Consider the following 117,420-nt stretch of genomic DNA (forward strand, 5'->3'; position numbering starts at 1 on the left):
CTGTACCACCTTTCTCACCCCTAGGGGGACTCAAGGCGGTTTACAACATATTAATGGCAAGAATTCAATGCCAGCATACATATAATAAAAATAATAACTAGACACAGACATATAACTACAAATTAAAATAATTAAAACCATTAGAACATAGTCATATATAACATTTAACACTAAGACAAAGCATTATAAACATCCTAATATAAATATGCTGCTAGGGAGAGCCAGGAAAGGTTTTTAGTTTATGGTTTCTATACGGCTCAGGCCCTGCCTATATTTGTGATCATATCTCCCCCCCCCCCCCCCAAATGAACCAGTGTGGGCTTTAAGATCTGTCAGGGAGGCCCTCCTCTCGCTCCCAGCGCCGTTGCAAGTGTAGCTGGTGAGGATGAGGGAGAGGGCCTTCTCGGTGTTGGCCCCCCAACTCGAACACCCTCCCCAGAGAGATCAGGCAAGCCCCTACATTGTCCTCTTTCCACAAGGAACTGAAAACCTGGTGGTTCCTGCAGGGTTTTGAGCAAGATTAGCCTCTAGACCTCCCCCTCCCCCCGGTTGTTCAACTAAGACCCTGCACTGCACTTTATCCACTCCCTGTCCCTACGATACTTTGATGCACAAGTTTTTACCTACCTCTTACAATTGACCATGTCTACCGAAGTCCTGTTTACTGGTACTTGATGGAGTATATTTATTTGGTTTTGTAATTTTGTGTCTATTTTTAATATAATTGTTTTGGTTCTGTCTTATGATGTTGCTTATTATGTTTACTATGTTTTTAAACTTTGTTGTATGGTTTCTTTGACAATTGAATGTATTTTATATTCATGTTGGAGACTGCCCTAAGTCCTCTCAAGGAGATGAAGTGATATATAAATAAAGTTTTTATTATTATTATTATTATTATTATTATTATTATTATTATTATTACTAGTGGGGGTGTAATTAAGAATTCATCATTACCATCTATAACAATGCTGGTTTATGATAACGGGAAATATTTTATCAGCTAACATACTTAATTCATAACGGCCAACCTTCTGTTAGATAATTTAGTGCCCCTGGGGAGGGGGGTTTATGAAGTCAGGGGTGCCCCAATAGAAGTCCTTCTGGAAAGGGAGAGATGCAGCCATAGATACCCACATAGGAGGAGGCGTAATAGAGTCCTTGTGCCTCTGGAATGCCTTTCTCCTATAATGAATAGGCCAGATAGCCAAAATGACAGGCCCCCTGGGCTAAAGGTTCTGCTGTTTAATACCAGGTCCATAAATGGCAAGACAATGGCCATTCAGGACTTGATCCTGATTGAGCATGCAGACCTGGCTTTCATTACCAAGACCTGGTTGGACGAACTGGAGGAGAAGGGTAATCTCCCCGAGCTTTGTCCACCAGGTTTTGGGGTGCACCAACAGGCTAGGCCTGGGGGGAGGGAAGGTGGGGTCACAGTGGTCTATCAGAGTTCGATCTCCCTGATCAGGTGCCCCATCCCGCAGTCATCCACATTTGAATGTGTCTACCTCAGAGTGGGCAACCGGAACAGACTAGGGATTCTGCTTGTGTACCGCCCACCCTACTGCACAACAGTCTCTACCTGAACTAGCAAGAGTGGTCTCTGGCCTGGCGTTGGAGTCTCAGCGGCTCATAGTGCTGGGGGACTTTAATGTCCATGCTGAGACCACCTTATCAGCGGCGACTCAGGACTTCATGGCTGCCATGACAACCACGGAGCTGTCCCAAATTATATCTGGGCCCACTCATGTAGCTGGACACACTTTGGACCTGGTTTTCAAAATGGGAGAGAATGATTAGATCAGTGTGGAGGAACCGTTAACTGTTCCTTTGTCATGGACCAATCACTACCTGATCAGGTTTAGATTAATTGTGGCTCCCTACCTGGATTATATGGCAGTATGGACTCGAATAATCCAATTCAAAGCAGATATTGTGGATTATCTGCCTTGATATTCTGAGTTATATGGCTCTGTGGAAGGGCTCTAAGACATTATCTTTATATGTTGTAAATTAACGTCTAATGTAATTTCTGGCAGAAAGGAGTAGTGGTGTTAATCTGATGCAGCAAGATCAACAGAGAACTAACAGAGAACTATGGCATTGGATTACATGATCGACCACAATCCTGAAAAAGAAAAATTACTAGGATGTAGAATTCTCCTTTCTTTTTGTAGTTTGCAGGTTTAAGAGACTACTCTGCTACAGAAAAAGAAAGGACGCATTAAAAGGAAACACAATTGCTCACAAGTAAAAAATAGCACACAAAACTGTAACACTTTATCTGATAAACAAGACTGTAAAATCGAAAATGCAGATGTGTAACTTTTTGTCCACTTTCATATTATTGGTTATATTACTTCTGTTATGATACAGTATGAGTGTATAATATTTGCATTCCAATTAAAGTTAATACAGTATTTAATACAGTAAGCCCTCCATTTTCATGAGAGCTGGGGCCACAAGGCCACTGCAGACATGCGAAAACCGCAAATTAAAGAAATGCTACTTTTTTGCCAGAGAAAACACCTCTCTAGGAATCTCTTGGTCCTCCAGTGTGACACTATGGTGAATTTCTAAAGGAATAACATTGGAGGCCCTAGAGTCCCTCATTGCACAAGATCATGGATCTACTTTAAATCTGATTTCTGCCTCCTGCAGAATTTTGGAGTTTGTAGTTCAGCGAGACCCAGGACCTATTTGGCTGAGCAGTTTAACGGCCCCTCCCAAAACTAGAAGCCCCAGAATTCTGCAGGAGGCAGAAACCAGATTTAAAGTGGATCCATGCTCTAGTGTGATGAGGTCCCTGGTTCCCAATGTGAGGCACATTTTGATTTTTAAAGGGGGGGTGTATTTGAGAATGAGTTATTCACAAATAGTTTTTTGCATTTCTAATGGTTCTAAGGGCCTCATATACAGTATATAAATATATATTGTGACATATGCACTTTTACAATTAAAATGAGAACGTACACAGTAGTCAGCTGGTGACAATGGAGAGGGGGAAAGCTCGCTAATAGAGGAGTATGGAGAGCATACACTGAACTAGAGAGGTCATAAGCACAGAAAAAGGGGACAACTTTCATTCCAAACACCCCACTCCTGTTCTTTCAACGTTATAAGCTATACAAGATGTCTTCTTGTATAGTAAAGTGATCAAAGTATTATAGAAAAGGTTTCAATTAAAATTATTTTATATTTATGCATTTTAGTTCTCTATTATTTGTTTTGAAGCTTTATTTGCTTTTTTCATATTATTATTATTTAAATGATTTCTTAATGATTTCTTCCTCAATACTTCAACTGTCCTTTTGTTCTTTTCTTTCTTTCTTTCTTGGATGTCATGTTCTTTGGAAGTTTGTTTAGACCAAGTTCATGGTCTTTTAAACTTCATCCACATAAATACTTCACCTTTTTAATAATAAGAATTATATGTCAGTGGAGGGGGGGGGGGGGAGGAACCAGGATTTTAGAGATGCTTACGTACGGCATGGCCAAAAAAAGGTTGGGAACCACTAACCTAGAGATTCTTGGAGACTATATTAACCCATAAATGAATCCACAAAAGTTAAACCTGCAAATGCAGAGAGCTGAATATAAATAGTGTTAAATTATTTGGTTGATCATCCCATTTGTGCTCTTCAGTTTATTTCTGAAGAGAGGGTGGAGAGAAAGAAAGTGGGAAAGAAACCAGCTGTTGTTCTTTCTGCATGGCTCTGTTCAATGTCTGCTAGAAAATGACCACAGACTACAGTAGAATATCTAGAGGTTTCTAGAGAGAACATTTTAAGAAAATTCATGAAGAATCCAACCTGCAAAAGTCAAAACCACAAATTGGCGGGGGGGGGGGGGGATGATACTCCTACTGAAAAAGACAAAACAAATTCAACATAGTCAGACTTAGACCCCTCTCTGGATCTCTGGGCCTGTTTTCTTCCTCACTAACAACTTCTGTCATCTTGACCCCACTCTCATATGGCTTCACCACAAATGCCCCATCATTCATCTGTTAAATGTTGGGTGTAAGTTATATCTCTATTAATCACCCTATGCAAGTTGAGTATGTGAAATGCTTGGCACCAGAAATGGCTTGGATTTCAGGGCTTTAAAAATATTTTTGTATTGTCGAAGGTTTTTATGGCTGGAATCATTAGGTTTCTGTGAGTTTTCTGGGCTCTATGGCCATGTGTTCCATAAGAATTCTTTCCTGACATTTCACCTGCATCTATGGCAGGCATCCTCAGAGGTTGTGAGGTCTTTTGTTATATCAGAATTTAAATATACCGTACATGCATATGAGATATCTCGGGGATAGGACCCAAGTCTAAACATGACATTTATATATGCTTCATATATACCTCATAGCTCAAAGCTACTTTTATACAATGTTTTTAATAATTCTGTACATGGAACAAAATTTATGTAAGTCGAACCATCAGAAAGTAAAGATGTCACTATCTCAGGTACAGCCACACTTTAGAATTAATGCAGTTTGAAAGCACTTTAATTACTGTGACTTAGGTCTCTTCTACACTGCCATACAATGCAGATTATCAAAGCAGATTATCTGGATTTTATATGGCAGCGTAGAAGGGACCTAAGTGCTATGGAATCAAGGTCTTCAGCCTTCTCTGCCAAAGAGTGCTGGTGCCTTACCAAACTACAACTCCCAGGATTTCATAGCATTAAACCCATGGTGGCTAAAGTAGGATCAAACTGCATCAATTCTAGAGTGTAGATAAATCTGCAGCCATCTATGTGGACCATTTTGGAACTCCAGGTAAGGGATGCTCAACATTTACTGATCTTTAGTGTAAAGTAGCGTTTCTCAACCTGGGGGTAGGGACACCTGGGGGGTCATGAGGGGGTGTCAGAGAAGTTGCCAAAGACCATCAGAAAATACATATTAATTCACAGTGCCCTCCAGAGATAGGTGAACTACATCTCCCCTAAATCACACTAAATTCTTCCCAAATCCCTCCAGTATTTTCTGTTGGTCATGGGGGTTCTGTATGGGAAGTTTGGCACAATTCTATGTTGGTGGGGTTAAAGGGGCTCTTTGATTGTAGGTGAACTATAAATCCTAGCAACTACAACTCCCAAATGTCAAGGTCCATTTTCCCCATATCCCACCAGTGTTCACATTTGGGCATATTGAGTATTGGTGCCAAGTTTGGTTCAGATTGATAATTGTTTGTCTCACTTATCCAACATAAATGGGCCGGCAGAACGTTGGACAAGCGAATATGTTGGATAATAAGGAGAGATTAAGGAGAAGCCTATTAAACATCAAAATGGGTTATAATTTTACAAATCAAGCACCAAAACATCATGTTATACAACAAATTTGGCAGAAAAAGTAGTTCAATATGCAGTAATGCTACATAGTAATTACTGTATTTATGAATTTAGCACCAAAATATCACGATGTATTGAAAACATTGACTACAAAAATGCATTGGATAATCCAGAACGTTGGATAAGCGAGTGTTGGATAAGTGAGACTCTACTATATCATGATATTTTGGTGCTAAATTTGTAAATACAGTAATTACAACATAACATTACTGCGTATTGAACTACTTTTTCTGTCAAATTTGTTGTATAACATGATGTTTTGGTGCTTAATTTGTAAAATCATAACCTAATTTGATGTTTAAGAAGTTTTTCCTTAATCCCTCCTTATTATCCAAGATATTCGCTTATCCAAGCTTCTGCCGGCCCGTTTAGCTTGGATAAGTGAGACTCTACTGTATGTTGTATGTGCATATAATTTGTAAGCCACTCTGAGTCCCCTTCGGGGTGAGAAGGGCAGGATATAAATGTAAATAAATCAGTCAATAATAAGGTTGAGAACCACTGGTGTAGAGGGTTTTATTTATTCAGGAACCACCCAGATGGCAGAGAAGTCTGCAAATGGGGATAGAAAGTGAAGGGTGACCAAACGCAGCGCCCAAACAAGAGTCAAAGAACATGAAAGGCACTGCAGACTAATTCAACCAGAGAAATCAGCCATAGCAGAGCAGTTGATAAACCAGCCTGGACACAGTATATTATTTGAGAACACAGAAATGCTGGACCATTCCAACAACTATCATGTCAGACTACACAGAGAAGCCATTGAAATCCACAAGCATGTGGACAACTTCAACAGAAAGGGAGAAACCATGAAAATGAACAAAATCTGGCTATCAGTATTAAAAAAATTCTAAAATCAAAACAGTAGATGGAAACCAACACTCTGAGGGCAGAGGGCAGCTAATGACTGAACAATGGATGCCCCCAGGCAAGAGACAAAACCTTTCCAATGCTAATTAGGGTGAATAACTGAAACATTAATGCTGGCTTCCCAATGACAAAGAACTCTTGCCACACCCTGGACTCTACACAGATATATATTCTTTCCTTTCCTTACTTAGTTTATCCATACCTCACAACCGGTGAGGATGCCTGCCATAAATGTGGGCGAAACGTCAGGAGAGAATACTTCTGGAACATGGCCACACAGCCCGAAAGACATACAACAACCCTATGATCCCGGCCATGAAAGCCTTCGACAACACAGTGCAGGGTGAGTTTGTTGCTTTCTGTACTGGCAAGCCTCATCACCATCCATCCCACTGGGCTGCGGGGCGCTCTCAAGCCCTGCCTCCTCCTGCCCTCCGGCCCATGGCCCTTTCTTCGCCGGCGAGGGCAAGAGCCGGGCTGGAAGGAGGGCAGATGCTGAGCCCCGAAAAGGAAGGAGAGCCAGAAAGTTACATGGGGTGTGAAAAGGCCAGGAATGCCGGGGGAGGAAATGCTGCCTAGCAGAAACGGTTTCGAACTGGCGGCCGACTTTTCCCTGCGAGGCGAAGGAGTGGAAGGAGAGAGAGGATCCCGCCAAGTGAAGTGAGGGAAGAGCCTCGCAAGGTACGTAAGGAGGAGAGGCACGGGTCCGCCGAAGAGGCCCAAAGTTTTGGAGAAGGGGGAGGGAGGGAGGGAGGGGGGGAGAGGAGAACAAAGGAGCGGAGGAAGCGGAGGGAAGGGAGCGGGGAAGGGGCGGCGCTGGGGGAGCTCCGTGGGCGGCGGCGGCGGCGCTGCTGGGGGGTCCGCAGCCGAGGAGCCCCGCGGAAGGCGGTGAGTGGCCTCGCTCGGCGCCGGGGGGAGGAGATGGACCTGAGCAAGGGCTTCATCCGGACTGGAGCGCCATTCCGGAGGGGAAGCCTCCCTCCCTCCCCTTAGAGCGGCTGAGACTCGCGGGAAGCGAGGGCCTCCCTTTTCGGGGTGGAAGGAGAAGAGGAGAGAAAGAGAGAGATTGAGAGAGACAAAAAGGAAGGGAGAGAAAGAATGAAAGAGAGAAGGGAGAAAGGAAGGAAGGAAAAAAAGAAAGAGGGAGGGAGGGAAGGAAGGAAGGAAGGAAAAAAGAAAGAGAAAGAAAGAGGGAGGGAGGGAGGGAGGGAGGGAGGGGATGATAAAAGATCTCAGCCGGCATTTGGAAACAATAGACATTGACAAAATTACGATCTGCCAACTGCAAAAGGCCACCCTACTGGGACCTGCGCGCATCATCCGAAAATACATCACACAGTCCTAGACACTTGGGAAGTGTTCGACTTGTGATTTTGTGATACGAAATCCAGCATGTCTATCTTGTTTGCTGTGTCATACAACAAAATAATAACAATAATAATAATAATAATAATAATGATGTTATTTTTATACCCCTCCCCATCTCCCTAAAGGGCCAAGCCCAGGTCACAAACAGTATAAAAACATTACAATGAAACAATCAATCAACAATAAAACAAGTCATGGGTCAACATACAATAAATATACTATGATAAAATCCTGGGTCGGCTCCAAAAAAGAAATGGGGCAAAAAAGTGCGAATAGTGTCAGATTCAATCAGGGTGAGGTAGATCACAGAAGGCTTCCATGGCCGGAACCACTAGGTTGCTGTGAGTTTTCCAGGCTATGTGTTACCTCGCAACCTCTGAGGATGCCTGCCATAGATGTGGGTGAAACATCAGGAGATAATGTTTCTGAAACATACAGTTCGGAAAATGCACAGCAACCCAGTTTTCCAGGCTGTTTGGCCAAGTTCCAAAAGTATTCTCTCATGATGTTTCAGCCACATCTATGGCAGGCATCCTCAGAGGTTTGTGAGGTCTGTTGGAAACTAGGCAAATGGGGTTTATATATCTGTGGAATAATGTCCAGGGTGGGAGAAAGAACTCTTGTCTGCTGGAGGCAACTGTGAATGATGCAGTTAATCACCTTGATTAGCATTGAAAGGCCTTGCAGCGTCAAAGCCTGGCTGATTCCAGCCTGGGGGAATCATAGAATCATAGAATTGGAAGAGACCTCATGAGCCATCCAGTCTAATCCCCCTGCCAAGAAGCAGGAAAATCACATTAAAAGCACCCCCGATAGATGGCCATCCAGCCTCTGTTTAAAAGCCTCCAAAGAAGAAACCTCCACCTCATTGCTCATATCAGGTACCAAAGAAGCATTGATCCAGAACACACCAAAGAGCCCATCCCTAGTGGTTGCACTTGATGATGTATAATGATAGTGCAAGATAGAATGTAAAACTGTGTCATTTAGAAAAGTACAGCATTCAAATGAGACCTGTGTTTTTCTTCTTTTTACAGGTGCCCAGCATGTCCTGGCTGTCCATCTTCAGTACGCTCTGATGATGAGCATCAACTCCTCTCTTAGCTACAAGAACGCCTCAGGGAACCTTACACTTCTGGAGAATGGAGTAGACAGAATTACAGAGTCAATTGCAATCATTGTCATTGCCATTTTCATCTGTTTAGGAAATCTGGTCATTGTCCTAACTCTCTACAAAAGGTCGTACCTCCTCACACTCAGCAACAAGTTTGTGTTCAGCCTGACCCTATCCAACTTCCTCCTTTCGGTACTTGTGCTCCCTTTTGTTGTGACCAGCTCCATCAAGCGAGAATGGATCTTTGGTGTTGTTTGGTGCAATTTTTCAGCCCTGCTGTATATGCTGATCAGCTCTGCCAGTATGCTCACACTCGGACTTATTGCTATCGATCGGTATGCAATTTTTTCACTATAAACCATATGTGGGTGAGCAACAATGAAGTCCCTATCAGTCTTATCCACCCATTCTGAGAGATAATGTGATTCAAATTACCTAGTACAACCATGTTCTTAAATTACATATTATGAGGATCTGTTTCCTTTTCCATGCCTATATGTAGGTAGCAAAGCATGATTCAATTGACATGTCTTTATACATATTTTTAATAATTTTGTACATGAAACAAAGTTTGTGTACATTGAATCATCAGACAGCAAAGGGTTCACTACTTCAATACCCATACGGACAATTTTGGAGTATTATGGATTTTGAAACAAAGGGATGCTCATCCTGTACTAACTTTAACACATGTAATTCAAAGAAATCAGTTTCTCTTGCTCTGTAGTATGGAACTGCATCACAATAAAATATCCATTAGTTTAAACACCTCTGTAGTCTCACCAACCATTGGCCTTTGTGTGCTACATTGTACAATGCTTAAAATACTTTATAGGATTTATCTGTAGAAGCCCATCCGTTCCCCCTCCAATTTCAAAGTAAGCAGTGATTTCAAACAAAGCATGAGCTAGGTTGCAATTGATCAAGTCAATTCTCTTATCTTACTACATTTGTTATTATTTGTTTCTTTTCTTGCATATTTCTTGATTTGACTGCAGTCCTTCTTTTTTATTTTCCAGGTACTATGCTGTCCTATACCCAATGGTTTACCCAAGGAAGATCACGGGTAATAGAGCAGTGGTGGCTATTGTGTACGTGTGGCTCCATTCTCTCATTGGATGCCTTCCTCCCCTCTTTGGTTGGTCTTCCCTAGAGTTTGACCAGTTCAAATGGATGTGTGTGGCTGCATGGCATAAACAGGCAGGTTACACTGCTTTTTGGCAGATCTGGTGTGCATTGCTGCCCTTCATGATCATGATGATATGCTATGGATTTATCTTCCGCGTGGCTCGGATTAAAGCCCGGAAGATTCATTGTGGGAGTGTGGTCATTGCAGAGGAAGATACTCAAAGGAATGGGAGAAAGAACTCCAGTACTTCAACGTCCTCCTCAGGAAGCCGGAGGAATGCTTTCCAAGGAGTGGTTTATTCTGCCAATCAGTGCAAAGCTCTGATAACTATTTTGGTTGTGATTGGTGCCTTTGTCATCACATGGGGGCCTTACATGGTGGTAATTACCTCTGAGGCACTTTGGGGGAAAAACAGCATTTCCCCAACTTTGGAGACATTAGCAACATGGTTATCTTTCACAAGTGCCATTTGCCACCCTTTGATTTATGGACTATGGAATAAAACGGTACGCAAGGAGTTGCTAGGAATGTGTTTCGGAGACCGATACTACAGAGAATCATTTGTGCAGCGACAAAGGACATCCAGATTATTTAGTATTTCTAATAGGATTACAGGTAATAAAATGTGCCCTTTTTATTCTTTCTTTTTTTGAATTTTTATTTATAGCTTTATCAATCAAAATGTATAAGTATACATTCTTTCCTCTTTTTACAATATCTTAGACAAGGGAGGATGTCGTATTGTACACAATACAACAGTAAAAGGGAAAAAAATCAACACATCTTTAAGGATATTTTTAATCAGTTTTTAACTTTCTATTACAACTTGTACTACATATACCTCTACTACACACCTTATATATACTTATACATTTTTGTTGTTATTATACCTTTTCCTCCTCTTCCCCTTCCCCTTATTTTGTGTCCCCTTCACCAGGACCAATCAACTCATATTGTTTCACAAGTCCAAAATTTAATTGCTTCTGTTGCCAGCTTGTACCCTTTTCCCTCATTAAAGATATACTGTACTCAACAAATTTTTCCGATATTTTCTAAAAATCTGTTTGTTTCCATATTCCCCCTTTAATTTTAATATTGCAAGTCAACTTGTCATTAATAGCTACATTCCAAATTTCCCTGTACCATTTTTGTAATTGAATTTCATTTTTTCTTTTGAGTTTTTTGCTATTAGCAATTTTGTTGCTGTTATCAAATTAGAAACCAATTCTTTTTCCTCATGTGAGGGAATTGTATTGTCATGCATAAGTAACAATGCTGATTTTGGTGTATTCTCTATCTCTATTTTTACTATTGCTCTTATTTCTTTAAATATCCTTTCCCATTTTTTTGTATAATTTTACATGACCACCACACATGAAGATAGGACCCTATTGCATGAAGCCTCTCCAACACTGATTTGAATATTTTTTTTATCAATCCGCTTCAATCTATTTATTCTTTCAGTGCTGTGATGAGGGTAAATAAGTACAGTAGAGTCTCACTTATCCAACATTCGCTTATCCAACGTTCTGGATTATCCAACACATTTTTTGTAGTCAATGTTTTCAATATATCATGATATTTTGGTGCTAAATTCGTAAATACAGTAATTACTACATAGCATTAATATGTAATGAACTACTTTTTCTGTCAAATTTGTTGTATAACATGATGTTTTGGTGCTTAATTTGTAAAATCATAACTTATTTTGATATTTAATAGGCTTTTTCTTAATCTCTCCTTATTATCCAACATATTCACTTATCCAACATTCTGCCGGCCCATTTATGTTGGATAAGTGAGACTCTACTGTATATCCAAATATTGGTTGCTCATGTTTAATGGGAAACCTTCAAATTCCATTATGCAGCTCGAAGAGAAAGTGTGGTTTAAGAGCATAAAAAGAGCAATGTGGATCAAACCAAAGGTTATTGTGTCCAGCATTTTATTACCACAATAACCAACAGTATTTTAATTCATTCCCAATGCAGGTATAACAAGCTAAGTTATTGACTGGATCAAATGATGGGCTGCCTTTGAAGAGGGTTCAGAAACTTTAACTGGCTCAAAGTGCTGTGGTGAAATTATTAACAGGGCTGGCTACAGGGAGTGCACAACCTTTCTGTTGCAACAGTTCCATTGGCTGCCAATTTGTTTCCGGGCACAATTCAAAGTGCTGGATTGTAACCTCTAGAGCCCTATATGACCCAGGTCCAGGTTTTTTTGGCAGAACACATCTTCCAGTATGAACCTGCCCAGCCCCAGAGATCCTCAGGAGAGGCCCTTCTCTCAGTCTCACCACCATTGCAAGCTCGGTCAGGGATCGAGAGAGAGGGCCTTCTCTGTGGCTGTCCATCATCTCTGGAACTCCCTGAATGGCCCCCTCCCTGCTATCCGTCCAGTGGCAGGCTAAAGCCTTTTTATTCAGGCAGGCTTTGAATCATGAAGGTTTTTAAGGAACAAGCTGGTAGTGGAAAATGCTTTGACATATTAGATTATTTTAACATTTTTTTTAGTGTTTGAAGTTACTTTAATTGACTTACATAAATCTATTTTAATATTTGCATATTGTGGATTTTTAACTGCATTGCTTTTTAATGCTGTGAGCTACTTTGCATTTTACTCAAGTGATAAAAATGGGATATAAATGATGATGATGACAATGTCACATATCCAGTCACTTCTTTAGTGTTTATTCATTGTGAAATTCTTTTGCAGATTTAGGTCTGTCTCCACACCTCACAGCTCTTATGGCAGGTGAAAGGACGCTAGGACATAGCAGTAGCACAGGAGATACAGGATTCAGCTACTCTCAGGATTCAGGTAACCCTTATGTACTAGCAAAGGGGTGGACAATTTGCATGGGGGCTGTGGACTGTTTTCTTCACCAGATCTCTCATAGGCTACAGTAATTTTAAAACCCAAATACCTCAATTTTCCTCTGTAATTCATCTTGAAATGGCAACTATTGAAGTAATGGTTGTTTGGAGTATTTATGAAGGCATTGCCATGTGTTTTCATATTTTAGGGTAGGTTCTGTGTACCTAATTTTTTTTTTTTTTTTTGCATGAGGTTGAAGTGACGTAGTAGGCTTTAGGGGGTCACAAAACGGCCTAACAGCTGCATGAAGCCCACAGGCCACATTTTGACTATCCCATATTAGAGCATTCACATTGAACATTAGCCAAAATGTGATGTGCCTCTTAAAATATCTAATACAGCCTTAGGCCATTTTAAAATCAGTATAGAATCAATCAAGATTCTGTTAGCTTCTTCCAGTCTGTGATGAGTCATGGGCCATGTAGTCCCGCTCCTGGCACTGTTGTGCTAGATGAAGAGGAAAACTGGGGTTTCTCACCGTTTCAGTCAGAATTGGAACTTTCCCAGCCAGATTTGGAAACTTTGCACCTGCAAGAGATTTGTCTTCCAGAAGTCTGTCAAACAAGCCCTGAGCCTAAATCTCCTACGTTTTCTCGCCATGAGTTTTGTAAACAACAGAGGGGAGTTCAAGCGGCCTCTCGCAGGAGTGCTAGGATAGCTGCTAAGCATTCAGCTGATTAAGTCTGCTTTCCATGAGAAACTTTAAGGAGTCACACATCTGGACTCAGAGAATAGCTTTCGTTTCTGGTTCTCCAGAGAACTGCTCTTTGGCGGGAAAACGAGACCCTATTTAGGTGTTTTACCCACAAAGGGATCTTGCGGAGTCAATTCGTCAGCTACCGGAGTAGTGTGTGTGGACAGCTACTCCGTTTCCAAGCCTCGTTCCTGTTTCAAGCCTTGTTCCCTATTCCAAGCCTTCGCTCCTGTTTCCAAGCCTTCGTTCCGTTTCCAGCCTTGTTTACCTCCACGGATCTAGCCTTGTTTTCCAGGACTCAGTCTTGCCTTGTTTTCCGGATTTTGCCAAGTAATTCCACGGATCTTGTCCTTGCGCCTCGTTCCTTGTTGCCTTATACCAAGCCTTGTTTCAAGTTACTCCTTAGCCTCGCTCAAGTTTCATGGACTAAAAGACCTTGTCATCTCCCCTCACTTTGCCTGGCAAAGTGAGTGTTTCGGTTATTGGATTACAACTTTGGACCTTAATATTTCATATTGGACATTGTTTCTTTGGACTAACTTTGACCTTTCCTGAAAGGTCTATTTCTGGACTATTTCATACACTTGCTTTTATTAACTTTATATATTCCTTCAATAAAGATATTAGATAGATTCTGGCCTCTGTGTATGGTTATTGGTGCTCTGCAGCCTGGGTCGTGACAGTTTGACTCCGCCACCCTAAGCACCAATTAACCTAGGCCAGAATGTCTACCGGAGCCGGGCCGGGTGGCCAGCCGATCAGCTACACCATCGACAAGGATGAGGTGGACCGGATCCGTGATAAGCTCAATGCGCAGGATGGGGAGATAAAGGGTTTGAAGGAACGCGGAATCCGTCTCCCGGCCATGGCGTTGCCAACCAAGTTTTCTGGAGATGCTTCTAAGGTTCATGTTTTCCGTCGCCAGTGCCAGGCTTATCTAGAGGCCCGTGCTGCCGAGTTTCCCCAAGAAGACATCAAAGTGGCGTGGGTTTACAGTCTCCTAGACGGGCCAGCGGCCAACTGGGCGACGGCACTGTTCGACCAAGCCTCCCCACATCTAAGGTCAGCGCAACACTTCTTGGACCACCTTAAGGAGACCTGGGGAATCGAGGACAATTTGGAGGCAGCTGGCCACAAACTCCGGCGCCTCTCCCAAGGGGACAGACCCTTGTCCCAGTACATAGCCGAGTTCCGAGTGCTGGCCCACAACACCGGCTGGAACGATGTAGCCCTTAGAGGACAATTTCGGGAGGGTCTCAACATTGAGATGCTGGAAGAAATCTCCAAGGTGGAGCCTCCCCACTCTCTTGAAGCACTCATTGATCAATGTTTACGAGCTGAAGTCATGCTTGCCAACAGGAAACAATGGGTCCGAGGCCAGAGTGGTAGAGCTGGGGTGAAACCTCCCGCTCCCACCGGCGTCCAGCCGCGTCCAGTATGGAGACCCCCGCCACCAGCCCCATACCCCAGGGGGAGCGAGGAGGTGCCGATGCAGTTGGGCAATGTGCGTCCCAGATTAGATGCCGCCGAGAAGGCCCGCCGCCAACGCCTAAATCTCTGTTGGTACTGCGGAAACGGGGGCCACTTCGCCAGAGAGTGCCCAGCCAAAGGGAAGCCCGCCGCCCGTCTGGCGGCGGCGTCCTCCACGGAGACGAAGACGTCTGAGGCGGCTGGCGCACAGCCGGCGGGGGAAGCCAGCGACCGGGTGTAGAGAGGCTCGCCAACCCGGTCAAAAAACCCACTCAAGAGCCGCCAACCGGGGTCCTGTTTCTTCTAGTGGTCACCTTGTGGTCAGCAAAAAAAGGACCCGTCATGGTCCATGCCATGATAGATTCAGGAGCCACCAACAATTTCATTGATAGAGAGTATGCCGACTCTCTGGGATTACAATATCATGACTTCAAGAATGCCCGTGTGGTGCAAGCCATCGATGGCCGCCCCCTCAAGACGGGTCCCGTAAGCCAGTGGTCGGAACCCACCAGAATGTGGATAAGGGAACATATGGAAGAGATTTCCTTCTTTGTTACCGAGGTTCCCCATTTCCCTGTGATTTTGGGAATTCCATGGCTGACACTTCACGACCCAAGCATCTCCTGGTCCAACAGAGAACTGCAGTTTGCTTCAAAATATTGCCAAAACCATTGCCTTGTAGCCAAGGTCTGCCATGCCACAGACACTGAACCCATTATCACCTTGCCCAAGAAGTACTCAGAGTATTGGGATGTATTCAATGAAAAAGAAGCCGAGAGATTACCCCCACATAGACCTTATGATTGTGCCATTGACTTGGTGGAGGGGGCCCCGATCCCGCGAGGACATCTCTACTCCCTGACTGAACCGGAGCAAGAAGCTCTCAGGGAGTTCATAGAGACAAACCTTCGCAAGGGATTCATCAGACCCTCTCAATCCCCAGCCGCCTCCCCAGTGATGTTTGTGAAAAAGAAGTCAGGGGACTTACGCTTGGTGGTGGACTATAGAGCATTGAACAATATCACTAAGAAGAACAGCTATCCCCTGCCCTTAATCTCGGACCTACTAGACCGGCTTCGAGGAGCCAAGGTCTACACCAAGCTGGATCTTCGGGGGGCTTATAATCTAGTTCGCATCAGAGAAGGGGACGAGTGGAAGACCGCCTTCCAGACTAAATTCGGATTATTCGAGTCCCGAGTTATGAATTATGGTTTATGTGGAGCTCCCGCAACGTTCCAGCATTTTGTCAATGACATCTTTCAGGATTATCTAGATCGGTTCTTGATCATCTACCTGGACGATTTTTTGGTGTTTTCTAGATCACAATCAGAACATGAGAACCACGTCAGAATGGTGTTACAACGATTGCGGGATCATGGACTTTATGCCAAGCTGGAAAAATGCGCTTTTGATCTACAAGAGGTAGATTTCCTGGGGTACCGCGTCTCACCACTAGGGCTCTCCATGGACCCGGCAAAGGTTTCAGCAGTATTGGAATGGCGGGCGCCAACCAACAAAAAAGAGGTGCAACGATTCTTGGGGTTCGCGAACTATTACCGCAAGTTCATTCCAGATTTTGCCCGCTGGTCTGACCCAATCACCAGCTGCATCCGTGGGAAACAGCCCTTCCGCTGGACAGATCAAGCAGAGAAAGGGTTCCAGCAACTAAAGAAATTATTCACGTCTCAGCCAATCCTTCAGCATGCAGATCCTGAAACCCCATTTGTCGTGCAGGCGGACGCCTCCGATGTGGCAATTGGGGCTGTACTCCTACAACCAGTGGGAGATCATCTTCATCCTTGTGCCTTTTATTCCCGTCAATTGACCGCACCAGAGAGAAATTACACCATTTGGGAAAAGGAACTATTGGCCATAAAGGCAGCCTTTGAAACTTGGAGGCATTGGTTAGAAGGGGCCAAATTTCCCATTGAAGTCCATACTGATCATCGGAATCTAGAGCATCTAAGAACTGCCCGCAAGCTTAATCAGAGGCAACAACGCTGGGCTTTATTCTTTGAACGTTTTAACTTCCAAATTCATTATGTAACCCCAGCCCAGACCAAGCAAGCAGATGCTCTGTCACGGAAACCGGAATACGCTGCAGGGCGCAAGGAGACCTTTGAGTCCCAGCTGCTACAACCCGAGAACTTTGCCACGCTCACAGTGGGAAACACCAAATCCACTCCCATGGAATCAACTCCCTATACCCCAGGGCCCCTTTGTGCTCAGGAAATCAGGGCTAGTCAGCAAGCAGATGCCTGGGCACAGGACCAACTTCGCCAAGGACTACATTTTCCCTTTTCGCTTAAGGATGGGCTACTTTGCTATAGAAATCATGTTTACATCCCCCCAGGGCCGGGCAGGGAAAAAGCACTTCGTCTGTGTCATGACTGCAAGCCAGCAGGGCATTTCGGACTATTCAAAACCATGCATTTGATCCTAAGAGATTTCTGGTGGCCCAAGATCCGCAAGGATGTGGAAAAATATGTCAACACCTGCCCAGTATGCCAGCGCTCCAAGACAAGAAGGGAAAAGCCCTCAGGGCTTTTGCATCCCCTCCCTACCCCATCTCGCCCATGGGAAATAATTTCTGCGGATTTTATCACTGATCTACCACCTTCCTGTGGATTCACCACGATCCTAGTGGTGGTGGACCTTTTTACCAAGTTAGCCCATTTCATTCCCTGTGATGGCCTTCCCACGGCCAAAGAGACTGCAGATCTATTCCTCCAACATGTTTTCAGATTGCATGGATTGCCCAAGAGTTTGGTCACAGACCGTGGATCCCAATTCACCTCTCGTTTCTGGAAAGCATTACAAAAACTATTGGGCATAGACTCTCGTTTATCTTCGGCTCACCATCCCCAAACGGATGGGCAAACTGAGTGCACCAATGCCACTTTGGAACAATACCTTCGCTGTTATGTGAACTACCAACAGGACAATTGGGCTTCCCTGTTACCGCTGTCAGAGTTTGCCTACAACAATGGGGTCCAGGCTTCAACTAAAGAAACCCCGTTGTTTGCAAACTACGGCTTCCATCCACGTTTCTTCCCTCCTGTCATTGAAACCTCAGAAGTTCCCGCAGCAGAGGACTGGCTGCAGGAACTCACAGCGGTACAACAACTTTTGCTCCAGCAACTGGACCAAGCCAAGGAGAACTATAAACGCCACGCTGACAAACATCGCCAGCCGGGCCCCGAAATCAAGGTAGGAGACCGGGTTCTTCTGTCCACTCGTTTTTTGCCCTCCCATCGCCCTTGCCGGAAGTTAGATGCCCGTTTCATTGGCCCCTATCCAGTGGTGGCGCAACTTAACCCCGTGACTGGGTGGGTTTTGGCCCCGAGGAACGCTCTTGGGAAGACGCTTCCACAGTTCACGCTCCCGATTTAACCCGCCGCTTCCATCAGACCTATCCCGCCAAGCCGCGGCCTCGCGCCTCGGGGAGAGAGTCCCAGGTTGAGAGGGGGCTTGAGGAGGGGGATAGTGTGATGAGTCATGGGCCATGTAGTCCCGCTCCTGGCACTGTTGTGCTAGATGAAGAGGAAAACTGGGGTTTCTCACCGTTTCAGTCAGAATTGGAACTTTCCCAGCCAGATTTGGAAACTTTGCACCTGCAAGAGATTTGTCTTCCAGAAGTCTGTCAAACAAGCCCTGAGCCTAAATCTCCTACGTTTTCTCGCCATGAGTTTTGTAAACAACAGAGGGGAGTTCAAGCGGCCTCTCGCAGGAGTGCTAGGATAGCTGCTAAGCATTCAGCTGATTAAGTCTGCTTTCCATGAGAAACTTTAAGGAGTCACACATCTGGACTCAGAGAATAGCTTTCGTTTCTGGTTCTCCAGAGAACTGCTCTTTGGCGGGAAAACGAGACCCTATTTAGGTGTTTTACCCACAAAGGGATCTTGCGGAGTCAATTCGTCAGCTACCGGAGTAGTGTGTGTGGACAGCTACTCCGTTTCCAAGCCTCGTTCCTGTTTCAAGCCTTGTTCCCTATTCCAAGCCTTCGCTCCTGTTTCCAAGCCTTCGTTCCATTTCCAGCCTTGTTTACCTCCACGGATCTAGCCTTGTTTTCCAGGACTCAGTCTTGCCTTGTTTTCCGGATTTTGCCAAGTAATTCCACGGATCTTGTCCTTGCTCCTCGTTCCTTGTTGCCTTATACCAAGCCTTGTTTCAAGTTACTCCTTAGCCTCGCTCAAGTTTCATGGACTAAAAGACCTTGTCATCTCCCCTCACTTTGCCTGGCAAAGTGAGTGTTTCGGTTATTGGATTACAACTTTGGACCTTAATATTTCATATTGGACATTGTTTCTTTGGACTAACTTTGACCTTTCCTGAAAGGTCTATTTCTGGACTATTTCATACACTTGCTTTTATTAACTTTATATATTCCTTCAATAAAGATATTAGATAGATTCTGGCCTCTGTGTATGGTTATTGGTGCTCTGCAGCCTGGGTCGTGACACAGTCTCAGTACTCAGTTTTGGGGGGGGGGGGGATTGAAAGGCCAAGTTGGGATAGTTGTGAAGAGAAACAAATAGGAGAAGAGTAAAGCATGCCTCTCAATACTTCATTCTCTGTAGCAGGTTCTTCTTGCCCATGTATTAGCATTACAAGGAAAATACAAAATTTATTTATTTACTTCATTTTTACCCCACTTTTCTCAATCCCGGAGGGGACTCAAGACAATTTACAGATTCGGCAAAAATTCAATGCTGCACAGGTAAACAATAAAACACATCCCATCAAAATATAAACAATCTAAATATATAAGCAATTAAAACACATATAAATCATTTAACAGATTAAAACCATATAAAATGCCGAGTCATGATCTCATGTTCAAAGTTGAGAATTTCAGGGTGGTGATAGTGTATTTCTCACTATTAGAATACAGTCAGTTCCTTTAAAAGTCTTAAACCAACCTAACCAAACCTGTAACTTCAGGCCTCAATTTCCTTCATCCCCAACAAGGACAGCAATGCCTACCTAGGGACTTATGGTGTTGAACATCTGGGGAACAGTATGTTAAGAAGGCTGTCTTAAACTGAGATATTATGGCATGCAACCAATCCATGATGCTCTTATTTTCAGGAACAGATGTCATGCTACTTGAAGACTATAGTTCTGATGGAGTGCACCCACATTGTGTGTATCCTCATCGACGGAGGAGTTCAGTGACATTTGAAGATGAAGTGGAACATATTAAAGGTATACTGAGGTTGGATGTTTTAACTTGGAGCCACATTGATAGGGAAGGGGAAAACTTGCAAAAAGAATTCCTCCATAATAATAATCTCCATTTTTCTGCTTTTAAAATATGTAATGTATATTAAAATGTAATACATAATATATAATACTCCCGTATTATGCATTTTGTAGCATTGTAACATTTTTGAGACTATAGCCCCTTCTACACTGCCATATAAAATCTAGATTATCTGCTTTGAACTGGATTATATGGCAGTGTAGACTCATATAATCCACTTCAAATCAGATTTATTTATTTATAATGTCAGAAGCGAACCCAGGATACAAGTTTTAATGTATTTGAAAACACAAAGTTAAAAAAACACAATGACAACTTGGCATTATACTAAATGTCCTTTGACCAGTATCTGGCCACTTGGTGTGCCTCTGGTGCTGCTGTAAGAAGGTCCTTCATTGTGCATGTGGCAGGGCTCAGACTGCATTGTTAATAGGTAGTCTGTGGTTTACTCTTCCCCACATTCACATGTCGGGGACTCCACTTCATAGCCCCATTTCTTAAGGTTAGCTCTGCATCTCATGGTGCCAGAGCGCAGCCTGTTCAACGCCTTCCAAGTCACCCAGTCTTCTGTGTGCCCAGGAGGGAGTCTCTCATCCAGTATCAGCCACTGATTGAGGTTCCGGGTTTTAGCCTGCCACTTTTGGACTCTTGCTAGAGAGTAGATAATGTGGATCATCTACTTTGATTATATGGCAGTGTAGAAGGGGCCTGATTGAAAAAGGAGTTTCTCTCAATTCGTCTCAAAGATGCTACGAGGTCCCCTTTGCACACTGATCCAGACTAACATGGCTATGTTTTTGAATTCTTCGAAAATATTAGACAATACGCAAAGGTAAAAAAAACTCTCTCTCTTTTCTTTTGTTTTAGACAAAACAAAGAATTCTATCCTTCATGTAAAAGCAGAAGTTCATAAATCCCTGGACAGTTATGCATCCAGCTTGGCCAAAGCTATTGAAACTGACGTGAGGATCACTTTGTTTGGTGGAGATGCTTTAGCTGGTTCTTTGTTCCCAGTACGAACAGTGGGAAACAGCAGCACTTGTGCACGGCGCGGTGGCCGGACCCATGCTGGCCAAAGACTACAGTTACAGAGCATTGAGGAAGGAAACGCTTAAAATGGCCTCAGTGGGGACCAGACAAAACCACTAAGGACAGTACAGGGCTGTTTCTCTTGGGAAAGAAAACAACCCAAGGAGTTTTAGTCAAGGACATGGAAAGATACCCGAAGACTTGGCTTAACAGTATTAGAATGTGTGTGTGTTTATATAAATATATCCAGTGAGCTACCCCACCCTCCAGGATAATCACAATGTGCCTGAATGACTGCTTAGCAAAGGAACACGTTCATAATAAAAGGGGAATGGGGAGCAAAAAAGGAGTCTGCTCACAACTTGAACAATAAACTGCTATTTGCTTTCCTCTTGTGGCATATAGTTCTTTGCAGGACCCTTTTCTTGGCTTTTCTCCTCTGAACTCTACCCATTTTTAAGACAGCTCTTCCTCCTGTTTCTATCTGTTCTGATAAACAGTCCATTTTTTTCAGCACATGTCTGGAGAACAGTACAATGAAACACAACCTAATACATCAAATGAGGCCTACCAGATCAAATGTTCAGCAGGGGCTAAGGGCCTTTCCATTCAGCCATATAATCCAGAATATCAAGCCAGAAAATCCCTTGATATCTGCTTTAAACTGGGTTAACTGAGTCCATGCTTCCATGTATTCTAGTTCAAAGGAGAAAATGTGGGATTTTATTCAGCAGTGTGAAAGGGGCCTAAGATGTACAAACTGTCACTCTGGGTTTTAGTATGATATTGCCATGCTTGCAAAATGAAAGTATACGGTGTTTTTCTTGTGACTCTTCACAAAAAAAGACTTGTGTGGATAATAACATGCTGAGCACATTCTCATTTTTGGGTCCTTCTACACTGCATTATAATCAAGAATATCATGTCAGATAATCCACATTATCTGCTTTGAACTGGATTACCTGAGTCTACACTGCCAGATAATCCACTACAAAGTAGATAATCTGGATTTTATACAGCTGTGTAAAAGGGGCCTATGATGATGGTGCTGCCTCTAATTGGAATTGCCATTTCTCCAAACCCTGCTTTTTCAGCAGGCAGTAACTTGACCAAAGGGTTTCCAAGGTGTTGTAAATTGGGGTGATGAGAAATGTTTGTAACTCTGTTGCAGATCTCATTGAGATCAGGCAGATAGAGATTTCTCCTTATGGTCCTCCTGCAACTGCTTGTGCCAATGAGTCCCTAGAAATTCCTTTGGCTGGAGTGCTGACAGTTTTGGGAAGCACATTTAGTCTTTTGTGAGTACCGTAATACATGTGCCAGTCTTTATTAAATCAGAGCCCTAAAAACAATTTTTGGTGAAAGGGGAGGGCTGTATGTCAGCAGCAAGTGTGCAGGGCAGAGCAGAAGTGGGCAGGTCACCTCTTGTTCCTTTTCTTTCACTCCCTCTTCTTTTTCAGCCATTAAGGGTCAGGGAAGGGTCAGATTTCTCTTGCAAGAAGTCTGAACAAGAACTCGGAAAAGTTATCTTTTAAGAATACAACTCCAAATCTCCCATCAGCATGTTTGCTACTGTCTAGGTAGCGTTCACTGAAAAAGCGTTGGCCTTGATTTATCAGTTGCTTTTTAAAAAAAAAAAATAGGTTGAATACTTTATGAAATTAGGCTAAAGATTGAATTTGGTTTCCTACTGAGCCGAATAAATGTGAGTCTGGCATACTTCACTAGCGCTATACTATTAGAAATTTTGTGCTAGGTTTACCTAGCCTTTTATCCAAATTATGTTTACAATACTGCCTTAAAAATTTAATGTTTCACATATAATGTTTTCTGAAATACAGAGGCTCTCTCAGTAATGTTGATAAAAATGTTTAGAAACATATGGCAATTTTCTTTCTTTAGCATTTGTATTTCTTTTCACTTCACTAGACTCAAGTGAGCTATACCTTCAAAATATTGCAAATTAGGGTCCAGAGCACTGAGGTGGAACATCTGATAATTGACAATGAATAACATGAATATGCAAAATAACTTTGAGAAATATCCTAATTTTGCCTGTCAATCAAATGTGTCAATCAAATCTTCATGTCACAATACCTGTGATGATCTTTAAGATGTTGTTTCAAGTCTGGAAGGCCTTGGTGGCAGTCAGGCCCCATCTACGGCCTTCTACACTGCCACATAAAATCCTGATTATCTGCTTTGAACTGGATTATGTGGCAGTGTAAACTCACATAATCCAGTTCAAAGCAGATAATGTGGATTTTCTGCTTTGATAATCTGGATTATCTGGCAGTGTAGAAGGTGCTTTACGCTTCTTCTATACAGCTGTATAAAATCCAGGTTATCTGCTTTGAACTGGATTATCTGGCAGTTTAGACTCATAATCCAGTTCAAAGCAGGTAATGTAGATTATCTGCCTTGATATTCTGAATTATATGGCAGTGTAGAAGGGCCCTTACATTGAGGTCTGCCCCACGTCAAGAAAGCTAAAGTGTTTTCAAGTGGTTTATATGGTCTGCGCTTCCTATATTTAACTGAAAGGAAAGTTTGAATAAAAAACAAGTTGTTGATACAAGATATACGTTTGTAGTGGGAGGAAGAGACAAAATAGCCAGCAATTGCCATAATGCTGCATTATTATATTAGATGGCATTCTGTTTTGTACTGTACCCAAAATTAAGCTAATGAAAGATCGTTTTCATGAAGCATCTGTTGCCTATCTGTCTTCCCACCCGAAGTGTAAGAAAGAAGTAATGTTTTTCTATAATAATACTGTACTGTTGGAGTAGAGGACTCTAATGGAAGTGGGAACACCGGCAATATCTCAAGGTCCCCCAAATCTTAAGTCTTAATATTATAAGCCATATTCAATACAAAAAGTACAATATTATACATATATTTTGTTGGGTTGCTGTGAGTTTTCTGGGCTGTATGGCCATGTTCCAGAAGAAGTCTCTCCTGACATTCCGTCCACATCTATGGCAGGAATCCTCAGAGGTGAGGTCTGTTGGAAAGTAGGCAAGTGAGGTTTATATATCTGTAGAATGTCCAGGATGGGAGAAAGAACTCTTGTCTGTTGGAGGCAAGTGTGAATGTTGCAATTGGTCACCTGGATTAGCATTGAATAGCCTTGCAGCTTCAAAGCCTGGCTGCTTCCCGTCTGGGGGAATCCTTTGTTGGGAGGGACATGAAAGGCACTGCAGACTAACTCAACCAGAGAAGTCAGCCATAGCAGAGCACTTGATGAACCAGCCTGGACACAGCATATTATTTGAGAACACAGAACTGCTGGACCACTCTCACAACCATCATGTCAGACTACACAGAGAAGTCACTGACAAGCACAAGCATGTGGACAATTTTAACAGAAAGGAAGAAACCATGAAAATGAATAAACTCTGGCCACCAGTATTTTAAAAAACTCTAAAATCAGAACAGAACAACACTCAGAAGACTGGGAAATTCCAGATAAGAAACAATCAGGGACAGCTAACAAAGAATTTCCCCAGGCAGGAAGCAGCCAAACCTTGAAGCTGCAAGGCTATTCAATACTAATCAAGGTGGCCAATTGAATCATCCACACTGGTCTCCAACAGACAAGAGTTTTTTCTCCCACCCTGGACATTCCACAGATATATAAACCCCACTTGACTAGTTTCCAACAGACCTCACAACTTCTGAGGATGTCTACCATATATGTGAGCGAAATGTCAAGAGAGAATGCTTCTGGAACATGATCATCCAGCCCGGAAAACTTACAGCAACCCAGTGATTCCGGCCATGAAAGCCTCCAACAATATGTCTTCTTTTCTGAGAAGTGTGTGACTTAATGGAAGTCCTGAAAAGGAACTTTTCCCGTCTCTGAAATAGATATTTTCTCGTTATTATTGGATGGATAAAAGGTTCCACCATGTGTTTGGCTTTGCTTGGCCAGAAGTGCCAACCCATCATCACTAGAACGCGACTTCCGCGCCAACAAGTTTCCTCAACTTGTCCAAACGTACCCTGCGCGCGAAGGCAGAGCCTACTGCAATATGAATGTATTGGCCGCCCTTCCGACCAATAGCGTTTCCTTTCTCCGCTTCCGAATCCTTTCACGCTTTTTGATTGGTCAAAAGTACGCTCGGAGACCCGCCCCACCCTCCTCCGCTCTGAGCAAGATGCTATGGGTCGCTTTGTCTCTTCTCTGTACCGTCTTTGTGATTGGCTCCGCGGACTGGGAAAGCGTTGCGATTGGTAGATCAGGAAAATGGGAGGGAGGAGGTGTTACTCAGAGCACTTTGTTCCCTCGGAATTGAACCGGGTTGAGGAGAAGCGAGAGCAGAGAGCAGTTTAGCTGCTCCCCCATTTATGGAAAAAGTGGTGTGCTCCGCGCATGGTGAGGAGTGGGATGGCCGCGAGCTGGGAAGATCCCACATCGAGGCGCGGGGGTTGAGGGTTAAATGACTGGTCTTGTATTGCTGCTTATTTTAGATATCTTTCGCACACTTTTACGGAAGCTACTGTAACTGCTGTGCTTGCATCCTGTGGAGCCTTGGAATGTGTAGCTTAGTGCGATATTAGAACTCTAGCAGAGAATTCTAAAATGAAATTACAAGCTCCAGCATCCGATAGTAGTGAGCCATGACAATTATAGTAGTGTAGAGCATCCCTTATCCCAAGAGCACCCACACTGACCATATGGGTGCCAGAGGATTTATTTACACTGTGGAATTTATGTGGTTTGGAATCATGAGGATTCTAATTTTGCAGTGTTTCTCAACCTGGGGTTCCCACATGTTTTTGGCCTGCAACTTCCAGAAATCCTAACAGCTGGAAAACTGACTGGGATTTCTGGGAGTTGTCAGCCAAAAACACCTGGGGACTCCAGGTTGAGAACCACTGCCTTAAGTTTTCTCTGCCAAAGAATGCTGGTGCCTCACCAAACTATAACACCCTGGATTCCATAGCACTGAGCCATGGCAGTCAAAGTGGAGTCAAGCTGCATTAATTCTACTGGCTTATGATAGTTTTGATTTCTGATGATTCAGTGTACACAAGCTTTGTTTCATGAATTAAATTATTAAAAAACATAGTGCATAAAATTACTTTCATGCTATGTGCATATGGTGCATATGAAACATCAAGGAATTACGAGTTTAGACTTGACTTCGAAGAGAACTCATTAGGTATGTGGAAATACTCCAAAATCCGAAATACTTTTGGTCCTGAGCATTTCAGATAAGGGTTTCTCAACCAGTATCGGACTACTATAATTGTGTAACTTTGAAACACAAGTACCATATTTCTTCCGTTATAAGACCCCTTCTACACTGCCATATAAAATCCAGATTATCTGCTTTGAACCAGATTATATGGCAGTGTAGACTCATATAACCCAGTTCAAAGGAAATAATGTGGATTATCTGTTTGGCAGTGTAGAAGGAACCTAAAATACCATTGATTGTAAGACACTTATTTCAGTAGTAACAACTATGCAAAAATATTAAATTATATATAGGAAAGACCTGTGATTCTAAGAGCATCCAATTTTTAGAGATGCTTATATGGGGTGGGGATGTATCTAAGGCCCCTTCCACACAGCTGAATAAAACCCCACATTATCTGCTTTGAACTGGAATAAATGGCAGTGTGGACTCAGATAACCCAGTTCAAAGCAGATATGAGATTTTCTGCCTTGATATTCTGGGTTATATGGCTATGTGGAAGGTCCCTTAGAATCAAAGACACAGGGTGGTTAGCTACCTAGCAGGGTTTGTGCCCAAATCATTATTCTGTCTGGGACAGATTAGCAAATAATGCTCCCATTTAAATTGAAGATATGTGGGACACATAGAAGAGCCAGTCTTGCAAGATTTTCTCCTCATCTATGGCAATAGAAAAGGTGATTACAACATATTGAAACAAAATGGTCATTTTCAGTGCATCTACACTGTAGAACAGGCATAAGCAAACTTCGGCCCTCCATGTGTTTTGGATATCAACTCCCACAAATCTGGCTGTTATGAATTGTGGTGCTGAAGTTCAAAACACCTGGAGGGTCGAAGATTGCCCATGCTTGCTGTAGACCAGGCTACCTGTGTGCTTACATATCTGCTGTCCAAGTGCTGATGGCTCCTTTCAAACATTGCACGCCAAAAGAAAGGAATGATGGTGGCTGCCTTAGGAAAGAATTGCATGGTATTCTGCTTTTTGCTATGTTAATAATATTCTGTTCCAGATTTAGTTATCTGGTTGCAAACCACATTGAACAAAGATATTTTACTGCCTGAGGTAAACTAAAAAATCCTCCAGTCCATCAAGGTGGTGAGTAATAGTGAGCAGTGGCAGTTGTAGTCCGAAAGGCAATTTTTTGAAACTTTGGTCACCTTGAATTTGGTGAGACTTACATTTGTGCATACACCCAGTCGATTGCAGCGACAGTGGTGTAGTCTTTTACATTCCTCACAGAAAGACAGTCCTTTTCTTAGGTCCCAGAGGCCAGCTATTTAGGACCTAAACTCATTTTGAAGAAGTACTGTGATCAATATTATTTGCTCATATAAAGAGTATTGAGGAAGCAGACCCGATATGTACCATATATACCATTGTATGATATATAGATGTCTTTCTGGCAACTGACTCCTGTCCAGTCACTGTCCCTTAGCCCAATGGTTCTCAACCTATGGGTCCCCAGATGTTTTGGCCTTCAACTCCCAGAAATCCTAACAGCTGGTAAACTGGCTGGGATTTCTGGGAGTTGTAGGCCAAAACACCTGGGGATCCATAGGTTAAGAAACACCGTCTTATCCCAATCTACTTTACAGGGTTGTTGGAGTAGTAAATGGAGGTAGAAATCCACTTTTGAGTTCCTTGGAGGAAGATTGAAATTAAAGTATCCTATATAATACTCATGTATAAGTCTAGAAATTTTAGTAAAAAAAATCAACCCCCCATAAACTGGATTGATTTATCCATGGGTCAGCATATGTACTGTATCTTAACTCTTATCACAAAGGAAGTATACCCTTTGTGAAAGGTGAAAGCTTAGTCCATCCAGGGAAAAGCTAAAAATATATCAACTCTTTAGGTCCTCTTTATCCTGGGCAGACTTGCAAGTATACCAACAAAAAAGTAATGATAGGATAGAAAAATGGCAGAGGCAGCCAGGATACCTGGCTCAATCTGGCACTTCCTCTTTCTAATAACCCTCAACTTAGACATGGATCATATCAAAGTCCATGAATTTGGCCTTAACATCTGCCCTCAACATATACATGGGTATTTACTGTAGTAAACATGAGCTGTGAGGAACTTTGAAATGAGATAAGGCTCAAAGTCAACTGAGGCAAAGCTGCGTTTCCCATCCATTGATCTTTTCTTCATCAGTCTCTTCCTCTTTCTTCCTGCTCAGGGCATCCCTGTGTTTTGAAGACGGGCATCCGGGATGGCCCAAACAAAAACAAAAGCTTTTACATGTGTGGTGTCCAAAACCAGCAATCGTGTGGATTTGTGCTCACTACAGAGTAAGTTAAATACTTTCCGTAAAGCCCAAGGCCTGGGAATTGTGGGGTGTGCTTCTGGTCCATCTGTTTTAAAATAAAAACTCTATTAGGAATTATGTGAAAAACTCTTTTTTAATGTAAAATTCTATATTTTATATTCAGAATTGAAACATCGATGCTTTTAAACATTGCTTCTTTAATTGTAAATCCTCTCTTGAGAGCTTGCCCTAAAGTCCAAGGCAAGCAAGTAATTGAGGTAAGTTAAGAAATACATAAAATGCCTGAGAGGAAGAAGGTGCTAAGGGGAGAAAATGCTGTGTATTTATGCTTGTTATTGAGAGAAATATAAAATGTTTGTGCAGGTTGGCTTCCATTCTGCAATATGCAGCTAGTAACTAGAGCTAAATGTTTTGCATCAAGTTTCCAAACATGGACATCTAGGTTTGGCAGAGCACTTTTTAGTGACCCTTAGATTTTTGGTCATAAATTTATGTTTGTTAATAACAATTTCTTACCATAGGCTTAGCCCTTCTCATTGCCTGGTACATGAAGAATATATAGTGGACCTACAAGTTTTGATGAAGGAACAGGAGAAAGAAACATACAGGTATATTTCCATTAAAATGCTTGATGTTAGATATTCATATGATTGGGATGTCTGCTGCATCAAGAGTACTAACGGTATTTTAAAAGAAAATGTGTATAAGATTATATTTAGAGGGTATCTAAGCCCAGATCAGTTGTCAAAAATGTCAAAGAATAATTCAAAATCTAGATAAGGAGGGCTCCTTTTTCATATGGGGTGGACTTATAAGAAAGTGAAACTTTATTGGTCTAAGATTTATATATTAATTCAAATGTTTTTAAAGGTAGATCTTGCAGAGTCTTCCAGAAATGTTTTTATTCACTATTATGGGCAAAGGATTGTAAATATGCACAACTTCTTTGATATATTGTAACAGCAGAACGAAGAATATTGTTTGTATAGACCTGGAAACAGTTTGAGGTGGAACATGAAGAATGGGTTGTTATGGATGCTGGGTTAGCCTAAATTGTCAAAATAACATGGGTTGTAAGGGAAAAAGTAAATGAAATCTTTTTGAAAGATTTTGAGCAATAAGAAGTCTAACAATGTAATATTTGTAGCTAGGGTTAATAATAATTTAATTAAGCTGTTTGGTTTGATCTGTATTCGTAAAATATATTTTCTCTTCCAATTTGTGTTGTATTTATTACAGTTTAGATTGGAGGGTCAGTTCATTAGTCCTAGGCCCCTTTCACACAGCTGAATAAAATCCCACATTATCTGCTTTGAACTGGAATATATGGCAGTGTGGACTCAGGTAACACAGTTCAAAGCAGATATTATGGGATTTTCTGCCTTGATATTCTGGAATATAGGGCTGTGTGGAAGGGCCCTTAGGCCTCTTCTACAATACCTTCTACACTGCCATATACAATCCAGATAATCTGCTTTGAACTGGATTATATGGCATAATCCAGTTCAAAGCAGATAGTGTGGATTATCTGCTTTGATAATCTGGATTATAGGGCAGTGTAGAAGAAGTCTTAGGGCCCTTCCACACAACCCTATATCCCAGAATATCAAGGCAGAAAATCCCATAATATCTGTTTTGAATCAGGTTATCTGAGTCCACATTTAGATAATGTGGGTTTTTCTGCCTTGATATTCTGGGATATAGGGTTGTGTGGCAGGGCCCTTAGTGTTTTAGTGAATTAGTGTTTTAGTTTTTATTGTTTTAAGTTAGGGATTTGATACTGTGTTTTAACATTAGTTTAAGTTTAGTTTTAGTTACATAAAATTTAAAGATACCTGTATCTTTATATGTTTATATTTTTCCCTTCTCATTCTTGTTTTTGTCTTTGTTATTAATAGCAATTTGATAGACCATATTTTGTTTGATTACAGGCTGTTCTATCGATGCAGTAAAGCTAAAGCAGAAGGGAAACAATGGTGTGGAAGTGTCCCATGGCAGGTAAAAATACTTCACTGCCAATTAAACTGTATATTTATCAACCACTTTGGGGACATTACACTAATGAAATATTTAAAATATATATATTTAAGAATTATAGAAGTAGACACAAAAAGTTCACAGTTACACACTATGATATTCTATTATAACAAAATCAGGAAAAATAGGAACACAACAAGAGCAAAGGCAGCCCTGTAGTGTTTGTTTTGCGGTCTGAGCCCCTTTTTAGAAGATTTCACCTCACTTTCTGTTATGGTGATAGTTAGATTTTTGAAAAATTTGGCTTGTTGTGGAAGCAAGGATTGGTGATAAAGCTTCAGTCGAGACACCATTTCCCTATGATAACTCTTTCAGAAGTGAATTTCCCTTCAGGGATGTATATTTCTCTCCTTCCTGATGTCTCACCCCATTCTTAACTTATGAATTGTTTGTAAGTCAGATGTTTGTGACTTGGGGACTGCCTGTATTCTGCTTTGCAAGGAGGAACAATAGCACATTCTGAAACATTTTAAAAATGTATTGGGCAGTGCATTGAATTTCTAGGGCATATTTGAGATCATTCAGGAGGTACTTAGGAGGCTCCACAACATTTTGAAACCTCAGATTTGTTGGTCTGGACACAGTTTTAAATGTTCTTTTAATCTTAATCACATACAGTCATTAAGTCTGACTAAGTTTTTAGGTTAAGTTTCTTTGGAAGCATATTTTAAAATAAAAAAATTGTTTCTGCATTAAGAAAATCAGATGGAATTGCAAATTAATTCACTGGTGTCCAATGCTCATTGAGATAGGTATGACTGTATGTCCAGCCACTGAAGTCAAAAAGCCTTTCAACACAGCCATATAATCCAGAATATCAAGGCAGATAATACAAAACATCTGTTTTGAACAGGATTATCTGAGTCCACACTGCCATATAATCTTGTTAAATGTGGATTTTATACAGCTGTGTGGAAGGGGCCTAAGTCAGCCATAGGTGGGGCCAACTAGTTTTGGCCTTTCTTCACTTTCTCCTCCCTTGTAGTAACACATCCTTCTGGTTTAATGTTTTAACTGCACTGAAGAATAGTCTCTTCGAGTGATTCAGTAGGTTTTCACTGCATTGAACCCCATGGGCTGGTTGGTTATATGTTTTATTAATCTTTTATTGTGATTTATTTTTTATGATTGAATGTTTTATACTATTTATCTGTATTGTTTGATTTATTGTTTATTTTTCTGCCATTGAATGTTTGCCTTTTATGTTGCAAGCCGCCCTGGGTCCCCATGGGCAGATGGAGCAGGATATAAATAAAGTTTGACTGAGTTTGATTTATTATAAATAAGAAGGTGGGCAGGAGTTGGGTGGCAGGGAGTTGATTGAGTTTAAGTAGGGCCCTGTTTATTCTAATGGACAAACCTCTACTAGATCAAAGACAATCAGTATAATTAAATGTATTTATATGTCAGTTTTATAATTCTGGATCTTTGAATTTTTTTGCAAAGGAATTGAAGTATAACAGGGAAAAAACAAATGGAATGAAGGAAAGTTATTTGGCTGGGCTGCTATAGCTACAGTAGTACTGGTAATATTATCTGATATAATGAATGGCAATGGCAAGTTCTTCGGGGATTACAGAAAAATATTTTAGAACTTGTCAATGGTTATAGCAGTTAGAACTTTTGCAAATCTTGGAAGTATAGTCCTAGAGATATCAACTTTTCATGTAGAACTGTTCTCCAAGAGTGCAAGGAACACACAGCTGTAGTATTCATGCTCTCTCATTATATTGTAAATAGATTAAGATTTCAACTATTTGTTTGTTTTTACAGGAATCAAAAGCCAAGACAATCCCAACCAAACCACATCCTCAGCAAATGCTGGGGTTGATCGATGATCACAAAAATCAAAGAAATCCATTCAAAGTACCAAACAAGAACCAAGAATTGTCATTTGTTAAGGAACTGAATGGCAGAGAGGACAAAAATCAAAATAGAAAAGGACATGAGAAAAAAGAAACTGTAGAGTTTGGCAAGGAGAGCAAGGAAGCCTTTCAGAAATTATCATCTGAATCCAAAAGAAAAGAGCTTCTAACAACACTAAAGATCAAGAACACACACTTTGAAGGAAAATGTGAGAATTCATATGCAGGAGGAATAGAAAACCAAGCAAAATCAAGTGAGGCCATGTCTGTAAGGGAGAAAGTGACATCTCTGAATGAATACAAACATCTGGGTAAAAAGGCCGAGATGCCCCCTGGTCACACTGGACATGGTTCAACTGTGAGAACTTCTGGAGTTGATGTGCGGAAAGAAAAAAGATCAGAACAGCCATTGCTAAATTTCAAGATCCAGAAATCTAGTGGCAGGCCCATTGATGAGATACAGACTGGCAAAGGGGTTCCAGAAACCTGCAAGGACAAAAGTATAACAATGAAAACAAATGGCCATTGGGGCGCTAAAAAAGAGACAGGAGTGCCTAGGGATCATGTAGCTGTTCAGGAATTGACAGGCTCAATTCCTGGCGCACCCCACAAAGCAAATCCAGAGAAATCATCAGAGCTGTTACAGATGGGAGTCACTCCGGGGGAGAAAGACTGTAAAAATGTTAGAGGTGGTGAATGTGATAAATCTGTGCCTTTTGAATTACCTGTTGTGCAAGGATTTGATTCCCAACAAAGAAAAGACAGCAGTCAAAAGAAATTATCTCCCATATTGCCAGAACTTTCCTCTTTTCAGATCACAGAAAATGTGGATTCCAAAGTATTTTACCACCAACTTTCAGTTCAGCTGGAAAAGAAAAAGGTCTCTCCTGCCATGTGATTAGGTTTTCTGTATCTGTTCATACATTTTCAGTGGGACTGAAAAATGTCCTGTGTTGAAATAGCAAACATTTTAATTCCTTGTAGGTATAGTGGGTTCTTGGAATCCACTGGGATTTGGTTCCAAGACCCCCCTATCGATACCCAAATCCATGAATGTTCAACTTTCCTTATTTTACAATATTGTCTCTTATATAATATTGCAAAATCAAGAGTTGCTTTTTGGATTTTTTCAATATTTTCAAGCCAAGGGTGGTTAAATCAGTGTATACAAAATCTATGGATATGGAGGTCCCACTGTAATTCACTCTGTTACTGTACTAGTTCCATCTTTTCCAACCCTATCCCCTCTAGATTGCTGTGTTCCAGCTCATCTTGAGGACACCAGCTTAGAGAAGGCTGTATAAGAATAGTCTCAGGTTTTTCTCATGTCTGGGTCATGCAAAGGGCATCACATATTTTGACACAGTGGAATTCAGGTGGAGCCCTTAAGCTTGTTTTAAACATGCATTTCAATCTGTAGATAATTCTCTTTTTGACTTTTTTAGTAAATGAAAAGAACAGTTAAAGTGTTTGGCTTCGTGTATTCTTATATGGAAATGTTTCTGTGAGGAAATTTTCTATTTTGACACCAAGTGAAATCTTCTGAAAACTTAGTTGAACTCTTCTTTCTTGAAAAACAATTCCCTAATCTGTAGATAGAGGGAGGATAAGAGAGGACAAGTGAAACTGTGTTTGAGAATGATGCATCATTCTAACTTCCTATAGTTATTGTAGCCCACTGATCAGCACTACATCACTCTTTTATTTTTCTGCTATTTAGATAATCTGTTACATATCTTTCCCTCCCTTCTTGTCTCTAGAAAACTTTGAAATTGGTGAATGTGCAGGCCCTGCCAGATAAAGGTGAACGATTATTAAAGCAAGTGGAGGAGCTGGAATCTGCACTTAGCAATCTGAATTTGGAGACAGAAGAAAGTGCAAAGGGTGGTAAGCATTTTAATCCATCATTTGGAGCCAGTGTTCCAAATATACAGTCTAAGGTAGGGCTGGACAATTAAAATTCATATTGGTCCACCAAGAGCTCCTCCTCCTCCTGCTACAATGTTTTGAAGGAAAAAGGGGAAAAGTACAGTTTGCTTTTAGCCACATATTTCAAGAATATGTGGGAAAAACTGATTAGTGGGAAAATACTGAGAAGCCTAATGAATTTGTGAAGGAAGTGCACTTGATGGTCTTTGACACTTCCTTTGCAAATAGGTCCTAAAAATTATCCTTAAAATAGACCCTTTCTTTATAGCAGGGGTTGGAATTAGGTGGTCCTTTAGATGTTGAAGCACTGCAATTTCCACCATTCCTCACCATTGCTATGCTGTCTATGGCCGCAATCAAGTCACATCTGAAAGTCTGAAAAAAATTTCCTTCCTGTACTTTAAAGCTTGAAGTAGATTACTGTTTCTGGATCTAATGATTTCTGGGATGCTTTCTGAACTCTGGTGCTTCTTTTCCTATCAAATTTTGGAACGGTTGTTAAACAGTTCTGAAGGAATTGAAGACTTGTAAAAAATGAAAATATTTCGGTGCCCAGTAGAGGCATTATCCAACTTTGCTCTTTGGTGAAACTGGATAACCTAATTTGCATCATATTGGGTTTTGTACCTGTTGAAACTATAATATGGTCTTTAGCAAAGAAAAACTCAGTTAATATTTCATAGACACAGACATGCTTGACTACATTGCTTTAGTTTGCCATCTAGGAAATTCCATCTGTAAATGCATCCAAATGTAAGAAAAGAGGCCACCAGAAAGTGCCTGCTCAAGAAAAAAAAATGTTTTCTTTAAACTGAAACTTTTCATCTCAAAGGTTTTAAAAAAATAAATCACAACACGAACATGCATTTGCCCCCACATGCAGACTAAAATTATATTGTTTAGGAAGGGCTGCATCATGGACTGTTTTCTGCATATTTTAACTGTATTTGCCCTCCAGGAGAAGTGAACATTATCCATCAGGAAAAGACTGAGCAAAACCCCATGAAGCAGCCAACTACTGAGTTGAAAGGAGAGTCACAGCCATTCCAAAAACACCATGCAGCCAGTTCCTTGGAGCTCTGTCTTCCTTTGGGATCTAGTCAACACTTCAGTAACACTACAGGTAAAAGTGGGAGGTGGTACCCTCTAATACAGTGATTCCCAACCTAAGGTCTGCAAGACATGTGGGGAAAATTAGCTCTAGATTATTAAATATGGTTTTCTGTAGGCAAGCAGATGGCAACTACTAGATGGCATATGTTCTGTATCAGAAACTAGAGCTGATGTGGTCTACTCAATGCAACTTTCTGAATCAGCACCCCAAATAACCAAACCGAATCTAAAGTTGACCAAAAACTGATTTGTAACCCTTTTGGTATTAATGTTGGAGAGTTGTCCCTGGTCAAAAAAAGGTTGAGAACCACTGCTCTAATATGACTAGAAATTAATTAAGTTTATGAAGTTACTGATAAAATGACTAAAAAGACCACAGATTTATTACATTCCAACGGGCAACATGTGGTCCTCCCAATTCTTTTGGACTGTGTTACCCATAATTTCTCATCATTGGCTGTTCTGATGGAAGCTGCAATGTAACAGTTTCTGGAGGGCCAGTTTTGCCTATCTCTGTCTTACGCAATCTTCGCAATATTATGTGATACACATATTTGGTTGGCTGTTCTCTTGTCTTTTGGAAAGAGATGACAATAGCATTCAATAAACATTTGTTTAGCTGTACTCTTGCGATTTAGATAAAAGATTTCACATTTAAACACTTAGCTTGACTTATTTATCAGCTGTTTTGCTCTAATATTATTACTTATTGTTTGGTTTTCCTAATACGTTCTTCCAGAGGATTCCCATATTCAGGCCCTTTATGGAGGACGAATGACTGAAGACCGTCTCCAAGCTGTCTACAATGCCACGAGTGACGCAATTAGTCAGCTCCACAAATCTCTTGAGTCCTGCCCTACAGAGGAGACAGTGGTTGAAGATCCACCTGGGCTGAAGGTGAGCGAAGTCCAAAAAGCATCAACAAAAGCTTTGTTCGCTATATCATCTTTGTTTCTCCCATTGTTCTGCCAACCTTACTAAAGCTAAAAGGTGTTTTAGCAGAGTGTTTTCAAATGTTAGATTCTTTTATACAGACAGGTAAATCTCTTTCCTGCAGGGGGTTGGATTGGATGGCCTGTGAGGTGTCTTCCAACTCTCTGATTCTAACCATCCAATCCTGTGTGTATTGAAAATAAAATGTAAAAATATATTATTCTATCATTGGAGATCCAACTAAATACTCCTACTAAAATTGCTCATACCTATAGCTACAGATTTCTATATTATTGTTCTCTCAGTCCCTAAGGTGAAATATTATGTGTTACTGAAACCAATCTAAGGGTGAAGTCTGTTACAGATAAAACAGAGACATGTATGTTCTGGTTATCTTGCATACTTGGTCAGCAGACTGATCATACTTAATGAAATGTGACTTTGAAATACCTCTTAATTGTATACCTTATAACTGACTTTCTCAGGTCTCCCTGCTGTTACATCAAAAGCAGGCACTTGCTTGGCTCCTGTGGCGGGAAAATCAGAAACCTTGTGGAGGAATTTTGGGTAAGAAACTTTGAGGCAATTCATGATTCTGTAGTATGTGTTCTTAAAGAGACCTTATATTGAAAGTAGCTTTGTGTATAGGATTTGTGTTGGATTGAGAAGGGATAGTCTATACTATTGTCCCTTATTCCTGCCATAGACATAGCTTGGCCAAATGGAGTAGTCTCGGTTGGCAGGTTCACAATTTTCTAGTAACTGGTGAGACGGAAAGCCCTTTCTCACTATTTAGTTCAAGAATTGGGTTGCTGTGAGTTTTCTGGGTTGTATGGTCATGTTCCAGAAGCATTCTCTTCTGACGTTTCATCCACATCTATGACAGGCATACTCAGAGTTTGTGAGGTCTGTTGGAAACCGGATAAGTGGGTTCTATTTATCTGTGGAATGTCCAGGGAAGGAGAAAGAACTCTTGTCTGTCTGAAGCAAGTGTGAATGTTGAAATTGGTCAGCTTGATTAGCATTAAATAGTTTTGCAGTTTCAAAGCCTGGCTGCTTCCTGCCTGGGGGAATCCTTTGTTGGGAGGTGTTAACTGGCCCTGATTGTTTCTTATCTGGAATTCCCCTGTCTTCTGAGTGTTGTTCTTTATTTACTGTCCTGATTTTAGAGTTTTTTTTAATACTGGTAGCCAGATCTTGTTCATTATCATGGTTTCCTCCTTTCTGTTGAAATTGTCCACAGGCTTGTGGATTTCAATGGCTTCTCTGTGTAGTCTGATGTGGTGGTTCTTAAAGTGGTCCAGCATTTCTGTGTTCTCAAATAATATGCTGTGCCCAGGTTGGCTGATCAAATGCTCTGCTATGGGTGACTTCTCTGGTTGGATTAGTCTGCAGTGCCTTTCAAGTTCCTTGATTCGTGTTTGGGCATTGCTGCGTTTGGTGGTCCCTATGTAGACTTGTCCACAGCTGCATGGTATACAGTAGACTCCTGCAGAGGTGAGAGGATCCCTCTTGTCCTTTGCTGAACTTATCATTTGTTGGATTTTCTTAGTGGGTCTGTAGATAGTTTGTAGGTTGTGTTTCTTCATCATCTTCCTTATGCGGTCAGTGGTTCCCTTGATGAATGGTAAGAACACGCTTCCTCTGGGTGGATCTTTGTCTTTGTTTTCATGACTTGTTCTTGGTCTTGCAGCTCTTCTGCTGTCTGAGGTAGAGTATTCATTAGCTTGTAGAGCCCAGTTTAGGTGATTCAGTTCACCTTGGAGGAGTTCAAGTTTTTCTTCACCTGCCATGTCTACATCCTGTGGAATCCTGGATTTGTAAAACAGGGAGGGGTATTAAACTTCTTAGCCAGAGCCTTCTAGTTACCCCCCCCCCCCCCGACTACAGATCCCAGGGCCCAGAGGATGCAGCCATGACGGTTAAAGTGGAATCATATAATGTTAGAGCTGTGAAAGGACCCACAGTTAAGTCAGAGAGTTAAAGTCTTCAGCACTCATCATGCCAACAGTCCTAATGTATGTTTTGTTTATTTTCTTCTTCCCAGCGGATGATATGGGCTTAGGGAAGACTTTAACAATGATTGCTCTTATCTTGGCCCAGAAACTTAAACAGAGAGAAAAAGGAAAAACGAAAGAGAAAAAACTAGAAATGTGGATGTCAAGAAAAGGTACCGAGATAACACATAACTAATAATTCTAGTTCCTTTTTGTGTGTTTGTGTGTGCATGCGCATATGCCCTCAAATTGTCTTATGGTGAGCTCATTAATTTCACAGGATTTTTGAGGTAAGAACGACCCAGAGCTTCCTCTGATTTCTAGCCTACAGCTCCTGATTTTCCATCTAACCACTTCTCACCAGCTTCCAAGATCAGACAGAAATTTACTATAATAAAAACAGACTCTTTTATACCTAGTTGTTTAAAGTAGAAATGTGGTATCTGTAGGGCTGATTTTTAATGAGGTGTTATGTCAAACTGCTATATCAGGTCCCATCTATACTGCCATATAAAATCCAGATTATCTGTTTTGAACTGAATTGTATGGCAGTGTAGACTCATATAATCCAGTTCAAATCAAATAATGTGGATTATCTGCTTTGATAATTTGTATTATATGGCAGTGTAGAAGGGGCCTCAGTTCTCTAAGTGCATTTTGATACTTTTTGATATCAATATTTAAGTATCCATCATAAGAGAGTAGGTATCAGTTTGAAAAACCCCAAGATTTGAAGTAATTCAAAAATTCTTTAGGAAAGTGCCCTAGCAAAACAAAACAAAAAACCCACTGCTTCCCATGAATACTGGAAATGTTTATAGGGCAGTTGGAGGAGAATGTGATGGTAAGTGACTGGAACACTGAACTCTCTACGCTTCAAACGGATTTCTTTCAGAATCCTGGTTGCACTCACCTCTTAATGTTTTGTTTCAAGATTCCACTGTTGTCAATTCCTGTTCCACTCTGATTGTGTGCCCTGCATCCCTAATTCATCACTGGAAAAATGAGATTGAAAGACACGTAAGAAGTGGCAATCTGAAAGTCTGTTTGTACCATGGACCCAACCGAATTAAGAATACTACTGTGTAAGTTCAACGTTAAAAAGTAGTTCTAATATATGCACTGCATTGCTGGATATTAAGGAAACCTGGCGCTTAAACACTACTTTGCTCTTATTTGAGTTCAGTGTTTTGAAAGCTGTGTCTTTGATTTTGCATCAGATTTTTTAAAACAGTTTAAAAAATGGATCTGAGATATATTATTTACCAGTTCTCTGCTCTTCTTTACAGCCTTTCTGAATATGACGTTGTTGTGACTACTTACAGTATTCTGGCTAAAGAAATTCCTACACAGAAAGAAGAAGTAGAGGCTGCTGCTGAAGACTTTGTAGTGCAGGTGATTGAAATACATATACTTGCTGTGTTTGTGTGATATGAATAGCTGAACCCCTCATATATTAATGTGATGGATTTTAATACTAAATGAGAAAAGCATTTCCATGTCTTACATGGGGATGCTCAAGGAATACATTTTTTAGATAAACTGATTCGCATCTTCTGAATTAGTCTGGGAGTTGGATTGCAGCTATATGTTCATTTGATTTTGTAGATTTCCAAACGTTGTGTGGCAGTTGTCAGCTTGAAAAAATACCAAAAAAGGGTTAATTTAAGTGCAAAATTGTTCTGTTGATTTTTGAAGGAAGGTATTGCAAAATTAGTGCAGAATTTGTTTATGAATAAAATAAGACATGAACCAGAAGCAGACTAACATTTTGATTCCTAGCTCATTGACTTCCCATTTGGAGCAGAAAGAAGTGCTTGTGCCTGCCAAAGCATAGAAAATAAGTATTACATGAGAGAATTTGAGATGTCAAAATAGATCATTCTTCACTTAAATATATCACCACTTGGTATCTCTTCTTTTCCTTTTGTTGAATTCTCAGAAGCTAAATTTGCATTTTTACCAACCAAAAGGAACAGTAAAACTCTGAATTTTGCTATGTTCATTGAATATAAGTTCATTTGATAAGTTTCCATATTCAGTTACAGTCATAATATCTGGACTCTGTAATTGTAGAACTGGAGAAGTCCTGACACATAGTCTGTTTAAAGCTGTAAGATGAATAATGTTTTGCTTATTAGAAACGTAAACCCTTAATATGTAAAACAATGTAGGTTCATAGTATGTTACCTTCTGCCTTAATAACTGTACTTCAGTTTCCTTTTCCTTAAGACTATAAAAGCCAGGTTTGCTCCCTTTCATAGGATAAATCGCTTCCTTTTTCTCCCCTGCCTTGGATACACTGGGCTCGAATTATACTGGATGAGGCTCACAACATCAAAAACCCCAAAGTGCAGGCCTCAATGGCGGCCTGTAAACTGAGAGCTACTGCCAGATGGGCTGTTACTGGGACACCCATTCAGAACAATCTCTTGGATATGTACTCTCTGCTCAGGTAAGCTGATCTCACTAGCAAACATTCAAAGGCATAGACAGTTCTAACTAATTTTGCAATTTTCTTTTTTAAAAGACCTTAAACCAAGGAGTGTGTTTCACATACACTCATCCACTTTATATCAACTCACTTCAAAGCAACAATTCTTTGGTTCTCCAGATTGTTTGGACTTCAACTCCCAGAAGCCCCAGTAGCATAGCGAGTTACAAAGGTTCTTGGGATCTTGAGAAGTCCATAATATCTGAAGGGCTTGTTGGAAATAGCAACCTCCCAAGCCTTTGACTGTTCATTTGTTAATGTATATATTCGTTAACTTGTATTTATGTGTATGTTGATTTGCCAGTTTGACTGTACCTCTTTGGTGTGGGAAGGTGATAGACATGTGATTGTACTGAGCATGTTCACTCAGGACTCGATTTTGCATTCGGTGTCTGTTTTACGCCTCAGTGGAGGTGGATGCATGTTGCTGTTTAGACTTTTAATAGAGAAGTATGACTAGTGGACTTCAGTGAGTACAATTATACCTAAACACAATGGAGTATTAAGAATAATATCATGTGTACTCAACACACAGAGAACTACATCCTATCTATAATTGAACTTTAATAAGAAATGTGTCTGTATGGTGAATTAATACAAGATGTGTGTTAGTAAACAAGATGTCTTTTGAGCAACTGCAATTACAACTTCAAAGAAACAACCATCCTCTGCTAACCAAATATATTTTTGTAGTGGCATGTCTTTGTCCTTGGCAGTTCAAAGACATGGTTTTTCAGTTTAACAGGTGAGTTACCTGTATGCCATTACATGAATACTTATGAATATCACTTGTTCAAAGGGTTGACTTCTAACAAGGTCATGCTTTTCTTGACTAGTGGTTTTCAAATGGTGATCTCCACATATTCATGGAGATTCACATTTGCCAAATGGATATGACATCACTTTTCCTTTTCAATAAGGTTATGATTGCCATTTATTTCCAAAGGGATATGTGCCCAGAGACTTGGTGCAGTTATTTCCAACAGGGCCAGTAGTTGAGAAACAGTTTACTCAACAAAGGCATATTTCTATAGGCCAATGTTTATGGAAGAAAGATACACTCTGTGTATTTTATCTACAATAAATTTTAGGGGCATAGAAAATAACTTGTTTTCCTGCCTTGCAACGTTACTAGTACTGCTCCCTTCCACTTACTACTTTTTGTCCCTCTAGATTCCTTCGCTGCTCTCCTTTTGATGAATTCAAGGTGTGGAGAAATCAAGTGGATAACAATACAAGGAAAGGAGGAGAGAGATTGGCTATTTTAACCAGGAGTCTCTTATTGCGAAGAACTAAGGATCAGTTGGACTTATCTGGCAAGCCCTTGGTATTGTCTGGCCTTTTCCCTTCCCACGCTTCCTTCTTTTAATTCCTTCATGGCAGGACTCTCATTAATAATTCTTTGTTCCCTTCACTAATGACCAGTTTTGTCTATCCATGCTTCTGAATGAAGTCAGAGAATCCTACAATGGTATAATGAGTTATGTCATTTCAAACTGCAGGAGAGAAATAATATTGTCTTGCATGTGAACAATAATAATTTTAAAAAATCAGATGTGGCTAGTGACGAAGCTTGTAGAACAGGAAGTACAGTGAAAGAGAAGCTTTCTTTCTGGATTTTTAAAATATCTAATCACTTGGGGATGGTGGTTGTGGGTGGTGGAAAAGGATGGTGAGAGTAGACTGTGCCACTTCTGTCTGCCAATGTAATCCCTTATTTGCAGCCTGAAGTGACACAGGCTGCTCTCAGCACCTCTTTCCACCACGCACAACCACCATCTCCTAAGTGATTAGATATTTTTAAAAGCCAGAATAGGTGACCCAGGTACGTTGGCATTAGAAATGAACTAATACTGCAATATAACTGAAAACACATTGGTCTACAGGCATTTTCTACTAGCCAGTATCATTATTTTAGAGCCTTGGAAAGTTATTTTTTTAGACTATCGCTTCCAGAATCTCCCGGCCAACATAGGCATTGTGGGGACTGATTGAGACTTGGATATTATTTTCCGTACAAAGTTTTTTTTACTTATTAATCTACTAAACAAGATACTTTGGATCTTCTGTGCACAAGAGTGGTTTGTTTTCTTGTTTAGACATCTCTAGCCAGAGGATTTTAAGTATTGAGGATTTATGTATGAGGAAGGATTTTCCTCTTTTGGACATACTAACGCTAATGGTTAGCTGTGGGGAAAGTCTAACTAATGTTAAGCTTTAGGGCCTGGATTCTTCAGAAGAATTAAAGGAACAAGTGTTCCATCTATATTACATCCCCAGAGCCATGTGGAACATAAAACAGTATGTGCCACCTGAACATTTTATAGGAAAAACAACTTTTCTATTGATGTTGAACTGTGTAATATGGATTCTTTCTAGGTCTTGCTTCCTCAGCGTCATACTCGCCTACACAGATTAAAACTCTCAGAGGAGGAACAGTCAGTGTATGATGTTCTGTTTGCAAGATCAAGGTGTGGTAGATTTCTGTGAAAACATTAAGAATGAATTAATTTTTGTGCCCTGCTTGGACTTACTTTGGTGTAACATTTTCTTTTGGATAGCATGGAAATGACAGCATGTGCAAAATCCCTTTTTCCATATCCTTTTGGATGTTAGCAAGTTTCCCCATTATTGATTAATTCAGGTCTCTGTGGTAAAAGTTGCCATCTTGTCAATGTGTCCCATGTAGTACTTCAGATTATATTTATTCAGACTTTACAGATAATAGTGAATGAATTTCCTCTCCCTGAATTGTGTCCGCATGCTTTCTTCTCTTTTTAATTTTTACTTTATCAATGAATTTCTAACCCCAATAGTTTTAAGCAAAGATGGTTGTTGGGGTTTTATTTTTGTTTTGTTTTGTTTTTGCTTTACTTTCATTTAACATTCCAATAATCCTTGGAGCTCAGTATGCATTGTGTCAACAGAAAGTCAGGTGTTTTCAATTTGTTGCATGAATAAAACATCTACCTGTGAATCTGTTTAATCGATCCATGTATCTGATTCTTGTGCAAAAGTGTAGAGGTGAGCCTGCCTGTTTAAATGTTCTTTCATAGTGCTTTCTTTATCTTCAACCAGATCAACACTGCAGTCCTACCTCAGACGACAGGAGGCTCAGTCGGGGACAGGATCAACTGGGGGCAATCCATTTGATAAAGGTTAGAATTCAAACTGGCTTCTTCTGGTTGTTACAGAAAGGTGTGGAGAGGATATGGATGTTCTCACCTACATAGCTAATTCCTCTCTCATTCTGATCTGTTGTTGAAGTCATTTTTCTATAGCCTGTTAATATAGGATAATAATGGTCTCTAAAATAATGTCTTGCTGCCCCTGCATCATCATCATCATCATCATTATAACATTGTATGACACGGCAAACAAAATAGATTTGCTGGATTTTGTATCACAAAATCACAAGTCGAACACTTCCCAAGTGTCTAGGACTGTGTGATGTATTTTCGGATGATGCACGCAGATCCCAGTAGGGTGGCCTTTTTGCAGTTGGCAGATCGTAATTTTGTCAATGTCTATTGTTTCCAAATGCCGGCTGAGATCTTTTGGCATGGCACCCAATTATTATTATTATTATTATTATTATTATTATTATTATTATTATTATTTACTGTATTTATGTACTGCTTTTCTCACCCTAGGGGGGGACTCAAAGCAGTTTACAACATAAGAATGGCAAAATTTCATGCCCGACATACATATAAAATCAAATCAAAAATCTAAACAAAAACATATAACTATGTTTTAAAATCAATAAAACAATTAAACATAAGATTAAACAACATTAGACATGAGGACATAGAATTAAAGCCACCTTTTATAAACATTAAAATCACATGATCCAAATTCGTAGGCCGGGAACATTCCAGTTATCAATTGCACATATTCCATATTTATTGCATTGTGGGTCTATGTGCATTCCCTTTGATTTTTTAATTCTTCTTAAGCTCTGAAGAATAATCCTGCTGGTGTTGCTTCTGAAATTTATGTGGATTTGTCTTTTAATAGGATCACAGCAGTTTAGGCCGAATCAACAGGACCCTATGGGCAAGATCAGCCAAGATAATCCCCCCATCTCCACTACCATTCACATCTTGTCCCTGTTGCTCAGACTCCGTCAGTGCTGCTGTCATCTTTCTTTGCTGAAAGTGGTAAATACACATCTATTATTGTTGACCACATCTAAGCTGCCCTGACAAAATTACATTTTGGGACTATATAAACGAAGAATCTGCCAGCCAGGGGCCATGCTGACTAGAGTTTCAAAGAGTTGTGATCGAAAGAAGTATCCTTATTACATTCTGGGTTGTTCTTGGCTCTGTTCTTTTCATTGCAGGCTCTTGACCAGGCAAACCTGGCCAGTGAAGGCATCTCTCTTACTCTAGAGGAGCAGCTCAATGCTTTGACCTTGTCTGAACCAGACAGCAGCGACCCTCAGTCTGTGGTCTACCTCTTTGGTGCAGCTTTCAGCGTGGAACTCTTTGAAGCCACCAGGCAGAGCACTAAAGTATGATGATTCAAGCAGAACATGGAAAAGTTTTTGTTTGTTTTGTTGAGATAAAATTTCCAGAAATTATAACTGAGGGATATTACTCCAAGAAAGTAAGCTTTTCATGTCCTCAAAGACTGCGGCAATGAGTGACAACAATCCCATTGCTCTAAGAAAGAAGAATTGGGTTGTCCCTTTCATCCACTCCATTAGGTAGAAATATGCAGAAATACAAGTTCAGTTCTTCAGAGATAGCCATTTAAGTATGTAATTTGTTGTTGTTTATTCGTTCAGTCATTTCTGATGCTTTGTGACCTCATGGACCTGTCCATTTAGTATGGAATATCAGTATGCAAAAGGATTTTCTAGCACCTTAGAGATTAACTCAGACCCCATCTACACTGCCATATACAATCCAGATTATCTGGATTGTATGGCAGTGTAGACTCATAGAATTGAGCTCAAAGCAGATAATGTGGATTCAGAAACTGAATGATATGGCAGTGTAGATGGGGCCTCAGAACAAAGCTGGTAGCATCATTTTTCATAGACTGAATCTATATCCTCAGATGCATCTTATGCTTCCAGCTTCATTCTCTCGGTCTCTAGGCAAGGTAAAAGTTTCCCCTGACATTAAGTCCAGTTGTGTCCAACTCTGGGGGTTGGTGCTCAACTCCATTTCTAAGCCGAAGAGCTGGCGTTGTCTGTAGACACCTCCAAAGTCATGTGGCTGGCATGACTGCATGGAACACCGTTACCTTCCTGCCTGAGTGGTACCTATTGATCTACTCACATTTGCATGTTTTCGAACTGCTAGGTTGGCAGAAGCTGGAGCTAACAGTGGGTACTCACTCCACTCCCCAGATTTGAACCTGGGACTTTTCGGTCTGCAAGTTCAGCAGCTCAGCGCTTTAACACACTGAGCCACCGGAGGCTCCAAGGTCTCTAAGGTGCTACAATATTCCTTGGGATTTCTTTAGCTGATTTGAGTTACAGTTTTAACAGATCAACAAAACTCTATAGCTCATTTATACAAAACTTTTCTTTCCATTTTACCAATGTACAATCAGACATCAACTGTCTGGCATTTGTTAGTCAGATCCAATTAGAGTGAACCCAATCAATCAGTCGTTTAATGGTGTGGCAATGCATAGTTAGATCTAATGGAGTCAATGTGTCTGCTCTAGTCAGGGCTAAAACATTCAGAGCAGTGAAGAACTGATTTTTTTTGTTAAGACATAGAAAGTTTTTGCTATAACAGTAACTTTGGAATTCAAGGCTATGTTCCTATACATTCTTCCTTGGGAAAATTCTAATTGAGTTTATTAGGGCTTGATTCTTGAGTAGACAAGCCTACATTTGCACTGCACAATAACCATAGATAAGTGTTGTGCAGCAAAACAGTGGCTTATCTAGACATGTGAGTTGTGCTGCACAACCCCACCATACTCTCTGCCAAGAGATCCAAAGCTACTGCTCTGGAGGAGTAACAAACAAGCCTTGCAAAGCAGAAGAAAGTAACCTTAATTTGATGTCGCACATAGGCTGACAACTATTTGGCCAACAGTATAAAGCTGTTTCTCCCTTCTAAAACCTAATTTATTAGTGCCATCAGAATTAGAGATATATTGATAACCATCCAGCTTTCTGTTTATTGTGTGGAGGACAAATGAACATGCTTGTGCATGTTTTTCTGATCTGGCTTGCTAAGCAACAGTGCTTTAGCCTATGTTATAAGCAGGTCAGCTGTGAGTAGATTGCTGTTCAGGCTTTTAGAACTGAGAATGGGCGATGATAGTTCATTATGTCCTGAACTGAACTGAAACGAAACACTAAGACAGATTACTTACTGGAACATGATCCAAAAAGGTCACAATCCAGCAAGTTACCTCACTCCTAATTCATGTACCATTTTGTAGTATAGTGTTTGTTTTCCCAACAGAGTATGCACTTCATGCATTATATGGCTTCAACATGATCATTAAATTTATTTATTTAGGTAGGAGAACTCAAATATGTTTTAAAACTGTACAACTTCATATAGCACACACACCCCAATTCTGCAACCCTCTTCCATTTTGTGGGTCAGTGTGAAAAGGTGCCAAAATGTTAAAAGTCTTTAGAAGTAGTGAATTTGTTTTCAATGTTTACAATAATATATTGTATGCACATATAACTTGTAAGCTGCTCTGAGTCCCCTTCGGGATGAGAAGGGCGTGATATAAATGTCATAAATAAATAAAATATATAAGCATTAATGTAATGGCACACAGGTAACTCAGCTGTTAAACATAAGAATCATGTCCTTGAACTGCCAAGAACAAAGACATGTCACTACAAAAATATGTTTGGTTAGCAGAGGATGATTGTTACTTTGAAGTTGAAATTGCAGTTTAGTTGCAGTTGTAATTGCCCAAAAGATATACACTCCCTTGAAACCCCTTAGTTTAAAATATGCACTCGGAGATAAACAAACAAAAACAAAGTCTTTGAAAAACAACCTATCTTGTTTACTCACAGACATCTTCTATTTATTCACCATACAGGTACATTTCTTATTAAAGTTTAGTTATAGATAGGATGTAGTTTTCTCTGTGTTGAGTACACAGGGTATCATTCTTTATCAGTAGTCCATAGTTTTTAGGTATAGTTGTACTCACTGAAGTCCATAAGTCATACTTCTGTACTGAAGTCCTAATAGCAATATGCATCCACCTCCCCTGAGATCTGATGCAAACATGCATCTACCTCCACTGAGGGGATTTCAGATACACATCCACCTCCACTGAGGTGGAAAACAGACACACATCCACCTTCACTGAAGTGGATAATAGATACTGAATACAAAATGGAGTCTGAACATGCTCAGTACAATCACATGTCTATAACCCCTCCCACACCAAAGAGGTACAGTCAAACTGGCAAATCAACATACACATATATAGCAAATATGTACATTAACAAATAGTGAAAGGCTTGGGAGGTTGCTATTTCCAACATTAGTTGTGTATTTCTATATGGCAGGGAGTTGTGCTAGATAGCCACCACGATTGCTTCCAATTCTATGATTCTCTGTTAAGAATCGGTGCCTTATTTTCCTCTTCCCACTCAGTCACACATTTCTTTTTTGTCTCTTGTCTTTGAAATTACAAGCCCGCAGGCAGGAACTATCTTGTTTCTTACTGAATTTATGTATACCACTTGAACTTTTCAGCTGAAGATCAGAGAACAATTTTTCTACATAAACCTTGCAATCTTAAGTAGAAGTATTTGCAAATAAGCAGCATTCAGCCTCACAAAACTGGGACTAATATCTTGATTAAACATACTTGGGATTGGGTTTTAAGCACACTTTCTTCTCATACTTTTAGCTCTCACATCTCTTGAATGAGTTGAAGGCTATTCAAGGTCATTCTCAGAAAAGGTGAGTATGAGCACACCAGTTCCCTTTATGGGTTTGGAATGCTTTCCAGTATCATCTCTTCCAATATTACATCCTTTCATCCCCCAAGACTTTAAAATAGGTCAATACTATCCAAACACCAGGGAAGATAAATATTGGTATGGGCAGGATAATAACTTCTTCAACCCACTAGGTCGAGTCTTAATACAATTTTCCCTCTATTTTAAGTGTAATTGTGTCTCAGTGGACTAGTATGTTGAAGGTTGTAGCAGTACATCTGAAGAAGCTTGGGCTGAAATATGCTACCGTGGATGGCTCTGTGAATCCTAAACAGAGGATGGATGTCGTTGAGGAATTCAACAACAATCCCAAAGGTCCTGAGGTATGGAAAAATACCTATAAAGCTGTTTTCAGTGCTGTTGCATGATGTCCACTTGTCATTGTGACCAATGGTGCTTTAATTAGATATTTAATTACCACATAGGATTAGAATATTAATAATTTAGTTCACTATGTGGTCTAAATGGAGCCCCCGGTGGCGCAGCGGATTAAACTGCTGAGCCACTGAAATTCGAATCTGGGGAGTGGGGTGAGCTCCCACTGTTAGCCCTAGCTTTTGCCAACCTAGCAGTTCAAAAACATATAAATGTGAGTAGATAAATAGGTACCTCTCTGGTGGGAAGGTAATGGCGCTCCATGCAGGCATGCCAGCCACATGACCTTGGAAGTGTCTACAGGCAATGCCGGCTCTTCGGCTTAGAAATGGAAATGAGCACCAGCCCCCAGAGTCGGAAACAACTAGTCTTGATTTCGGGAAAACCTTTTATCTTTACCTGTATGGTATAAAAGTCCTTTGTTAAGTCTCCAAGATGAATTTTCAAGAGGTGGGGAGGTCCATGGGGGAGAAAATTCTGTTGTAGTAGCATGACATCAAATTTAAACCAGGGATGGCGACTATAGTGCCCATAGCAGTACCTCATCTTCCATTTAAATCAAGTCTAATGATAATGGTGTATGCAAAATAACCAGCTGCTTTTTATTATGCTCTTAACACAGGTCATGCTAATTTCTCTTCTGGCTGGAGGTGTTGGTTTGAATCTGGTTGGTGGAAACCATCTCTTTCTCCTTGATATGCACTGGTAAAGATATATCAGATTTTGTCTTGAAATTAAGGACAAAAGTTCTCAAAAGAACTCTTTTATAATAACCCAATGGTTACAAAGATCAGATTGTTAAGCAATGTATCTAGTTTAATATGTTGGGTTCTTTGTATCAATACACTGTTACTATGGTACACTTTGAGGATCACATATCGTGCACATTTACTGTTATTATCTGTAGTCTGAAGCGTGTAGTAAATTTATATCTCAATACATAAGCTAATTCTGTTTTAGATGACCTCTTAGCTTGCTCCTTCAGAGGAAGAGGAAGCAATGGCTCAATTCATCTGCTATCTCTTTTCTCTCATAGAAATAAGCAGATTCCAAATGCTGCAGGAAAAAGAAGAATGATATTGGAGCAGTAGTGGTTGGGAACATTAATGTAGTTACTATTTCATTCTAAGCAGAAATAGCATTAGAGAAGAGTCTCCAGCTCTTGGCAATCCTTTGCCCTGAACATTATGTGTGAACTAGAATGTCTGTTCCAACTAAATCGAATGATTATTATAAACAATAAAATGACTGAGCTGTTTTTTAAATTTTAGGAATCCAGCATTGGAAGACCAAGCCTGTGACCGCATTTACCGTGTGGGGCAGAGAAACGATGTCACAATCCACAGGTCAGGTTTTGTAATAATGCATTTTATCACCACTATTTGTGTTAAGTTTTAAATGTGAAATTGCTTGAAATACTGTATGAACAGGGACCGGGCTTTAGCACAGCAGGTTAAATCACCAAGCTTGCAATAAATCTTGCCAACCAGAAGGTTGACCGTTCAAAGCCTGGGGCAGGGTGAGCTTCAGACCTTTAGCCCAGCTTCTGTCTACCTAGCAATTCAAAAACAAATGTGAGTAGATAAATAAGAACCGTGTTAAAGTGGGGAGGTATTTACATTGTTATAATCAGCATTGAATGTTTGCTGTCAAGGACAGAACGCCACAAGATTCAAAGTAACAGAGTTTATTAGATTACAGAACTCAAAAATGCCCGTAAAACACAAGGGCCAGGCAGTTTTTGCCTTTAGGAGCAAAAAGGGGCAAAAGTAAATGTTCAAAAGATAAACCGGATTAAACCGGAGTTTAATCCGGGTAAAAACAAACTGCTTGCGTCAGCCTGGGTATAAACGAAACGAAAGCCAAGGAACAAAAGATACAAAGAATGCAACTAATTGGCAGCAGATTCCTCTCTGCTGCCAACACTGTGCTTAGAGTAACTTGCGTCGCTCCCCCACACACACAGCAGACAGGATCTCCAACACGAGTAAAACAGCCAAGGATTGTAGCAGTTGAGTAGACCAGTTCCGTTCCGTAGATCAAAGCCAGAAGCAGACGTTTGTAGTTTTTCCAAGTCCAAGAAGGGGGGAAGACAAGCCGTGGTCAGTTCAGTCCGAGTTCTCAAAGCAGGAGATGGCGTCCGTCAAGAAGACGACGGAGGGTCAAGCTAATAAGAGTAAGCACAGGTTTGCACAAACAAATGCCCACACAATCCCTCCCGCCGTCTGACCCTGGATTCCAATCAACTTACGTCACAGCACAGGAAAGCACACAAGTCTTCAGGGAAGCGTCCCACACACACACGGATCCCAAGCGTTTGCCCAGATTACCTTGCCCAACGCAATTTGCAATTGCTCCCAAGCCCCATTTTATGCCAGTTACAAATCTTCATCACTGTCAGCTGTCCTCCTTAACCCGGGCGTTTCCTCATCACTTTCCTCGTCAGAGCTGGAACACCTCTGACTACGCCCAACAGCATCTCCAGCTGTGGATCCCGTCCCATCCCTCCAGCTAAACCATGGGTCTAATCCTGAAGGTCCCCATTCATCTTCTGTCCCATCATGGCCAGTGGCACCCACTTCCTCCCTTACCCGAGTCCAATCCATCTCATCCTCCTCTGAGCTAACCAGCCCCTCCTCCATTCTCTCCGTAAACCCTTCGAAAGACTCCTCGTCAGATGGTGCTGCAAATATGTCTCGCAGTCTTTTTCTCTCTCGCTCCTCGAGAGTATCTGACTCTCGAGGAGTCTTACGCCCACGTCTGTCAGTAACAGAGCCATGAGGCTCAATCATAACACTATCCCCTCTCACAAAGGCCTCCTCCCCCGATGGCGGAGAAGTGGCAGTGATACCCTCCGCTATAGCACCACGACGACTAGAGGTATCAAGTTTCAACAGCGAACGATGAAAGACTGGATGGACCTTTAAACTAGACGGTAAACGCAAACGAAACGCAACAGAAGAAATCTTTTTAACTATAGGAAAGGGACCCAAATACCGAGGCGCAAACTTTCCCCCAGCCTGTTTAATATGTTTGGAAGATAACCACACCAAATCCCCTTCTTCCAACTCCTCCCCTGCCTGCCTGTGGCGGTCAGCCTGAGTCTTCTGCGTTGCCTTAGCTTCCAACAGTAAGCGACGGGCAACATCATGCAAAGCAGCCATTTCCGAAGAGCGGTACACAGGGTCCGAAGAGACCACATTGGTCGACGGCGCCACACCTCCCCGTGGGTGAAAACCATAAGTTAGCTCAAATGGCGTATGCTGACTAGACGTGTGCACCGCATTGTTGTAAGCAAATTCCGCCACCGGTAACCACTTTACCCAAGCCGTGGGTTGATCTAAACAAAAACAACGCAGATACTGCTCTAAGAGCCCATTAACCCGTTCCGACTGTCCATCCGTTTGCGGATGGAAAGCTGAAGACACGTTTAACTTAGTCCCCAAACACTCATGGAAATGTTTCCAAAAGCGTGACACAAATTGCGGAGCCCTATCTGAAATAATCACCTCGGGTGCTCCGTGCAAACGATAGATGTGCTTTGTAAATAGTAAGGCCAACGTAGGGGCCGCCGGAATGGTTGAACAAGGAATAAAATGAGCCAGTTTACTAAATAAATCCACCACCACCCAAATACAAGTATAACCCCCAGACTTAGGCAAATCTGAAATAAAATCCATGGAAATGATTTGCCATGGCCTCTCCGGAACAGGTAAAGACGATAACAACCCTCTAGGGCGCCCAACAGGCGTCTTACTCTGCTGACAAACGGCGCAGCTGTCACAAAAGCGCAGAATGTCTTGCCGCATCTTTGGCCACCAGTAGCTCCTGGTGATAAGCTGTACGGTCTTGAACCTGCCAAAGTGCCCAGCCATGGGTTCGTCATGGTGGGCTCTAATCACCTCCAACCTGAGGGTCCCTACTGGTACGTAAACCTGCCCCCTACGCACCAATACCCCGTCTTGATCCTGGAGATGCGGCAGTATGGTACGGTTACCTGCAGAGAGCAGCATCAGTTGCTCCTGAGTCCACACATCATCCTTCTGAGCCTCAAGGATCTGGTCATGTAACCCAAGCTCATTATCTACAACACACAGAGAGGCAGTAGGCAAGATGGTCTGACATACTACCTGCTCATTGGTCTTAAATTCCGGCTTGCGGGATAAAGCATCGGCCCGCAAGTTTGCCTTCCCCTCCACGAACTGCACCTTGAAGTTAAACCTGGAGAAAAACAAAGCCCAGCGGATTTGACGCTGGTTTAACTTCTTTGCTGTTTGCAAGTGCTCTAAGTTCTTGTGATCAGATCTGACCACGATCTGGTGCCGTGCCCCTTCAAGCCAGTGCCGCCACACCTCAAACGCCACCTTAATCGCCAACAACTCCTTCTCCCATATGGTATAGTTCTGCTCGAAGGGTGTTAGTTGCCGCGAGTAAAATCCACAGGGACGCAAGGTCCCTGAGGAATCCTTCTGAGACAATACAGCCCCCAACGCGTAGCTAGAAGCGTCCGCTTCTACCACGAACGGTCTGTCAACATCAGGATGGGTTAGTATGTTGTCCGATTGAAAACTAGACTTTAGTTGTAGAAACGCCTCGTGAGCTTCCCGCCCCCACACAAATGGCTGTTTCTTGCGCAGAAGCTGCGTCAAAGGTACCGTGAGCTTTGCAAAATTCGGAATAAACTCCCGGTAGTAATTAGCGAAACCCAAGAACCTTTGTACATCCTTCTTAGTCTTCAGCTCCTGCCATGAGTTGACGGCGTCAACCTTATGTGGGTCCATTTTAAGTTCCCTACCTGACACTACATGACCTAGGAACTCCACTTCAGGCACATGAAAGACGCACTTGGAAGCCTTGGCGAAAAGCCCATTAGCCCGCAGTCGGTGCAGAACCTGCTTGACATGTTGACGATGTTCTTTCTCGTCCTTAGAAAAAATCAAGATATCATCCAAATAAATCACTAAAAATTGATCAATTAGGTCCCTGAACACATCGTTCATGAACCTCTGGAATACCGCAGGAGCATTACAAAGCCCAAAAGGCATGACTCGGAACTCGTGGCATCCGAAACACGTGTTAAATGCCGTCTTCCATTCATCCCCTTCCCGTATACGGATTAAGTTATAGGCCCCCCGCAGGTCAAGCTTGGTAAAGACCTTAGCCCCTTGCACCCTTGATAACAGTTCCGAGATTAAAGGGAGCGGGTACCTATCCCGAATGGTGTATTTGTTTAGGATCCGATAGTCACAGACCAGCCTAAGTTCCCCAGTCTTTTTGGCTACAAAGAATACTGGTGCCGCAGTTGGAGAACTAGATGGGCGAATAAACCCCTTGGCTAAATTTTCATCTAGAAACTCCCGCAAAGCTTGCCTTTCCGGTACAGTCAAGGCATACAGCCTCCCTGCTGGCAGTTTCGCACCTTCTGCCAACTTGATGGCGCAATCATATGGCCTGTGCGGTGGTAATTTGTCCGCTTCTCTTTTACAAAATACATCCGAGAACTCCCCATACTCAGCAGGCACTCCCTCCATATCAGAATGAGTAACATTTAGAGTGCAACAATCCTGCCTCTTTAAGATCACTTTACGTGTTGCCCAATCTACTTGTGGGTTTACTACAGCTAGCCAATCCATCCCCAGGATCACATCATATCTAGGCAAACTCGTAATATCCCACACAAACGTTCCCGTTACTCCCTGCACCTCCCACGTTACTGCTGAGGTTTCATGGTTAACCACCCCAGTCTCCAGCAGTCTCCCATCTGCTCCTTCCACCCACACGTCGCATGCCTTGCGCACTCTAGGAATGCCATGCTTCTTAGCAAACTCAATATCTACATAGGAGACCGTAGCTCCTGAGTCCAGCAGTGCCAAAGTAGAAACAAGTTCCCTTCCCCCAACAGATAATGTAATGGGTACGAAAACATGCTTCCTCCCCTCAGTTGACTGCTTGAGGAGCCCTAGTGCGTTGGACTCACGTCGCACTAGGGCTGGCCTTTTCCCGAAAGCTGGGAAGGTTTCACATTACAATTTTTGGCAAAATGCCCAGCATTCCCACAGTACAAACACAAGCCCAGCTGCCTCCTACGGCTCTTTTCCTCTGTAGACAGCTTTTTAAAGACCCCAAGCTCCATGGGCTCTTCCCCCATCACCACAGGTGCCCTAGTTACATGCATGGGTGGCGCACACATTGCTTTTGAGTTTTTACGAGCCTCGAACCTTGCGTCTAAACGCAGCACCTTAGCTACTAAGGCGTCCCAGCTTTCAGCCGGCTCCAAGCGTGCTAATTCATCCTGGAGCATATCACTTAACCCGGCAGTAAATAAAAGCATGAATGCATTTTCCCCCCAATCCAGCTGGTGGCGATACAGGTTAAACTTATTTAAGTAATCCAAAACAGTCCCCTTTCCCTGTTTCAACCGATACAGAGCCCACCCAGCGTTCTCCGTGCGGAGAGGATCCCCAAAAGTATCAGTTAACAACTTTTTGAAATTATTCAAATTGTCCTTGACTGGGTCATTTCCCAAAATTAAATTAGTGGCCCATTGTCCTGCGGGACCGGTCAACAAACTCAAAATAAAGGCCACCTTGCTAGTGTCTGTAGGAAAAGCATGAGCACTGAGCTGAGAAAAATAAAGCTCCACTTGTGCCAAAAAGGTTGGCAACTTGCACCTGGTTCCGTCAAAGCGTTCAGGAGTCAAAACATGTCCTTTCACAGCCTGAGCTGTTTGGCTAACGGTAAAAGCCGTTTGCAATTGGTCTACTTTGGCCCGTAACTCATCCATCGTCTTCCTGACGGGTTTATTGCTGCAATAAACTTTTTATGGGCGTTGGGCAATCTGTCAAGGACAGAACGCCACAAGATTCAAAGTAACAGAGTTTATTAGATTACAGAACTCAAAAATGCCCGTAAAACACAAGGGCCAGGCAGTTTTTGCCTTTAGGAGCAAAAAGGGGCAAAAGTAAATGTTCAAAAGATAAACCGGATTAAACCGGAGTTTAATCCGGGTAAAAACAAACTGCTTGCGTCAGCCTGGGTATAAACGAAACGAAAGCCAAGGAACAAAAGATACAAAGAATGCAACTAATTGGCAGCAGATTCCTCTCTGCTGCCAACACTGTGCTTAGAGTAACTTGCGTCGCTCCCCCACACACACAGCAGACAGGATCTCCAACACGAGTAAAACAGCCAAGGATTGTAGCAGTTGAGTAGACCAGTTCCGTTCCGTAGATCAAAGCCAGAAGCAGACGTTTGTAGTTTTTCCAAGTCCAAGAAGGGGGGAAGACAAGCCGTGGTCAGTTCAGTCCGAGTTCTCAAAGCAGGAGATGGCGTCCGTCAAGAAGACGACGGAGGGTCAAGCTAATAAGAGTAAGCACAGGTTTGCACAAACAAATGCCCACACAATCCCTCCCGCCGTCTGACCCTGGATTCCAATCAACTTACGTCACAGCACAGGAAAGCACACAAGTCTTCAGGGAAGCGTCCCACACACACACGGATCCCAAGCGTTTGCCCAGATTACCTTGCCCAACGCAATTTGCAATTGCTCCCAAGCCCCATTTTATGCCAGTTACAAATCTTCATCACTGTCAGCTGTCCTCCTTAACCCGGGCGTTTCCTCATCACTTTCCTCGTCAGAGCTGGAACACCTCTGACTACGCCCAACAGCATCTCCAGCTGTGGATCCCGTCCCATCCCTCCAGCTAAACCATGGGTCTAATCCTGAAGGTCCCCATTCATCTTCTGTCCCATCATGGCCAGTGGCACCCACTTCCTCCCTTACCCGAGTCCAATCCATCTCATCCTCCTCTGAGCTAACCAGCCCCTCCTCCATTCTCTCCGTAAACCCTTCGAAAGACTCCTCGTCAGATGGTGCTGCAAATATGTCTCGCAGTCTTTTTCTCTCTCGCTCCTCGAGAGTATCTGACTCTCGAGGAGTCTTACGCCCACGTCTGTCAGTAACAGAGCCATGAGGCTCAATCATAACATTTGCCATATATGTGTTTTGTGATCCGCCCAGAGTCCCCTTCGGGGTGAGAAGGGCAGAATATAAATACTGTAAATAAAAATACATAAATAAAATTAGGCTAGTTATTCCAGTTTTCTTTCCTGTCCATGGTCTGGAAATTCATCTGGTCTTGGGACTGTGATTTTTCCTCAAATGTCCATAGTTCAGTTCTGCTCAGATATTTCAGTAATTTCTTCTGGTGTGGTTGTAACATTAACTGTCCCGATCATGTTGTGTGCTTGATATTTAGGTTTGTCTGTAAAAGGACAGTTGAAGAAAAGATCTCTGAGCTGCAAACCAAGAAAAAAGAACTGGCTCAAAAAGTACTGTCTGGAAAAGGCGATTCCTTCACAAAGCTCACCCTGGCAGATCTCAGGCTCCTTTTTGGCATTTAAAATTTGGTTCTCATTGCCACCCTTCTCTAGTTTACATAGTTTCCTTTTAAACGTTGTGTATATATTTTAAATAAAGTGACTATTTTTGTCCTATTAGCTTCTTATTTTTGTGACAGCATTCTTCAATAGTATGAGTGGGCAAAATATGTCTTCCCCCCAGCAAGTCCTTAAGCGCTTTTTTCTCCATCTATCAAAAGTTGTTTTCCATTAAAAAATACAGTTCTAGGGCCCCAAAAAAATCATTTTCTGCCTCTTGAAGCCACCAGGAGCATAAAATTGGTAATAATTCCTCTACCCCTGGCTGAAAAACTCATCCAGAGGTGGATATCCAACTACTTCCTTGGGCTTCAGTTTTTCAGGTACTTTTTGGGTGATTCTGCAGTCCAAGGTAGATCCAAAAGGTTGGAAATCACAGCCTGGAACATCAAACTTGCCCAGTCTTGCTGGAGGATTTGTCCTTCCTGCGATTCATTGAAATCTAGGGAAATAGTTAAGGCAGTCTGAGAAATGCCCCATATTGAATTTCTGATAAGTAATGTCTTTTCTTTGTTTCCCATGTCCAATATTTTTCTAACAAGGTGAATACAGTTCTCCATATCATACAAGTAGGGTCAAGATCCACATGCTGTATTTGAATTAAGAGTCCAGTTGACATTCCTACCTGGGAAATCCAGTATACAAAGCTATCCCTAGCTATCTATAGGTTTTAAGTCACCCTGCTAGTAAAAGCACCGGTAATTTAAATACCGTAAGTTAAGTGGAGTTAAAAGGAGTTCTGTAGGTAAAGTGGAGTTAAAAGTGTAGAAAAAATGATATTAGAGGGGAAAGTATCATGGAAAGAATAGAGATAAATTCCTGCACTCCCCAAAGAATGAGCAGTTCAACATGTTTCAGTAAAGCTTGAACTCAAAAATGATAATATGCATACAGGCAATCCCCGAGCTACAAGCATCTGACTTACAAACTACTCATAGCTAAGAATGAGGTAAGACAACAGGAAGTGAGAGAAATCTACCCCTAGGAAGGGAAATTTGTCAGAAATATTAAAAATTAAAAGGTATTTTTAATAACAAAAATGTGAGTCAAGCACTGTAAGGGTTAAAATGGGTGCAATGACTTGGCAAAAGCTGTAGTTCAGTATAAGCAGGTGTGCCTGTAGCTTAGTAAGCCTCAGTAGAAGAAAGGCCTCAGTATGAGAGAGACCTAGTGTGAGAAGCTTGAATGAAAGAAACCCCAGGTTGAAGGCCTCATGTGTGAAGCTCCAGTGTGAAGGTTGCTGTGTGTAAAGTTACAGTGTGAAGCTCCTGTGTATGGTGTGAGAGGAGGTTCTATGACAGCGAAGCTGTTTATCTGCATAAGAGACAAGCCTAGTGCGGAAGTAAAGGAGGAAATATAAAGAACTTTATTTATGTTATGGAAACCTTGTTTCTGTAAACAGTGCAACCATATTTTTGCTATAAAGAAAAGCCTCCAAAGGAAGAGATAACATTGGTCTGTGTGTTTTTGTTTTTTTTATTACTTTAGGCTACTGGTGCTGGATCACGCTGCTGCTAATAAGTTACTTCTGTACATTTATGGGAAGAGTCTTTTGTTAATAAGGCCACTCAACTAACAAAATTTACTCCAGGAAGAGATATCATGGGGAAAAGAGGTGTCAACTGAAGCTTTATCACCAATGCTTTTTTCCACAACAAGCTAAATTTTTCAAAAATCCAATTCTCACAGGAAAAAGAGAGGTGAAAACTGAACAGAGGCACAAACAGCAAAGCAAACACCACATGGATGTTAACTCTTTCCAATGTTACTCAAAGCTTATATATAAATATAGGCTGGAGTTATGCTTCAAAATGTACCTTTCCGATTTACAAACAAATTAAGCTTAAGAACAAACCTACAGAACCTATCTTGTTTCTAACCTGGGGACTGCCTGTATTGAAATGAAACAATCAGATCTTCTTCAATAGGCTAGGGTTATCTGCTGTGGCAGGCTTATCTGCTTCCCACTTTTCTCTCTGTTTTCCTGTTCATAAATGCTCAGTAAGGAAGTTGTAGCTGCTGTTTACCTTGCCTGTTGTAGGTAGGCACACACAGCTACAGTAAAGAGAGGTTTGTATAGACTCTTGCGGTTTCCCAATTCAGACTATACCATTGTTTACTCTTGACATACAGCTGGAACCCTACAATATCCTCCCAATGCTGATGCTACTTAAAAAAAACCCTTTCAGCTAGATAAGAGGATGAAGAAGAAACGGCCTAGGCTTGCATAAAAAGACTGGCAAAAGGAGCTTCTTCGTCAGAAGTGTGATTTTGCTGGAATAATAAAAATGTGGCAAGGGAAACAACCATATCGGTCAATACAATGAAATTATAAAGTTGTGACTACATTCATAGATAGGTGACGTAATAGGAATCCATCTCTAATAATGGGAAGGAACGTTTTTGCCTTGTCTCCTGTTTTTAAATTGTGTCAGGCCCTGCCCCAGGAGCAGCATCGCTCTGTCCAGAGCAGGTATTGAAGCAGCTTCAGTATCTCCCTGCATGTGTTGAATGACCTTAAAAATCCCCTGTCAGAAGTAGGACACCAAAATACACACTCAGCAAGTTTGCTTTTGTATCTGGTCTCTCAGACTGTTCAGTTTATTGCATACAAAGGCTGCCTCAATGCTGAGTCCTTGTATGCAAACATATCTTGCAGCACCTTTGAGACTTAATGAAAAGAAGCTGCAACATAAGCTTTCATAGAATTGTGTTGTCGAAGGCTTTCATGGTCAGAATCATTGGGTTGCTGTGAGTTTTCCGGGCTGTAAGTTTTCCATGTTTCAGAAGCATTCTCTTCTGACGTTTCACCTGCATCTATGGCAGGCATCCTCAGAGGATGTGAGGTCTGTTGGAAACTAGGCAAGTGGGGTTTGTGGAATGTCCAGGATGAGAGAAAGAACTCTTGTCTGTTTGGGGCAAGTGTGAATGTTGTAACTGGCCACCAATTCCAGACAGTAAACAATCAGGGCCAGCTAACACCTTCCAACAAAGGATTCCCTGGGGCAGTAAGCAGCCAGACCTTGAAGTTACAGGGCTTTTCAATGCTAATCAAGGTAGCTAATTGAAACATTCACACTTGCCCTGAACATTCTGCAGCAATATAAACCTCACTTGCCTAGTTTCCAACAGACCTCACAACACGTTTTGCTCACATCTAAGACAGGCACCTCAGAGGTGAGGTATATTGGAAAAACTAAGCAAGGAAGGTTTATATATCTGTGGAAGGTCCAGGATGGGAGAACTCTTTGTCTGTTGGAGGCCAGTGTGAATGATTCTAGAACATCTAGAAATGACAGTTTTCCTTCCTTTTCCGTGTTCTAGTCATCCGTAAACCCAATCAACAACTGGGCCACACAGTTTACAGAAAACCTACACACATGGATAAGATACCTTCATAAAAACTCCTCCTTAGATGAACTAAACCACCTAAACTGGGCTCTCCAAGACAATGGATACTCCACCACAGACATCAGAAGAGCTGCAAGACCAAGGACGCGAGAGTAAAGACAAAGAGCCACCCAGAGGAAAAGTGTTCTTACCAAACACCATTGGCCACATAGCGAAGCTGATGAAGAAACACAACCTATAAACTATCTACAGACTCACAAAGAAAATCCAACAAATGCTACGTTCAGCGAAGGACAAGAGGGATCCTCTCACTTCTGCAGGAGTCTACCGTATACCCTGCAGCTGTGGACAAGTCTACGTAGGGACCATCCAGACACGAATCAAGGAACAGCAAAGGCACCAGAGAAGTCAGCTGTAGCAGAGCACTTGATGAACCAACATGGACACAGTAAGATACAGTAGAGTCTTACTTATCCAAGCTAAACGAGCCAGCAGAACCTTGGATAAGTGAGTATCTTGGATAATAAGGAGGGATTAAGGAAAAGCCTATTAAACATCAAATTAGGTTATGATTTTACAAATTAAGCACCAAAACATCATGTTATGCAACAAATTTGACAGAAAAAGTAGTTCAATACGGAGTAATGTTATGTTGTAATTACTGTATTTACGAATTTAGCACCAAAATATATATATTGAAAACATTGACTACAAAAATGCTTTGGATAATCCAGAACCTTGGATAAGTGAGTCTTGGATAAGTGAGACTCTACTGTATTTGAGAACACAGAAATGCTGGACCACTCTAACAACTACCATGTCAGATTACACAGAGAAGCCATTGAAATCCACAAGCATGTGGACAATTTCAACAGAAAGGAGGAAACGATGAAAATGAACAAAATATGGCTGCCAGTATTCAAAAACTCAAAAATCAGAACAGGAAATAAAGAACAACACTCTGAAAACAGAGGAATTGCAGACATGAATCAATCAGGGAGAGCTAACACCTCCGAACAAAGGATTCCCCCAGGCAGGAAGAAGCCAGGACATGAATTAAAATATTCACACTGGCCTCCAACAGACAAGAGTTCATTCTCCCACCCTGGACCTTCCACAGATATATAAACCTTCCTTGCTTAGTTTCTCCATATACAGTAGAGTCTCACTTATCCAACACTCGCTTATCCAACATTCTGGATTATCCAACGCATTTTTGTAGTCAATGTTTTCAATATATCGTGATATTTTGGTGCTAAATTCATAAATACAGTAATTACTACATAACATTACTGCGTATTGAACTACTTTTTCTGCCAAATTTGTTGTCTAACATGATGTTTTGGTGCTTCATTTGTAAAATCATAACCTAATTTGATGTTTAATAGGCTTTTCCTTAATGCCTCCTTATTATCCAACATATTTGCTTATCCAACATTCTGCTGGCCCGTTTATGTTGGATAAGTGAGACTCTACTGTACCTCACAACCTCTGAGGATGCCTGCCATAGATGTGAGCAAAACGTCAGGAGAGAATACTTCTGGAACATGGCCATACAGTCCGGAAAACACACAACAACCCTGTGATTCTGGCCATGAATGCCTTTGACAACACAGACCTCACAGCCTCTGAGGATGCTTGCCATAGATGTGGGCGAAACGTCAGGAGAGAATACTTCTGGAACATGGCCATACAGGCCGGAAAACTCACAGCAACCGAGTTTCATAGAATTATTCTACTTTCCCAGATGCACTGACTTAGGGTGTATCTACACTGTAGAATTGTTTTAGTTTCACAATATTTTAATTCCCATGACTCAATGCTATGAAATCTGGGGCTGATAGTTTGCTGAAATGCCAATACTGTAGCAGAGAAGGCAAAAGGCCTTGTAAAGCTACAACTCCCGTGTTTCTGTAGCAGTGAGCTATTGCAGTTAAAGTGGTATAAAATGCATTAATTCTGCAGTATACCCTGTTTCCCCAAAAATAAGACCTACCCCGAAAGTAAGACCTATCATGATTTTTCAACATTTCTGAGAATGCTCGAAATATAAGCCCTATTTCAAAAATAAGCCCTAGATATAGTTCCATTTAAAAAGTCAATTTGGAAAAATTAAACTTTCCCTGAAAACAAGCTCTGTCTTATTTTGGGGGAAACAGTGTGGATGCACCCTAAGACTACCAAAGATTAGGCTCTGCAACTTCTCTCCCACAGCTAGGCTCAAAAGGTGCTACAAAATCTCTTTGCATGCTGATACTCCAGCTTAAACACATCTATATCTTTGAATTTCTTGAAAATGTGTTTCATTTGTCATTTTGCTTCTGGGAAGGAAGAATCAATACTGCCTTTAAAAGAGAGATGTTTCTGCATTGCAGTGTATTAGTCTCTAGTACCTAGGCAGAAGACTTCTCCAGTATATCTTACCACTTCCTGCCTGAATCAAAGGGAATTAAAAGATAGGCCGAATGCATTTGTGCTCCCAAGGAGATTCGAAGAAAATACATTATATAAAAGAAAACCTCTACAGTAGTTGATACATGTAAATAAACGTCATTATGGCTTTAAATACCAAATTTTAGAGAAGCTTTGCTAGTTGTCAGGATGGCCGAGCGGTCTAAGGCGCTGCGTTCAGGTCGCAGTCTCCCCTGGAGGCGTGGGTTCGAATCCCACTTCTGACAAACCACTATTTTTGGTGCTTCTTCCAACACTAGCAAGTGACTCCTTCCAATCCCACATACTGAATCTAAAAGCAAGCAAACGGGTCAAAATCTTTCTGAGTTCCCCTATTTCCTTTCCCTATTGCTCGGTTAAAGGCTATATCGATTGCTGAGTATTGATTATTGGAGGGGAGGAAGAGAAAGAAATGCCACTCTGCACATGCCCAGATGCACTAGTATAACCCCAAATCACAACATCTGCGACCTGGTACCTATTTGAAGACAGAAGGCAACGAGAAAATAAGACTGGCTGTGTCTGCTTGGAAAGTGGACAATCGATTTCATTTCTCATACCTGGCAGACCAGAGTATCTGCAAAGATGGGTCGTGCTTTTCCTCTACTATCTTCTTTAGGCAAGAATGCTCAGTTCAATCTTTCAACATAAGTTCACAGGTGACTTGAAGACAGATATATAAGTCAAGGTAGAAATTTTACTTCGAACTTGAAAAAAAACTGATTTTACATGCCTAGAGAAAGCTAAGGCACCGCTGGGATTCGAACCCAGGATCTCCTGTTTACTAGACAGGCGCTTTAACCAACTAAGCCACGGCGCCCGAGGTTGCGTCATACTCCTTTCTAACATGCTCTCTGAAGAATAAACTCAGTGTATTACCATTTCGGTTAGGCTTTCCCAATTGTATGAATTGAGTATTGTATACCTTATCCAAAATGCTAAGGACCAGGGATGCACCCCGAGTCAAATGAAAAGGCACTTTACAATAGCAGAAGCCCTATTGTGAGATGGATATAGGATTAGGATTGCCTGCATCTCAATTTGATTCCTTACTTCCTTTTCAATTGCTACCTGCTACTGCCTGTGACAAAATGTCCTGATTCTCTTTCATACTGGGACAGAGTTTTAATTGTTTTGTAAACTGGAAACATGCACTGCAAATAATATAATACTATCTTTGGAAATCGGATTTTGAATCACTTATATTCTCAATGATTTTCTACGAGAAGGAAAAAGTAGACCGATCTCTCAACGGCGGCCGGTTAGCTCAGTTGGTTAGAGCGTGGTGCTAATAACGCCAAGGTCGCGGGTTCGATCCCCGTACGGGCCAGTAGTTTTTGCATTGTAGTCCAATCCCAAAAATCTTTTTGCTCCGAATGGGGATTTGTAATTTTTTTTATTTTAACCGGACATATTTCCTGGTTTTTCCTAGTCTAGCATAATCTCTGCATCAAATGACTAAGTTATTTCTAGATCTTTTTTCAAATAGACTAAAAACATTGTTTGATTCATTTGTTTTGTATGCTTCCGATCCTCCCACGCTGTAGCAAATTATGGATTCCGTCGCTTTCTTCTACTACTCTTAAAAATTAAAACCCTATGTTTGAAATACAAGACAATTTGCTTTTTTGGATGTTTAGCACTGCAATGACATTGGACCCTATTGAAAAAGATTTGCCGTGACTCGGATTCGAACCGAGGTTGCTGCGGCCACAACGCAGAGTACTAACCACTATACGATCACGGCGCGCCACCGGAGAGCTGGCAAACTTTTTTGAAAAGTCGCTATATCACTGGAGGATTTGGGGGGGGGGGGAAGGTAAGCGGGCTGAAAATTTCTGAAGTTTTGTAGTTCTGTCTTTCCTGGAAAAAGTGAGGAAGCAGAAGAAAAACTGAGATACTCAACAAAGAAACCGAACTGCTGGGCTGCTGTGAGTTTTCCGGGCTGTATGGCCACCTTCCAGAAGCATTCTCTCCTAACATTTCACCCACATCTATGGCGTCCTCAAAGGTTGTAAAGTCTGTTGGAAACCAGGCAAGTGGGGTTTATATGTCTGTGGAATAATGTCCAGGGTGGGAGAAAGAACTCTTGTCTGTGTGCATGTTGCCACTGATCTCCTTGATTAGCATTGAATAGCCTTGCAGCTTCAAAACCTGGCTGCTTCCTGCCTGGGGGGAAATCTGGCTACTGGTATTTTAAAAACTCTGAAATCAGGACAGTAAATAAAGAAAAACAGGGGAATTCCAGACAAGAAACAATCAGGGCCAGTTAACACCGCCCAAGAAAGGATTCCTCCATGCAGGAAGCAGCCAGGCTTTGAAGCTGCAAGACTACTCAATGCTAATCAAGGTGACTGATTGAAACTTTCACACTTGCATCAAGCAGACAAGTGTTCTTTCTCCCACTCTGGACATTTCGCAGAGTTTTCAACAGACCTCATACCTCTGAGGATGCCTGCTATAGATGTGGGTGAAACATCTATAGCAGATGTGGTAGGGTGGTAGTCCATAATTATTTTTGTGTGTGCCTTATGGCAACTCCATGGATGCCATAGAGCAGGGGTCCCCAAACTTTTTAAACAGGGGGCTAGTTCACGATCCTTTGGACCGTTGGAGGGCCAGACTATAGTTGGCCACCGAGCAATAATAATAATAATAATAATAATAACAACAACAACAACAACAACAAAGAGGGTTGGAAGAGACCCTTTGGGCCATTGAGTCCAATCCCCTTCTGCCTTTGTGCACCGAAAGCACAAGCAAAGCACCCCTGACAGATGGCCACCCAGCCTCAATGATAATAATAATAATAATAATAATAATAATAATAATAATAATAATAATAATAATAATATAAAGAGGGTTGGAAGAGGAGACCCCTTGGGCCATTTAGTCCAATCCCCTTCTGCCTTTGTGCACCAGAAGCACAAGCACAGCACCCCTGACAGATGGCCACCCAGCCTCAATGATGATGATGATGATGATGATAATAATAATAATAATAATAATAATAATAATAATAATAAGGGTTGTAAGAGAAGAAGAGACCCCCTTGGGTCATTTAGCCCAACCCCTTTCTGCCCTTGTGCCATGGAGGCTGGATAAATGGCTTCGATGGGCCACATCCGGCCCCCGGGCCTTAGTTTGGGGACCCCTGCCATAGGGTTTTCATAGACAAGGACTGCTCAAAGGTGGTTTTGCCACTCCTGAAATGTGGCCTGCAAAAATTCTGGTAGTACAAATATATGTTTGGATGCGTATGGTGAAACCCCTATCCATGTTGACCCCTCCGTTCTGTCACTAACCTTACCTTACCCGCTGATTCCAATACCCAAGCTTCAAAGGAGGCTGTATATTGGATGCATGGCAATGTAGATCAGAGGGCTTGGTGTGGTAAAATGTGGTCAATTTTCCAGGGAAGTATTAAATTTAAACAGCCATGTAAGGATAATTCTTGAATTGTTGATACCACAATTCAAGGACATTGTCCAGCTAGAATATGTCTAGAAACAGGCAACCAAAATGTTAAAATGTCTGGAGTCCTATGAGATGCAGCTTAGGGAGCCGGGTATGTTTAGCTTGGAGAAGAGAAGAATGAGAAGAGACATGATAATCATACTTAAATATCTGAAAGAGTGTCATATTGAGGAGACATCCTCAACGAAGCATGTTTTTTTCTGACCTAGAATAGGATAAAAAGCAATGAATTCAAACTGCAAGACATTCCACTTAGACATTAGGAAGAACCTTCTGACTGTTAGAGCTGTTCAGCAGTAGGATAGGCTTCCTCAGAGTATGGCAGTCTCCTTCTCTGGAGTTCTTCTACACAGAGACAGGATGGCCATCTGTCAGGAGTGTTTGACTGCGTTTTTCTGCATGGCACTGGATGGCCCTTGTGGTCTTGTCTAACACTATGATTCAAAGGACAGTATTTGCAACATAAACATTTAGCAACATCCTGGTTTCACAATCAGAACATTGGATAATTTCAGTTCCAAACACTCATCCCTGAATTATCTCCACTCTCCCCATTCCCCAAAATTTAATTCAAATCTGCTCTATTCCCCTCTCCCTAACTGACCCAATTTCTTACCATTTATTTCTGACTAGCCCTAACCTTGTCTACAAACTTCTGGGTTTTATATTTGTATCCCCATAACTGCTCCTGCCAGCATTTCAGAAGCTGTTTGCCAGACTCTAATCCAGGGGTCCCCAAACTAAGGCCCGGGGGCCGGATGCGGCCCTCCAAGGTCATTTATCTGACCCCCGCCCTCGGTTTTAGACTTAGCCTCGCCCTAAGTCTGAAATGACTTGAAGGCACACAACGACAACATTAACAACAACAACAACAACAACAACAATCCTAATTAATTTGACTATCTCATCAGCAAGAAGCAGGCCCACGCTTCCCATTGAAATCCTGGTAGGTTTATATGGGTTAAAATTGTTCTTATATTTAAATATTGTATTGTTCTTTCGTGTTGTGGATTGTAGATGGTAAACGGAAGCTCTTACGTGTGCCCATGAGCCCAGAGTCACCCTGCAGAACAATGACATACCACTCAGATTTGCAGAACAAATAATACAAGAACTTTACTAATTCCAAGAGATCCAAAGAACAATGGTATTCACAACGGGCCTTCTGATTGCTTACAGAAACCCAGCAGTCACAAACAGTCCTTTTTCAGTCCATAAATCTGCTTCAGTTAAGAATACAGTCCTGGTTCTTCATCCTCTTTTCCCAGCAGCAAACAAGGCCTCAGAAATAGCAAGGACTCTCTGAGTACAGAGCCATCTTCCCCAGGCAGTACTCAATCACCACACAGACTCACACTGAACAAAAACTTGTTCAAACTGGTTCTCCAGCAGCAGAACAGAAACAGTTTCAAATCAAATTACAGGTCTTTGCAGGTTCAGCCAATTGGCTGTTCCAGTTAACACACAAATATAGCACAGTGCCTTTGCAAACCATAACATTTCGTTGGCTTTTTTTTTTTGGCACTACAAATAAGACATATGCAGTGTGCATAGGAATTTGTTCATATTTGTTTTCAAACTATAGTCCGGCCCCCCAACACTCAGGGACCGTGGACCGGCCCTCTGCTTAAAAAGTTTGGGGACCCCTGCTCTAATCAGATTTGCCCAGCTTTTCGCTTCGCAAGCACAGTGGTTCTTGATCAAATTAAAAATAATAGTGTCATGTCTCCTCCTGCTTTCTCTCTGCATGGAAATATCTTTCAACTATTCTATCTAAATCACCCCACTTCGAAATATTTTAAAGGGTCACGGATTTGTTTTGTTTCCCTCACCATTCTTCCAACTGAGTCTATCATATAAAAAAGTCAAATTTCCTGTATAATTTGCAAGAAGATATTTCCTGTATAATTTGCAAGTGAAAATGTGTTCAACTACATTGACAGCCATGAAGGCTAGGAATAATGGGAGCTGAACACTAACTGCTGCCATGATTTGAAAAAGCTGCCCTTGGCTTCTGGCTCCAAGGAAAGCTATTGCATTAAGAGTTTTAATAGTTTGTTACCACACTACACAAATAAAGAGTATTTTGAAATATTGGAGAATATGGAATATCAGTTTGATCTCTCTCCCTCACCTGAATTTTAATACAGCAAACTCCTGAGGCCCAGGGGTTTCCTGATGACTTGGCAACTCGGTGCAGCGATTTCGCGCACCATTTTGCAGGCAAAGTTGCTCAGATACGCCGTGAGTTGGACTCCAGCTTAACTGTGGTCCCAGCGGAGGTAACCGAGGTACCTGTCTGTGCGATCTTATGGGATTCTTTCCGGCTTGTCCTTCCTGATGACGTGGAGGGGATTCTTGGGTCTGTGAGGGCGACCACCTGCGCTCTGGATCCTTGTCCTTCTTGGCTGGTGAAGCTGGCCAAAGATGGGTTGTTGGATTGGTTTGTGGCTATTATAAATGCCTCCCTGGTTCAGGGGTCAGTTCCATCCTGTTTTAAGCAGGCGGTAGTAAAACCATTATTAAAAAAGACCTCGTTAGACCCATCTGTATGTAACAACTACAGGCCAATTTCCAACCTCCCATTTCTGGGCAAGGTTCTGGAGCGGGTGGTTGCTACGCAGCTCCAGGAGTTCCTCGATGACACTGATTTTCTGGACCGCTCGCAGTCTGGCTTCAGGCCTGGACACAGCACCGAGACGGCTTTGGTCGCCCTGGTGGATGACCTCCGCAGGGAGCTGGACAGGGGGAGTGTGACCCTGCTGGTTCTCTTGGACATCTCAGCGGCTTTCGATACCATCGACCATGGTATCCTTCTGGGGAGGCTCGCCGGGATGGGAATCGGTGGCACAGTTCTGCTGTGGCTTCGGTCCTTCCTGGAGGGCCGTTCCCAGATGGTGAAGCTGGGGGAAACCTGCTCGGACCCCTGGCCATTGACCTGTGGGGTCCCGCAAGGGTCTATTCTATCCCCCATGCTATTTAACATCTACATGAAACCACTGGGAGAGGTCATCCGGAGTTTTGGAGGGTGTTGCCATCTCTACGCAGATGACACGCAAATCCACTACTCGTTCCCATCTGACTCCAAGGAAGCCCCTCGGATGCTGAACCAGTGCCTGGCCGCTGTGGCGGACTGGATGAGGAGGAACAAGCTGAGGATCAATCCTGACAAGACAGAGGCCCTCCTGGTCAGTCGCTCGTCAGATCGGGGTATTGGGTGGCAACCTGTGCTGGACGGGGTTGCACTCCCCCTGAAGTCACAGGTCCGCAGTTTGGGGGTCCTCCTGGATTCAGCGTTGACGCTTGAGGCTCAGGTGTCGGCGGTGGCCGGGAGGGCTTTTGCACAACTCAAACTTGTGCGCCAACTGCGACCATACCTCGTGAAGTCTGACTTGACCACGGTGGTGCATGCCTTAGTTACCTCTAGACTGGACTACTGTAATGCGCTCTACGTGGGGCTTCCCTTGAAGACGGCTCGGAAATTACAACTGGTCCAACGCTCGGCTGCCAAATTAATAACCGGGGCGAATTACAGGGAGAGATCTACTCCCCTGTTTAAGGAGCTCCACTGGCTTCCGTTCATTTTCCGATCCCAATTCAAGGTGCAGACCATCATATATAAAGCCCTAAACAGTTTGGGACCCACCTACCTTCGTGACCTTATCTCCTACCATAAACCTGCCCGATCTCTGCGATCGTCAGGGGAGGCCCTCCTGTCGCCACTGCCTTTATCCCAGACCCGCCTTATAGGAACAAGGGAGAGGGCCTTTTCTGCTGTGGCCCCCCGTTTATGGAACTCATTGCCCATTGAAATCAGGCAAGCCTCCACTCTTTCAGACTTTAGGAAAGATCTAAAAACATGGCTCTTCGATGTGATTTCGGAGAGTAACTGTTACATGCTTTTTTGTTACGCCCCCCATTATTTATCCTCTAGACCAGGGGTCCCCAAACTTTTTAAGCAGAGGGCCGGTCCACAATCCTTCAGACTGTTGAGGGGCCGAATTATCATTTGGAAAAAAAAATACAAACAAATTCCTATGCATACTGCACATGTCTTATTTGTAGTGCAACAACATCAACAACGAAAGAACAATACAATATTTCAAAATGAAAACAATTTTAACCAACATAAACCTATTAGGATTTCAATGGAAAGTGTGGGCCTGCTACTGGCCAATGAGATAGTTAAGTTAATTAGGGTTGTTGTTGTTGTTGTTGTTGTTGTTGTTGTGTGCCTTCAAGTCATGTCAGATTTTGGCCGAGCCTAAGTCTAAAATTAATTATTTATTTACTGCATTTATTTACTACATTTATATCCCACCCTTCTCACCCCGAAGGGGACTCAGAGCAGCTGTATGTACATACAATATATTATATTATTAGCATAACACAATATTAGCATTATATATTACTGTATTGAACTATACCATTATACTATTATATAATATGTAACTAGCTGTGCCCGGCCACGTGTTGCTGTGGCGTTGTCTGGTGGTGTCTGTATTTTATAGGTAGTGTGGAAGAGGCCTAAGTGAGGCCTAACTTTGCCTGTCCCCTGGGCTGAGTGGGTTGCTAGGAGACCAAGTGGGCGGAGCTTAGCCTTCTAACTGGCAGCAATTGGATAAAAACAATTATTCCTCTACCTCTAATTAGGACTTTATTTTTCTTTTCTTTTTGTTGTATCAACCTAGAGGCATGGATGAGGGGCTGTGCTGTCAATTTTTGAGGTTGTGGGGTATTTAGTTTTGTTGTTTTGTCGGTCGCCAGGATTCCATCACTCTTTTATATAGATATATAACATACAATTAATATTATTATATGGTATTACTATTAGTATTATATTGTATAACATAAGATTATTATCAATATTATATGTATATACAATATATTATATTATTAAAACTGATATAAAAATATTATATTATAAAACTGAGGGCGGGGGCCAGGTAAATGACCTTGGAGGGCCGCATCCGGCCCCCGGGCCTTAGTTTGGGGACCCCTGCTCTAGACTGTCTGCTATCTTTTCCCTAGTTCCCTGTGGTTTTATTCTTATCCTTTATTCTTATCCTTTTCTCACCCCGCGTTTTAACTGAGTATTCGTGCGGCCCGCCCTGTTATATTGCTTTTTGGATTTTGTGTTGTACTGTATATGATCCTTTATTGTATTGTTGTAATTGTATTATGATATGTTTTTATATTTTGTTATATTGTATTTTTCCCGGGCATGGCCCCATGTAAGCCGCCCCGAGTCCCCATTGGGGAGATGGTGGCAGGGTATAAATAAAGTTGTTTTTTTATTATTATTATTATAGGAACTATATATAATATTGTGTTATTTTTTTCTTATTTGCATCTGGACTTAATACTCATAAGCTTTCAACTTGATTTACCAGAAATGTTGTTCCTCAAAACCTGATAAAAAACAAACACCACACATATCCATTTATAGCCCCAACTGCTTTTATTCAGTTTTGATTCACAGTAGAGAGGAATTATTAAGTCCTCCGGTTGACACAACATTGATGTCAAGAACTTTTTTGGGAGAACATAGAATAAATCTTCAGTCTGGAAGGTTCTTGAGTAGAAACACAAAAACATTTAGAAGGACAAAATCCATTACCTTCAGAAACAATGCTTGGAAAAGGGAAATTTGAAAATGGCAATGTTTGGGACTGGAAAAAAAGTTACATAATGGCTTTTTTCAAAATGATTTAACAGTGTTGTAAAACCTTGTTCAATGAATGGATGCTACTGCAAATATTGTAGAGATTGAAGGCTTAAAAGAGAGTAACCTTAGTGATAGTAACACTAAGTGTATTGCTTCCATATTTAACTCAGTACATAACATTCTTAGAACATGGTGTTGGAGAAGCTACTCTCAAATGCTGAAGATAAGAACATCTTCAAGCATTAGATATTAGATTAAAACCAGTCACCTTGCAAAACATAGCTAAACTATTGTAGAACATAAGCTCTTAATACTTTGCTTCTTTCTTTGCCTCAGATAATCTGCATAAGTGAAAACTGAAGTGTTTGCCGTTGAATTCAGAGATGTATTACATGAACAGAGAGATAAGGCAGCCCAACCAACTCCTATTTCCTCATCCTGCTGCACTCCAATCATGCCCAAAAACCATGGCAAGAGTCCTTTTTCCTCAGAATTGGGCTGAGGAGGAAAGAAAAGACAGGAAAGTCCTTTTGCTCTGTTCCCCTCCCCAAGTACAATTCACTTAATCTGTGCAGCATTTTGCAGCTCTGTGTATATTTATAACTCTTGTTCCAAATAAAGGCAAGGTATTAATACTTTTAAGTTTAATCCATATATCAACCAGTATGGTTTTATTCAGTTTCCTAAAAATAATCTAGAAACCCAGCCAGATTGCCATCAAAAGTATGGTCACTGAAATCCAAGAAGTGATAAAAAGTACCAGTGGGCAACTTTTCTGAGCTAGATGCCCTTCAGATGAGTTTGGCTGTATCTCGCACCATCACCAGCCAGCACAGGAAGCTTTCAGACAAACAATTAACAGCATAAGGTTTGTTTGGTAAGATATTCAGTAAATTTAAGAAGAGACCATCTCCTCCTGGAAAATTAGCTGTCCCAGACACATGTTTTACTCTTACACTACAGTGTGTTCAGTGCATTCTGTCAACCATGATAGAGTCAATTTGTAATTTAACTCTTTAAGAGCTTTTAAAAAAGTGCTTCTGGCCAGAAAAACTGTACTTTTCAAGATGACACTAGGAATGCCTTTTGGTTTGGAACACATCCATTGTGTATATTGCTAATGGCAGAAAGGACTCTTAAGACTGACACATACACATTATAAGCAATGAGGCATTTCACTTTATTTCCAGACATAGCAAATTTAACTACAAGTATTTAACTTGTAAATCTGATCTGAGCTGTCATGGCCCACTGCTATTCATCAAGTTTCTGGTCCTGCAGAAGCTTGTTTTTGGAAGCAAAATATCCTTCCAAATTCCAAAGACTAATTGGTATAATTACTTTGGAATCTTTGTGCTAAATTAAACGAAAGGCCTGAAAATTTTCACATGAACCATTCAGTACAATAACTAGTGGAGGAACACTTCTCCATGCATATGTTGGCAAATATCAATGCTAGTGCATCTATGCACATACAGTTCAATTCCCATATCTGCAGGGGATATGTTCCTGAGTTTACTGTGCAAACAGAAACATGTGGATAATGGTGAACCCCACTAAAATGAATGGCTTCTGCCTGAAGCTATCATAATTTCTGGAGGGTCTACAATTTTTTTTAAGGTATCATCTCTTTTAAAAAATTGCTATGTTCTCCAGTGAGAGGCTGTGATTACTTCTATAGAAGCATACAATAGAATTGCCTGAAGGAGCTAGAAAATTCCAAGAGAAGGCATATTTTGACAGATAAATGTAGGTGAAACCATGAGTATTGATCCTGTGACCACAGGGATCATACTGTAAAATGGTAACAACAATTGCTGTAGCACTGACGGCAATGAACACACCTTATGGACGGGGCGAGAACCATGCAACCTCCAGATGTTCTGGACCTTAATTCCCAGTATTCCTTACTATTGGGTCTGCTGGGACTTGAAGTCTAATAAGTCACATAGGAGGTTTAATTACCGCCCCCCCGCCCCCCGGTCTTGCAGGAATTGGAACTTTTCATCTCCTGCTCTTTTGCAAAAATACAATAATAGTGCAACACAATCTCAGTAGTATTTTTTTAAACAAAAACATTGTTGTATTCTAATTTCACAGATTTTATATGAGACAGATTTAATTTCAAGGTATTATTTTTTAACCTGAACTATTTCCAGTAAAACAAAGTTTTGCTATTTAAAAAAAAATGATCTGTGCTAGATCTTGGAAGTGCATCAAATGAATAATCCAGCTTTTCTCAGAAAAGGCTTTTTTGTCTTCTAAAAATAACACATTATATATCAGGACAACCTATGGATGGTTGCAGACCCCTGAACCTAATATTTTCCAAAGATAAGCTATCTGACCACATGCAATTTCTTTTAGTTTATCACAGTATTTCCCCCTTTGTAAAAGTTTCTTTTCACATAAGGCATTCAATACAGATAAAACAGGAAATTTAGCAAAATAGTGAAAACAGTCTTCCAACCAACATATGGTAATTGGAAAAATTGCTTAGAGATTTGGGAAATTTGAATACAAAAAAGGTAACTTTCTGAAGTTCTGTTACTCAGTTTAATATATATGCCTTGGAAGATGTGTGACTAGATTTAGGATGTTATCGGCAGAGGAAGGCAACTCTTCACTATTGAAATAGCTTTGAACATATTCTCAAGAGTCAGTCCTCCAGATGTTTGGGATTTCAGCCCTACGAATTTCCCTCTATAATTTTCCCTCTTGAGGGACTTCAGACCTGAAATCCTAAATATCTGGAAGTTTGAGAATTACTGGTGTAAATCAGGAGGCTGTGCAAGGTTAAACCCATAAAATAAATGCCTGTCTGGTGTGAAAGAGGAGCTTGGAGTTTTAACATTTGTTGCATTTTGTGTACTTATTTGTGCCTGACATACTCTGCATTCGCATTGCTCAAATTCTATACACTTCAGGGAGCAGCACACCAGCACAAATTGTCAAATTCAATCATCCAGAAACTGCAAACAGAGCAGCCTATGGAATTTAAAAAATATACTGACAAACAATAAAAATGTAACACTATTTCTAAGGCACATGATAAGAGAAAAAGTAGAGAAAAACTGCCACACAATGGCAGTACTAATGCGTAAGCAGGCAGGGGTTTGTGTCCTTCCCTCATGGCTGACTACAAACAGCCAACACCCTGGGTCAGTGAGCCCAGTCTTTCGGATGACGCAAAACTTCTAGGATTTCTGCTTCCCTGGAATTCTCTGGAGGTGAATGCATATACTCCCACCTAAAAACAAGAAAGGGGGGGAAGCTGTTAAGTCTTTTTTTCCTGCTTCACTGTTTTAAATTATAAACTATAATATACTTCTATGAACCAAGCAAGAAGTATGATCAAGAAATGGTATCATTTTATAATTGTTTTGTTTAATAAACTCTTACTTTTGGTAACATTTAATTAGTATTTTGAGTTCTAAAGTTCAATTATTACAAACTTGTTTCTCAAAAGAAAAGTGCACTTATAACAAAACTCAAAAGACATAACATATAGCGGGCCCTCGGTATCACCTGGGGTTTGTGGACATTAAATACATTAATGTTCAAGTCCAGTTATTCACAATGCTGTAGTAAAATTGCTTCCCTTGTATAAAATGGCAAAGTCATAGGTTTTCTTTGGTGAGAGGGGTATTTTCAAGCCATGGATATTGAATCTGAGGGTGCCAGAATCTGTGGATATGGAGGGCCTACTGTATATAGGACATCTAAAATCAATATTCCCTTTTTATCCATAGTAGTTGATGTTTCTATCATTACCTACTTTTGCTTGGTCATTTTATGTTTTATTGTATGTTATGTTTCAACCAATTATTTTACTTGATTGTTGTACCATTGTTTTTAGTTACTGATATGTTTTAAATTGTTATACTTTGTTTCTGTTTTGGGCTTGGCCCCATGTTAGCCGCCCCGAGACCCTTCAGGGAGATGGTGGTGGGATAGAAAATAAATAAATAAATAAATAAATAATATAATTACAGGCCTGTCTGAAAAAGGGGAAAGGAAAGACTTAATTCAGAGTTTCATATTTGTTCAGGAATTGTTTCTGTACTAATGCTCTTACCTAGCAGTGAGAGGTAAAGACATAAGAATACTTTCGATCCTGGATCCTGGTGTTGCAAGACCAAACTTTGTACCTCTGTCATAAACAAGGTTAAATTCCACATACCTATTAGAGAGCACAGGGAGAGAAAATAGCAGAAGCATTGACCTGTTTCACAGATGGCATAATTTATTCTGGCTTTCTTAACTGCTGGCAAATGAAGGGAGCAATATAGTGCATTGCTATACTGGCTTTTCGCAGACAAACATCCAGATGATCTTGGGTTTCTGAATTCTGTACCCAATATCAAATTTCCAAGTCTGCATCAAACACTTGAACACACAAAAGTATCAAAGAACAGTTTAACAATTGCTAATACGAGAAACTGTAGAATAAAATGGTTCATCTCAACAGCTTGGTTAAGAAACAGAAGAATAACAGCATGGGACTAACATCAGCAACAGCGAAGCAATGAATGTCCAGTATTGTCTCCCTCAAACAACAGGAAATACAGAAAAATGTACATTTAGCCAAAGGAGGATCTGTTATCAAATGAACTATTTTGGACCATCAAATAAGAATGCACTTGAATGTTCAGTCACAATGGACTGAGAAGAAATGCTCTTGGCAGAAGGAATGCCACTGAAACACATAGTTTAGCCATAAAATCTTCTTCACATGACAATATCCTTATTTCACAGAGTAATTTTTATGAAAAATCCCTTCCACAAATTTCTAGAGAAGCAAGCTTCTCTCAATGTCTATGGTTCCTTCTATTTCTTGCCTCATATCATTGTGCAATTCTCTTTATAAATTAGATTTACCAAAGATTTTGAAGAGTATATAATCCTCTCTTGCACTATTGAATACATCAAATCCACATGTTATTTAATAAGGTCACATTGCAACATAACGTTCTACAACTCTTTTTGCCCCACGCACTCATGTGCTGCACAGACTGGCTAGAATGTCTGGAAGTTGAGAGTACAAAAAGCCTGGAAGGCCACAGGAAGTGCAGGCCTGGTTTATACTGGACATATAATACAATTTAAACTGCATTATATTGACAGTGTAGATCCACTTTAAGGAGAAAAATTAAAAACTGCAAGATGTAGCAACTGTCTCATTTGTTGGACATGCTGATATATTCTCCATTTTGATGTCCTCTCAGCATAGCACTCCTTATCTTTACAACCAGTCACAATGAAGGAGGATAAAATGGGGGGTGTAATAGACTTAGCCCATGGCTCTTTATCTTGTTGCAAGGAAAAGCAGCACTCTGCTGAGGACCCATAGCTAGCTTAGCCTAGTCTCAGACTCCACATGGCTTATCAAAAGACACAACAGTCTCTGATAAGACTTTTACAATGCTGTCTTAAGGATAAGGTAGCTTAAATACACCACTATTAAGCATATGCTAGCTTCAAATATAACTGCTATGCAGTTGACAGTACATTAACTTCCCCAAGTTTGCAGGAGTTAGGGGCACAGGATTGACAAAAAATGAAAAAAAAACACCTTTTTTATCTAAAAGAACATCTCTCTAGGAACATGACATTGTCTTGAAATGGTCCCTTAGAACTCACCTTCCTCTACGTATTTGCTGCCACAATTTCTCCTCTGGCGTGAATGTGTCATGGCAGTGTTTCTTCACAATGGGAATGTAGCAAGGCACAATGGCTTTGGCACAGCTCTCCACAAACTGGAAGACTTCTTCTTTTGAGGGAGAGTCCAAATCATCAAAAAATATGCCTCCGATCCCTCGTCGTTCTCCACGGTGCTTGATGTAGAAATAATCATCACACCTGCGAACACCCAACAGCTCATGTCAAAGATACAGAAAGCTAAAGTCTCCCAAATGTATACATTAACTTTAATTAAAAGAGCACACATATAAGGGCAAATATTTCTACTGTAGGCAACTTTCTATGTCTGGGGATGGAGGGTGAAAAGAAGAGGCAAGAAATCAACTTTCTCTGGCTTCACTCATTTCAGCAGAAAAAGTTTCATATTTTCAGTTTCACTATTTGCATGAATGATTGGGAAAACAAGAACCCTAAACTAGCTCCAGTGAATATAGAAGTAACAAAGAACAGGTTTCAGAGTAAATTATAAGAAATAGGCATCAAAATAATATTTTCTGAGAGCTGGACAAACTAAACACCCACTCAATTTCTCAATGAAATCTCTCATTCTTCAATAATAGCATGGCTTGTGAAACTAAAAATAATCAGGTTCTTAGTTCAAATGGACTGTAAATAGGGTCTTCAAGATATATCACCACTATCTTCCAAACATATAAGTATCTTTTGTAGTGTGATCTGCAGTAGAGTTCCAGGTGGTTGGATAGATAGATGTTAGGCAGATAGACTGAGAGTGGTTTGTTTGATGAACTGAGATGCTTCTCTTTGTGTATGTGAAAGGAAAAAAAGACAAAATGGCTAACAGAGCAGAGAAAACCTAACCTTCCCTAAAACTATCTTCCTAAGGAAATTTGGTCCTTGAGCCCAACACATTGTACTCCAATCTGGTGATTAGGAAGAGGAATACATTAATGCCAAGATACAAAATCAACCCTAATCCAAGTGACCCAGAAAATCATCCCTTTGACAAGCTTCTCACGAGCTGGCAGACATGAGAAGAACTCGATTTGCTGTTAAAGAATTAGAATATTTACCAGGAAGAATATGGTGAGTCCAGAATCACATTCTACCCACCCCTACCTGTGCTGGGCTGAAAAAAGCCCCCGCTCCCGTCCTCCAAAAAGACAAAAAGGGGCTTGGATACATGACTTCTTACACTAAACAATACTACATGAAATGGTTCCCAGAGGCCTAACTTTAGAACATTTACTGGAGAAAGGGGACAAAAGACATTTATTTCACTGCTTCAGCTAGGGTATCTGTTAAGGTTCACAGATAATTGCCACTGATAAATTTGTTCTGAGAAGCCTTCACAATAAGGATAATGAAGAGAGAGACTCTAAAAACAAATCTAAGATGCTTATAAACGTATGATAATTTCTGTCTTCAACATAAAACTTGATTAAGACCTACCATTTCTTGAACTTGGGATAGAGGTCTGGGTTATGCTTATCACAGGCCTCCTTTAGTGTTTTGTGAAAATGGACAGCATCTTCTTTGTTCAAGTAAGTTGGAGTTAAGTCTGTTCCACCACCAAACCACCACTGTTTAGTACCTAAGGAAAAAGTCAACCACACCATATCTTTTTAAACTGATAGAATGTCAGCATTTTATTCATTGGAGTATATGAAATGTCACACACATGTGTCTACAAATTGATTTAGAATACTCAAAAGATGGGGCCTACCATTCATTTAAGTTTTACTTATATTGCCCAGGATGTTGGAGAAGCAACAGAGAAAACCAAACACAAAGGACTATAATGTATTTGAAAATATAACTTTCCTATGTTCATGAGTTAGAAAAGAACACAACATAGCTGGGGGCAGGTGAAAGAAAGGTGCTCAGATGTTTCAGTTATTTTGAACAGGCCTTTGGTACAAATCCCACACTGTTTTGGCTGGTCTGCAAAGTTTACATCTCTTGAGAAACCCACCTATCAGGTACAGTGGAAGCTGCCTTGTTTAGTGCAGACATTTCACATTTTTCCTGAAGATTTCTTTCATTTTTTCTACTATCTCCTTTGACACAATACAGGGTTATTTTTCTCTCCAGATATGTAAGATGGTTAAAAAATACAACAATCATTACAGGTATGCTAGTGGTTATTTTTTTCCCATGAAGGTTTAGGAGAGAGCTTAGAGAACTCCAAGACAGTTTTTTTATCTACTATTGTACTGTAAGGCTTATTGATCTACTCAGATGTAAATTCTATCACACATCTAATATTTAATACATGTCGAAACTAATCCAGATCTTACCATCGGCTTCCTCAATTTCAAAGTATCTATAGTTGAAGTGTATAGTGGGGACATAAGGGTTCTTTGGATGGATGACAGAGCTCACTCCCATAGCACAAAAAGGCAATTTTCCTAGAAAATAAGAGTTGTCTTGGTTAGCGACTAATAAACAAAACGTTCTAACTGCACTTTGCATTCTGCAACTTTTATTTCAGAAGTGTTTGAGCTTGAAATCACTATTTTTCAAAGTCACAACTGTTTAGATTTCAAAGAAGCAGCTAGCCTCATGTCTCATGATTCTGAATATCTTACATGACTAAATCAAATACAGTAGAGTCTCACTTATCCAAGTTAAACGGGCCGGCAGAAGCTTGGATAAGCGAATATCTTGGATAATAAGGAGGGATTAAGGAAAAGCCTATTAAACATCAAATTAGGTTATGATTTTACAAATTAAGCACCAAATCATCATGTTATACAACAATGTGACAGAAAAAGTAGTTCAATATGCAGTAATGTTATGTTGTAATTAATGTATTTACGAATTTAGCACCAAAATATCATGAAATATTGAAAACATTGACTACAAAAATGGCTTGGATTATCCAGAAGCTTGGATAAGCGAGGCTTGGATAAGTGAGACTCTACTGTAATGTGTTTTGTGGTTTTCACTCTCTCCATAATCCTATGCAGTGTCCAAAAATACTCTGGAGGGCTTTCCTGTCTTGCAGACATTTTTTTATCTTGCCCAAGAGGCTGCAGAAGAGAAGGAAAAGATGCGCTCACTTCACCTCCTACTTTCCAATCCCAAATGCAGTTTCCATTAGCAAAAGCATGCTGTTGTTACTGGCCAGGAAAGCTATAGTAACTTTATCCTATTGTTTTATTGATTTACTTATTTGACTTCAATCCCACCTTTTATCCAAGGCTGGGATGCCAGGTGGCCTTAGGTGCACTTTTGAGACACTAGATATACCCTGTATTTACTTACATGGAATTTTATATTTATTTAATTGGCAGTGGAACTCATTGGGGTCTACTACTGCAAAAGATCCTACTATTTCAGTAGCACTGAAGTATTCAAAGCTTTCCATAAATTAGTAGCAGGCCACTGTGGGAAGCTAGGTGCTCAACTACGTCCAGCAAACTTTGTTTGAGTTACATCAAGTTGCAAGTAATGTGTCTTACCATTTTTGGCTTTTAAAGATTTCCCCCTGCTTCTCATTTGCTGAGCAGCTTCCTCAGAAAGGTGCCCAAAAACAACAGAAACATTGACTCCAGCTTTCTCAAAGATCTCACCATCTTGAAGTACACAGCTGATGCCTCCTCCACCTGTTAAATACAATAACATTTTTTTCTCCATTACTGGTCAGTTTTAAAACCCATTTACAAATACACTTACTGGGATTATGTGCCTCTCACATAATATTTTAGATTGCATAATGCCTGGAAGGATGAAATGGGAGTATTTTAGTTACAGGTCAACTAAGTTACCTATGCCTTTACTGGAGTTAGTGGAACAATATGGTTAAAATTAATCAGAATTAGGGGATTTCATTAGATACATCTTTTAAATTATGGCATTTCTTACACTTCTCTAATGAGTATCAAGCAAGATAATTTAATGAAACATCAAAGTTGTTAGTACATTTATGAATTTAAATCTCATCAATTTGTGTAGATATGTCCACTGATACAAAATCTGAAGAAATTTTTTTTTAGTCACTAAACAGAAGCACAGCCCATGCTGCTGTAAGAAAAGAATACAAATTACCAAGCATGTGTCCTAAATTTGGGTGTTGGGAGGTAAGGTTCATTTTCATTCCTTTCCCTCCCCAAACCATGCATTTACTTGTGACAAGGGTTTGCTTTTAAGAAGGAAAAAAAGATGTGGTACTCTTTGATATTTGTCAAGAAGAGATAGGACTATGAAATGGGATCCTCCTTTCTTATCTTCTCCACCTCACACAGTGAGTATGCAATGCAGGACACACAAAGCCCACCCATTAAATGAGCAATGCGTATAATTATCTGTTCAAATGCCACACACTCCTTTCAGGATGGTTTGCCTCTTAAAAACGCTCCCAATTCAGTTCACCACACCACTTTGACTTTTCTAACAGTTCAGCTCTGTTAATCAACATTTCCTTACAGATCTGACAATATCCATCCAGAGCTACAGGAGGAAGAAGCAAACATGGCCAACAGAGAAAAACACAGAAATACAGAGGAACAGCTATTGGAGCTTTGCTCCCAATTAAATAAGATTGTTACAAGCACAAACTGTGCATATCATACCATACTATAATGCTAGATGCGTATGAAAGAGACAACCAGCATAGTGTAGTGGTTTCAGTACTAGAGACCACCCTGGAGATCAGGTTCAAACCCATGCCCAACCATGAAAATCTGCTTTGGGAAAGTAATCTTTTCTCAGCTCCAAAGAGTACAAAAACAATGATAGGTTTGCCTTAGAGTTGCCATAAGTTAGAAAAGATTTGAAGGCACACATCAATATATTAAGAGATCAGTCTCATTGTGTGCATTGAGTATGGTATTACCTTTATAGGCCAAATGAAAAGAACTAAAATTATTTATACAGACTTCATTAGGGAAAGATGGTTAAAGCAGGTGGAAAGTGGGGAAGAAAGGGTAAAGATGTCAGAGTCACATGGTCTCCATGAGACAGCCTGTGTGCCAGATATAATAATACTTTAATTGTAAGGAGATAACCTACCCTATCTCCCCAGATATAGTTTATCATCCAAACTGCAATAAAGCTGAGAGTATTTTATTGAATTATAGAGTTGGAAGAGACCCTAAGGATATGGGCAAGCTTCGGCCCTCCGGGTGTTTTGGACTTCAACTCCTCTGTTAGAAATTGTAGGAGTTGAAGTCCAAAACACCCAGAGGGGCAAAGTTTGAGCATGCCTGCTTTTGACACTATACTCCTTTTGATCCAGGGCAGTAAGTCAGAATCATTGAGTTGTAAGAGACTCCAAGGGCCATTCTCCTGGGAGGCACAATCTAAGCTCTCCTGACAGATGCCCATTCAGGCTTAAAAGCCCTCCAGAGATACCCCCCACCTGTTGTTAGGAATTGTATGAGTTGGAGTCCAAAACACCCGCAGGGCTGAAGTTTGCCCATGCCTGGTTTTGACACTATTCTTCAGACATGGGCAAACTTTGGATCTCCAGGTGTTTTGGACGGTTAGGAATTGTGGCAGTAAAAGTGCAAAACACTTGGGGGACCAAAGTTTGCCCATGCCTATTATACTCCTTTGGATGCAGTCTTTGCTTTTTTCGGCTGCGGCATCACACTGTTGGCTCATGTTCAGACTCTGGTCTAACTTAAGCCTACTTTCGCATGTGATCAGGGCAGTATGGTCTACTTGGAAGAGTCCCCAAGGGCCATTCTGCAGGGAGGCACAACCCAAACCCTCCCGACAGATGCCCGTCCGGCTTAAAAGCACTCTAGAGCAGGCCTGGGCAAACTTGGGCCCTCCAGGTGTCTTGGACTTCACCTCCCACCGTTCCTAACAATCTCGGGCCCGAGGTTGTTAGGAACGGTGGGAGGTGAAGTCCAAGACACCTGGAGGGCCCAAGTTTGCCCAGGCCTGCTCTAAAGACTCTCCCCTCGGTGTGGCTGTGTTCTGGGTCTGGCAGGAGGTCACCTTCCTTCCTCTCCCATCGGTCGACGGTGAAGGCGGCCCCGCGGTCGAGGTGGGCGAGAGCGCGGCAGACCCGGCTCTGGGTCTCCATGATGAGCAGCTCCATGCGGGCCCGCATCTCCCCGCGCCGCGCCCGCAGCTCCCGCAGGCCGCTCACCGGCGGCGCCATGAATTCTGACAGGCCTCCTTCTCCTTCCTCTTCTTCGTTCTCCGCCTCGGGCTTCCGCAGCTCCATCTCCGCCCGCCGAGCCCAGCCTAGCCCGGCCAGCGCCGCCACCAGCACCGCCGCCCCCGCCGCCCGTCTCCCGCTGCCCGGAGCGGAGGAGAAGCCCAGCACGTTGCGCCTCAGCTCCCGGGCTCCTAAACCGCAGACGCCGCGCAGGAAACGGGACATGGCTCCTTTCACGCCTCGTCCGTCTTGTGGGAAGAAGAACACACCGCGCACACCCCTCTCCTCAGGAGAGAAAAAAAGGCATGAGAGCGAGGGCTCTTGGGAAATGGAGTCCCGCCCAAAGGGGCCGTGCGCGCCACTCAATTGGTCGTAGGTAGGCCTTGGACTACAAGTCCCGGCCGCGCGCGGGGTGGCGGGAGGAAGCGGGAGGCGCCAAAAGGTGTAGTAACGCGTTGCTCAATTACACAGCGGCGAGTGTGGGGTTTTAGCACGTAGGGCGGAATGGAGGAGGAGGAGGAAGAAGGAAGAATGTATGTATAAATGCATGTATGTGAGAGGTGGCGGCAGAAGCAACGCTGCCAATAATAACAATGAATGAAAGGCTCAGCAAGCACGCGTTCAGTGTTTCCCAAACTCTCAGGTGTTTTGGACTTCAACTCCCAGAAGCCTCAGCTGCCTGGGATAGTTATGAGGGATTCTGGGAACTGAAGTCCGAAACTCTGAATGCATAGGAGGTGTGGAGTTTTAGCACGTAAAGTATGTGAGAGGTGGCCACAGAAGCAACACTGCAAATACTACTGCTACTGATGATAATGATAATTATTTATCGCGTCAGAAGCGAATTGACAATACAGTTATAGTGCTATAATATAATGCTACCGATGTTATCAGTGTAATTGATTTATTTATTGAGATTGTGGTTCTTTCTCAGGTTGCATCTATGCTATAGAATTAGCGCAGTTTGACACCACTTTAACTGCCATGGCTCAATGGCGCTAATATAAAAGTTTTGCTTATTTGACATTTGGCCAGCCCGTTTATGTAGGATAACCTGAACTCTACTGTATTTATATCTCCCTCTTCAGACAAAAAGGCTTCCAGGGCGGCTTAGAAATCATTACTTCAACTGTTCCCTTCTCTTAGGCTCAAAAGGCATGAAATCTAAGGGAAGGGAAAGGCAATGAGGAAAGGAATTAAATCCAGTAGAGCACCAACTACTCAAAGCAATTATAATGTGAGGTGAGGTTTTGTTTTTGTTTTTTTTAAAATAGAGAATATTTACTCTCACAGTGATTTAAGGAGGAATGTATTTCCCATGAAAACTAAAGCCCTGATCGATGTCCAAGGACATTAAGAAGCTGGTAACAAGAGAAATTACTAATAAAATGTGGTGTAGATAAAATAAAAGACTAAGGAAGCTTAGGCCCCATCTACACTGGTCATTTAATGCAGATTCAGAATAATATTGAAGAAAGTAGTTTCGTGGTGCAAATGTTTACAGAGGACGGATGGCAATTATAGAGTCATAGAGTCATAGAATAGTAGAGTTGGAAGAGACCTCATGGGCCATCTAGTCCAACCCCCCGCTAAGAAGCAGGAAATCGCATTCAAAGCACCCCCGACAGATGGCCATCCAGCCTCTGCTTAAAAGCTTCCAAGGAAGGAGCCTCCACCACAGTCCGGGGGAGAGAGTTCCACTGCCGAACAGCCCTCACAGTGAGGAAGTTCTTCCTGATGTTCAGGTGGAATCTGCTTTCCTGTAGTTTGAAGCCATTGTTCCGTGTCCTAGTCTGCAGGGCAGCAGAAAATAAGCTTGCTCCCTCCTGCCTATGACTTCCCTTCACGTATTTGTACATGGCTATCATGTACACAATCCACAGAACACCAGTGTGTATTAAGGGCTTTCTTTTGTGCACTTTTGTGGGAGTTTTTGGCCACTGCGGTTTTAAGATAGCTTGGAACTGCATTAAATGGTCAGTGTAGATGGGGCCTTGGAATGACAATGGGGAAAGATAATGGGTCACAGATAGTGAGATCCGGACTGCGGATAGCGGAAACCCAAAGCACAGATACCAAGACCCATTAAGCGTGCAACCAGTACTGGCAGTGGGCTGCCTGTGGATCCGTGCCTGGTGAAACCAAGAAGTTATAAACCCAATGTTTCCCACTCAAGAGATCTCACCAGTTGAAGAAGAAAACTACCAAGGTCTTTTATTCATTCCAGCAACAAAGGATGTCAGCTTGCGGTGAGCCACATAAAGAAGCTGAGATGCTTGACATAGGCAATACAGATATTTTTATTCATAAAAATCTTTTGTTTTTCCCGCTAACCCCCAGCTGGAGCCATCTTTGCGCTGATTGGCATCACGATCAGCTGGGAGGATTCCCTTGGAGAGAAGGGACTGCGGTACTCGCCAGCCAACCAGAGAGTGTCCCTCACTTGCGATGTAGTTTTCTGCCCTCCAATGGCAGAATGTTCCAGGAAACAAAAGAATATACAGTTTTATGAATGAATCACCTGGTCCCTCTTTCGGGATGAACAAAGTGGGGCAATCAGGTCCCTGATGGTTATGGAAATATTTTTTGTGTTGTGATGGACCCATCAAGTTGGGTTGTGCACTCACAGTGCTCGTGTCCATTGTAGTCCAGAATAGAGTATTGTTCAAAGTGAATCTAGTTCTGGGAAAGGAGAAATGTCATCTTGGGACTACGAGGCACGACCTCCCAGTATCAGGGCAGATGTGCCAGGTGATTACTGTTTTTATTATATCCAAATGGCTACATAAAGGACAGGCAGCCCGGTATCAGGATCCTATTGTTTCTTGTATAGCTAAGTGTATGAGCAGAGATGATGAGTGCTTGGATCCCATGGTTGTGGTGACCAGGAAACGCTGGAGGGGACTCTGAGGTCAAGATGTGTAGGTGAAAGTTTACCTGAGCTTCATTGGTGGCTTGATCTTCAAATGATTGGCAGAGGGGTTAGTTGGAGTGCAGGGAGGTTATATTAGGAGGGAAGGAAGGAAGGGAGTCCCACTTCCAGGGCTGTAGGGACATGGAGGCCATATGGTTACCAAGGCTGGCTGCAAGAGATGAAGGGGAAAGAGAATGACATAGGAGGCAAAGACGATACAAAGAATCAAATATAGAGAATAATGCACTGCGATGCACGTTTATCAAAGGGTTATATTGTAATAAAAGGGGGAAAGAATGTATCAAGGGTGCTAGTAGTTGCTGCTGGATTCTTCTGTATCTCCGATAGTTTGCATCATTGATTCTAGCAATGCTTTGGCTTCCTGCTCTTTGCGGCTCTCTCCGCCACAGCTTTGCTGTAATTTATTAATAATTTGACCTGGGGAGGGAGGGAGTCACGCTCGACCTCAAACAAACAAAATATGCTGTGTGGGTTAAATATGGGTTTGCAGCCAACCAAGAATCACAGTAACACTGTGATTCTAAATGGACATTTGTCCTTTAAATAGACTTACAGATAAGAAGGTCTCCCTCTGTGTCAGCCGTCATGCTCCTAATCACCTTCTTCCTTTGGAAAGCTGAAAAGTGGAAATTTCAGCTGAAATGGCACCCCAACAATCTGTTGAGTGATGAAGAAAATAGGAAGTCAGTTATCACAGTCAATAATTATAAATTATTTATAATATCTTGCCTTCAATTAATTCCTCATACAGTTGAATTATCATGACATGGCAGTGTAATGGGAACTACAAAGGTTAGGTGGCAGTAATGGGACCAAACTAGTTTTGTCCCTGCTGGATGATCTGGACTCTGTCTTGTCACCGTTGTGGGATGGAGATAGATGGTATAGCTGCCACTGGGGCCGGTATACTATTCCGGACTGGCCTTGGATATTAGAGTATTATTGATGTGCCCTGAAAAAACAGGGTTGCAACATGGTTCTGATTTCCAAGGATTCATTCATAGTGTGTTTTTATCATTTCTTTTTAAGCCAGGGTACTACTTGATAGCTTAATAAACTTAAAATAATGCCAATTATTTATAGGTCTGCCCAGTCAATTTTAACATGAATTTTAATCTTCATCTATCAGTGCACTTTAACCTGCATTTCACTCTTTATCATATGTATTTTAATAAAAAAAAATAGTTTTAACAATGGTGCTGCTGTTATTGTTGTTGTAGAAGTTCTACAGCCTATCACTCTATATAGCTTTTAGAATAAGTAAAGCTGTTTACTTATTGTAATTATAATTATGTTATAGTTATAGTTATGTATGCCAATTAAAGCTTGGAGAACTATTGTGGTGGAATGACACATTATATATTGGCTCTGTCACTTTGCATTAAATGGTCGGTGCAGATGGGGCCACAGTTTTTAGATAGTAACTTTTTAAAGACACTTGAGACACAATTAACAATGGCTCATTGATAGTTCTAGGTTTACTGTTACCAGGAGGAATCTGTGAGCAATTGGTTCATCTTCCCATGATTTCCTTTCCAAATCACATACAAATAAATGGCCACACCTATTTCTGAAAAGTAATATAGACATACTGTTGTCAAAGAGAAAATATTTTTAAAATGAGTCTGTATCTTCGTCTTTTTAATGAATTTATTTTAAATGGTTTCAGTTCTGTAACAATGACGTTTTATATGTCAGACCTATCCCTTTGTATGAGCTTTTAGCCATATTTGTTTTACTTGTTGTAGGGTCCCAATTTTGGGGAGAAAATGTGGGATGTATATGAACAATAACAACGTGTGTGATGTATAGCAATAACAACGATAGTAAAGAATAATGAGTAAAATTGTGTGTGTTAGAAAGTATTTTTCTAACAGAAAATAGAAAATGGGAAGTGGAAAGATAGTGTGTTAAAGAGTATCTTTCTAACACACTATCTTTCCTCCACTTTCTAACACACTATCTTTCCTCCTTCCATTTTTCCTCATTTGTCTGCAGCTGCTTACTTCAAATGGTTCAAATTGCAAAAGAGGAAGGAGTGGTATCTTACCCTTCCCAGTAGGCTCAGGCAAAAGAAAACTGCTGCAGTATTTTCCATTTTGTATGTTATTCCCCATTAAAAATATTTGCCACCTCTATCACATTCAGATGTTGCTTGGCAAAACACACCAACATTTCATCCATGAAATACTTGCAAGTATGTTACTGTACGGAGGCATTAGGCACTACTTGGAAGATTATCAGGACATTGCTTGTGGTCCTGTGTATGTGCCTGTTGATTTATAGTGACCCAATTAATTTCTTAGGATTCTTAGATAAGGAATATTCAGAAGTGGTTTTGCCAGTCCCTGCCTTTGAAATATAGCCCACAGCATCTGTCAGTGGTTGCTCATCCAAGTACCACCCGGGGTGACTTTGTTTAGCCTCCACGATCAGACAGGATCTGATGACTTTAAGGTATTTAGTTCTATTTATTGTGGACCTGTGCTATATTAAAAAAACCTAAGCCCATCTACACTGCCATATGATGCAGTTTCATAATGCAGTTTAACTACATTGAATTGCATTATATGGCAGTATAGACTCATATAATGCAATTCAATGCAGTTAAACTGCATTATGAAACTGCATCTTAGGGCAGTTTAGATGGAGCCTTAGAGGTGAAGAAAGGTATGGCACTTGCAGAAATACCTATGCGCATGCACTAGGGGGCACCAGTAGTCTTTGACAGAGAAAGCTAAAGATCTTGTAAAACTACAGCTCCCATGATTCAGCAGCATTGGTCTATGAAAGTTAAAGTGGTGTCAAACTGCATTTTTTATTTAGTGTACATGCACCCCCCCTCTCTCGTAGACTAGTTTTAGGCTTGACTTCACTGTAATTACCACCTTTTTGTCTTTTATCTTTAGTCTGGAAGTAGCAAAAACATTTTTGTCTCTCTCCCCATATATTTTTCTCTTGAATAAAGTTTACCCTTGAAGACGTTCCAGTCTCCATCGCATGCATGCTAATGAATACAGGTGCAATTGAATGTAGAAGGACTTAGCTCTGCATTGGTGTGTGTAGAATTCCAGTTTTGCAATAGAAGGCAGTATGAAATAATACTGATATTGAGGAACTTTATATTTCCCTGGCTGAAATAGTCCAAAATAGCAATACCCTGCCTAGATACTTGTAAGTGTCAATGATATCTCTCTTTTACACAGGACTTAATGGATAGATTTAATCTTATTTGCAGATAGCTTCTAATCCGAAAGAAGTGCTCATCAAGATCAATCAGCGATATGAGAAACGTGTAAATACAGGAGGCAGATCTTACAAAGAAGCCAGATGCCTGGTTTTGTTTGCTCCAAAAGATACAGAGCTATATTGTTTATTATTCATTGTATTCCTCCCCCATTTTTTGCAGTAATGGCTAAGAAAATATTTTAAAATAATACAAAGTTATCAATCAAAGCTTAAATATATGACTTACACAAAAAGAGATTAAACAATTTATGAAATTAAAACATTGACATTAAAACCATATAAATTAATTAAAAGACTATATAAAAACTTTTAAAACAGCACTGCACAGCATTAAAAACTCACCCCAGTCAGTTTCTGAAAGCCTGGAAGCATAAAAATATTTTGATTTGTTGATGGAAGAGGAGCAAGGATGGGTGCCTCCTGGCTCTTCTAGGGAGGGAGTTCTGAATTATTTATTACATTTCGACATGAAAAGTACAAAGGATATTGAAAGGTGGCCATTTTATCATAACATAATGCTTAACAGTAGTATTAAATTTGAGAGACAAAAACTTTTACTTTCTTAAATTTCACTTTTTAAACCACATTTTCTCAAATTGATTGTGTCAACCCAGTAAATGGTTCCCCACTTATGTTTTGTGTGTGTGTGTGTGTGTGTGTGTGTCAGGAATAACAAGAAACTTCAAGTCACTTCTGGGGTGAGAGAATTGGCTGTCTGTAAGGACACTGCCCAGGGGACGCCCTGATGTTTTTACCATCCTTCTCTCATGTCCCCGCATGGAGCTGGAGCTGATAGAGGGAGCTCATCCACGCTCTCCTCGGGTTGGGCAACCTTCAGGTCAGCAACCCAACCTTCAAGGCATCAGCCCTGCCAGCACAAAGGCTTAACCCACTGTGCCATTGGGGGCTCCTACTTCTCATGGTAGTATTCAAAGACTTAGCCATATCAGTTTGGATCAGTATGCCAAACCTTTGAAACTAAGTCCCTTCGGGGAGAGAGAATGGGTGATAAATTTTATTATTATTACTGTATTATTATTATTACTAACAGAAACAAGTTTCTAGTAAAAGCTTTCATAGATGGGGTCTATTTCATCAGGTGGCGCAGTGGGTTAAACCCTTGTGCCAGCTGAACTGCTGACCTGAAGATTTGAAGGTTGGCAGTTTGAATCCGTGAGATGGGGTGAGCTCCTCTCCGTCAGCCTCAGCTTCTTATGTGGGGACATGAAAGAAGCCTCCCACAGGATGGTAACACATCCAAGCATCCCCTGGGCAACATTTCTGTAGATGTCCGATTCTCTCATACCAGAAGCAACTTGCTTCTGACACGATAAAAAAATTAATCACTTGCATGGAGTGAAGTTTGTCTGATGCGTCATACTTAGGGTACATATACACTGCAATTTTACAAGGTTGTTATTTTACAAGGCTTTTCGCCTTCTCTGCCCAAGAGTGCTGGTTCTTCACCATATTACAAATCCCGTGATTCCCTAGCATTGAGTCATGGCAGTTAAGGTGATGTCAAATTGCATTAATTCCACAATGTAGATATGCCCTCAGTTTCAAAGGTGCTACAAGATCCCTTTCCATATATGATGTTTATATAATCCCATTTACATGTTGTTTTGAGCTGCACTTAAATTTTCCACTAAATTGGGCTATTTTAATTCCACCTTATTGATTTTGTTAAAATGTTTGTTATTTACATATCTGAATTCACACTAAAGTTTACATTGACCCTGAGTTTGGGAAAAAATGTGTGAACACTGGTCATACTGGATGGGGTATTCTGGGACCTGTAATCCCCCCCCCCCCCCAGGGAAGATTTCCTAGCTCTTCATGAAATATATATGTATGTCAGGGCTGGCTTCATGTTTATGCAATTAAAATGGATGCTGATGGGCCCATCTGTCCAAAGTATGGAAATCCTGCTGGGTCCTGGCAGTTACCTTTCACTTTATGCACATTGATATAGGGAACTATTAGGCTAGGGGAGGAAAATTCCTATGACTATTGCTTAATGGTATATTCCATTTTGCAAAGAAAACTGTTTGATAAGCGAAATTTCAAGATGCATCCACAAAGAAAGTGGCTGAGAACTATCTCTGGTGGCTGAGGTATTCTGAAAGCTGTATTCTTAATGGAACTGTTTGCAAATTTGGATATTTGCATATCTGAGGGAACATGCAGTTTCACACTACAGTAGAGTCTCACTTATCCAAGCCTCGCTTATCCAAGTTTCTGGATTATCCAAGCCATTTTTGTAGTCAATGTTTTCAATATATCATGATATTTTGGTGCTAAATTCGTAAATACAGTAATTACAACTTAACATTACTGCGTATTGAACTGCTTTTTCTGTCAAATTTGTTGTAAAATATGATGTTTTGGTCCTTAATTTGTAAAATCATAATGTAATTTGATGTTTAATAGGCTTTTCCTTAATCCCTCCTTATTATCCCAAGATATTCGCTTATCCAAGCTTCTGCCAGCCCGTTTAGCTTGGATAAGTGAGACTCTACTGTATTTTAACTGCTAAGGCTCAATGCTATGAAATCATGGGATTTGTAATTAGGTGAGGCATCAGTATACTCTTAGCAGAAAAAGCTAAAGCCCTTGTAAAGCTGCAACCCCTATGATTCCACAGCATTGAGTCATGGCAGTTAAAGTGCTGTTAAACTGCATTAATTCTCCAGTGTAGATGCACCCCTTCTACACTGTCCTAATATCCCAGGATCTGATTCCAGATTATCTGTTTATCACAGATTATATGGCAGTGGACACTCGTGTAATCCAGTTCAAAGCAGATAACCTAGAATCAGATCCTGGGATATAAGGACAGTGTAGAAGGGGCTGAGTCTTCCAAACAGTGAACTTTAAAGCACAACATCTCAAAGGTTTTACAAGTACGGCAGTGTCCACATGCAACCGATATGTCTGGCTGCTGCAGACATTTATTTTGACTTGAGGAAAGGTAAGGATGAACATAAGTTTTCAAAAGCACAGAAGAGAGAAAACAAAGTTTCTCAGGCAGTCCAGAAGAGTTGATAATGCCCTCCATAGAACAGCTAATATGTACTCTATTAGACACATACATATATTAGACATGCACAGTAAATGTAGCAAATGTAAGCTATTCATGCATTCATTATACAATGGCACATTTTTTTGTTTAAGGGAATCAATAAGCCTAACTACTGTTATTGGCTCCATTTTAAGTGGACCTATTATATCCATAGGATTCAACATATTCAGTATTCACCAGTTAATTCATTGCTCTACTCTAGTTGGAATTATCAAGACCAAAGTCTCTCCAACATCACAGGATATGACTTTTATAAAGAACCTAAAGCAAGTGGTGGAATTATCTGAATTTAGAAATATGCAATAAAAGGTACACAATCTATTATTATATACAGTATTTTTTAAACACAGATGGCTTTGTTTGAACAGCTGCTTAAAGGAAATCATAGTTTCTGTGGCTATAAATGTATTATCAGCACCTGGTCATTATGCCTGGAAAAGAGATAACAATATGACTTCTGAGGAATCCATGATAGAGCTTATTTGCGTATTAATTGCTTCAGCAAAGCATTCGTCATATCACTGGTTGATTCTCTTTCCTTCTTACCCCCAGTTAGGCATTTGGACATATTTTCCAACAATTCAGAAGGCAGCACAAAAATTTTCCAACTCTTTATCCTGTAAAAGCTAATTACTTAGTTTAGCTCAAATGCAGAACTAAGAAATTTTCCAGAACATTGTAAATAGCTTTACATTGCCTAGCTTTTAGCAATTTATATCACAGATGCTGTTGACCTATGAAGAAAGCATGTGTGGAGTTTGAATGAGTAACTACAGCAGATGTAAAATCATGTCATAAAAATCCAGGTGTGTGCACATTTTGATTCAGATCCAACTTTACTTGTTTGAAAGGCACCCCAATTTGGTTGGATTGTTTTGGACATTGCTTGATTCAATTTAGACCAAAATCAGAATTTTGCACTAAGAAATCTAAAGGCTTATGGGTGCCTTTAGACCAAATGTGGTGCAGCCTGCCAGACCCATTTGAATGGATCGTGAAGCCTGCGGGCTTTAGACTATGCCAAGTCATCACATAGCTTTAATGGTTCTACTTTTTTGACAGAACAGGAGTATGGTATAATGCTAAAAAATATAGGAGGCACCATCTGGTTTTCAAAGACATCATGGATAAAAGCCCCATGCTGCACTTTAACTGTCCTGGCTCAATGCTTGTGAGGTCATGGGGGCTGTAGTTTGGGATCATGGGATTTGTAGTTTGCCTCACCAAACTACAAATCCCAGCATTGCATAGCATTGAGCCATGGCAATTAAAGTAGAAGCTCCAGGTGCTTCTGAAGTAGCTTTCCCCTTTGCTTTGGCTCAGCACTAAAATTACTATATTACGCGAATCTAATGCACACCCTAATTTTGAGAAGATTCGAGTAAGTACAGTAGCTCCTGCACCTGGCCAGTGACAAAGCAGATTATCACATGGGGGTTACATAGTTTTACACTCATTGTTTGGGAATCATATGGATTCAGAAAATACTTTCTTCCAGTGTTGGCAGCAGTAGGATAAGTCAGAGTTTGAGAATATACATATTGTTGTGCATGTCGCTTTCCTCTGCCTCATTTCCTCCTCTCCAAAACTTCAGGCCATTCATCTTTTGGCAAGAAGATGGAAATGACCTCCGGCTGCATAGCCATTACTTAAGCTAATGGCACAGTTTTACATGTTATTCCAGACACTGTTATGGATTTCCTTTGTTGTTTGCAAGATTTCCAAGATATTTTCCCAAAAGATTCTGCTTCTGCTATCCTGCACCTTAAAATAAGATTTGGCACTGGTAACTACATCACCTCCTTGCAGAATATACTAATGAGGAAAAGGCTGGGAATTGCAAAATTCATCTTTATTGTGTTATCTGCATTTTAGTGTGTTATTTGTTGGGAGGTACAGTAATTGTGTACTCAGGAAGTGCTTTGCTGTGTAACTATAAAGTCATTCAGTAAAGAAGCCATGAAACAACTCACAAAAATGACTCAAATGTCAAAATTGCACAGTTCTTCCAGTAATAAAAAGAGGGGCATGGCCAATGAGGGCATGGCACAGGTTGAAAGGACTTTCCTACAAGCTGGTCCACTAACTAGTCTTTTGAAAGTACTGCTAGGAGGATTGTGAGATAGGAAGACTATCCTATTTTCTATGAGGACGGGTTTGCAATGCCAGAACACCATGTGGTAATCTCCTAAAATGTTATTAAGCATGTATGCTTAATAACATTTTAATGATCCACATGTATCATACCAACCACAGTTGTCCACAGTTTATTATTCAAACACACATATATACAGACTAAATGTTCCTGTTAGGAGATTAGGGAGACAGTTTTAGCTAAAGGGGTTATTTCCAGATGGGATCAGGAACATATCTTCTAGCTAACATGCATCTATATGGAACTTGGATGCAGAGTAGAAGGTGAGTCCTGGTGCTAGCAGGACTGGGAAAGAAGTAAATACATAGTCAAGTAAATATATAGATCTAATAGAGAATCCTTGCAAGTTGTTGCAGGAACAAAGCAACTGGGCATTGCAAATTGTAACAAGCTGCTGTTCTAATAGCTGAGCTAGAGATTTGCCCAGACCCTTTCTTGCGTGAACTGGAACGTCCAAAATGGGGAAATGTACGTATTTGATTCTCAGTTGGAGATGAATTATATAAAGTGGAGACTTGTGGCAGAACTGCAGATTCAATGTGCCTGGGTGTGTTTAATGCCATAGGTCAGTGATTTCACTGATTTGTATCATTCTGACAAGGTTTTAAAAGCAACTTTAAGCCACCTTTGAATAACAAAATCATTTAAATTTTTTAATGACAACAGCAAACACTTTGGAGGGGCTCAGATCCATAATTACATTAAAGAGTAACTTCAAGAGTAATACATGGTCTTGCAAATAACTCATCCTTTTTTTTTTTTTTGAAGTTAATGACCAGTGTGATTATAGATACCTATTTCCAGCACAGGATGGCTTAATTATTCTGAGTTAGGCAAAAAGTGAATATATGATCCATTTAAAAACCGTTGCACAAAAATATCAAGGGTACAATTCAGGGACAAACAACTTCTAGAATTTGGGGGCTACATTCCATTTATGAATCTCAGAGGGGCTGCAAATCCCATCCTGCCCCAATTTTACCTTTTTTCTCTCACAAAGGCCATTCGTGCTTTCTAGGAAGTATGTTTCGATGGCAAATTTGCTGTGTCTTTGGAAGGCAACCTGGGTTTGAGGCCAAGATAAGCTTTTTCCTTTTCACAATCTGATATAGTAAAATTTAATGGTCTTGTAAATGGTCCTAAAACAATTCAACCTCATGTTTCTTAACTTCTGGCATAATGAAATGATCCCTTGCACACCTAAAAGCCTGATTATAGATATAAAAAGGTCACAAAAATGGCAAAATGCCCAGGGAGCCAGGGGCCATACAGTGGGTACAGTACACACCTTTGGTCTCATTAACAATGGCAAAGAGGAACCATTCGCCTTAGCTTTTTAGCCTATTGACTAAGAGATGATAAGTGTCCAAATACCGAGTTCTTTAGAAGCCTTTGTAGTGTTTAAATTGCTCATTGTAGCATGGATTTTGATGGAGGGAACAGTAAACATTGACTCAGTGCGAACATATTCTGTTCCTTTGTAAACATCCTTATGCTTTTGTGTACACATCTCTTGAGATTAATGAATATATTAAATAAATACATATAAATAGACAACAGGGGGCTTCACATACAAATTCATCTGATCAGTGCTAAGAAAAGGTACTTTAAAAAAAATGACAGCTTCCAGAAACTTTTACCCAACATGGCCTGTCAATCATTGATTGGGGCATTTGGGAATCTAAAGAATCGATTTTGCCAAGCTCTGGTTGGCAACTGGCACCCTATCTATCTGATGAGGCTCTGGCAACAGTCATCCATGTCACGGTCACGTCTAGGCTGGACTATTGCAACGCCCTGTATGTTGGCTGTTCTGCCTCCATGGTTAACTAAATGAACTGGAAGGACCCATAGCACGAAGGACAGATTGGACACTGTGTTATGTAAAACAAAATATTTTATTAATAGACAAAATTGATCTCTTTCCCTCTTGTTGCCACTATGAAGTCTCTTGTGAGGAAAGAAATCTTTGAGTCTATGCAGTTCTGGATAGATATTGTCACAGAGTATAAAGTCTTGTTATGACTGGATTCTTTGTATCTTTGAGGTGACTTCAATGCAGTGTTGTTGACATGGCTTTCTCTATTGCTGTAGTCTGTGGCTTTTTAATCTAATTTGAATACAGTTCCAACGTGACGTGAATTTCTGTGATCCTTTTACTTCCTACACTTCCTTCCAGAGCCTCACCAACTGACAAATTCTAACTGACAAAAAATAACTGCCATTTCAGGCTGGCAGGAGCCAAGGCTAAGCTCCGCCCCTTTGGAACCTTAAAGAGACAGGGCAGCAGGTAATGTTTTGCCTGCTCGTGGCATGACATTGGCCTTCCAATGTTCACGACCCGAAAGTTCCGTATTGTTCAGAATGCGGCAGCTGGCTACTCACAAGAACACCCATGAAATGCCATATAACACCAGTGCTGCAGCATCTGCATTGGCTTCCAACTGATTACCGTGGTCTATATAAGATGCTAGTTCTGACCTTTAAAATTCTTTACGGCCAGGGACCATTGTACCTTAGGGACCATCTCTCCTTCTCCCATCATCGGAGGTTGCAACGACCATCCCAACGCAACTTACTTTATATACCGGGTCCTAGAGAAGTGCACTTGGAAAGGACCAGGCGCAGAGCTTTTTCTATTTCTGCCCCTGCCTTATGGAATGCCTTGCCGCCCTATATGAGAGCCATGCGTGAGTTAGGGACTTTTACCCTAGCACTCAAGACCTGGCTCTTTACTAGAGCTTTTAATCTATGTTAATTTTATCAATATTTGTATGTATGTATTTTTATCCTTTACAATTTTATCTTGTAAATCGCCTAGAGCATCTTGGATGGAGGGCGATTAAGTAATTAAATGATGATGATGATGATGATGATGATGATATGTCGCCCTTGCAAATACCACTATGTGGTTTTCATTATCACATGTGTCTTTCCAAATATCTGTTTCCTTTTTTGCCAAAATATTTTTGAAATGTAATGAAGCAGTGTTAGCTTTTTCTAGCATTTGTTTCTGATGGTAAATGAAGGGTGGAAAGGGGTTTTTCCTCACACTGAGACCCCCCATTCCTATGGAAAAACAACAAAAGAATCTTACCACATTTTGGACTAAAGATGCCTGGTAGCTGATGAAAAATGTATTTTCCCTCTCCATTATTTTTCTTTTCCAGCTCTTCGCACCCATAAAAAATTGGACATCTGGATGTACGGTAGTCCCTGAGTCCCAAGTCTAACATTTTGCTCACATTCATACCTTGGCAATAATTACCTTCCTTTTCGTTACCCACCTCAATTCTCAGATGGGATTTTCTCAAGTCTATGTCTGCAATGCCTTATGTGTTGCTAATACAGTAGAGTCTCACTTATCCAAGCTAAACGGGCCGGCAGAAGCTTGGATAAGCGAATATCTTGGATAATAAGGAGGGATTAAGGAAAAGCCTATTAAACATCAAATAAGGTTATGATTTTACAAATTAAGCACCAAAACATCATGTTATACAATAAATTTGACAGAAAAAGTGGTTCAATATACAGTAATGTTATGTTGTAATTACTGTATTTACGAATTTAGCACCAAAATATCACAATATATTGAAAACAACTACAAAAATGGCTTGGATAATCCAGAGGCTTGGATAAGTGAGACTCTACTGTACTTCCTTTCCTTTCTCCACTCATTACTATCATAGCAGAGTTAAATGCACACAGCTAACATGTATGTGAGTATTTTAAGTAACAGCACCTTTGATTGACTTTGGTGGTTCCTCTCTAGTCCTACTAAATTTGATACTCAGTGTTGACTAAGGATGGGACTTTTAACTTGGAGTGCCCCAGTTCTGAAATGCTCTATGTTTTTTTCCCCCAGTACTAACATAAGCTCTTCCTATTTGTCCTGGTTATTTTGATCTAGATCTCTTTGATTATTGGATTTCCTACTGCTTTGCTCTTTTGGTTTATCTGTTTTCAAATTTTATTTCTTTTGTTCTGTTTTTTAAAAAAATCCTTTACAAAGTGCTCTTTGGGTTTCTTTGGGGACTGAAGAGCCAGGAAACTAAATGCCACAAATAAATGACAAATGATTCTGCATAGGCCCCAGTGAATATTCTCACAAATAGCATTCAGGCATGCACTCTATGATTAAAGTTGTCTAGACAGTGCGAGAGTTGTTATTGTTGCTGCTGCAGACTGGAGGATTAGAAGAACTACAGGATTAGGGTCCCCATGGAAAGCAGCAAAGATACCATACTGACCTCTTGTAACAGAGGTTGATGTTGTGAGATGCCGCATCAGAGATGTGGTCTAATAGCAGCAATCAAACCAGTAAGTGATTCCACAGCAGGACAATATCATTAAAAAGTAATTTGTTTCCATTACTGGTTAAGGTGAATAAAACTAATTGATCAACCTTCCTCATTCTTATGCTGAGAAGAGACTTTTTATGCTGATTATTGTTTTTCTCTGACTTAAAATAACAACAGATAACTGCACTGAATTTGAACCTTTTTTCTCTAAATACTGTACCTCCAAACATGCCCTTTCAAAGTAACAATTGTAAATAGATGTAACTAGATTCAAGTAAGGTAACTTCATTCTCACTTCTTATATTACTTTTGAAATGTAACTTTGTTAATTGCCTTGGTAACAAGACAGTTTGTTACATTGCATGTAACTCAGGGCCCTTCCAGACAGGCCCTATATCCCAGGATCTGATCCCAGGTTTTCTGCATTAAACTGGATTATAGGAGTCCCCACTGTCAGATAATCTGGGATAAACAGAAAACCACGGATCAGATCCTGGTTTATAGGGCCTGTCTGGAAGGGCCCTCAGGGTCCTTCTACACAGCCATATAACCCAGAATATCAAGACACATAATCCACAATATCTGCTTTGAACTGGATTATCTGAGTCTACACTGCCACATAAACCAGTTCAAAGCAGATAATGTGGGATTTTATACAGCTGTGTGGAAGGGGCCTCAGTACATACAGCATCTCCGTCATAGAGCAATCTTTGGAGAGTTTACTCAGCTACAACACTCCAAGATTTCAGTAAGATTTAATTGTGAATGAAATTGGGGCCATTGCTTGGATGCTGTGGTTAATAATGCTTGGAAAATAAACATGTTGACACTTCAATCAACCCACATGCATATCAGGAAACCAATGCAGCAAACCAGAGGTTACTTGCCTTAATTTTTTTCTTATCTTTATAAGCTTGAGTGCTGAACAACTTGCTGGACATTGATATTGGGGAGCTTCCTCTTCACACAAGAAAAGCAAATATCCTGTGTTATGAAGGTTAGGCTGATTTTGTCTTGTAGGTCTGGGAACTGCATATTCTGAGCAAAGGATGATCAACTTTTATCATTGCAGTATAGGGCCTATTAGTCCTTGCCAACACAGCAAATGATGGTAGTTGCAGTACAACATTATTTGAAGAACCACACTTTGCCCACCCTGTTCAGAAACTCACTCATGTTGTCTTGTATCTTTTATCCTCCTTACCCTGCTACTCAGGTCAAGTTTCTGGAATCATTCAGTCAGCTATTCCAGGAAGATCATCAAGGGGGTGCACATCGATTTGCGATCAGTCCAACATTTTCTGCTTTTAATACAAGGGCAGACAACCTTTCTCTTTTTCCAGCCAGAGGCCACACACTCTTAAGAGCAATGCATCGGGGACCATATGCCAGAGCCAAAATCAGTTGTTCCTCAATCTCTTTTTCAGCCAACTCTTGCCTCATTCTTGCCTCCTTTCTACCACTCCACCCTTCCTTCCTTTTTTCCTGTCTAAAAATGCTGCCAGGGAAGAGACATCCGTTGCCCCAAGACTTGACTGTCCAAGATATTTGAACATGCAGAAGATGGTTTGTCACTAAACAAAAAAGGGCAGTCTTGAAAGGCACATTTGAGCCTCCTTCTGAAACTATCAGTTTGCAGGTCTGCTTCTTTTGCTGGCAACACAGCAAAACCTCCAGTAACCACTCTGAAAGAACACCTCTGAAAGTGTTTTCTCAGGCTGCAGAATGGCTCTTTACACCTTAGCTGCTCCATTCTGAAAGGTAGGTCTGATCTCCAAAATAGGTCACCCTCATGTTTTTGTATCTTATCGCTATGGGTTTGTCTGGAAGCCAAACCCAACCAAAACCAAGACTCTAGGAGAAGAGCATTCCCATTTATCTTCAGTCCAGGCAATGGGGAGACAATGTATTTTTATGGGATCAAACTGTAGGAAGAGTTTGAAATAAGACATTAATCTGAGCTTGGGGAAGATAATGTATCTTTTTCTACATATGAAGTGTGTGTGGGAGAAAATGCAATTTTAGGAGCAAAGAAAGACAAGGGTATTGAAAGGACATTGGAGTAACTTTCTTGGAAGTCTGAAGGAAGAGAGTGAATGTATTATCTAACAAATTTAGCTGCTTGACCTCACTCACTGTAACCATTGTAGGGACAAGTCAACTTTGGTTTATGGCAAATGCAGGAATACCACTAGTTTTGCCCGGCCACACGTTGCTGTGGCTTATGGGAATCCTTTGTTGGCCAGGTGGAATAGCAGTGAACAGCCTTGCAGTCTCAAAGCCTGGCCGTTTTCTGGAGTTGCTGGAGCTTTTTGTGGTATGAACGTAGAGGCATGGATGAGGGGTTGTGCTGCCAAGTTCAGTGTTTCTGGGATGTGTAGTTTTGTTGTTTTGTCCTAGGCTGAAATTTCATTACCCTTTTATATATATAGATCTCACATCCTGGAAACCTAGAGCAGCAGTTTCAATCCATCTGTAGTGTGATCTTCCCAGGGCCGTAGCCAGGAAAAAATTTCAGGGGGGGGGGGGTTTCAACCCCTAACACACACGCACACACACACACAGGCTACAGGCCTGTCAATATCTGCTTGAGATAGTGGCTGGAGGGATTCTTAACTTTTTGCGTCTCATAGACTTAGCATGGGGATTTGGTTAACCAGTTAAAATTCATGAGTAAACCAGGTATTTTTTTTAACCTGAAAAATTTCAGGGGGGGGGGGGGTTGAACCCCTAACACCCCCCCCCCCCCCCGGCTATAGGACTGGATCTTCCTATTTCACAGCCATCTAAACTTTGCGAAGCATTTTCTAATGAATCATGGTATCACAGGATATGCCCAAAGTACAATAGACTTAGTTTAGTCATTTTGATTTCTGATGAGAGTTCAGGTCTAGCTTCTTCTCAGGCAGTCAATCCTCAACTTTTGCAGGAGTTCGAGGTACAGAACTCCTGCACAAGTGGAAAAAGCACTAATATCTCTACCTCCCAAAACTATATTTAACACAAACACACACACACACACATGTACTTGTACTGGTTGGTGGCTGGGCACAATTATTCATGTTTTCCTTGTTTACTCACTTCGGGAAGATGATGGGATGAGGGACTCCACACAAATCCTGGCAAGGCACAGAGGAAGAGGCTTGAATCGTCCTTATTCTATTTTGGATCCAGAAACTCCAGAAAACAAAAATACAAGAGAAATTATGACAGATGGATATGTCCGTTACATGGCCTTAATACGTTGTGGTTACAATCCCTTTTATAAATCTGTGCTTGGGAAATACTCAAGCTTTTATGATCTGTCTTTCTTCTAAACAGAAAAGATTGGTAATAATTGTAAATGACATCCTGGATTTTGGTTTTTATTTATTTTAGTCAATCACCTTTCAAGTTGCAAGAAGTTGCACAATGAGAGGGCTATAGCAGCAACTTGCTGATGGATTGCCAGAGATAACAAGTGGCTGTTCAACAGAGAATGTTCAACTGGATGGAAATGATATGATCTCACAAATTATTATATGACTGCGACTTACGTTGTTTCCTATTGTCTTGTTCAGGGCAGACAACAGCATTTGGTCTGGGAAGCATGGGACTTGCTTGTTGTGTGCCTTCAAATGGTTTCCGACTTATGACAGGCCAAAGGTTAAGCTATAACAGAGTTTTTTTGGCATGTATTGTTCAAGTGGGATTACCTTTACTTTCCATTGAGGCTGAGAGAGTGCGTTTCGCCCAAGGTCAGCCATTTAATATCTCTATAGTTGAACATGGATGAACCCTAGTTGAACCCTATTTTCCAGAGACATAGTCAAACACTCAAACCAATAAACCTCTAATAACACCCCAAACGAACTTCTGTTCCCCCAGGAGGGTGCACATAGAAATACACACACACACCTAATCAAACATTATTATCTTTTATACTGAGTTATGTACTCTTATGATATGGCTAAAGCACGACAGCCTCAGTTTAGCCATTTTGGCTCTTAGGGAAAGTTCAGTCTTGATATAATCTAAAATCTATTTTTGGGTCTTTTTAGTAATTAATTCCCAATTATGGTTGACTATTATTATACTCGTCATTATTATTATGCCTATTATAATGATACGCATAAGATAGCTTGTTGTCACTTTAAAATTCATAGTGTACAAAATTTAAATATAATAAATCAACAATTAAAAGTTGTTAAAAGTAAGACCATTAAAAATAGCAACAGTGGGAGCAGCAATAGCAGAAAGAGCTTGGCATTTGCAGCATGTTCTGAAAGGGCCTTTCTTCCTGATCAATCAAACGTCTGCCAAGACAAATAAGGTCTTCATCTGCCCTTGAAAAAATAGCAGGAAGAATATCTGTTCAATCTCTTTAAAAAGGGAGTTCCAGAGCCTAGGAACAGTCACTGAGAAGACCCTTTCCCAGGAAAAGAGAGAAGAGACTCCACAGAAGAGCTAAAACATCTGTTAAGATTGTAAGTATTCTGAGACTTTTTTCATTTCTTTTTTCATTTCTTATTCCACTCTGGTGTGTAAACAAAAGCCTGCCAAATGAGGTGATACCCATTCATCTGATGAAGTGGGCTACACTATACAAAGGAGACCATGGTTCACATCCCTGCTCAGATGCAGAAACTCACTGGATGAACGTGAAGAAGACATACTCCCTCGACCTCAAAGGAAGGCATTGGCAAACATTTCTTAACAAATTCCACCAAGAAAACATTGTAATAGGTTTTTCTTTGTCTCAGATGACCCCATCATGAAACTGCATTATATGATCAGTGTAGACTCATACAATGCAGTTCATTGCAGTTAACCGGCACTATATGAGTCTACACTGGCCATATAATGCAGTTTATTTATTTATTTGCTGTATTTTTACCCTGCTCTATCTCAGAGTGGCTTCCACATTGGCAATAATTCAATGCCATACAAACATAAACATACAAATACAATATAAACATACATTAAAATCAGTAAAAATTAAAAAAAATCATAGCATATCAGTACATTAAAATCAACTATTAAAAACCACACAAGGTCCAAAGTCATAATCCAGGAGCCATTTCAATTGTGTTGCAATTACTTCAAGTTTCAACCTGTATTATGTATTGTGTAGATGGGTTCTCAATTTCACATGTTGTCCCATATTCCATATGCTTTTAGAGTGGAGACGTTGCCATCTTACTGACTTCATGAGACCTGCTCTAAGAAAACAGCAGAGGCTGTGGATGAGTGCTTGCTGGAATCAGAGTTGTTAAACTAATGTGTGTGTGTGTGTACCTTCAAGGTGCCTTATGACAACACGATGAATGGCATAGTTTTCTTTTTAGACGAGAATGCTTAAGGATGGTTTTGCCAATTACTTCCTCTGAAATAAAGACACAGGACCAGGTTTGTGTTGGTAGGCTCCTATCCAAGTCCTAGCCTGGACTAACCCTGCTTAGCTTCCAAGATCTAGTGTTTCTTTGTGGGTTTTGCACTTTTATGGCCTACCAGACCAATGCAGAATACTGTACTACTTGAACTTTTTTCAAGCACTAATATAATGAAAGTTGGCCATTATCATTGTTCTACAGGTGGAGAAGGTTAGGGGAAGTTTCAAAAACTATTCTGGCCAGTTGAAAGGAGGATTTATCAACCGTGTTATGAGGATGAAGGAATCAACTCTTTTGGAGCAATCCCAAAGTACAACAAATTTTTGCAAGTTGTCTGTTGATGGCCACAATATATGAGCAAGAAATGAGGCAGTGGCACAGCTTCAGTGTTTGTATCTTGAGACCTAGTGAAATGTAACCTCTTTAAGGGTGTATCTCATTCTTCCTTTCCGTCTTAAAATACTGACTGTGCAAAAATAATACATTTACTGCTGGACATTTGTCGCCCTTTTTTCTCAGTTTCACTCCTTAACCTGGCTTCGGCAACATCCTGCCTAACTGAGGAAATCTGGAAGGTTCAAAATGTTGCCTATCATATACGCATTTAGCATATTTCATAGGTCCATAAAAATGTATTTTTTATGGCTTCTGGAATGAAGCCTCTTGTCTGATAATATAGATTACGGTGAATACTGTTGCTGTGTCATTACCAAGATATACATACATATTTATTATTACAGTCAATAACCAACACAAAAAAAGAACAAACGTCAAAATAGGAACTGTCAAGATAGGTACGTATTGATTCTGCTATGTTAGGCAAACAACTGTGAACTCTGTATCAGTGCAGTAAACTGTGGTTTTTGAATCCCCGAGAATCACTGGCTTGTTGTTATTGATTTTTGATAGATATTACTCAGCAAGTCATACAAGAAAATGCCTCACCCTACCTAACCCAGTATAAAAGTTAATCAGTTGATTTCAGTAAAACACATAAGCTGGTGTTCTTCTATTCCTTCCAATCACTGGTTTTCACAGAAATGCTCTCCCTGAGCTCAGATGACAATCTCAATTTATTAATTTATTTACAGTATTTATATTCTGCCCTTCTCACTCCGAAGGGGACTCAGGGCGGATCATATTATATACATATAGGGCAAACATTCAGTGCCCATATACACATAGAATCAAGACAGAGACAGACAGACGCAGAGGCAATTTAACCTTCTTCTGAGGGGATGTTTGATTCTGGCCACAGTGGGGAGCAGCTGCTTCATCATCCACTGTGACGGCACTTTCTCATTCCAATGTCGTAAATAAGTTATACTTGCCTCCCCACTTTATAAGTGGTACCTTATTTCCTACTTGATAGATGCAACTATCTTTTGGGTTGCTAGGTCAGCAACGAGCAGGGGCTATTTTTTATTTTTAATTAACGGGTGCTCACCCAGCCACGGGCTGGCCTCGAACTCATGACCTCATGGTCAGAGTGATTTATTGTAGCAGGCTGCTCACCAGCCTGCGCCACAGCCCGGCCCCCAATTGACAGGCCTATTGGTCTAATCCTCTTTTGAAGCTGTCAACATTTATGAAAGTTATGGAAGTCACTCCTATGGTCTTGTACATAATAGTGATTTCCATAATTTAGTTTCATGTTGTGGGAAGAAATTGTCTTCATCAATCTGAAATATACAGGGGACGAATGGATTTGTTTACCGAGTATGCCAGCGTGGCACTATATTTGTGGCCCTATTTTGAACGAGACCAGCAGCCATTGACTGTCACTTTGTGTAGCACTTGTCTATTGAAGTGAAACACAATCTCTCTGTATGGACATAACCTTTTTGCTAATGAACTTCTGAATTTTCTGCATGTTTCTCTTCCTGGAAATATAAAATGCCCATTAAATGCCACTTTTAAAATTACTCATACATGGTTTGTTGTACTTTTTATACCAGTTAAGTAACTTCACCCCCATTTATGTATTTTTAAAATGCATGTAACTCTCATTTAACAAAGCCTTTGATAGTGAAGTTTTACTAAGTCTTTTTATGCCCTTTGCGCCCTTCATTTTCCTTCTCATCCTCTTTCCAGATGCACTTTTTGAAGTACCATGAAACTGGGAGGATGGTGAATGGGGACTGGAGAAATACAGACTTTTGGTGTGTGGTTGCAGTAGCATTCCATAGTAAACAATACAATAGAGCTGGGATATAATGGGATAATGTTCCAGCAGCTCCTTCTATAGCTGTATATCTCTGCCTTAAACAGGCAGGATGAACAGCAGCTACCTCCAGAAGCATATTCCTGAGCATATTCTAAAAAGGGAAGGGCAGATAAGTCTGCCCTACCAGCTACCTAGTATGTTAAAATAACATAGATTCAGAGTTTTAACCACAAAAAAATGGAAATCATAAGAAAAGTAGAAAACAGTGAAAGAAAAAGTATTCCCTAGATGAGTTTTGCAAGAAGCCTTCATGTGGCTTCTAAGGCTGGGTCTATACTGCCATATAATCTAGTTTCTGAATCCAGATTATCTGCTTTGAACTGGATTATTTGAGTGTACACTGCCATATAATCCAGTTCAAAGCAGATTCAGAAACTGGAATATATTGAAGTGTAGATGGAGCACAGTAGATCCAAAATGTTTTTGTTCACTTATGTAAGGCTTATCTGACCTAATTGTTTCAGTTCATATGTACATATTGTTAGTTTTGAATAAAAATGATGGACTGATTTTTATTTTTTTACTAGCTTGGGTACCCAGCAATGCCCGGATTATTTGAAAAGGGCCTTGCTTGTTTTTGGATGTTAAGTAATACCAGTTTGGCCATATGTTATGCTATTTCTTAGAAAAAAAACCTCAGTATTTGCTTTTGTTTTTAATGAATAGTCCCATTAGAAAATGCATAAGGATGTGGGTGAACACTTTGAAAGTGATCCGGTGCTCAATTGGTAACCAGTGCAGCTGCCGTAAGATTGGTGTTATGTGGCATCTTATCAGGACTCCCACAAGGAGCCGGGCAGCTGCATTTTGCACCAATTTGAGCTTCCGGATCACCGACACAGGAAGGCCAATGTAAAGGGCGTTACAGTAATCCAGTCTCGAGATGACTGTAGCCTGGATCAGGCCTGGATGTTGGATCTGTGTGCCAAGTTAATTCCAGGTCCATCTTTGTTGCGGTTCAGAGTGCTCTTAGATTGCAGGTGAACTGTACATCCCAGTCCATACAACTCCTATAAATCATGGTGAATTCTCCTTAAACCTCTCCAGTCTGTTCAGTTGCTGATCAATTCCTCTGTTTGCTGTGTGCCATAAGAAAGTGTAGGAAAGAGTTAAGGTAGAGGCAGTGGGTGGGGTCATGCAAATGGAAAGAGAAAGGAACACTGGAAGGTGCTTGCCATAACCTGCAGTGTCTTTGGAGAGAGTGACTTGGTGGCTCCTCAGCACTGGGAACAATAGCCTGTTTGTGGAGGCCGGAGGCTGTCTGTGTGAACAGACACCCATACTACATACACACATACAGATTTTCACTTTTATGTGTATGTATGTATAGATTTATAGATGTATAGATATAGATGATGTAGGAAACTATCCTATGTTTTTGCCTCTGGTACCAGTTTTTTTTATTAAATAAGTAATGTTGAGGAACACATTTCCCTCATTAACTGAAGACAAACTAGCCCACCAAAGTATCTCAGAACATAGATTTATCCTTCCTGTTCTTGCTGCAAACCATTATAACTGTTTGTCTTTATATATTTATATAAAAGTAGCAAGGTCAGTCTGAGGGCAGGTGATATGAGTGAAATAAATATTTTATTGTACTGTATAATGTCTCAATAACAGACTGCAAGGTTTATACAGCCGGAGCACTGGGTAGTAAAACAGGCTGCAGCTGCTTTTGAGTAAACTTTTGAATTCTCTGGAATTCTCAAAACTAGAGGTTAAGCAAAAGTCAAGAAAGGAAAGTGGCTACAGCCCTAATGCTTTACAAAATCTCATATTCACACTCAACATTGAACTGAGGAGGAGAACATCTTAATTATATTAAAAACAACCAAGGCGAACATCTTAATTATATTAAAAGCAACCAAGGCGAACATCTTAATTATATTAAAAACAACCAAGGCTCTAGTGGAACAGCTTTTAAAGACTAACAAATGGGTTATTGTACAAGCTTTGGTGAATTTGGAGGCGGGGAACTGAAAACAACGAGGCCAGAGGGAAATGAAATAAACAAAGTAGAGACAGTGATAATTATTAGCAGCAATCCCCCTTGCCTTGGTGAACAGGCAGTGTGATTTCAAAACAAATAGAGCTTGTTGGTGAATTGCAATTATTTTTCATGGAAATCTAACTTTTGACATTTACTCCAGAATCGCCAGTATGAAGGTCAGCAACAGAACACTGCAGGAAGTTGAAATGTTAATCCCATTTCTTTTTGTTTACTGACATTTTTATTTTAGACTAGCTAATGTACGCAATGCTGCCTGGGTTATGCATTCTGTAATGCTATTTATTAGGAAAACTGTTTTTTTCTTTATGATTGTGAGGATGACTCAATCGAAGATGTGAAGGAAACCATCCTGTTTTTTAACAATCATTTATTACACAGCCCACACAAATTTTTTTTGGTGTCTTGGTTTTTAAGTCTGGTCTTGGGATTTTTGGGGCATTGATTCAGAAAATTGCATTGGATAGTTCACATTAGCTCTTGTTTCTTAAATATGGTTATCATTATTTTCCATGGGCAAGCAGATAAAGATACAAGTTCTGTATCTCAAAAACTAGAGCTGATAAGGGAAAACAGGCACAATTTTTTGAATCAGGAGGTCAAATATGCCTAGATATAGGGAAAACACTGGCCAGTGTCATTTGAAAAACCTTTTACACTTCACTTTTACATTTTTTTTCCTGTTGTCTCACATGCTTGCAGTAATTTAATTTTCTTTTCCCAAGCCACTTACCCCACATCCCTGTGACTTCCTGGAATATGAATCCTACTTTCCCTAGTGATTGCCTACTAGGCCTTGTGTTAACAAGCTCAGTAATCCAAAAACCTTTCAAGCATTTGGAAGTGTGCTTGTTCTATTTGGTATTTCTCCTTTCCGAAAGTAAGGAATTTTTTCCCCCTGGCTTGTCATACCCCAGAGTCACTTTTTGTTGCAGAATGAACACAAAACTAGACTTGCTACATAGGTGTTTTAGTATATTGTCACCTCAATGATCTTGCATCTCAGCTGCCTTCAAAGCATAGTAAAGGTAAAGGCTTTCCCCTGACATTAAGTCTAGTCATGTCTGACTCTGGGGATAGGTTCTCATCTCCATTTCTAAGCCAAAGAGCTGGCATTCCCGTAGACACCTCGAAGGTCATGTGGCCGGTATGACTGTATGGAGCACTGCTACCTTCCTGCTGGAGCAGTACCTATTGATCTACTCACATTTGCATGTGAACAGCTAGGTTGGCAGGAGCTGGGGCTAATATCAGGTGCTCACCCTGCTCCCTGGAGTTGAACCACTGACCTTTCAGTCAGCAAGTTCAGCAGCTTAGCAAAGTATAGATTTTTTAAAAACAGATACCAAATGAGATAAAAAGATATCTAAACTATATTCATGAGTTGTATGTTTTGGTGTGTATACTCTAGAGAATATGCTCAGAACTTGTGTGAGTTTATAAATGATTGGCCAGTTACTCAGGTCAGAGCCTGAGTTTCTTTTAAGATAGACAATACCGTGCCATGTTGAAATCGTCTGTAATTGAGCAGTGGCATGATGATACTCTGAGATTGAGAGTATTGACCTACTATTGCTTATTTGTAGATGCCTTTGGCATGTCGATATATCTTTGTCTGAAAAACAACTTTTCATGTTCATAGACAGAATTGGGTCTCAGACTCATTTTAGGGACCCTGCCTAAATAGTACTCTCAGTTGATGTAAAGCATTTACAGGGAAGATGCGTTGGTTGGTTCAGATCAGAACTTCATGGTTTTTGAGTTTAGAGATTTGGAATTCTCTGCAAGAATAATATAAATGTGTCAAATACTTGAAAGAATCAGACTCTCAAGTCTTCCCAGAAGTCCAATAGAAAACCTGGGACAAGCTGCCTTCATTTATTCCAGAACATGGTAATAAATGTGACTTGGATTAAGGAATGAGTCTAACATAAACACTGCAGTAATCATAAAACCATGGGACCAATCCAACATGCTGTTGACTCACGTAAATTCATTCAGAAGTAGTTATGTGCTACAGCTTTCAAACACATGTATTTAAAACACTTATTCATAACAATTCTATGCTGAGAATTTCCAAGTACTTGATAGATAGTCGAAAACAAAACTATAAATTATCATAATTGAAGCAGTCTGATCCAAACAACCATAACATCCAGCAATGGAGCAGAAAGAAAAGTTAGCTAAGTAAAGGAAGGTCTTATTCTATGCAAAGCTTATTTATCAAAATGATGGAGATTTGTTAGTTAATGTATATTGGAGATTAACTTCAAGCTCTAGTGGGAAAGCAAACAGCTGTATAAATAATAATTGAGAAATGCAACTCCTCTAGAAATAAATCATAAATCAACAAACTAGGTAGCATAATGCATTACCCTCTGCTGAAATTTCCATTGTTTGTTCAGATATATAGCAATTGAGCTGTTATGTTTAGCCATAGCAAGAAATATAATCTAGCCCCCACTCCATAAAATGGACAGACAGGTTAAACTACAATCTATTATCCTAAGTTAGGGATGGGCATACTGGCTATGAAATATGGGAATTCTGGTCTAGCACATCATGTAAGTGCCAGGTTAGGTAACAGTGGTGTATTCTGACAAGTTATTTAATGACTACATTGGATCCAACTCAAGGCCTGTTTGCTCCAACTTCTCTTGGCAGAACCGTGTAGAAAAACTGTTGGAATAAACAATAACCCTTACTGAGAAATGACTACAGAGAAATATATGTGATTAAGAAGACACTAGAAGGCTGGTGGGTATATGGAGGGAGGAAAGGAGCAGATGGTACAAGTGGGGAATCTTGGCAAAAGAAGACTTAACAGTTAAAAAGAAGCCATTTTCTCAAGCATGGTTAAACAAGATGTCCTCTGTAGCTATAACACCTTCCAGTTTATGCTTCCCTTCTCCCAGTTTGGTCATTTAGAAGATAAACTATAGGTATCTGAACAATCTCAACCTTGAATAACGTATATGTGAAACCAGGGTTTCCCCCCTGATGACAGGTTTGCTTTGGGATGGCATAAGTTGGAAATGACTCAAAGGCACATCATAAGAATCATCATCAACTACTTTATTTTTGTCTACATTTTCTCCACATAGGACTCAAGGCGGCACCTTACAGTCAGTTTTACTGAATGCAGAACAATTTTTTGTTTTCCATTCTTCATTTTTGGGCAGTATTTTACATTTGAATTTACATTTGAATGTAAACCATAAATGTAAACAATGAGCAGGAAAAGAAGAGCAGACAAATGCTTATGATCATGGATGTGGCCCATACATAAGTTGAACTTATGTCCAAGAAAATGTATACGTGGAGTTGATGTCAGTAGGATACACATTCATGGCAACTAACTCTGTTTAAATATTTTATGTGTTTTGAAACTACTTGGTTTATCATTGGAATGTTTGGATTACATGTGATTTTAAAAATCTTCCTCCTAGGTTAAGAATGATTATAAACAAGATGAAATACTGTGTCCAATTCTGGGCACCACAGTTCAAAACAGATGTTGACAAGCTGGAAGGTATCCAGGGAAGGGCAACTAAAACTATCAAAGGTCTGGAAAACATGCCTTATGAGGAGAGTCTTAAAGAACTGGGTATGTTTAGTCTGCAGAAGAGAAGGTTAAGAGGAGACATAATAGCCATGTATAAATTTGTGAAAGGGTGTCATAAGGAAGAGGGAGCAGACTTGTTTTCTGATACCTTTGAAACTAGCACTAGGAGCAATGGGTTCAAATTGGAACTGGAATTGGAACTGGATTGGAATTGGAACTGGATTGATCTATCTGTCCATTCCATAATAGTCCCATTGTTGTTGTCTTGCCATTTTATACCGCACTTTATTGTCCATTCAACTTGAGATTTACTTTTCCCATTTCGTAACACTCTGCATTTCGCCTGGGATCTACGAATTAGTCTCCTGTTTTTAACACTGTATCCTGCGTGTTGATTTTAATGATTGTTTTTATTGATGTTGATGTTTTTTACTGGGATAATTGTTTTATTGCTTTGTTACTGTTATTTGTTTGTTTTATCGGGCCTGGCCCCATGTAAGCCGCCCCGAGTCCCTTCGGGGAGATGGGGCGGGGTATAAAAATAAATTTATTATTATTATTATTAAATGCTAGGAAAGGAGATCCCACTGAACTTCTTGACTGTACCAGCTATTCAATAGTGGAACTCTCTGCCTCAGAGCGTAGGGGAAGCTCCTTCCTTGGAAACTGTGAAACAGATGCTGGATGGCCATCTGTCATGGCTACTTTGTGCTTTTCCTGCATAGCAGGGGCTTGGAATAGATGGCCCATGTGGTTGCTTCCAATTCTATTATTCTAAGATGTCATAGATATGTCTTCCCTTTCCTCAAATATTTGGTTTATGCTGAGACTTGAAATGTGGAATAGGCAAAAGATGGCACTCTCTAGGCTTGTACATTAGAAGTATGTAAATATAGCCATTTTGTACAGCGATGACCATTTGTTTTTTTACCTTTAAACCAGTGTCTTCTTTATCAGAACTGATAAAAAGTTAATGATTTGGGAATCATTCCACCCATGCTACAATTCATCCAAATCTGAGGTGACGGTTATCAGAGCCAATGCCTTGTTTGGATTGTTTGCCAAGTGCCAACTTTGCTAGGCTTTAGAAACTCTTTGGTATTACATACTGTGCCATATTTCACTGTGTAATCATCACACTTTTTATCCCTTTTTGGGGCAAAAAATGAGGGTGTGACTATTATGTGGTGTGCTCAAGCACAGGCAAATAGCAGAGCATTTCTGTTCCTTCCCCCACCTCAGTTTCTCTTTGATAGACACTCTCTCCTCTTCTGCACTTTCCTTGTGTGACAATATTTTTTCAGACAGTAACTCCCAAAGCTTTTTCCTACTTTTTCTTATTTCTTGCCTTGTCCCATGTGATGATTATGCAAGAAAAGGAAAAATACTAATTTTCAAACACAAAAAAGATATGCAACTATTACACAGTGGTGACTATTATGCAATGAAATATAGTTATATTATTTCCTCAGAATTCCATTGAAATGATTAAGCTGAACTTTCTGAAAGTTTGCTTAGAATTCTCTCGTGATCTGAATGTGTGATCATAACTCAAACTTAAGTTTTGGGGCAAAGTTAACTACTCAATATTTTACTATATTTTTCAAGGCATTTAATGGTGCAGCTCTCAAAACTGATTTCTAGTAAATGAATACAGAGTTTAAGAAATTTAAAAACTCTATCTTTCTCCCTTCTCAGTATATATACATAAATATCAATACATGCTTATGCATACAGCATAAACACACACACACAAATACATACAGATGTAAGCAGGGTACTCCATACAGCAGGATTATACAGATATATAACTTTGTTCTAGCTCTGAAAATGCCAGAAGCAATGTGTGTAGTCTGGTTTTCAACAGCTCCACCTGATATCAACTGTACGACAAAAATCTTAAGGTTTCCTTCACCTTTTGAGATTGAAGATATTGAACAAAATAGATGCCCCATCTACACTATCATATAATGCAGTTCCAGAATGCAGACTAACTGTGTTGAACAGGATTGTATGGCAGTGTAAAGTCATATAATCCAGTATAAGGCAGATAATTTGCATCTTGAAACTGCATTATATGGCAGTGTAGATCCAGTCAGAATTATCATTTCTACTTGAACCATCTCTGTTTAGGCCAACAATAAAATCCAGAGTGGATTGGCCACCCCTGCTATATATGGCTCCATGCAAATTTAACCTGAACCATTCAGTGGGTGCATTCAGATAATTTTGTAAGACGGAATTCTTGAAATATCTAGTTTAACATGAGTGAACCATATGCTAATGTATGGAATAATTGGGACGAGGATCTAGAACCATCATAAGTCTGTCCAGGTGAGACCAATCTGGTAGTATAATAGCCTACAATGCTGACATAGAATGTGTAAGAATTCACACATTCATTCACTTGAATTTAATTCATTGTCACTTTGATATAAGTGCCAGGGTTCTGTCCTTTGAAATCCTGGGAGTTATAGATCTGTGAGATATTGAGAATTCTATGCCAAAAAAAAAAGTGAACATTTCACAAAACTTCAAATCCTTGAATTTATTATTTACTTTATTTTTAGCCAATCTTTCTCCTGATAAGACAACCAGCAAGTAATATAAAATGTTAATTAGAAACAATACAAAAATCATAAAATATAAACATTAAATATGATTAAACATTTTACAGTTAAAACAATTAAAAATATCAAAATGGTTTAAAAACTGTATACAAACCTTTCAAAACTGTATACAAAACTGTATACAAAACTTATATTACACATAACAAACCTAATTCTCATTGGTTTATAAATGGCTGCTGGCAGAGAAATGTGTTTACTGTTACATGCCTCTCACACACCGACATTTACCTGCCAATGAAAGATAAGCAGAATGAGGCCATTCTGGCCTCTTGTAGACTTTTGCAGACTTTCTACACTTTACAATTAATGCAGTTTGACACAACTGCCATGTCTTTATGTATGGAATCATGGGAACTGTAGTTTTCCAAACTCTTACATCATCTCTACCAGTGTGCTGATGCTTCATCAAGCTACAAATGCTATGTTTCCATAGCACTGAGCCATGACAGTTACAATGGTACTAAAGCACATTAATCGTACAGAGTAAATAAATAATAAATATAAATAATAAATATTTATATCCCGCCACCATCTCCCCACGGGGACTCGGGGCGGCTTACATGGGGCAGTGGCCCAAACAACATAAGAACAAAATATAAGCAACACAATACAATCACAATATAAAAAGATAAAACAATAATACAATATATCAATATAAACAACAATAGAGGATAAAAATTTCATTTAAAACACATAAATGGTAAGACCGTAATAAAAACAGGATAAATTATTAAAAACCCACTGGGGCTGATTAATTAATGACTATCTCCGAAGGCCTGCCGAAACATCCAAGTCTTCAGTTGCTTCCTGAAGGAAGGTAGAGAGGGAGCCAACCTAATCTCCCTGGGGAGGGAGTTCCAGAGTCGGGGAGCCATGGCCGAGAAGGCCCTCTCTCTCGTCCCTACCAAACGCAGTTGTGAGGAGGGTGGAGGTGAGAGGAGGGCCTCCCCGGAGGATCTCAGCAATTGGGTGGGTTCATAGGGGACGACGCGGTCACGAAGATAGGCAGGTCCCGAACCGTTTAGAGCTTTATAGGTAATAACCTGCACCTTGAATTGGGCCCGGAATATTATCGGCAGCCAGTGGAGCTGCTTGAACAGGGGGGTTGACCGCTCCCTGTAAGCAGCTCCAGTTAGTAACCTAGCTGCCGACTGTTGTACCAACTGCAGTTTCCGGACCGTCTTCATGGGCAGCCCCACGTAGAGCACATTAAAGTAATCGATCCTTGAGGTAACCAGAGCATGGACCACCATGGTCAAGTCAGACTTCTCGAGGTACGGTCGCAGTTGGCGCACTAGCTTTAGCTGTGCAAAGGCCCTCCCGGCCACCGCCGACACCTGAGCATCAAGTGA

The 117,420-nt window shown here is 40.7% G+C and overlaps 3 protein-coding genes and 4 non-coding genes across 8 annotated transcripts; 4 read left to right on the top strand and 3 right to left on the bottom strand.

Annotated features, from left to right (window-relative positions):
- Window positions 1-6,575: 6,575 nt before the first annotated feature.
- On the top strand, window positions 6,576-21,570 carry gpr161 (G protein-coupled receptor 161). Of its 2 annotated transcripts, none has more exons than XM_062974786.1 (6): window positions 6,576-6,912; window positions 8,637-9,048; window positions 9,733-10,457; window positions 12,561-12,665; window positions 19,978-20,094; window positions 21,020-21,570. In XM_062974786.1, the coding sequence occupies exons 2-6, from the start codon at window positions 8,678-8,680 to the stop codon at window positions 21,265-21,267; spliced, it is 1,566 nt and encodes a 521-aa protein (XP_062830856.1). In that variant the 5' UTR covers window positions 6,576-6,912; window positions 8,637-8,677; the 3' UTR covers window positions 21,268-21,570. The 2 variants fall into 2 exon arrangements, with proteins under 2 accessions (XP_062830856.1, XP_062830857.1); XM_062974787.1 differs by lacking the exon at window positions 6,576-6,912 and adding an exon at window positions 7,023-7,119.
- A 3,848-nt stretch (window positions 21,571-25,418) lies between these two features.
- On the top strand, window positions 25,419-57,869 carry ttf2 (transcription termination factor 2). Its single transcript, XM_008107845.3, has 23 exons — window positions 25,419-25,562; window positions 28,578-28,689; window positions 29,189-29,275; window positions 30,599-30,665; window positions 32,478-33,449; window positions 34,330-34,456; window positions 35,457-35,621; window positions 36,351-36,508; window positions 37,030-37,111; window positions 38,592-38,714; window positions 39,476-39,626; window positions 39,831-39,936; window positions 40,806-40,996; window positions 42,209-42,362; window positions 43,415-43,506; window positions 44,114-44,193; window positions 45,056-45,198; window positions 45,384-45,554; window positions 48,908-48,960; window positions 49,168-49,321; window positions 49,996-50,078; window positions 50,645-50,719; window positions 57,632-57,869. Exons 1-23 carry the CDS (start codon window positions 25,535-25,537, stop codon window positions 57,774-57,776), a joined length of 3,519 nt encoding a protein of 1,172 aa, XP_008106052.1. The 5' UTR covers window positions 25,419-25,534; the 3' UTR covers window positions 57,777-57,869.
- Window positions 57,870-63,758: 5,889 nt separating this feature from the next.
- trnal-cag (transfer RNA leucine (anticodon CAG)) lies at window positions 63,759-63,841 on the top strand. Its single transcript has one exon. It is a non-coding gene; the product is annotated as a tRNA-Leu (tRNA).
- Window positions 63,842-64,360: 519 nt separating this feature from the next.
- On the bottom strand, window positions 64,361-64,434 carry trnat-agu (transfer RNA threonine (anticodon AGU)). Its single transcript has one exon. It is a non-coding gene; the product is annotated as a tRNA-Thr (tRNA).
- Window positions 64,435-64,870: 436 nt separating this feature from the next.
- Window positions 64,871-64,944, top strand: trnai-aau (transfer RNA isoleucine (anticodon AAU)). Its single transcript has one exon. It is a non-coding gene; the product is annotated as a tRNA-Ile (tRNA).
- Window positions 64,945-65,289: 345 nt separating this feature from the next.
- Window positions 65,290-65,361, bottom strand: trnah-gug (transfer RNA histidin (anticodon GUG)). Its single transcript has one exon. It is a non-coding gene; the product is annotated as a tRNA-His (tRNA).
- A 7,172-nt stretch (window positions 65,362-72,533) lies between these two features.
- On the bottom strand, window positions 72,534-84,845 carry cpox (coproporphyrinogen oxidase). The gene is made up of 7 exons (XM_062974788.1): window positions 84,373-84,845; window positions 81,888-82,031; window positions 80,721-80,831; window positions 79,873-80,014; window positions 78,403-78,621; window positions 76,838-76,942; window positions 72,534-76,009 (listed from the first exon to the last, which is right to left on the bottom strand). Exons 1-7 carry the CDS (start codon window positions 84,761-84,763, stop codon window positions 75,922-75,924), a joined length of 1,200 nt encoding a protein of 399 aa, XP_062830858.1. The 5' UTR covers window positions 84,764-84,845; the 3' UTR covers window positions 72,534-75,921.
- Between the last annotated feature and the right edge of the window lie 32,575 nt (window positions 84,846-117,420).

The sequence above is a fragment of the Anolis carolinensis genome, chromosome 3 (assembly GCF_035594765.1).
Source record: "Anolis carolinensis isolate JA03-04 chromosome 3, rAnoCar3.1.pri, whole genome shotgun sequence".
Lineage (NCBI taxonomy): Eukaryota > Metazoa > Chordata > Lepidosauria > Squamata > Dactyloidae > Anolis > Anolis carolinensis.

Excerpts from the sequence above, each read along its gene's own strand:
- gpr161 (XM_062974786.1), top strand. The coding sequence starts at position 8,678 with ATGATGAGCATCAACTCCTCTCTTAGCTACAAGAACGCCTCAGGGAAC. Across the intron at positions 10,458-12,560 it reads TATTTCTAATAGGATTACAG|ATTTAGGTCTGTCTCCACAC; the intron begins GTAATAAAATGT and ends ATTCTTTTGCAG. Across the intron at positions 12,666-19,977 it reads CAGCTACTCTCAGGATTCAG|GAACAGATGTCATGCTACTT; the intron begins GTAACCCTTATG and ends TCTTATTTTCAG.
- ttf2 (XM_008107845.3), top strand. The coding sequence starts at position 25,535 with ATGGAAAAAGTGGTGTGCTCCGCGCATG. Across the intron at positions 38,715-39,475 it reads AATGTGGATGTCAAGAAAAG|ATTCCACTGTTGTCAATTCC; the intron begins GTACCGAGATAA and ends TTTTGTTTCAAG. Across the intron at positions 40,997-42,208 it reads GATATGTACTCTCTGCTCAG|ATTCCTTCGCTGCTCTCCTT; the intron begins GTAAGCTGATCT and ends TTGTCCCTCTAG.
- cpox (XM_062974788.1), bottom strand. The coding sequence starts at position 84,763 with ATGTCCCGTTTCCTGCGCGGCGTCTGCGGTTTAGGAGCCCGGGAGCTG. Across the intron at positions 82,032-84,372 it reads CCGATGGGAGAGGAAGGAAG|GTGGAGGAGGCATCAGCTGT; the intron begins GTGACCTCCTGC and ends TGTATTTAACAG. Across the intron at positions 76,010-76,837 it reads TCTTTACCTCTCACTGCTAG|GTGGGAGTATATGCATTCAC; the intron begins GTAAGAGCATTA and ends TCTTGTTTTTAG.